Genomic DNA, 144,179 nt, shown 5'->3' with positions numbered 1-144,179 from the left:
CAGAGACTCACCACCATCTTCTCAAGGGCAATTAGGGATGAAAAAAAGAAAGACTTGCGCAACCACTGGATGTCTCAAAGTACTTTACAACCAATTAAATATTTATCTTTGAAGTGTAGTCACCGTTATAATGTAGGAAGCGAGGTGGTTAATTTGCGCAGAGAAATGTGCTAATGACCAGATAGCCTGTCTTTTATGATGTTGATTGAGGGTTAAATGTTGGTCAGGATGCCGGGGATAACTCTCCTGCTTGTCCTCAAAATGGTGCCACGGGATCTTTTCCCTCCGTTAGAGCAGGCCTTGCTTTAACATCTCATCCAAAAGATAGCACATCTGACAGGGCAATGCTCCCTAAGTATTGCAGCCTTGATTTTTGTGCTCGAGCCATGGAGTGGGACATGAACCCTGTACCTTGTGATTCAGAGGTGAGAGTGCTACCAACAGAACCACCACTGGCATGTGGAACAAATGCTGGCCTTGCCAGTAACACCCACGTCCCATGGAAGAATAATATACATATTCAGCTGATCTGTCTCCCTGGAAACTACTGAAACAAAATAATCACTTAATATTTCTGCCATTTTGCTCTCACTGCTTTTGAGTTTATCCTGATCACCCCTTCAATTTGTTCAAGGTCTGCTCAAATAATAGCAATGCAGGCAAACTTGGGTTTAATAACTCCATGCTTTAACGTCAGCATCCCCTTCCAGAAGACATAGGGTAAACAACATACTTCTTCCATAATACCATCCCCCCTTCATAATATCACTCCTCATCCCAACCCCCCACCCCCCTTTCCTCACTGGACTGAAGTTCAGCACACACCCAGATAGAAGAGAGAGTCCAACTAAAGGTCTGTAACTGTATATGAAAGAAATACCTTTACCATCAGCAAAAGGTGCAATCTTCTGTTTCGGGAAGTAGCTTGAACACAGGATGTTGAATTCAGAGCAATTAAGGGAAATATATTCTCTCTCCATGGGCATTTTATATTGAGATAATTGAGAGAGTTAAATCAAACAACTTTGAAATTTCCTGGTGAGGGGATATTTTTCTGGAACTGACCAACCTGTGTTGAAGGAAGTTCTAGATTCTACAGCACAACAAATTGATGAGAACCTGAGAGAACGTACCTGAGCCTGCAGGGATCAGCCCAAGACCTTCACCTGATCCTAACCGCTGAGTACTAAAAGAGATGCAAGCGTGCTAGAGAGAAACAGTAGTACAGTCAGAGAGGCCTAAGGAAGGAAGAAGGTTTCAAGGCGACAGCTTTTTTGCCAGGTAAGCTATCAAGGAGTGTGAAGCTAAGCCATGTAAATTGAGTTAAAGTACAGATCAGCCATGATCTAGAACTGAATGGTGGAGTCGACTCGAGGGGCTGAATGGCTTACATTTGTTCCTATGAATTTAAGGTTAACCATGACTGCGTGAAATATAACAAGTTTATCCCTAAAGGGTGAGAATTGAGTTAAGCACTGAGACTGAATATTTCAATATGTGTACTTTTTTTCAATGCTTAGTAACAAAACAATTATTTAATGAATTGTTCCACATTATTAATGCCATTTTGTGTTGAAGGTCACTACTTACATCTCCGTTGCTGTTAAGTTTTGTCGATGTTCTCTATAAAATTCCATCAGTGTCTGAGACCTAAGTCTCTTTCCTTACAAGTAAAAATATGAAATAAAACCCACCTAGGGATGGATGTTTATTTTCTTTTAAGAAGCACAAACAAATCAGAATACTTCTTTGGAAAAAAAGAGGTTATTTTTAAGCATGCTTTCTGCCAGTGGATGGTGACATTGCACTGTGAACAGGTGTGCAATTGTCCCTTATGTTATAGCTTTGCCATCTACTGGTTAAAAAAAGAACATTTCTACAGGAATGTCCCTCCATAATCAAATAGCAGGTAAAAATACTGTCTTTTGCCTGTTTCTTCCATCTCATACACATACTTTTTTTTAAAAGTAATGCCTGTGTTTTAGTAATCCCTGCTGAAAGTACCTTAAGGCAAGGTGAGGTGATTCATTCGAGTGTTCAGGGGAAGTTAGGAGAAGTGCATCAAATCAATTTCTTTTCGTCGAGGTGCCAGTTAAATGTGGGGGAGATTTAGCCACTTGTTTTGTTCCATTTTTTTTGTACTTAATATAATCTTAAGCTGGGTAAAAATAAAAGAAGCAACTGCTTGATGAGTTAAAGACTTTGGTTTATGTATGCTTTCTTACTATCCGCTTTACTCTTTATTTTTATAACTTTATAAGTGAATCTATTATTTACTAATTAACATATGAGAGCCTTGCCATTTGTAGTCATTTGGTTCAATTTGTGGTTGATTTTGTGTTAAAGATACTATATAATGGCACAAGTTGCTGTTGTAGCCATAGCAAACTGAGTAAAGAAGAGTTAATTGGAATTTAATCATTCAGGGTTTTTTCTGTTGAATAGTGAGACATTTAACAGCAATTTTCTTGATGACGATTCAAGTGTGATTGAGCTGAATTAACACAGACGTTTGAAATGATGTAGTTGTTGCAGCACTACAGTTAAACTGAGCAATGTCACCAGTAACTGAATGTCACATCTCACGAGCAGGAAGAGATTAACTTGTCCTAATTCATCTTGTCTCTTTCAGATACTGACTGACCGATTGTGTATTTCCCCAATTTCCTGTTGTTTTAGATTTCCAGCTGTTTCTTTTCATCTATCAGCTTGAGTCGTGTTAATTTAATTAACCACCCTTAATTGCATGGGGTGGCTGATGAAGGACCATTTTCTTGAACAGTCTGAAAGTTTAGTGATTATTTCACTTCAGAGCATATTAAAACTGGATTCACTACAGAGCAAAACATGTCCGGATGTCAGATTTCCCTAACTCTGGAAGGACCTTCAGAAAAATTGATAGTGATTGTTATAAAAACTCAAATGGTTCACCGGTGATTAGTAACCGCATTTAGTCAATTTAACCCCATAACTTTCCATGGTAATATTTGAACTCCCAACCTCTGACCTGCGCATCCAGTCCTATGACCACCACACTACTATAATCCGTCTTGAAATATTTGGTCAATTCAGCTTCCACGTATTCCACAAAGCTCAATACACACAGTGACATTATTAGCATTCGATCTCACATTATCACGGCTGGCATTGTAACCATTCCATTATTAAAAGGCAACATTGAGGGTCGAATCACCTTTGCATTTCTTTATTTTCATTCTTCCAATTTGCTCATCGGGTTATGATCTGGAGAGCAGCTTATGCTGAATATCCATGTGCCACAGTGTGCTCAGATTTATCGTGCTTTTCAACAGCTTGACTTTTTCATTGGGCCAATTTATTGCCTGCTCCAATTTTATAGCCGATTGTAAAAGGAAACTAAGCTCAGAATTATTCAGTAAAAGGGAAATAATATCCTGCAATGGCCCTGAAATAGCAGGGAAAATGATAAACTATTGCAAATAGGAGATTAGGGCACAGTGAGTAGCATGCCTATCTCTGGGCCAGAAGCTCTGGGTTCAAAACCTACTTCTGAACATAGAAGCTGTGTTCATAACGTGGCCAAACAGGTTGATTTTCAGCCTACAAATCCTTCCAATGCACCCGATAGCAGGCAGTATGAGCAGGAGAGTTTCCTGGTCAGCCAGACCGCAGAAGGCAATGGCAAACCACTTCAGTACTTTGCCAAGCATATTCATGGAGAAGTCTATGTTTGCCAATGCTGTCTTAGGGCATGGTACCTGAAGGAAGAAGAGGATTGCAAATGGAGTTTCACGGTATAGGTGGCCTTAGCTTGGTTAAAATGGCAGCCTTGAATTCACCTGCTGGCCCACTGTACAGCATTTCTATTAAAGATTATCCACCATCACTCAATTTATGTTAAACCATCCAGAATGTTTTCTATTGTTCCTTAACTCCTTATGTTTCAACAGGCTCTCAAAGTTAGAGTGAATTTTTTACACCCATATTCAATTCGTTTTGCAATTTGGATATTGTTGTGGTCCCAATCACCTATTTTAACACTAGAATTGTGTTACAGAAAACACTCTTATATTTAAGGCTAATCTTTGTAACTTGAGCATGTGTCAGAGGCAGTCGGTGTCTCTAAGTCAGATTGTTGTGGGTTCAAGTCTCACATATTGTATACATTTAGAGAGGGCACTTAGTATGTCAGGGTCTCATTGTGAAGGCACAAGTACTTGCTGTTGTCGCAACAGCTTAAGTTGTCCCACAAAGTATGACATGGTCAGCTTTCCTGTGCGTGCACAGAAGCATGGCATACATGCACAACAGGAGACTACAATGCATTGAGATGATTTCAGGAAAATGACTGCAGGCAGGTGAAATGGAACTAAATACAAAAGGGGCAAGATGATAGGAAGGGAAAATTAAGAACCCATGAGGCTAGAATCACGAAAAGTGCAAGCGGTAACAAAAACTCAAAGCTTCAAGGCTTCATTAGCAGCCTTCATGATCTTCCAAAAAGACTTGCAATTGGCACGTTTCACAGCCTAAAGGCGTCACAAAGTGCTTCCAGCCAATGAAGTACTTTTGAAGTGTGGTCACCATTGTAATGTAGAAAGCACACTAGACAATTTGTGCACAGCAAGCTCCCATAAATAGCAATGAGATAATAACGAAATAATTTGTTTTTTCGTGATCTCGATTGAGCGATAAATATTGGCCAGGTTACCAGGGATAACTCTCCTATTCTTCAAAATAGTATCATGGAATCTTTATAATGGTAGGCCAGACCTCAGATTAATGTCTCATCCAAAAGACAATACCTCAGACAGTGCCGCATTTCTTTGGTAATGCACTGGCATGTCAGTCTAGATTTTTGTGATCGAGACCTGGGCCAGGATTTTTCAGCCAGCGTGCAGAGGCAGGCCCGACATGCCAGCACGTAAAATGGCGAATGATGACGTTGGGCCTGCGTCCCGACATCATCGTGCTGTGTCACGATGTTTCGTTCGGCGGGCGTATACCAGAGACGGCTGCGCGCTCGACAATATTTAAAAGGTCTGTTAAGGCCATTAACAAATTAATTAAGTTTAATGTTATGCTGCCTGTCCAACCTTATGGTTGGCAGGCAGACAAAGAGGCCAAGCGGCCTTTACGTTTTTTAGGAAACCTCATCAATGAGCTCGATGAGGTTTCCTAAAGCTTTTACAACTTAAATAAAATGTTTCTATGAAAAATAAAAACATGTCCCATCTCACGTGACACAGTCACATGAGGGAACATGTTTCACTAAATTTTCATTGTTCTTATATTTTTTTTAACAATCACTTCAATCTACCTGAGGCAGCCCCATGCCTCAGGGAGATTGAAGCACTCTTTTGCACGCATGCACGAAAGAGCTCTGGACCTGGCTCTCTCTCCTCTCCCTGCCCGCACAGGTAGCGCCACCGCTCAGGTGTTACGCTGGGTGGGCCCTTAATTGGCCCGCCCACGTAAAATGGCGGCGCGGAGCTGATCGCGGGCAGCAGTCGGCTCCATGACCGCCCCCACCCGATCCCACCAAGCCCGCCTGACACGGGAAAAATTCTGCCCCTGGAGTGGATCCTCAAGCTACAATCTTCTGTGTCAGAAACACCTAAGGCAGCGAGCACATGCCTGAGTCACAAAGGTTAACCTTACAAAGAGAGGAAACTTTCTGCAACAGAATTCCAGGTTAAAGTAGTTGACTGAAAACACAATTCCCTAAACACCGAAAGCAAATACTGTGGATGCTGAAACTCTGAAATTAAAAACAGAAAGCATTCAAGAGCTCAGTCGGTGTCTGTGGTGAGAGAAACAAACTTGTAAGGTCAATTATTTTTCATCAGAACAACATAGAGGCGTAACCGTAACATGCACAAAGGCAGGGAAAGAAAGGTAAACAGGAAGTTCTGTGGTAGGGTCGAATAGGCAGAAGATGGTGCAAGATAAAACATGGTAATGGGACAAACATAGAAACAAAAGCTGAGACTAGAGGAAGTGTAAATGGCAACAGTAGAATCATTAGCAACAACCGCTGTCTGAACAAAACAGGAGTATTGTTTATGGTCTGTCATGAAAAGCCAATGACAACCACAAATCCCTTATGGATATATAAAACTTTTTAAGGAAGGCTTGTGTGTTTTTAAAGAAATACAAGCAAGGACACTAAGCGAAAGATGGCTGATAATGCAAAGTGACCACTTTCTGGAAGATGCCTATGTGGATTATACTTACAGACCCATCCTGAGAGAACATGCAAAGTTCTGAAAAAGTGTCATGGCCTTCTTAAACACTTGAAAGGGAGATAGGAAATTTGCAAAAAAAAAACTTAACTTTAATCTCCTGTGGTTGTGGAGACAACAGGCTGATTTGCATGCCTCAGAAGTCACCCAAAAATCCATCTCCTGTTGATTTATATCTCAGAATGCGTAAATAGTTCTGAGATGGATACAAAATGACTATTTCCCCTCATGGAATACAGCAGAAGCCACAATCAAAAAGGAAACAGCAAGTTCAGCTACCCTGCAGAATGAAATGTCTCCGAAACTGACTACCAAACTGTCAAAGTCAGCTCTGCCAGAATCACCCAACTTAACAGCTGCGATGTACCATCACCTACGCCACACGGACAAGCCAATGACTGATTTGTTTTTTTTTTACTTTTATTTGGACACTTAACTTCTCATTTCTGATCTGTGTGTCTGTGTATTGCATTTTTATCATTTTTCTCAGGTTTTAGTAACTAATAAACTTACTCTTTCTTTGACTCAAGAAAATTAAATTGGCTCCTTCTAAAAAATAAATACATTTAGACAGGGAAACGGTATCCACAGGAAGAGGGGGGTTGGGGTGGGTGGGGGGGGTGGGGGGGGGGGTGCGGTATCCCTGTTAAATGAACCTTGATGCGACCAACCAAGGGGGTTGAATAAAGAAAGGAAGCCAGCCCATTGCTCCTCACCCAGGTGCATAACAAAACTGAGGTCCCGTTTAGGAAGTTAACAAATTAAGGGACCTCTCCCGAGGACTGGTCGTAACATCCGAAATTGTTGAATGCAGCATTGAGTCTAGAAGGCTGTGTAGTGCCTAACTGAAGGATTAGAAACTTGAGCTTCCATTGAGCTTTATTAGAACAGTATAGGTTGTCATTGCTGGCTGCATTCACTGCCAACGCTGTGCACACGCAGTTGTATGCTGATGACAGGCCCCGGTTAACGGCTGCCATGTTTATAGGGTCAATGTGCAGCAAGGCACATGCGCAGTCATCACTGCCCTGCCTGCAGGAGCAGAAAATGCTGTGAATTTCTATCCGGGACTGACAGTGATGGGTTTTGGAAACTCCTTTTACAGGGGGTCAGAATGGAAGGATTTGCAGACAGGGAACTAAAATCTTTTCCATGTGGGATATTTCACTGCAGCCATGTTGGTCAAGTTTTCTAAACCCTGTCTTGCTAGCCCAGTAATGTAAGCGGATTGTATGTTGCTGTGAGTGTAACATGAGGCAATATAGTCTAACACTCATATGATTGATATGATACTCACCGATATGATTTGTTTATCATACAATACTGCCAAAAATATTAAAAACCTATATTATTCCAGGCTGTCTAGAGGATTTATGCACCCTGAATGAAGAAAACTTGATATAGTCTTCAGTATCTTCTGTTGGTTCTATAATCTCAATACATAGGTGAGTCAGCCTTTGTGGGTTGTCGTGCTTCCTGAATCAGCTGTCTCCAGGATCCTGGACATGCAAATGTCCGCTACAAAAAGATGAACTACGTGTATTTGAGACCCATGAGTGTCAGTTTGTCAAGAACGATCAAGTGAACTATGAGAGTGTGACCCCAAAATCCTGAACTCAAAATAATAAAAAGAAATTTATTCAGTCACATTGAAGCCAGGGCCCAGATCAGCCACGATCTTACTGGATGGCATAACAGGCTCGAGGGGCAGAATAGCCTAATGCTGCTCCTAATTCTTGTGTTCTCTTGGGGCTGATAGAGCTCTTTGGAAACCATCTTGCTTAAGTGGACCATCTAGCTTTTGCCCCAAAACTAGCTTAATCAAGGTTACAGAGTTCACTCTAAACTCATTATAGAACTCAGTATTCTTCGACTTTAATTAGAGTCAACTAGCCAATAAACTTACATCACAAAGTCTATTTCAATAAATGATATAGATATAATTCAATATGTTGTTATTTGGATTAGAGGCATCCCATGGAACAGATCAGAAATAATATGTCTTACATTATTTGATACAAATATAAATGAGTGTAAGCCAAGAACCACCACAGGGTTAAATTGAAGATACCTTTTCTTCTCATGTTGAGACGTGTGCATCACATAGAAGGGAATCCATTCCTTTTACAAAATCATGGTCTCTGTGTTTTGCTCCTTCAGTTTAATTTCTAACATGACACTTTTTCCATTCAGCCTCTGAACAAATGGCCATGTTATCACCTGGGATACAGTTCCCTCTGCTGGATATGTGTGTCATTACAGTATATAGTCTCAAAAGACTTGGGGCAGAATTTTTAGTTTGTCGTGCAGGGGGCGGGCCCCGCATGTCCGCGCGGTGAAGTCGGGCGAGTGTCCCGACATCACCGCGCGCCATCGCAATATTTCGCTGGGCGGGTGCGCCCGTACGATCTTCGGGTCAGCACATGGGTGCAACGGGCTGGCAGGTAAGAGAACCTCATCCACAGGCGGGATAAGCGGGCTCAGTGGGGTCATCAATCTGCTTTGTGGAGTATTTATTAGAGAAAGTATTTTAAACTTGCCGGTGTGATCTGCAGCAGTTCAGAACAAATTCCAGCAGCTTTCTGTGTACTTTTAACCTTCAGCTCAGCACTCTGCAGTCAGGGATCTTTATCGGGCCTGCAGCTTTCCAGAAGCCTCCCCTTAGCCTGGGTATGGGATCTGACGTGTCCACGGGAGGCAGCTCCTCTGAGGAGGAAGGAAGGGCTAGAAGGAGGAAGAGGCAAGGAGTGGACATTCAGCCTCCAGGGGAGCCACCTTTGGGAGTACAGGTGCAGGCACAAGGGGCGCAGGGCTAAGAGGTAGTCCAAGGTGGAAGGGGCCACAGAAGACACCACTATCCTGCTGCCAGGGTATACAGGCGGCGAAGCAGCTACCTCAATATGACTGAGGTGCAGTGCCGAAGGAGACTTCGTCTGTCAAAGGAGACAGTCAACTACACCTGTCAGATGATTGGCCCTGAGATCTCCCCTAACTGTGTGGGTGGACACCCCATGCCAGTGGCTCTGAAGCTCACAGCTGCCCTCCACTTCTATGCCTCTGGCTCCTTCCAGGGCTCGGTGGGTGATCTTTGCGGTGTCTCCCAATCAGCTGTCCATACTTGTGTGAAGCAGGTCCACAGATGCTCTGTTCAGATGGGCATTGACCTTCATCCACCTCCGCTGTGACCAGGCAAGTCAGGCACAGCGAGCCAGAGGCTTCACAGCCATTGCTGGCTTCCCCCGTGTCCAGGGTGCTATAGACTGTACACATGTGGCCATCAAGGCGCCAGCAGGTGAGCCCGGTGCCTTCATCAACAGGAAGGGCTTCCACTCCATGAACGTGCAGATAGTGTGTGATCACAGGATGCTGATTCTGCAAGTCTGTGCAAGGTACCCAGGCAGCTCTCACGATGCTCACATCCTGAGACACTCCCAGGTGCCGTGACCCTTCAGTGCTCAGGCTCGGCTGGATGGATGGCTGCTGGGTGACAAGGGCTATCCCCTCAGAAGGTGGCTCATGATGCCTCTCCGCCATCCAAGAACAGAAGCTGAGGAGCAGTACAATAGGAGCCACGGCACCACAAGGGCTGTGGTGGAGAGAGCCATCGGTCTTCTCAAGATGCGCTTCCGATGCCAGGACTGCTCAGGGGGCGCACTCCAGTACCCCCAAGGTCGTGTGTCAGTGATAGTGGTTGCATGCTGCGCTCTGCACAATCTTGCGCTGGAAAGGGGGGTTGCAGTGGACGATGAAGACGTCGATGCAGTGTCTGCGGCTGCACACGATGAGTCCAGCACTGGTTCTGAGGATGAGCATGCACTGGGAAATGCTGAGGGGGTAAACGCTGACCCAGGACTACACCAAGGAGGCTGGGACACCTGGGAGGCTTTAATCCAATGAACCTTCAGCTAGCACAACACAAATGGATCAGCAGGACCAGCCTTGCCTGGCACATCCATACTCGTCACCTAAGTGCAAAACCTGCCAGGTCATCAGCAGGAACTAAGGGCCTTGTACATAAATTTGAATGTCCAAACAAACACTCATGACACTTCTCTTAAACATAGACGTGCAGAACAAATGAGCCACCCTCAGCCATGGTCACACATCTGAATTTTAATTTTCAAATCAGATGTTCTCCCAATTATTAAACAATACTGTAATCAAGCAAAAAGAAATCCTAAGGAACTAATCTCGAACCAACACAAAAACACCACTGAGAAACCCGCGGTGTGCCTAATGTGCCTTACGTTTCTGTTTCTGGGTGCTACGTCTTGGTGCTGCCCCATCGCTCGGAGTGGTATCTCAGACATCCTGCTGACTCTGCTGTCCTGTTGGCCTTGATGACCTTGGCGGTCGTCCTCTGGCCCGTGGAGCCTGTGCTGGCCCCGCCTGGCAGGGATCTGCCAGTTCCAGAGCTGGCATCTCCCCAGTCGTCGCAGCCTCACCGGATGCTACGGTCACTGGGAGAGAGGCAGAGGAGCTGGTGCCCTCATCCGGAGCGCTCTGAGAGGAACCCACAGAGATGACAGGCAGCTACTGCGCCGACGTGAGGTCGCCTCGGACCTCCCTGCTCACCGTGGATGGATGGGCAATGAGCTGGGAAGCTTGATGCCCACACCATCTCCCACACTGGCACTGACCAGCTGAGGTCAATGCTGATGTGAGGGCTTGCAGGTCAGAGCACATCCCCAGGAAGCCCCAGTGGGTCTCCTGGAGGAGGCTCTCCACGAGAATCGCCACTCTCTGCATGGAGGACACATGGCGCTCGGACATTTGGCTCATTGCTTCGACAATCATCTGCATAGACTCCTCTACCACGGACACCAAGCAAAGCATAACCTCATGTATCACACCCAGATGCTCCCGCACACCCGGCCGCATTTCCTGCAGCTGCTGCATTGCGGACGACTCCAGAGGGACAACATCAGGCACCAACTGAGCATGTGCCAGGCCCCCTGCAGTCCTCCGACTGCTGGCGCCATTGGCACTGTCTGTCTCTGCCAGCTCTTCTAGCGAATATGAAGTGCCCTCTCCACTGTGCCTTGGGATACTAGCCAATGTTCCAATGCCCACCGAGGTGCTAGTATCTGCGCTGGTGCCTGCCTCACAGAAATGGTGTGATGCTGGTGACACTTGAGGGCCCTCAGGTGTGAGAGGGGGCATCTGCAGCTCCTCCTGCCGGCCATGCTCTGATGATGCTGAAATGAACAACAAGGACAGTGGATCAGTTAGCGTGCACACAGTGACACACTTCATCCCTTTCCCCCTGGCTCATTATGCGCTCAACCTTCCAGAACCAATGGACGCCAACATTGGTGGGGTGGTAAATAGTGAGGAGGATAGCCTTACATTACAGGATGATATAGACGGGCTGGTCAGATGGGCTATTGAGTGCCAAATGGAGTTTAATGTGGATAAGTGTGAGGTGATGCACTTGGGCAGGATAAACAAGGCACGGGAATACACGATGAATGGTAGGACCATGGGAAGTACTGAGGATCAGAGCGACCTTGGTGTGCATGTCAACTGGTCCCTTAAGGTAGCGGGACAGGTACATAAGGTGTTTAGGAGGGCATATGGCATACTTGCCTTTATTAGCTGAGGCATAGAATATAAGAGCAGGGAGGTAATGTTTGAACTGTAGAAAACGCTGCTTAGGCCACAGCTACAGTACTGTGTGCAGTTCTGAAATGCGCTTTATGGGAGGGATGTGATTGGAGTGGAGAGAGTGCAGAGGACGTTTACCAGGATGTTGCCTGGGCTGGAGAGTTTCACTTATGAGGAGAGATTGCATAGACTGGGGTTATTTCCCCTGGAGCAGAGGAGATTGAGGGGGGACATGATTGAGGTGTATAAAATTATGAGGGGCAGAGATAGGGTAGACAGGAAGGAACTTATCCCCTTGGTGGAGGGATCAATAACCAGGGGGCATAGATTTAAGGTAAGGGACAGGAGGTTTACAGGGGATGTGATGAGCAACTTTTGCACACAGAGAATGGTGGGAATCTGGAATGCACTGCCTGAAAGGGTGGTAGAGGCAGAAACCCTCATAACACGTAAAAAGTATTTGGATGTGCAGTTGCGATGCCATGGCATACAAGGCTATCCTAGTGCTGGAAAATGGGATTAGAATAGTTAGGTACTTGTTTGAGCTGCGCATATTGAAACAATAACTAATTAAACAACCATCAGTGCTATGGATGTTGGGAGGACATTGCAGACCTCACTGTTGGCCTCAAATACCTGGCCGTGCCACCCCAGCCTCACCGACACCAGTTGACTTTGGTGCATGCCGCCTCTCCAGCTCAAGGGCCTCCTGCTCGAATCTGCTTAAGATGAGGAGGTGAGCCTGGCCGCCTCCAGTCATAGAACCATAGAACACTACAGCACAGAAATCAGGCCATTCGGGCCTTCTAGTCTGTGCCGAAATATTATTCCGCTAGTCCCTTTGACCTGCACCTAGTCCATAACCCTCCAGACCTCTCCCATCCATGTATCTATCCAATATAGAACCATAGTCCTCGCAAACTCCGAAGCATTATGAGCATTCTTCTCCTGAGAAAGAGAGAACACCATTCATTACAGAAAATTGCACATGGACTCTGCACGCACACGCTGCACCCCAACTACAGTGGGCCATATCAGGCCTCCAGTGCCTCCTCTCCCCGATACTGCTGATCACTCAGACAAAGATAGTACTCCTGCTTCCCACCCCCACAATGGCCCCTTAGACACATGCTGCCTACATCACTTTAGGAACCACACGGTCTTTGCTCCCATAGCAAGGAGGCGCAACCACGTGCAGCGTCAAGGGCAGCAGATGGTTCTTTGCCACGACACCTTGAGGCTCCCCTTCCACCATCTCATCACCCTGAATAAAACGTGTGCTGGAGTTCTGAGTATGCGCCTGGCTGCAGCTCCTGCAGGTTGCCCCCAGACTAGTCATGTGCGACTAAGAGCAACACATGGTGCGGGGGAGAACCCATCTCCTCATGAACCACTCAGGCTGATTTAAACATGGGCACTATCTGCTTGCCCACCCAGCGAAAGAAAATTGCCCTACGTGATTCAATGCAGTCACGACAGTAAGATTTGGGAGGGAGGGTGGAGGTAGTGCCTCAGAGAGTAAGGCTACCTGCTGGGTTAAATGCCCAATGCCAACACGGTACTCACCCTGCCAGAGTGCAATAAATCATTGAAGCGCTTATGGCACTGGATCCAGGTAGACGGGAGCTCACTACCTCCACAGCCTCCTCCCAGGAACGTTTGGTCATGTTGGAGGGGCCTCCTCCTCCCATCCTGGGGAACCAGCACCTTCCGCTGTGTTGCCACCTCCTCAAGGAGGGCAACAAGACAGTCATCTGAAAAGCAAGGGGCACATTGGCCCCCCCACTGGCCAACCCTGCAGCCTGCCCTGCTCCTGGGGCTGACCCTGCAGCCTGCCCTGCTCCTGTGGCCGACCCTGCAGCCTGCCCTGCTCCTGTGGCCGACCCTGCAGCCTGCCCTGCTCCTGTCCCAGACCCTGCAGCCTGCCCTGCTCCTGTGGCCGACCCTGCAGCCTGCCCTGCTCCTGTGACAGACCCTGCAGCCTGGCCCTGCTCCTGTGACAGACCCTGCAGCCTGCCCTGCTCCTGTCCCAGACCCTGCAGCCTGCCCTGCTCCTGTGGCCGACCCTGCAGCCTGCCCTGCTCCTGTGACAGACCCTGCAGCCTGGCCCTGCTCCTGTGACAGACCCTGCAGCCTGCCCTGCTCCTGTGGCCGACCCTGCAGCCTGCCCTGCTCCTGGGGCAGACCCTGCAGCCTGCCCTGCTCCTGTGGCAGACCCTGCAGCCGGCCCTGCTCCTGTCCCAGACCCTGCAGCCTGGCCCTGCTCCTGTGGCAGACCCTGCAGCCGGCCCTGCTCCTGGGGCAGACCCTGCAGCCTGCCCTGCTCCTGTCCCAGACCCTGCAGCCTGCCCTGCTCCTGTCCCAGACCCTCCAGCCTGCCCTGCTCCTGTCCCAGACCCTGCAGCCTGCCCTGCTCCTGTCCCAGACCCTGCAGCCTGCCCTGCTCCTCTGCCCTTCCCTCCAGCCTGGCCTGCTCCTGTCCCAGACCCTGCAGCCTGCCCTGCTCCTGTCCCAGACCCTGAAGCCTGCCCTGCTCCTGTCCCAGACCCTGCAGCCTGCCCTGCTCCTGTCCCAGACCCTCCAGCCTGCCCTGCTCCTGTCCCAGACCCTCCAGCCTGCCCTGCTCCTGTGGCAGACCCTGCAGCCTGCCCTGCTCCTCTGCCCTTCCCTCCAGCCTGGCCTGCTGCTGTGGCAGACCCTGCAGCCTGCCCTGCTCCTCTGCCCTTCCCTCCAGCCTGGCCTGCTCAGCCGACCCCCTGTGGTGCACCCTCGAACTGGCCATTGTGAGCAGCCTACAGGAGGCTGCCAGGCCTTCTTTTAAACAGCCTGCTGGGTCACCATTGGACCCAGCGGTCTGTGCACACCCACTGCCGCCCACACACTCCCACTAACCACGGGAGTCGGGAAATACGCTGGGCAGGCCTTAATTGGCCCGTCCGCATAAAATAGCGGGATGGCAATCGGATCCGTGCCCATACCAGCTCTTACCCCCCCACAATGGAACATTCTGCCCTTGGGGTTTCATTTTATGGAAGACAGGAGTGAATGGGCAGCTTGCCTCAACCACCACCAGCCCCCACACCACCTCGGAAGGAAAGTCGGCTAGAAGCCAACTCGCTCCATGCCTGCCTGCCCCACAGCCAAAACAAATTGAGGGTAGGCTAGACTGGCGGAGAGTGGAACTTCCGCCCTTCACTGGGGAGGAAGCTCCACCCTCGGGAGCTGCTGGCTAATCGGATTGGCCAGAAACTCCAGTAGTCCTGGCAGAGCCATGGGCACTGCCAGGACTGCAACCAGTCCCAAGAAGAAGGCCTGATGGATCCCGCGGTAAGGTAAGTCCGGGGTATTGGGCAGGGAGGATTTGGCCAGCTTAGGGAGGATGGGAGTGGGGGTTTTGGAGAGCAGGTGGGCAGGAAGAAAGGGGGGAATACTATCTTAGGGAGATTGCCCCCTGATGCACCCACTTCCTTCTTGCCCTTTTAAAACTATTTTTCACATGGGCAGCATATCACCAGAGTCAATTGGCTTGCTAACAAGCTTAATTGACTCCTAATTATTTATTTACATATTTCAGCATCCACCCACCTACCATGTTATGGGGCTGAGCTTGGGAGGTTGGGAAGGTGGTGGGCTCAGCACCAAGCCTATTTTACATGCTCCCCCACTGAAAACACGCCCAGCAGGGGCACGTAAAACCCAGCCATGGTGAATCTTCCAAATGTGCACTCTCAGTCTACAGCTTAACCACCAGGAGTGTATATTTTGAAAATCATACATGCAGGAAACATAGGAAATGCATTAATATGAATTCCAAATAGGCATTTCTGGCAAGTGATGCTCTCACAACTGAAAAATTATAGGTTGGATTTTCCTTTCGAAAATAGCTGGCTTTGAAGCAGTTGCAAGCCAAGGTAAAGAGTGCAGTGTTTAACTACCACAATGCGGCCCAACAAATGGCCACCATTTGAAATTCTTTTGAAATTCCACCAAATGCCATTGCCAGGCACCGTGAGCCCACATGTATATGAGGGTAGGCAAGTATGGCCAAGCTTTCTCCACAAATTCCCATGGAAAATGCCCATAACCCAAGCAGTAACAGCATCACTGTATCGTTGGAGATATGAGCAGCACAGTCATACCCCTGTGGTGGATCTCGCATAAGGATGGGTCACCGCTGCTCAAATTAATGTTGCTAATCTCAACTTTCCCAAGGCAATGAATTTCATTTTTTCTAGTCCGCAAGTTTCACAAAACAGTTCTTCCGTTATTTAAAGTGTTTTTTGGAGACATTGTAATTTTTGATTGGTGATATGGATTTCTCATTGGGTAGCCCACATTTCCTGTGATATAAACAGAAGGAGGATAAGGAAATATAAAAGTCTAGATTGGAGGAGCTTAGACAGAGACATTAGATAAGATGCTTGTTTTTGACAAGTCATTACTCATTATATAAGGTTTCTAGGCTAGAAGTATTACTTAACCTTTTTTGCTTACCAATGCCTCCGAAGACTGTACTTCCCCAAGAGGCTACTGGGGAGTTACACCACTGCTGATTGAAAACATGCAGTTTGCTTGAATGAGAAGCTTAGTATTTTCTGTAGTAATGAAAATGACTTTGCTTTGAACTTTTATGCCTTTAGATCTTTCCAAGCAGCATCACGTGACTTTGTTGTATTGGTCAGGCAGCAGTTCACCATTCTACAAAAGAAATTACTAATGCCATATGAGCTCCACAGTTCATTATCTTCCCTATAGAGCCTACAAAACAAAAAGTACAATTCTATATTAATTGGAGCAGAAATCATTGATGGAACGGACATGGCTTTGAATAGTAATTTATCAATGGGAAAGGATTTCATTCAATGAACAGCCAACCATTATGTTACCCCAATCTTACACCATAATATCCATAATCCTGCAAGAGGTCACCCCACATAAATTATGCAGCAGTCCATCAGGTGTGATTGGCCATGTACCAGGTAGATTGCTTCATGACTGGGGATATACCGTGTGGGCATCACTAATGACTTCAATATGGTATCCAGAGCAAAAGCAGAAATACAATAATGCCCATGAGTGTTGATCATAAGCATGATTGCAAATGGCCATATAATCATCAACGGTGCTTTCAAAGCATTATCATTACTCAGGTTCCCACCGTCCCAGTGGCACTAAATCAATGCCCAGTGGTTTTACTGCTGAAGGCTTGCTTTGTATATATAACCAGAAGAGGCCCATGAAAAAGCATTAGATTGGCAGAGCATAGTCAAATGGGTACAGGTCCTTTACCAATATTAATTCTCCTATCAGAGGAAAGTCCAGCCCCATAACTCTAAAGTTAACACAGAACAAATTGTATTTGCAAGAGTCACAGCATTAATAGGTTATTGCATTGGAGGCAGTTCAGAAAAGGTTCACCGGGTTGATTTCTGGGATGAAGAGGTTGTTTAATGAGGAAAGGTTGGACAGGTTGGGCCTGTATCCGTTGGAGCTTAGAAGAATGAAAGGTGATCTTATTTAAACATATAAGATTCTGTGGGGTCTTGACAGGGTAGGTGCTGAGAGGATGTTTCCCCTCAGAGGCAAATCTAGAACTAGGGGGCACAGTCTCAAAATGAGGGGTCACCCATTTAAAATGGAGATAAGTATTATTTTTTTCTCTCAGAGAATGGTTAATCGTTGGAATTCACTACTCCAGAAAGAGCGGTGGAGGCTGGGTCATTCAATACATTCATGGCTGAGTTAGATTTTTGATCAACAAAGGAGTGGAGGGTTATGGGGGTTTGGGCAGTTGTGAGGAGAGCAAACAGGAGAGTGGAGTAAAGGTCACACTCAGAGCAAACATGATCTAACTGAATGGTGGAGCAGGCTCAAGGGATCAAATGGCCTAATCTTGCTCCTCCTACTTAGGTTCTTTTGTTCTCAAACATTTGTGCTGAAGTGAAGCATTTTCAGATTTTCAGCTTTGTAGCAATACAAACCATGTAGTGCAATTCAGGTACGAGTGCACCCCCACAATGAATGTAGACCAGTGATGCATGCCCACCTCTGTCAGCTGACGATGGTTGGCGAGAAAGCCTCTGTAGCTGACCAGAGTTCAGCTGAAATGAACAGAGCCTCAAACTGGAAGAAGTAGAGAAAGCAACCATTTTACAAAATAATTGAATCAGTTGAAAGTTTTAACTACTATCAGTAATCTATTGTTTAATTTATCACCCTGTATGTTAAACAAAAAGTAACAGACATGTAGCTAAATAACACTGCAAAAAATGGGAACACGTCCCCTTCCGAGCCACTGACATCCTTCATCTGAAATATAGCTGTAGTTATCTCACCTATAACCCAGCGCAAATCAGTGAGGAGACCCAGATAAACAGAACAAAAAAGCATGTTAAACATTCAATTAATCTGAAACGAGAGTGGAATGAAGCAGAATATCAAGGCCAAGAAAAAAAAGTTAATGATACCAGTTCGATTGCTTTACAGCAAAGAAAATGAATGAAATGCAAATGGAACTGAGATTGCATTAGCAGGAACCGACTGTAGTGTGTTTTAAACTGTTGCTTTAATCTATATTCTGAGGAATGAGCAATAATGGGTGTCTCCTGGTGTCTATACTGAGCTATTGCTAAACCAACCTCAAAAAAAAAAATGCTACCTCAGAGCAATTCGGGTAATGGATAAGAGACACACCATCATTAGTGACTGACAATTTAGGTCCTTTAGTCATGAATCCAAATTATTTATGGAAGTGTATTTTTGAGAACTAGGCACACAGGTTAAAAAACACTCACAGCAAACTTCAATAGGCTGCCACTCTATGCGGGGGGTGGGGGGGGTGGGCGGGGGGGGGTGGGGGGTTGCTGGCTGGGGGGGGGTTGAAGTAAAATGCTTCATCGAAAAGACAGCAAAGACTTTAACCACCATCCAAGTTGATTGTTTGGATTCCTGATTTGACATTGCCCAGAGGGCAGATTGAATTGGGCTGAAGAGTCAGACAGAGGTGTTGTGAGCAAGATGAGCACAAGAAATTATTGAAGTTTTTAATTACCTTCATTTCAGGCTGAAATTTGACAGCAGCAAAGGATATTAACAGCAACGGTAATTGCACTCAAATCCCAAGCCATCCTGATTAAAGAAGTATTAGTAGAATGTTTGTGGTCGAATAGCCAATGCGGAACAGCATCAGCACTTCTGTGCTTATACTCTTCATCTGTATAATTTCAGTACAGCAGCATGGGTGAGCCAACCTTCCACTGGGAAGCTGCCGTTTCTGCAGCTGCACAGGCTCTGCTTTTATAACAGCCCCACACAATACAAACCTATGGGGCTGGATTCCTGCATTTGTGTTATTGTAACCAGGTTTCATTATCCCAATGGCAGAACATTCCCGTAGACCCCAGATGTGATCAATGGCTGGAGTCGGGGCTTCTTTCGGAGTGATTTTAGTTGCAAGGCCTTTCGTGCTTTCTGTGCCTGCACCATCCTCAAGACCATCCCAAATTCCACCAGAGCTGTGCATGCCTCCAGCCTGAGCCTGCAGCTGAGCCACGTTTCCTCCCAGCCATGTTTTGCTTTGTTTCTTTCGACGGACATGCCCACTCAATCAGCTGTGTATGCTCCTAAACCCTGTAAAGTGGAGTCCAAGCCCTGAGCTGCTTGATGCCTGGCCCCGGGTGAGTTTATGCACTTGTGGTGGGTCGAAGCAGCAGGGAGGGACCCGATGGGTAATACCGAACGTGTAAAGCTGCTTGGCAGAGTTACAGCAGGAGGCCATGTGAGAGAACTTTCTGACCTGCCACTCAGCTGGCTTGAAGGCCATCGCCTCCATTCCACAATGCACAAGGACTGCTGCCCATGTGTCTGCTGCAGCAGGTACAAATTTAGCCTCCACAATCCCTAGATAGGGAAAAAAAATGGTTGCAATCCTTCTTACTTATTACTCCAAGGACATCAGGTGACACAGAATCTGGGTCATATAATCTCTATGAATAGCTGGTTGAGATTCACTGTCTTGACTCTGAGATGAACAGCACCCATGTAGGGAGGTCGCTGTCACTTGTACAATGGCGGCCCAGGTCACCCTCATGAAAGACGGGTATAAAATTCTGAAGTGAAGGACTGAATTCTAAAAAATGGATTGTATTCTACAAGGAGTACTGCCTTCTCAAAATTTAAGCATTATACAAATCATGTAAATAGATATTTCTATCTATTCTGAAGCAGGAATATTGTAAACATATATGTATCTTTTGAGTCCCAAGCACAGTGAAGTGGAGAATTATGGACACCTGGGAGAGATGGAGAACAACCATTTCACTGAAGAATGTCGATTATGTTGTAAACTGCACACGTTTATGACAGTTATTTGAACCCTTAGATTAGGCTGCCTTGAAATCACTCCAGGCTGCAGGTTATTTATAGTATCCATTGCTTTAGCTTTATGTTGTAAGATTTATTCTGTTTCCTGGGCAGCTTGGCGTAGAGAGAGGCCACCAGAATGCTCCATGTCCCTCGTGTGTAAAGCTATATCCACTGCTAGATTACTGATTATAATGTCATTACTACACACGTATCAAGGAATAGTTTTCAGAAAGTTACTGGGAAATTGTGTAGCTGGGTGGCTGTCTCTAATAGTACAGTATCTTAACAGATCGTATACTTCTACTGAGCCTGTTTGTGTTGCACAATTGTTTGATTCAAGCGAAAAAAGGTAATTTAGAATACTCATCTGTACCAAATATACAGTGTCGACTTATGTTGCTAATCCATTAACTGATTGGCAGTTGTATAGTGATTTGTAAAGATGGTAGCATGTACAATAATAAAATATTTACAGGAGAATAAAGAGAACAAAACATTTTGCTGAAAGCTTATGACATTGCAGAATATTCTATTTTGATAATTAAGCGACTTAATGCATTTTAGTTTATTATACTGCTCTGTTGTAACCTATCTTCTATTTTATTGCAATCTACAAAGCTTTTTTCTTGCTGTTTAACTGGGTCTATCTTGGCAATCATTGGCATCTGTACTCTTAAGTTAATTGGCAATAGATGATCTTTGAGCTTTCCATGCAATGGAGTGACTAGTCCACTTAGTTTCCATTGGAACTGGTTTACACCAGTACTCTGTACAGGTCTCTTGAAATAAAATGGTGGCCACTATCCATTTAATGTATTAGGTCTGTATTACTCGTTGGGATATATGCTGATTTTGTAATTCACTCTTTGGTATACGTATTTGCTTTATAATTTCCTATATATATAAAAATAAATAACTATTATTATTTACACAATATTTAAGGGCTGCATTATTCTCTTTATTAAGCATATTATCTATGCTATTCCCTATTTAACATTGTAGAAGAGGACAGGCAGATAAATATTGCAGGATATAATGTATTTATAAATGATAGGGGAGGAAGTAGAAGTGTAGGGTAGCTGTACTGATTAAAAGTCACACAATAACAGTGAAAAAAAGGCACATAACTAACATTAAGATGGAAGCAGAATCTATATGGATTGGGGAAAAGGATAAGAAGTGGTGGATTAATATTAACACTAATAAGTCTTATCTGCAGACCACCTAGTGGAAGGGAAGTGGAGACAGAAATGTGAAGGTATGTCTATGAAATGTAAATAATCATGGAAGATTTCAACTATCCTCAAATAAACAGGTAAGAAGAAGTAGAGAAAGGGGAAAAAAAAGAGGAAAAAGAGTTTTTATGGTATGTTCTGGACAGGGAGGCATTGTCCAAAAATTAGAACCAGACCTTCCAAGATGAAATTTGGAAATATTTCTTCATGCAAAGGGTGCTAGCAGTTTGGAATGGCAATTGATATTAGATGTTAATTTTGAAGCTGAGATTGATAGATGATTGTTAACCGCGAAGTATTAAAGGATATGGAGTTAGGTCACAGACCAGCCACAATCTCACTGAATGGTAAACGGAAGAAAATCCCAGTCAACCTCCAGCAATTGGCCCTAAGTGGCCCTTAATGAGCTCAATTATCTACCTGTCACATGCTCACCACTGCCCCCTGTCCAAGCCCCTCCTCATCGCATTTCTGAGAATGTGGCCTGAGGAAAGAATGGAGCCACAGAAATAGCACGTTGATGTTGGTGCAAAATTACTCGCCCACCCAACTGTGTTCCCAGCCCCAGAAGAGCATCAAAAACCTCTCCCAGGTTTCTACTTATGGGAGAGTCCAAAACTATAGAAGTCATGAATGTGAGATCATCAGTAAATAAATCCAATAAGTAATTCAGGAGGACCTTCTTTACCCAAAGAGCGATAAGAGTGTGGAATGTGCTACCTGTGGAGCACTGTAGTTGAGGTAAATTGCATGGATCTATTTACAGGGAATCTAGATAAATTGATAAAGGTGAAAGGAGCTGAAGTATATGCTGATAGGGTTAAATTAAGCCAGGTGGAAGGAGGCTCATGTAAAGTTTAAATGCCAGTATAGACTAGTTGGGCGGAATGGTCTGTTTCTGTGATATACACTCAATGTAATCTGTATCTAAAATCCTAGTAAATTACTGGTGTTATGGCAAGTGAGAAGTGATAGAATGGCTCACATCTTTATTATATTCAACACCAGTAGTTTTTTTGTACTTAACACCAGATGTAAATAAAATTAATAAAAATGCTCTGACTCATACACAGATGCTTTCAAGAGTTAACACATGCAAAGGTAAGTAAGGTCCAGGGTGGGAGGCTAGGTTAAGTATTTTAAAAGTCCAAAGAAAACCTCAGGTCCAGTAGATTGATGCCTTGGATAGCTTCAGGCTGGGCTGGATCGTCTCTCCAAATTCTGCAATGGGACGATTTAAAGATGTTGATAGATGATTTCTATTTGGTCTCCTGGAGTCAGCAGCTGCTGAGTTGGTTTTTAGATGCTGCCCTGCATCATATAGCTGGTCAAACAACAGGCAGGGCTCAAACTTGCAGGACGGATGGAGAGCGAGAGCGAGAGAAAAAGAGAGAGTGCCCAATTACTGCATTAATTCTCCTGTGTCTCTTCTTCTGTTCTATGGCCTGGAGTAAAGCTGTTTCTTAAAACATAAAGGAGAGTTAGTTGGCTCATCACATGACCCTTTCTCACAAACTGGCCAGTTACCCACATATGGTAATAGCAAGTTGATTCCAGGTTCATGGTTTAGACATGAATGATTAGATTATGGATGGAAGAGTTTCCTTCTCAGCCAGATTCTGTTGGCCAAATTGATTATGTCTAATGACTTGTTCCATACCCAGCTGCATGCATAGGTACTGTCTGGATGTTTTGTGGGCTATTCACATCCCTCTGAGGTGATTATCTCTGATGGGTTCTTATAGACAGCCTGAGTCTGTTTTAATGGCTTCGGGATTTGTAGGATACAGTTACGCAAATGTTCAGCCATCTTAGAATCTGCTGCTTTAAATCATTGAAGTGTTGTTGTTCAGTCTTTTAAAACTCAACCACTGGTTTCAGCCCAACAAATAAATAAATAAATAATTTTCAACATAAGGCATGGCTTCATAACACTAGGAACAATATTTATATTCTTCCCAGCCCTTTATGCCACAATTGAAATAACTAAAGAGTTTTTCATGATTTTAATGCACCTTGTCATATCATTTGACTGCTAATTGACGTGTCCTTGTGGATATCGTCTCTCCAGCACATGAATACATACAAAGCTATGATACACCATCTGAAATAATGTTGAATTTAGTTCAATTAATGCAATTTAGGCAGTCAAAAATATTCACAGATGGATTACACTTCACTCTCATGGTTCTTAGACATAATCCTAATTAACTGCATACAGTTTTCACCATTGCAATAATTAAGAAGGCATAAGAAACATAAAAAACAAATACTTAATCATCCAGGATTGAATCTTACATGCAGTCCATAAATGTGATGAGTATCTTTGCTGTATTCCTTAACATAACCTGGTTTGATGATAATGGCATTTAAAGATTCAATCCTGCGCAGTTTCTCAATACAGCCATTCTACTTTCACACGTCATTGCTTCCTAAATGAGCTACTTCTTCATTCCTCTATTATTTCAGTTAACTAGAAATATCCATCTGACACTTATTTTTAAATTGATTTCACTCCATGCTTTCCTACCAGGCAGGCAAGTGATTCCAGAGCAGCCTCAAGCACTAATATCAAGACTATGAGTGGAATCATCCCAGGTTTGCACTAAGTGCGGTAGAGGGCATGAAAAAAATGACGTTTTACCCATCGGCTGCAACAGCGGCTTCTCACGCCATATTGTCCCAATTCCGCCGCATTGATTATGCATTCCCGGGAAACAGGGCATCTCTATGGCGGGGGGCTCTCATTCACCCGACACGCCATCACCTCGCCGCTTCCTCACGCCAGGTGCCATATTAAAGTGCAGCCGCACGCACACCTCTCAGCTCTTCCAGCCCAGGACTGCTGAATGGAAGACATGGCCCCAAAAGGCGAGAAGACTGCAGCCCACAGGTTTAATGACACGTCCCTCGAGTGCCTTTTGGACACTGTGGAGGCCCACCGTGATGTCCTCTAACACCTGCTCTGGCAGCAGGATGGGCAGCAACATCACCAATCCAGTTTGGGGAGCAGTAGCAATGCTCTGCAAAAGGGAACAGCCACCCATTGCCGAAAGAGGATGAATGATCTCTTCCCTTTCATCAGGGTAAGTCATTCTTCTCATCACTCTCAACTCACTCGCTCACAAATCCATCACTATTCCACAGGGGCCTCATTCTCTGCCAGTTCAAGGGACATGACCATTCACTCTCTAATACACACCTTCATTGTCCTCATCCCATCCATGAACCACTCACCACCCACACTTGCCAGGCATACTTATCATCTGGCTTGGCAGGCATCCTCCTTACACTCTCTCCATCTGCATTCATGCAGGACAAGCTGGCACACAACTGGGAGAGGTCATGGACCGGTGGAGGAATATCTGAAATCAAGGTCCTCATGGACTTTGAAAATAGAGCTATCCAGCTGGCCAGTGACAATCTGGACCAGTCCCGTACTGACAGTGAGATCGGTGGTGCTCTACCAAGTGAGGGTCCAGTGGTGCAACATCCATCAGGCAATCATGCTGTGTGTAACCCTGTTTCACAGGCCATTGCCATGCATTAATTATTCCCTCTTACTTTCATAGACGCATTAGGAAAACAGCCGACAGAGTCCACGATCCAGGGGCTCCAATCAAACCCAAAGAAACCTCTGAAGAGGAATCTGAAGGCACCTCATTAGAGACCTGTCACAGTGCTCACCCACACTCTCCAACAGCGCAGAGACGCACACTGCAGTGCGACCTAGCTTTAGAGTAGCCTGGGGATCAGAATCTGGTGAACACGTTGCGCTGTCTGATCCACAGAAGGTGGTGGCAGGGACTTCCCAGGTCCCTCGCACCCAGAGAACTGATGGAGGCCAGAAATTTGCTGAGTCCGAGCCAGATGACGAGCTTCTGGCCTCGGTCATACTTCAGTTACTGGAGCTGGAAAGGCAAGCTCAGGAACATCAGGAAGGGATGTCCGCTGCACTCCTAATATTGCAATGTACGATGGAGGAGCCTGTCCGCCTTCACTCTGAGGTGACAACGCCAGCATGCCAATGCAACAAGGTAGGATGGCGGGCACCATGGAGACCCTGGTCCAGGGCTTTGCCCCCTGCACTGCATTCCATCGCTGACACTATAGAAGACCTCCAACAATATGTAAGCGAGAGTGGTGCAGGGCAGCTCAATCTCACTCCAGCTTCCCCTTCTCCTCAAGGAATCAGCTAGGGGTCCTGGGGCACAGATGGGAAGGAGGATCAGCAGTGCACACCTCAGGGCTATCCATCCAAATCCCCTCTTCCTGTGGCCCCAGCAGCTCCAGCTCCACAGGCCGAGGAGGGTGCCACTGCCACTCAGCAGGACCGCAAAAACAGGCCGGAGCCCTCCAGGTCTCAGCCCTCTAGACGATGCCCACCAAGATCATCACAGACAGGGCGCAGCAGTCAGTAGGCTGCCTCCACCTCCACTGTGGATTTCCAGGGAGCACCAAAACATAACAGCAGGGTTAGGAAAGTTAAGAAGTTGTAATTGCACAGCTTGGGCACGGGTGTTAATCACTTGTACATCATGCTCACTATTGTAAATAAACTCTCAAGAATGTCTCCCTGCCTATGGCTCCTTGTTCTGATGAGCAGTGTTCATGTCACTCAGATGTGAAACTTTTCTGCACAAGATAAAAGCAGGTGTCTCAGTCCAGGGCCTCTTCCCTGTGCGTTGTGCAGCCTTCAGACTAAAATGATGGTCCAGCCTCACATTCCCTGAAAACATTACTGATTCCTGCACGTTGATAGTGCTTGTCATTGTTGCAAGAATGTCATGGACAGGCGTTACAGAGTTCCGTCATTCTCTCTGTGTGATCTTAGCACCTTTGAGGTGGGGCTGGCTCCCATCTAATCAACATCTGTGTCCAGTGAAGCTGTGCTCCTGAGGGGGTCAGTGCTGAAGTCTAACGAAGGATCAGGTGTTTTTAAAGTTTCATGGCTGCGTCTCCATGATAGGACCCTGGTTACAGAGCTGCCCTTGGCCAGACAGGAGTCAGGCATTCACAGAGGCTATGTGAAGATCTATAGAGTGTCCTCACTGCATGTGATCATCATTCTCCTGGAATCGAATGACTATTAGGGCCTCCGCTATGTCTTCATCTCAGAAGCCTTATCACAGAGGGTATGTGCACTGCCATAAGCTAGACTGGAGTTGGTTCGCAGATGCAATGTGAGGATCTATGGCATCTCCTCATTGCACGTCGTCATCATCCTCCACAAATCTAGAAGCTATGAGGGCCTCCTGAGTGCGCCTGCCTTGTCTGGCAGTGTGAGGGCCTCATTGCCATCATCGTCAACTTCAAGGACTTCCTCATCCTCATCCCCGTTGATGTCCTCCTCATCGGAGGAGCCCTCCAGCTCCTCCAACTCTTCCTCAGCCAGCTCCCCTCCCCATTGCAATGCCAGGTTGTGAAGGATGCAGCAGGTAATGATGATGCATGACACCCTCTGTGGACTATATTGGAGGGCTCCACCAGACCGGTCCAGGCACCGGAACCTCATTTTCAGCATCCCGATGGTCTGTGAGTTGCAGCATGAGCCTCGTTGTACCTTCACTCTGCTGCAGCCTGAGGCTGCTGCATGTGTGTCATCAGCCACATCCTTTGCAGGTAGCCCTTGTCCCTGAGAAACCATGCCTGCAGCCTCTGTGAACCCTGGAAGACGTCAGTGATCTGTGACCGACTGAGAATGTAGGAGTCGTGGGCTCTCCCAGGGTACCAAGCGCAGATCTGCAGGATGCGTTTATGGTGGTCAAACACCAGTTGAACATTAAGCGAATGGAAACCTTGCAGTTGACATAGTTGACCGTGTGTTGTGACAGGGATCTGAGCGCCACGTGCGTGCAGTCGATGGCACTTTGCACCTGTGGGAAACCCGAAATCTGGGCAAATCCAATCGTTCTTGAGTCCTGGCTTTCCTGGTCCCTGGTGAAATGCATAAAGTTGTGTGCCCTCACGAAGATCGTGTCTGTGAGCTCATGGATGCAATTGTGGGTGGAGGCTTTTGATATGCCACAGAGGTCACCCGTGGAGCCCCTGAAAGGGGCCACAGTCACTTTCCCGGCTTCTGGCTGTGGATACTCTCCATTTCCTCATGGCACTAATCCCCGCAGCAGCTGACAGATGTGACTGACCAGTTCCCGAGACATGCGCAGTCTTCGGCGACACTGGTTCTCTATCATCTGCAGGAATGAAAGGCGGCGTCTACAGACCCTGTGCCTAGCTGGGTGCCGACTAGCAACAGCTAGCTACAGCTCTTTAGCGGGGTGAGCGGGAGCCCCAGCAGCCCCTTCTTCCTGAGGGTGCTACTCCTCCCTCTGCCCAACCAGATGCCTCCATCGCTCTCTTCTCTGTGGTCTTCACTCTCTGTAGGCTGAAAGGCTTACAGATAGTTCACCAGGCTCCATACTCCTGATGTACTCCTCCTCTGGGATGAAAGAGAGAGACGCGTGGATTAACTTGGGTGTTCTAAGAACCCCTATTGGGATCCCCTGGGACCGTCCCTGACTGCAATGGTTCCTGAAAGATCGCCACTAACACCTCCACTATCTCTTCAGCTATCTCCTTCAGAACCCTGGGGTGTAATCCATCTGGTCCAGGTGATTTATCCACCTTCAGACCTTTCAGTTTTCCTAGCACCTTCTCCTTGGTAATGGCCACCATACTCACCTCTGCCCCCCGACTCTCTTGAACTTTGGGGATGTCACTCGTGTCTTCCACTGTGAAGACTGACACAAAGTACCTATTCAGTTCCTCCGCCATTTCTTTGTTCCCCACTACTACTTCTCCAGTGTCACTTTCCAGTGGCCCAATGTCCACTTTTTCCTCTCTCTTACCCTTTATATATCTAAAAAAACTCTTGCAATCTTCTTTTATATTACTGGCTAGTTTACCCTCATATTTAATCTTCTCCCTCCTTATTTCCTTTTTAGTTGTCCTCTGTTGGTCTTTGTAGGCTTCCCAATCCCCTGGTTTCCCGCTGCTCTTCGCCGCATTGTATGCTTTCTCTTTAGCTTTTATGCTGTCTCTGACTTCCCTTGTCAGCCGCGGTTGCCTCGTCCTCCCTTTAATATGCTTCTTCTTCCTAGGGATGAATTTTTGCTGTGTCTCCCAAATTACTCCCAGAAACTCCTGCCATTGCTGTTCTACTGTCTTTCCTGCTAGGCTCATCTCCCAGTCAATTCTGGCCAGCTCCTCCCTCATGCCTCTGTAGTTGCCTTTATTCAACTGTAATACCGTTACATCTGATTCCAGCTTTTTCTTCTCAAATTGCAGGGTAAATTCTATCATATTATGGTCACTTCCTCCTAAGGGTTCCTTCACCTTAAGCTCCCTTATCAAATCTGCCTCATTACACATCACTAAATCTAGAATTGCCTGTTCCCTAGTGGGCTCCACCACAAGCTGCTCGAAAAAGACATCTCGTAGACATTCCACAAATTCCTTTTCTTGGGATCCACTACCAACCTGATTTTCCCAGTCTACCTGCATATTGAAATCCCCCATGATCACAGTAACCTTGCCTTTTTTACACACCTTTTCTATCTCCTGGTGTATCTTGTGCCCCACATCCTGACTACTGTTCGGAGGCCTGTACATAACTCCCATTATGGTTTTTTTACCTTTGCGGTTCCTCAACTCTACCCACACAGCTTCTACATCATCTGACCCTACATCATTTCTTGCTATTGATTTAATTTCATTTCTTACTAACAAAGCAACCCCACCCCCTCTGCCAACCTGCCTATCTTTTCGATAGGATGTATATCCTTGGATATTTAGCTCCCAGTCCTGATCGCCTTGCAGCCATGTCTCTGTAATGCCCACCCCACATCATACCTGCCAATTTCAATCTGCGCCACAAGCTCATTTACCTTATTTATATAATGTTTTCTAAATTCTCAGCAATTACTTTCTTTCTCCTGTTCAGCCAATCACTGTTGGGAGAGGTTGTTAATTGAAGTTCTAGCCACCAAATTGTCACGCTTCCTCTTTAATGAGTACAAGCAGGCTATCTCTATGGGGCGGGGTGATGTCGAGGGTTCCGCCCGACGTCATCACGTGTCGTTTTACGCGTCGGTGAATGGGCCCCGCCCCCTGCTCGCCGACAGCAAAATTCTGCCCATTAAGTTTGTTCTCTTGACCGACTCCCAGTAGGTATAAACTTCCCCAGGACACTGGTTACTTAGCGTAGATTAAATGTATACTTGTTTAAGACATTAGCCTAAGGTTTCCTCCACAATACAGGTCCTAGGGCAAAAAGTAGACCTCTATCCAGTTATTTTACCAGGAATCATTCTTAAAAGAAGAACCCCCGTCTGATTTAAATTCCTAGCACTCTCCAATTATAATAATGAATCTTGACATCTTCACCTTATATATCTATACTCTCCTCTGCGATCTTTTATTTTGATATATTCTACTTTCAACGTCTCGATCTCTTGTCAGTAACTTTAGTTGGCCCCTGAACCGTAAGATTGGATTTAGTAGCCATCAGTAGCAAGGCCTGATTTCCATGATAGGTGGTATTCCTGTCAGTGTGGCTTCCTCCATCTCTATTCAGATCTTGTTAAGTCAAATTGATTTTAATTTCAATCAACATTTGCTTTGGCGAATATCTCATTATCACACCTCAATATGAAGTGCGATGATTTTGCACTTTGCAGCAACTTCTATTTTCATTGGTATTTCCTGCCTGGCCTCCATCTGCCTGTGAAATCATAATGCAACCTGGACCACATTGACACCGCATTACACGCAAACCCAACTTCAATACAGTGCTTAATAATTTAAACCATTTTGTGGGAGATTTTCCCTGGATACATCAAATGATAAAGAACCTCCGATGTGGCCAAGTTGAGGTGTTGAGCTGTAATATCATTTTAGCCCACCTTTAGTACTAAATACAGGTTTAGTAAAGGAGTTGAAGCATATGCTAGGAAAGGCTGCCTGGAGGCTTGTTAAAGCTCTGACTGACAATGAGATTGCCTGCTTGCACTTATTAAAGAGGAAGCGTGACAATTTGGTGGCTAGAACTTCAATTAACAACGTCTCCCAACAGTGATTGGCTGAACAGGAGGAAAGAAGTAATTGCTGAGAATTTAGAACACAGCTTGAAGCTTTTCTCAGCCTTCATACTCCAGCTTCCTGGCTTCTGGGACAGTTCAGGAGACTTTCACAGACACTTTGTCAAGGCGTCATCAACACTTTTCCCAGCTATTCTTTGAGGATTTTTGCTAAAGAGAACGAGTGCTCTGTTACTTGACATTATTGGACACCTTACAGGATTCAACAGGAGCAATTGAGTGCTTGGTCATCAGCATCTTTCTAGGGGGCACATTGATCTGGAGGAGGAATGGGAGGTGCATATGGGACCAGTCAGAGCAGCACCAGCTGTTGTAGGAGAGTGTGCCAGGAGGGAGAGATAGGATGCTTTTTCCCTCTGTGGATCATCTCCACCAGGACATCCAGTGCTAGATCCGAAAACCTGTGCCCTCCCTAACTCAGTCCCTCAGACATCCTGCTGCACTCTGTCATGCATCAGGAGCATACTCCACACCTTCACTGAAAGTGGATGTGTGGTCTTTATAAACCCTGGCACGAAAATTGCTTCTAATTAGTGCTTGTGTGCTAAACCTGCAGGTGTCTGTTTTAACACTTCCAGGCAAATTTAAATCATGGTATTCAGTAATTAGGGCCAAAATTATGGGTTAAAAACCACATTTTCAAATAGGCATGTCTTATTCTTCTCAGCACAGCATCCGCTTACTCCTGATTTCACCCTTTCACCAAAATAACCCCCTTTGTTTCTGAAGCCATACTCCTCTCTCCTAAAAGAAATGAGTATAGTTATTTGACGCAAGGCACAAATGTTTTCTTTATTACATTAAGTAAATCCCACAGGTGGGTTCTTTACAGTTCACTGTGTAACCAGAATGGAAACTTTGTGATTATGTTCCTTTTTGTGAGTCAGTTTTCAATGGGAAGTTTCTTTTTATGTCCCACACCCTGGTTCCTTTCTGCATACAATATCTAATTATGAAAATGCACCATACAAGAGCTTTTATCTTTCTTTGTCAGGCCTGGAAAAGTAAACAGATCTAAAATTATACAGTTTGAAATGTAAAACATACTATTATAGAATTATCATTATTGAGTAGGCTGATGTGTTAGTCTGCAGCGAAGTTGGCGGGGTTAAAGTGGGGGCGGAATCCATATTTTTAATCTTTGGAATTGGCCTGTAGTCATTCCACAAGCTGCCTTTGCAGATGAATGCGGTGACTCATCCCTAATTATACCAAGTGAGTGAAGGACAGGATCTGCAGCTTTGAAAATTCGCAGCAGGAGGAGGATGCAGGAGAAGTATTCTTGTGTGTTCCCATTGGAAAGACATTTAGAGGTACTCATGAACAATGTTCCTGTGAGAATTAAAGCTCATACAATCTTCTGAAAGGTTTGGAGTGGTGTGGAGGGATAGTTATACATTATTTTCTTTTGGAGGTGGGTTGAAACTCTATTGCCATTGCAAATATGAAACAAAGCCTGACGAAGCTTTCACCTGTGACCAAATGACCAGATTGCATTGTCCCCTACAACCATAAAAATTAACTGAACTCATTAAAAGAAAAGAAATTGGTGACAAAGATGTGTATTTTTTACTTGCTTCTGTTGTGCCTGAGCTGTCAGTTTGACTGTTGAATTTTATGAGCACGGAGGAGGTTCATTAAGTTTATAGTAGGAAGAGATTTGAAAAGTGCAAGAGAGAAAGGTGCAAAAATTGTGAATCTGTCAATTACTACATAATTATAAATTGAGTAAGATTAAACCTGGAAATCTCCCTTTGCTTGCTTACAATGAAACTCTGTTATGACAATTTATGAGTCAATTTTATTACATTATACACAAAACATGGAGCAAATATTATATTTCAGAGATTATACCTATAACATCAGATCTGTCAAATTGTAACATCAGGCACACAGACAAGCATTCTTATCTACATATTTGTTTTACATACCCCATAAACAATGTTATTGGTGCTGGTCAAGTATGATTCATTATACAATTTAGCAGCATATACAGTCTTAAAGTTTATGGCATTTATTAAGATATAACTTAGTCATTTAGAGATATGTGTATGTGGGCAGCATATGCTACACTTTGACCACATAAACCTCCCACTAAACAGACAAAACCGATGATATCAGTGGTATAGCCACTGATGCAGCCTATACCCACACTTATTCATGTCATTTTTGTATTGATATTCCATTTCCGATCACTGCTAGAAGAGTGCATGTGCAGACATTGACTAAGGACAAAATCAGACTCAGCAATGAAGTCTCTCCAGAGTTAAATAGGACTGTCACTGTCAGGACATGTACATGAATAATGACCAGTTGGGTGAGGTTCTGGAAAGTGACCAGTGTGGTAGAGCTGTGCTAGTAAATTGTAAGTGCCTTCAGAAGAGGGGCAGAGGAAACATTTAATTAAGCAAATGGGCAAAAAAAAGGTCAAAATATTGCTATAAACATAGTTTTTGTAAACAGAGACACTGACTTTGTTATTTGCAGACTGATTTAAAGGCTTCTTAGCAGGTGCTATATCAATAACTAATACAGTATGAAACCTGCCATTGTACTGACACTGTCTTATTGAGGAGTATGAGGCCATATGAAAGAGGTAACCAATGCATGATGAAAACTGACACCCCAGTGCTATTATTGCTGATGAACAGAAATACGCAGCTACTAGGAAACCTGAAGAATTGAAACAAAGGATCAATACTGATCAAAAATAAAAATACCTGGAAAAACTCAGCAGGTCTGGCAGCATCTGCGGAGAGGAAGACAGTTAATGTTTCGAGTCCGATCAATACTGATAGTGCCTCTACAATGTTGCCCAATTCTACTCTTATATCATCATCGCTGCTGTAGAAACCCTCTTCCGTTCCTTTGTCCGTTCAATTTTTAGCTTCTCCCTTGCTTCCCTATCTCCATTCTATGCAAATTACAACTCATCCGTCCTGCTATCACCACCATACTCATCAACTTCCATTGACTCCCCACCTCACAATCAATGGAATTGAAAATTCATGCCCTTATTTGCGAACCCCTTTCTGGGCTTGCCCCTCTTATCTCTGCAATATCACCGAGTCCTGTGTGCCACTTGTCTCTTTTGACTCTGGCATCCCCCACGCTGACCCCCACAATTCTGCTCCATATTTAGAGGCAGAATCTTCAGGCATGTTGGTTCTGCACTCTGGAACTTATCCCTAAACCCAATGTCGTTCTACCTTTCTCTCTCACTATCTTCCTTCCTTCTAAAGGATCCTCAAAACCTACCTCTTTAACCAAGGGCTTGGTCAGCTTCACAAATTCTTCTTTTTACCTCTCCTTCACATCTGTTTTCACATCATGAAATATTTTGGAGGCTTAACTATGCTAAAATATGCTACATTCTTGTTGATGCAAGTTACTGAACTTATTTCACTAATGCACTCAAGTCAGTCAAAATGAAAAGAACCCAAGGGGCTATCACCACTGGTAAAACATACTATAGACCAGAATATTTCCAGACCTGGGAGTGCTTGGTAGTGATGCTGTTTCCCAAAAATCCACAACAGCATTAACATTACACTCTTGAAATGTTCCAGTGAAGCCCAATGCAAATGGAGGATCAGCACCTCATCTTCCAATTAGGCACTTTACAGGCTTCTGGACTTAACATTGAGTTCAACAACTTCAGACCATGAACTCTGCCCTCCATTTTTAACCTTTAATTTTTTTTTCTCTAAAATCCCATCCCTCCTCGGTGCTACATTGTAACTTGTTTTTTGTTTGTTTTCAGAGACTGCTGACCATTGTTCTGCTATTAACACACTCTGACCTTTATGCTACTATTAGCACCTTCCTTTAACAGGTCTTTAATGCTATCATTCACATTCCTTTTGCCTTTTGTCCATGCCATCTTTGTCAAATCTCTCTTGAGCTCCCACCTATCCTTGACCTTCTATTTTGCTCCACCTGCTCTACCCTCTCTCTTCAACAGCATAAGACCCATCACACTTCTACCTCTCTTCAGCTCCAAAGAAGAGTCATGCAGGCTCGAAACAGATGCTGCCAGACCTGCTGAGTTTTTCCAGCCTTTTTTCTATTTTTAAGGTCATTCTGTAGTTTATCAGATTATTTTAAGCTACTGCACTCATCCGCATTAGAGCCTCAGACCTCCTATTTAAACCACCAGATCCTTGTGCATAGCTGTTTTCAGGTACACACATAATCTTATGTTTCCCACTATGCAAATTCAGCATTGATTGAGATAAAATAGCTCAATCTTTCCTTCTCTAAACTGAGCAAAAGGTGCCAGAGGTTGTTGTTACCTTTCTCTGACAACACAAGGGGCAGTTTTCAATTTCAGCTGTTGGTTCTCACCTGAAAATGTATAGCCTTGTGATGGTATTGGTTATATATCCATATATGTTGTTAATTAAAGTGATGATAGTTATTACGTCCTTGTGTCCAGCTTCATCAATGATGACTAGCTAGAAGAAGTATTGTACTTAGTATATTGTGCTTCAGTTCTGATTGGTTTAACTTGCGTTAAGATAATTTGGACTGGGTTCTGTAAAATGCTTGAAGAACAAACTAAATTTGACCTCTTGCAAACCTTGATATGAATGGCAAATCTGAGATTCAGTTCTCTAATAAATTAAATATTTTTATTGTTGATGTAAATTTATCAAACACAAATTTCCTGTTAATGGTAACTTTTCAATTTTGTGAAATTGCTTCTTTCCGATCCATTGTAACAGAATTTTCGCTTTGTGAATCCTGAGTATAAAACTAATGTTTCGTACGTACAAGGGGGAAAAGATTTAACTAACACCTTTTAGCTCATATCATTTATATATTTTATGGATTTACCATTTACTGCAATATTAGCAATTTCCTTAATATAAGGGCAAAGTACTGCAGATGCTGGAAATCTGAAATAAAAACAGAAAATACTGGAAAGAATCAGCAGGTCTGGTAACAAGTCTGGAGAGAGAAACAGAGTTAAAGTTTCAGGTGGATGAATACTATTTCATTTTCTTTGAAATAAGTGATTAACTCAATCATTCTTTAGTAATTACGTAACTAAAAATGTAAGCTCACAGAAAATAATATATCAAATGAGTTTCTTACAGAACAAGAAATTGCTATCTGATGGTAAGATATATCAAAGGTTTCACGTTAAAGGCCACAGCTGGATAGATGTCACTTGTAGTTCTTGTCATTGCAATTTTCCTTTTGTCCCTTTGTCATGAAATAGTGCTTCTCAATGCTCTTTAAATTCCTCCATTTATTTTCTCTCTAACTATAAAGGTAATTTCAGCTAACCCATGTATTAAAGTTCAGTTAGAGAGCATGCCACCCCCACACAGACGCAACTCATATTCATGATTCATTTTTAATAATATTTGCTAATATCTTTCCCATCCACACTGTCACAACAGTGCATGTGAGATTTTTTTTTAAGTCTTTCAAAGACAAGGATCCCACCCAAAAATTTTAACCCCCTCAGGGCTGGTGAAAAGCCCCATGAAAAATGTTACCCCAGCACTTTTAATTTCTGACTAACCTACTGGGCATTTTCAATTTATTCTGATTTAATTACATTTGCAGCATTATTAAAATGCAACTGCAACTCGCAGAAAATATTATGAGTGAAATTTGAAAGTATGCGTATAATCAAAGAAAGGTCATTAATCAGAATTAAATATATCGCTGGGATTGAACGAGAATTAGAAAACCTGCAAATAATGAAAAAACAGCACAGCAACAAGGTCAAGAGGAACTAATTCATCAGCTAACACTTCAGTATTGATTTAGCAAACAAATTGAATAACTGTTATATCATTAATAATAACAGCTAAGAATATTATTATGTTGCTCGTGTTCAATTCTTTGTGTTTTAAAAAAGACCAAAACACATTTGTGATCAGTCAACAAAATCATTAAGCAATATTCATAGCCATTCAAGATAACAGTCCAAATGTTTATTAAACAGGATGTCTGCTGTACATTCATCACTTTAAAACACCACAAAAACTTCAACAATTATTCAACAAATGATGGCATCATGAGTGGCATAAATACAATTTTGCTTTAATTAAATGAATAAAATAATGCATTGTCATTCTGAAATGCTTTATGCATAATAGTTACTTGATCTGACACTTGTGGTGGATTATTCTTTGTATTTAACAGATGGCTTATTATATATGTTTCACTAAACACTTAAGACACATAAATGAGTATATCTGTCCTATTCAGGTAGGCAAGTATTCTGAGAAAAAGAGTTTGATCAGGCTGCAATACTAAATCCCAACCTTCATGCATTAGAACCCAGTTTATTTCTAAGGCAGCATTTTGATCTTCAGACCTGTTTACAGTGGGACGGAGTGGCTCAGAAACCTTGTAGTGGAGTGAGCTTTACTGTGACATTTTAACTAACCATAGTATTCATATCCCACTTTAGGGATTCCCAACAAATTGGAGCAGGCACATGGTGAGCAGGACCCCCATCTGATTGTTAAAGCCTCCATTTTTAAAGGGACTGTGGCAGGGATCAGAATGGAATCATTCTGCAATATCAGAAGACAGACAGAAATTGGTCTGATAAATCTAAGGATGGAAACTTGTGAAGGACTCGGGAGTCTCGGCCAATGGCTGCAGAGCCAGCAAGAGCCCCGTGTCACCTCCTTTTGAGAAGGCCTTCTGCAAAACAGGCCAGCGACGGGCCTACCCCTGGGATCAAGGGCCCCAGGACAGACATCCTGCCCGCTGAGAGCTACCGTACTCAGCAGCGCCACTGGGGTGGTGGTGGTTGCTGCCGGTATGATACCCACCCAAGACCTCAAATTGAGGAAGAACCCAGGCACAGGAGGGTGATGGTGGGACGGGGATCATGAGAAAGCAGGTCTGCAGGGGAGGGGGGTCAGCAGCAAGGGTAGGGGAGCGACTCTCAGTAGGCTTACACTTCCTGATGCTGGGTCCATCGATCAGGTGCTGAGCACCATTGAACAAGGGATCCGCCCTTGCTCGTCGTGCTCCCTGCATGGCACTCCCATTGCCCGCTGCTGGGTTAACACCAGCGCTGGCCGGATGAGGTGCACTTAAAGGCCTCAATTAGAGCTGGGGCAGGAAAGCCATCCATGGGCTTTCACAGATTCATCAGTTCCACGGGGGTTTCCCACGTCCGTCAAAATGCACCCCCTGTTAATTTCAGTATTTGATGTTTTTCTGATGTCATAACCCCCTGCAGCATCAACACCCACCCTCACTTTGCAGGATAAAAGTGCCCCCTGAGGGTCTAATATTGACAAAAGTGGCTGATATTCTTCAGTGGCCAGTGTTCACAGGCCTTCATACAGACACTATTGCCTGACATAGTGAAGATATGGCCTGTGTAAACCAGGTACAATATTTTCCTGACTTTTGAAATTCATTTTCTCCAAGGGAATTAAACAAACAAAAGAAGTAACACTTCAAAGGTGAAGGTAAATGATTACTTCTTCAAACTGAAGACATAATTGTGATAATGTAATAATCTAACAATGCACAGACATGACACTTTTGTTCATATAACAAATGCTCAACTGAGTAAAAAGTTGTTATTCAGACCATTTGTGAGTTAACTAAGAGAAAGCTTCCTGTTCTAATTTTTAAGCAGTTAATATAAGCCCACTGAAAATTAATATGCTCATTTATTTAGCCCTTACCAAATAAACTCCAGATTTATTGTGTTGAATTTAATTTTAACTATGAAGGAAGCAATATCTAAATTGTTTTTAAAAATGAGATTATTTCAGTGAAACACACTCTTATTGATGATGATTTGATGATTATAATATAATGTATGCACAATTAACATAATTTAAAATCCTATTTTTTAAGAACATTTTGGGGACAAGAGATACAGGCGGTGAAACTTTTCTTGGCTGGCAGCACAAAATGGGCGACAGCCAATCAGTCGCCCAATTTTCTCTCCCATTGGCATAGTGCCTGAATGTGCTGGTGGCAATGTAAAAGGATGAACACGTGACACATTTATTTGCCCTTACTTCGCCCATTATTGTAATAGACGTGTTAACCTGTTTATTTCAAACGAGTTCACTCTATCCAAATGCAAGATATATGAATGTATTAAACTGTAACTAATACTAACTACTAATGGCAACAGTACTTTCTAGCCTGCGTATGATAGTTGCTAAGTTCTGTTCTTGTGCTGATTCCTCACCAGGCCTCACAGTGGGGTAAATGAAACCTGGTGGAATGGCTTACAGGGTGGAATTTTCCAGTTCCCCACTGCGGCTGGTTTAATGGCAGGTGGGGGGGAGGGGTGAAGTCAATGTGGCGACAGCTGAAAAAAATCCGTTTCATTCCAGTGTAAAATGACGGTGGGAACTTGCGCTCCTGCCTGTCATGGTGGGCCGCCATTCTCACCAGAGGCCGGTGCTTTACATCCTGTTAATGGGATCCAGATGAAGGCCCGACCGGAATCTTGCCCCCGACCCCTCGTGTGATTCTCCACGCTGCCAGCGAGGTATCACGCCGCTCCAGAACACACATGGGCCAACGAGGCGTGGAGATGTCGGGACCTAACTGAAGAAGGCCTGTGGAAGCCTGTGGAGCTTGGGATGGAGGCCTCCAGTGTCTATGGACCCTGGAAAACCATGTGCAGCAGTGGGTGGGTGGGTTTCCGAACTGCAGCAGTTTACAGGAGGTGGATCTTCTATCTTCAGGGGCTTTCAGGAGATGGATCTTTTCCTTCAATGGTGGGTCAGCTGATGTCTGGGTATTTTTTTTTAATATGGTGCCCGGATATGAATGCAAGGAACAGCCATCCAGCCAGCCCCACCATGCAAAACCCCCGGCTGTGTAATTAATTAAGCTAGTTTCATGCATTACGGCGTGAATCCCACCAGCTACCGCAGCGGGAAACAATTCCCGCTCATGCCCCGCCACTGGATTAGTCCTGGAATGGAAAATTCCGCCCTTAGTCTGGCTATCTTTGTAAAGAATTAAATGTTAAAAAATAAATGTAATCGAACAAACTGCAGTTTTTTTCCCATCAGCCTATAAAAGAATGTTTAACAGTACACCATTCCTATTGCCATACCCATACTACCTCAAGCTTCAATAAAGGTTGAATATATGAATTTTTGAGTTAATGCAGGAAGCCTGTCTTCACAATGCACTCCCCAAATGGGTCAATCCAACCAACAGTTCTTTAATAGTTTTAAATTGCTACTGAAATAGAAAGAACACATGGGAAATTGGCAGGCAAAAAAGACCAGCAGGTCCATCAAGCCTGCCATAAACTCATGATGCTTGGAACATTGTAGCTAAACATTAATCTCCCCCATCACCCACCATCACTCTCCCCCAACCCCACACTCTCCCATGCCCCACCTCATCCCGCGCACCCAGCACAGCTGTATAACCTCCAGGAAGAGGCAAAAAAAGACTCAGCTCCCTCAAGCAATCAAGACTAGGAGATCACATAGACCGAGTATTATTTATACAGCCATTTACCTTCTGCATTACATAATCTCTGTCCCCATCGAAAGGTTAATAGAACAGCAAACCAGCAGTGATCACTACACTTACGCCTTCTATTCCCTATCACATGCTGACTGTAACATCAGCCGGTTACTATTTAGGAGCAAAAATGGCCCCCTGCACTTCAAGTCGTAAGTTCTATAAACCATAATGAACAAGTTTCTTGGACAAACTGGCTATCACCATTTTGCCGATCACGCCTTCCAGCAAGATTTGAGCTGACTGACATCTAAAATTAAAGTAGAAGCTGCCAACAGAATGTATTGATATTATCAGTTTTAATAGATTTAGTGAGAAATTCCATCTCTTTATCTACAGCATTTTATGTGGTTGGCCAATTATCTCAGTAATGTCAATGGGCAGGAATCTACAGTCTTTATAATTGTATTATTTTTAACCTGAAACTTCAATGGGTAATTGCATTTGGGCTTTGCTTGGCATCACTCTCAGCAACAGTAAATTTCCCAATTCTTTAGTTCACATTTTAATGAAGTGCCACTGCCAAGCTGAGAACCAGAAGGGTCAAAATCATCACAGGGTTCCAGTAGATACAGCCTGATAAGAAAGCAGAATCAGAGCATTAAGTTAGAACGTGAAGTCAAACATTATCTGTGTAATAACATTTTAATACTTAATATTTGCTGAATAAACCCGATTAATCAATTTCCATTTTGCTGCAAATGAGGTCACTGACTTTATTAACACCTCCTGACGTCACCACAATCTGCTTCCATTCAGCTAACTGGGTTTTTAATGGAAGAAGTAGACAAGGGAAGGTCAATGGTCTTATACAAGCAACATCATTATGAACGACAGGTTAATCTCATGGACGTGCATTGCTATGAGAAAGACTAATTTATGTTTGCTATTTGGAAAATTTGTGGTATAACCATTTGTCAGGAGTCCATTCACTGCTAGATTTGGAGATGGCTAATGAGATTTATACAATGAAAGTAGCCAGTAACTGAACTGACACTGTCAATTTAATACAACACCACACAGAAACTTAAAGATGCAAAAACAATGGTACCTACAGGACCACGTCACTATACTATGTTGAACTTCACACACCTTGCTCAGCAGAATGTATGTTTGTGTTATATATATAAAATGCTATCATTTGCAGCCTTTACTATAAAATGAGTAGAGTATCAACCTTCAAGGACCAAAATGGGGAGTGGGAACAGATAGAAAAGGAAATGTGAAGAGAGATTTCAAAGGGACATAGCACATTCAGTGGACTTTGAATGTCAAAAGAATCATAGAAATAGTAAACAAAAAGACATACCCAACACTCATACTAATAACCTCATTGGCTCAAAATCCAGGTCCTACAAAGGATTTTATCCTTTTAAATATCTCTGCTCCATTATTCATCAGGTCCACATGTACAAGTCTCTTATCGGAAGTTGTGTTGATGATAGAACTGTACAGATGTAGAGTCTGATATAATCTAGCCTGAGATGGTACATTAATGAGCTCTGTAGCCAAATATTGTACATAAAAGGAATGGAAAATCTAGGTGTATTTGTTGCTCAAAGTGCTCCTCCAATGTCCATTAAGAGTGTATAAAATTATTAAAATATCCCTTCTCATTTAAGGTAGTGAATTTTCATTATCTTTTCCATTCATTTTAATGAAGGCTGCATTATACCAACTGGAGAGTAAATCCTGAACCACTTGTCCCAAGGAAAGCATGCAATTGTCAAAGCACCATCTGGTACTCTCCAGCCCCTTTGAAGTCTGAGGCATTTGGAAGTAACCTTGATATTTTAAGGCAATCTCATTAAACTTGAGCAATTTGCTACAGGATTTCATGACCTGTGCATATCTATAAGAAAGTGTCATGAAGGAGAAAACCACACTATTATATGTTGCATAATACAGCTAGAATATGGAATTGACTATTGGTCAGTCAGCCCAGCAACAGCAGTGCTAGCTTATCACAAGCAAGAAGCCACATGGGGGTAATGACCACATTGATAGGTAATGGACCATATTTTGCAGTTCTGATGATGACAGAACTGTCAACATTTGCCATCATTACTGTGTGAAACTGACAGTAACCTCTGGCCAAACATGCATAGTTAAATGTAGAAATACAGAAGCTGCTGTCAGTGATTCCCTGCTCCCCGACAGGGTACAATGTTAAAATTCCTGCAGAAGTTAATCTTTAGAAATCACTCAAATTTTGATGTGAACTTTTATGCTCTAAACTCACTGTAAAAAATCCACAAAGCATTATGCCTTGTTGAATGGGGTATAACAAGGTTTTTAATGGAATGCTAACTATAATTACTGCTGAGCAACACCTCTAGCCTTGAGAAATGAATTTTATATTCGTGGAACATCAAATTTTTCCATTATAAAAAAACTATAGGTTTCTAATAATAAAAAGTGCCTGTTTATGATATTTCAGTTTCTACATTAATCCCATGCCTGTTTCCCAATCTTTATTTCACTCTCTGTAAAATGATTAAAAAGTGAAGGATAGTCACCGCAATTTATTCCCTGGTTTGCCATCTCAGAGGGTTTATCAACATAATTGGTTGCTTAGCCTGCTTGATGAAATCACTGCGGCTGTATGCTAGAAACCCATTATAGTTAGCACCAGAATCAGATTAACCTTGAGAAAGGTGAAATCCACACTTGCTTTGTTTGACTCTATTTTTTCACAAGGCAGCTGTTCAAGTACTGAATCAATGGGTCAACCCAAAGTTTGAGTATTGTACTGCTCATAACAGCCCTAATTAGGTAGAGGCAATGGTTATCATAATCTGTGTTATGGAGCAAAGGCAGGTATGTGGAGTTAGGGAGCAGAACAGCTTCAAGAGTTTAAATGGCCCACCCCATTCCTATTTTCCTCTGTTCCAATGGAACATCAACTCTTCTCATTCCGAGCAATAGTACCTTCTTAATTTTGGGGAGGATCTTCCGGTTGGCGAGCTGGAGGCAGGGCCTGCTCGCCAATGCGTAAAATGACACAGGATGTTGCCGGGCGGGACTCCCGACGTCACCCCGTGTCATTTCCATTTTCAGGTCGGCAGGAGGGGGCGCAGCCGAGTCAGCTGTACGCCCGCCAACCTGTCAACAGTGTCACATGAGTGGGGACGTGTCAGCGAAATTTTTTAAACATTTGTCTTAAAAGTTTTAATTCCGAGCTGATCTCCCTGAGGCGGCACTTGGCCTCAGGGAGATGAGTGTGCTCTTTCACACACATGTGCAAAAGAGCGCACTCCTGGCTGAGGGAATCCCCCCCCCGCCTGCACAGGGAGCACATAGCGCTTCCTAGCAGACGTCACACTGGGCGGGTCTCGATTGGGGGTGCCGATTGGAGGCACGTCTGCTCGCGCCCACTCCTGTACTTCCCCCCCCCCCCCAACGGGGAGAAAATTTTTCCTTTCGTTACTGAGCTTGCTTTGTAAAGCCACTGCTTACCTGCACCACCAATGACGCGTGCACATCCTGCATTTTCTTTCAAGGCATTAAGCTTTTCCTTCGACAATTCTCTTTTCTGTGCTTCAGTTACAGCACCATAATTTTGTGGCCCCAAATTTCTCAATTGCTCCACATTCATAGCCTAATGTAATGGGAAAGAGAGATTTCTGTCAGCTAATTAAGGGCACATTGTATCTGAAAAAAAATTTAAGGCACTCCGACAGATGATGTGATCAAAAGACTTCACTGAAATGCCCCGATTTTTAACAGAAGTCTAGCTAAGGATTTCTAGCTAAGAAAAATGTAAGTACCAATAAATTTGCAGCCACATATTTCACATTATTAGGGATTTTCAGTCGCTGCCAATTCTGGAAAAGCCTATGTAGGTACACCATCTTGATGACAAAAGACAAACAAGTTGTATCTGGCACAGTGGGCGTTTTCTTGTTCCTTCCCCTGGTGCATTAGATTGACTTAGGTGCAACACATAAAAGAATAAAGGCTGAAAGGATTGCATGTCTGTTAAGGGATCTTGACATTTGCTTCACTACAAACTTTTCCAAGCTGTTTGTTTTTTTACTACAGAATCTTGGTTTTTCTTGATGGGAATTGAGAGTGCCTCTGTATTAAGGGAATATTGGAGATTCCATTGTAATACACCAAACATTGTATAGTGACAAACAAAATAATAATATGATGATGACACTGGGCACTCATCGATTTATAAATAAGGCAAAGGGGGTGAAATTTCACTTTGGGAGGGGAGCATTATCAGGGGTAGTGGATCAGCAGGTCATTAAACAATTCACCCAACTCTTTTTTGTATTGATTTCAATTATTCCATTTTAGGAGGTAAATAGGACCCCAATTTTCACTTTAGCTCAGAACAGATTGGCATCTGCAAGTCCAGTCTCTGGCCTGTTCCATGAGCGATGGAATCGGAGAGGAGAGTTGAAGCTCCACGTTCAGCGATTGTAACCATTGCCCCCTCAAATTAACTTGCAGCCAGCCATACTGGCCCGATGTTGTGTTGCTGCACTGGGACATCTGTCGGGTGTTTAAATTGCCAAATTTAAATGAGGGCCTGAAAATCGCGAGGGGAACCTTTTCACTGTCAGAATATCTGTCCAGAATATCGAATGTGCTCCGCCAAGAAGTCAAAATATATTTCAAGATGTTTTAGAGTGCATTAAAAATCAATAATGTTCCTCAACTGTGTTAGAACAAGTTCCCTAGCACCTGTTGTTCTCATTTGATTCCTTCTGATAATCCACTTTCCAGTGTAATACAGTACAAAGTTACAATGGTACTTGCCGAAAAGGCTTTGGGAGGGAACCTGGAGACAGCTTCCGGAGTCAAGAATGAAACTGCAGATGTCATCAGTTTGGTCACTTCTTCAGCACTGAGCCCAGCTGTAAATTAAAGGTATAAATTGAGTAGATCAGGACATTAAAAAGCAGCGCATTCTCAACACATTCAATAGTTGCTGTAAACCAGCAGCTTTTTCTACCTTGCGTTGTATTCATGATGACTGCAGTCTACTAGGCACAAGGCAGGAGCTTGAGGGGGTAGGAGAGAAGCTATGTATCCTTCATTCTCTCGCAAGATTGTTGTGGGAAACATAGGGCGAAATCGCCCCAGAAACTGGCAAAGTCCCATATCAAGTGGGGAAAGTAGTATTTGACCCATCGACGGCATTGACAGCTTTTTCTGCCATATTGTTCGAAAAATGCAGATTCACGAGTTTCACATTGAATTGATGGTGGGGCCGCCTCTGATTCACCTGCCCCGCCATCACCTCAGTCCTTCAGTAATCCAGGCCCCATATTTAAAGGGTGCCCCCTGCACAGAGCTAGCCCTCTCTGGGGCATCAGAAGCTGCTACAGAGTCATGCCTACCAAAGGGAGGAAACACGCTGCCCCCAGATTTAGCTCATTTGTGGGATAAACAATGAGAGGAAATAGTTTGATCAAATGGCCCATTCCATTTTATTCTTTCATTGTGTGTGGGAATCACTGGCTAGGTCAGCATTTATTGCCCAGCCCTAATTGCCCTTGAGAAAGTGGCAGTGAGCCACCTTCTTGGACCACTGCAGTCCATGTGGCATAGGTACACCTCACAGTGCTGTTAGGCGGTTCCAGGATTTTGAACCAGCAATAATGAAGGAACAGTGATATATTTCCAAGTCAGGATGGTGTATGGCTTGGAGGGTAACTTGCAGGTGGTGGTGTTCCCATGCATCTGCTGTCCTTTGCCCTTCAAGTTTGTAGAGGTGGAGGGTTTGGAGGGTGCTGTTGAGAGAGTTTTGGTGAGTTGCTGCAGTGCAACTTGTAGATGGTACACGTTGTTGTCACTGGTCCTCAATGGTGGAGGAGGTGAATGTTTGTGGATGTGGTGTCAATCAAGTGGGCTGCTTTGCCCCTGGATGGTGTTGAGCTTCTTGAGTGTTATTGGAGCTGCACTCACCCAGGCAAGTGGAGAATGTTCCATCGTACTCCTGACTTGAGCCTTGTAGATAGTGGACAGGCTTTGGGGAATCAAGAGGTGAGTTACTCTCTGCAGAATTCCCAGTCTCTGATCTGCTCTTTTAGCCACAGTATGAGATGACTGGTTCAGTTCAGTTTCTGGTCAATGGTAACCCCCAGGATGTTGATAGATTGGGGTTCAGCAATAGTAATGCCATTGAATGTCAAGGGCAGATGGTTAGATTCTCTCCATATTGTAACACCTATGCATTTCTTACCTGCTACTACTCCTATCTCTTGTAAATCTGCGCCAGTCCAACTTTCCACATTGGGAAATGCCTCCACTGCCTTTTCCTTCAAAGCAACTAGAGTCTCTATCTTAGGACACATCACATTCCCAACATCCTTGGCAGCAGCACTGCGGAATATAAAACAGAGCAATCTGTGAGTTTGTTATTGTCTTGTTAATGCTTAGTACAGGTGATTCGATTCTAATTTAGAATAATGAAATGAAGCAAAGTCTGATCCTCATAAGCCACTAAAAATAAAAACATTGACCCATGAAGTACATTGGCGTGCCACTGTGGGGAAGGTGCAAGTGAGACCAATAAATGCCACCGATTACAGCTCACTTTGCGTGAATTACTATGAGCTTTCTCTATTTATTGAACTCTATGGAAAATATTTAATACCGTGTGCAAATGCACATACAGGCTAGTCATGTTCCAGCCGTGCTCGTCACTCAATGTTAAGCTATTTGTTCCTAACCAGGATGAAGCTAAGCAAGTTGCAGTGAACCACATGCCCCAGTGGACATGGGGTGGTGGGAAAGAAAATCAGTTTTAATTTCCACTCGAATTGATATATTCAGTGACCTCTGCTGCAAGTGCTTGCGTGTGGACATTCTGAACATACTCAACTATGATGTGCTCCACATCAAATAGCTTACTAATGTCCACTTTCTAGCCTCATGATGAAGCATGGCTGCTTGGGTGAAGTATTGGAATGCTAAGGCTGTGGAGCTGGACACGACCAAGTGTTAGCAGAAAGGAGGGAAGAAAGGAAAGAAAATAGTTTTTAAAAAAAGGACGCCTAACATATTTTTCTATCATCAACTTTACTCCATCTTTTTTAACAAATTACTACCACCTCTTCTCCCTTGGCCTCTGCAGGTGAGACTGATTCACTCTCCGCATTGCCAGAAACAATGCAAAAACTATCAAATTTCACAGAGTGATTGAGCACCAGAGTCCTTTCTTTTCCCTTGAACTTTCAACCGGTCCTTTTTTGAAGTGCCTTCCCCAACACCACACCAACTATTTTCGTGGCAATCTATTCCACGTATGCATTTCGTAAGGCAGTTTTGTGCTTAATATTCTATATTTCAAACCTTAATCTCATATGTCAATGTGAAAGGACCAAAGGACAAAATGACTATTGAGTTGTTTTTACCTGTAGACTGTCACGTTAATTTTCTTGATCTGATCTGGCCAACAGCTACAAAGGAAATAGCCCATAGCCACCAGCTCTGTGCCACTGACTGCACTGCATTGTCGCTCACCCAAAAAGTTCTTCATGATAGTCCCGGCTCGTGAGGAATACTTTAAAGGAAAAAAAAATTCTGTAAATCATCAGTCCTTGTATGCAAGAATTTAATTATACAGCTACAAATTCAACACAAATTTATCTTTAAGAATCATTGCCAAAAGTTGTAAAACGTGAACAGCGTAGTCAGTATTATGAAGGGGCCTACTTCCACCTGAGCGGTATGACAAGACTTGCCATTCAACACCTCCCCTAACTGTAGATCACTACATCTTCCCTTTGCCGATTTTTAAAATCACAGCATCTGTGATCTCTGGAATTCTACCCCTAAACCAATTCTACCTGGTTACCTCCGTTCAAAAGCAGCCCAAACTCTATCAGCTATATATCTGTCTGGTGGATCCTGTGTAGAGCCCAATAATTTCTTCATTCTCTCAAGACAGGTCAGATGGGTTCTGTACCAGGTGTGAAATCTGCTCTGCTACAATTCTGCCCAAGGATTGAAGATTAAAAACAATCTATGCAATCTTGTCACCAATATCTTTAGTAAGTTGTTCTTGTTGAATAATAATGAACCCGTAATTTTACTTTTTTTTTGCCTACTTACAAACAAAGTGTCCTAAGTAGGTCCATCACTCTCATATCTTCCTAATGGCAACTCCTTGAAAGTCAGAATGCAATTCATGGCCAATGGAAAACAATTCCATCTATTATCTTTGCATGAGACAGAGCACTTAAAATGGCTTTCTGGTTGATGTAAATAATAAATCAGCAGCTCATCCTCACCTCAGTGCTGGCCCATTCCTTGTATTCTGAGATTGCACCAATAGTATCGATGTCAGGTTTAGTGAAATGCTTCTTTACTTCATCATCACTGAAGCCAAGTGTAATCTTATCCAGAGAGGCAAGCTCGTCGTTTGTGATATTCATGCCGTAAGCCTGAAAAGACAAGAATCGACATATATATAACTGCAACTTCATATACATATTTGTAGTATATATTTATAATGGTTTTAATATAGTAAAATAAAACAACATTTAAACATTTTCTTTGTTACACTAACCATGATGGACACCGTATGGAAATTTAGTTTATATTGAGGAGGAAAATCGCTGGAGACCCCGGAACACAGGCATGCGGGTCAGGATGGGAAGGTCGTTCTCGACCCTTCCCGCTCCGAATTTGATAGGGGTGAGTCAGGCATGCAATAGGCTCTCCACCACCCCCAACTCCAAGCTTGCCTCCTGGATGGGGCATTGAATTCCGCTCATCATCTCACTGCCTGCTTCGCCATTGTAATGCATTGAAAGGCATGAAGTTGCTACAGTTCCCCATTAGGCATGAACTAAACAAACTGCAGAAAATTAAGTCAAGCCATTTTGACTGGAGTTTCCATTTTATCATCATGATAATTGTTAATTGGTGCTAATCAATCTCTTGCACTGTGAAAACAGGTATTAACTGCTGCAAATTGAAAAAATGTCATTGAAAACATTTAGGGCAAAGTTGTCCCAGATTCGCACAAACCTGGTAGCAGGCGGTAGAGAAGTCATTTTACCCGCCGGCTGCCATGGTGGTTTTTGGAGCCATATCATCCCACTCCTGCCTCATTGCACCAACAGGAAACACGCCGTCTCGCTGGCAGGCGGCCTCCAATTTTCCCGCCACTTCCAGCTACTTGGCCGCTCCCTCACGCAGGGCACCATATTTAAACGGCAGCCGCGTGTACACTTCTCAATGCTTGCAGCCTGGACTGCTCCAGTGAAGACATGGCCCCAAAAGCCCAGAAGAGTGCAGCCCCCCCTGCTATGCTCCTTCTATCAGGTCGCTTTGTTCGGCGAACAAGGTTGAACACTTATTTACTGACGAGTGAGTTGGTAACCAAGACGATGGAGGCGAAAAGACCATTGTAAAATGAAGCACATGCTGTTTAGTCACATAAGTAACGGAGCTTCTCAAACACAAAACCTTTTCTAAAACTACTGATTAACAATGTAGCCCGTGCTACACAGCAATTGGGTAATACCATTACGTGGTCAATTGGCTCACATTCTCTTAAAGGTGTACTGCACTTCAGGCTACCACTCCCCCGATTCAATGACATATCCCTGGGACATCTTCTGGACGTTGTGGAGGCCCACCACAATGTCCTCTACCCCTGCTCTGGCTGCAGGAGACCCATCATTCTCACCACATCAGCTTGGGAGACAGGGGCAGAGGTGGTCAGTGCCGATGCTGCACACAAGAAGTCAGCTATCCAATGCAGAAAAAGAATGAATGATCTCACCCATGCCATCAGGGTAAGGCAGGCATCTTATCACTCTAAACTCACACATTCACTGACATCTCACTCACTGCCAGCTCAAGGGACACCACCACTCACTCTCTCTCACACATCCTCACATCACCATCCAGCCTCATCTCCTCTGGAGACTGCCTCCTCAACCCTCATCATCTTGAGGCCACTTGCACAGATCAACATGTGCCCCCAAACACACCCTGGGATACCACCTTCCTCAGTACAGCCCTCGCCCTACAGCCTCTCCCTTGCCTGAGGCCATTTCTCCCCCTTCCCCAAGCAAGGCTTAGCCCTGTAGCCACTGAAAAGCCATCCTCGCCTTATGGCTGCTCTGGTAGATAGAGACAGGCCCGTGAGCCCCACTAAGAGTGATGTGGTGTTGCCTGCAAAGCCTGGCACTGATGACCGTGAGTGCTGCTCAAAGCAAGGTAGGCAAACAAACCTCGAAATCCCAAGCGAAGTGCAGCCCGCCAGATACATAACAAAAACAGAATTACCTGGAAAAACTCAGCAGGTCTGGCAGCATCGGTGGAGAAGAAAAGAGTCGATGTTTCGGGTCCACATGACCCTTCAACAGATGCCATATACATGTTGCTTATGCACAGTTGTGAAACATGTCAGTGTGCAGGGCTTATAAAGAGATGCTAAAGTACTGAAATTAGGGTCCCAACATGCGGTGGCGGGAAACGAGGCCTGCCATTGATGGGTGGAACAGATGATCACAAACTGGTTTCACAGGTTTTTGGCTTTCTTGCCATGTTGTACCACCCCAACCACCATGACACCCAACGCTAGTGGGGCTGGAAAATTCTGGCCTTAATTTTTTCCTTTTTATATGTTTTTCTTTCTCTTTTAATCAATCCCTCTTTCCCTCTCCTTAATTCATTCTCTGTACCAGATTAGACATTGAAATCACCCTTTCTAATTTATACTTATTTCCTTCAATTTGATTGATGAAGGAAACCCATTTTAATTTTAACCTTTTTACCCAAACTCTGAGCATTTTAATCAATGGGGCTGAGTTGTCTCCAGAACAGAACTGACAGGATTGGGTTGTATGAAAAGTCCTTGGAGAAGTGATGAAAAGACTTCTGCTTGCCCTGACCTCTCAGGCCCCAGCTGCCCCATTTTCCGTGTTGTTCCATTATCAGCTTAAACTTCAAGCAATTTATTGAGTAAAATGTTTTGCGCTGAAGGGTGCAGTGCCAAGTCCAACAGCAGACACTGTTTGTTGCCCTGTTGTAGTTGGCACCATCTGCCCCTCTGTGTTTTTCATTTTTTCAAATATTTCATGGAACTCAGTGTAAGGATCTAGGATGTGAAATGTATCTCAGGTGGAAGCAAATTGGCAGCCTGACTTGCACATTAAAGATAGTATATTTTTAAATAATCAGCGGAGTGTAAAATAGTCTACCGATTGGCCATCTCCTTTTCTTCACTCCTGCCCAAGATGCATATCACAAATTTCATCTCGATACATCCACTGTACCATCATGCTGTATAATGCATTTTTCTGCTACTAAAATGCATCTGCCCAGAACTTAGTATATCACTCCAAGGCCACGAAATTTAATTGCTCTACCTTCCTGTGCCAAATGGAGGTTGATTGTTCAAAGGTTTCCACTTCAATTAAAGGTCTCACTGAGTCCTTTTTATTAATACTTTGTTTTTAACAATAAAGAGTGGTACAGAGCTTCAACAAGACTTCATCTGAAGTATTATGTTCACTTCAGAGCAACGTACCTTAAGAAACATAAATATTGGCCTGAGAAGAGGGTAGAGTGCCAATTTACCAAAATTAAACTGCGGCTAAAAGGGTTCGAATGTGAAGACATGTTAGCTTGAGTTATATTCCCTTGAGTTTAGAAGTTTGAGGGTTGATTGAATTGAGGTATATAAACAGAAAATAGGATTCAATAGACTAATTTCAGAAAATTTATTTCATCAGGTGGAGGCATTCCAAAAGAAGAAGGCACAATTCCAAAATTAGCACTAGACCATTCTGAAGTAAAATTGGGAAGCATTGGGAAAAATTTTCCCTCCCATTGGGAGGGAAGTGCAGGAGCGGGCGCAGGTAGGCACACCTCCAATCGGCGCCCCGATTGGAGGCGCGCCACCATTTTACATGGGCGGGCCAATTAAGGCTCACCCAGCTACGCGCTGCCTGTGTGGGCAAGGGGGGGATTCCCTCAGCCCAGAGTGCGCTTTTTTGCGCATGCACACGAAAGAGCGCACTGACCTCCCTGAGGCTAATTGCTACCTCAGGGAGATCGGATCCAAATTAAGAAATGTTAAACACATGATAGCAAGATTTTCCTGACATGTCCCCTCATTGACACTGTCACATGAGTTGGGACATGTCCATCACTTTTACTGAAACCTTTATTAAATATTTAAAAACCCTCATGAAACCTCATCCCGCCCGTGGACGAGGTTTCATGCTTTTTCTTAAGCCCGCCAGGGCTCCCGGCCTGCCCGCCAACCTTAAGGTTGGACGGGCAGGTCCATTAATGATGTTAATTACTTTTTAAATGGTCTCAATAGGCCGTTGACGGGTCGGTGGGCACGCAACTGATTTGGCTGCGCCCCCACCATCCTGAAAATGGAAATGACGCAGGGTGACATCGGGAGTTCCGCCCAACCTCATCCTGAGTCATTTTACGTGTTGGCAAGTGGGCCCCGCCCCCTGCTCGCCAACCGGGAGATCCTCCCCATTGTTTCACGTAAAGGATTGTAGAAACGTGGAACTGTATCTCTGGATGCTGGGGAAATTGAAATTCTAAGACAGGTTTTTACTAGGCAAGGGAATCAAGAGATGTGGATCAAAGGTAGATAAATAGAATTCATGCACAGATAAGGCATATTCTAATTAAATAGCGAAATAGGCTTGAGGGGCTGAATGGCCTACTTCTGTTCCTGCATTCACAAACTGCCTGATTTTCAGTCCACTGAAATCAACTGACTTAATTTAAAATAAATGAGAAAATGATTCTCCCTAAACTACTCATTAATGCCTATAATGAATAATGCCGCAGGAATTTGAATTAAACACTCATCTCTTGCTTCATGTTTTAACTAACCATCTATCCTGTCTCCCATTGTAACAAATATTGGATCATTCACTGTGGTCCCTCCACTGATGATATGGTTAGCTACACAGTGTTAAAAAAAAGTCTTGTCTTCTAACAATTTATTCAGTAAAAAATATTCAGCGTCCAGTGAAAAGTAAAGTTTGATACTCCTTTTAATATTTGATTTATGCTGCTTTGTCTTAGCAGTCACTGTATGCCACAATAAACAGGCTTGCAAATATAATGGTCAAACTACATTCTTAATTATCTTACAAGTTAATGCCTTTGGCTGTCAGATAATTTTTCAATCCCTTCTCTGGCCTGCTATCCCTTAAGATGCCATTTACATCTTATTATGCACCTCTGGCCTCCCCTATCATTCTGAATTGCTTTTATTGGTTATGTAATATTTCTGTAACCTTTATCAACGTGTTATCTCTAAGGCCCAGAACTGTGTCAATTTTTCCTTCATTTCCTTCAAGAATATTCAATTAAACAAGTAGTTTTTGGCAGGATTAGACTTGAGCCTGATTTATAATTTCAGCTTCACTCAAAGTCAAAACTGGTAGTTTTTACATTTTATATAAATAGCTGAGTTGATTGAGGAGATAAAAGTGTTTATGCTGACGGAGCTTCAGAATCTGCACAAACGTCTAGAATCCTCAATAGGTTCTCTTAATCGACTCCTTCACATATTAGGCTTTTTTTTTGTCCAACGAGATCAATCAAAATTGACTAGCTTCCAAATCAGTAATTTTCATTAACTTTGCATTGAAGGTCTATTGTTCAAAGGCAACTTTCAGGAATCCTCCAACATGCTAATTAGTAATCAGACATTTCTCTGTGCAGTTGATCTCCATGTAGCGAGCTCCTGAGTTCAAACCAAGCAGTTTGCTGAGCAAAAACTGAGTGAAAATTCTAAATTTACCTCATGTAAATAATGCTAGCAGGAGAAGGGGAGAAGCCCCACCTGCAGACACATTGGGAAGAGGAAGGAATTAACATCTCAGAGGATGATGTGGAAATACAGCTGGCTCAAATTGCAGAACAGAAGAATGTAACTATTGGAGTACCAGGTAGAAACCATCACATGTAGCAGTATGGACAATATGCAAGAAGGTGGCTGTGAGTAGGACCTCCATAACCCCAAGGACTCCCTGGGTCAAACGTAGTTTAATGCCTTTACTATGTTAAACGTAGTTTAATGCCTTTACTATGTTAGCAGTGGTAGGAACATTTTCAGGTGAATAACAATGCAGTTAAATAAACCACAGAGACTAGAATAATGTTCCTTGGAACAACAGTCAAACATTTCTCTGTGAGGTATCGCATTGTACCATTTTCCCTGTCCCAGGAGCAGAGTCACTTGGCAGCACTCATGTTAAATATCTCACAGCATCTAAGCCATTTAGCATAATGGAGTGTGACATTCTAGATCAATTTTCCTTTACGTTACATTGTTACCGTACATTCAATAAATCCTAATTGATTGTGGCTACAGAATATGGAGACACCTGCAAGCGAGCAAGCAGTTAATACAATTCCTCCTGAAGGAAGCAGCATACAATGCCAGGCGGCTGGTGGAGGGAGTGCCATTATCCAGCATTTAGCATCAGGTGAAGGAACAGCAATAGCAAAAACAACGTGCAATTCATGGGAAGTTGGGGATGTCAACGTAGGTGTCTCAGTGTTTACACTGGAGTTGTGAGGTCATACTCTTTTTCATATTTCATGATCCTATGTGCTCTTGAAGCTCTTTGGCAGTTACCACTTCCTTCAAAAAGTAGCTGATTAGGATAGGAAGTTACTCAGGCACACCAAACATTAGCCGTACTGCTTTTTCCCCCCAGAGGCTGCAGGCCAGGATACCACTGAGATAACTGCTAAAGAGCAAGGACTTGCAGTCCCTGCTACCTCTGGTGACATTGGCAGCCAGTCATTTTCCATTTTATTAACCCTTCCTTGTGCTTGGTAGCCCAGAAACACCCTCTGAATGGGGTAGAGATACAATAGATAAGGAATCATCATACAGTGAAACACAGGGTGTGTGGAAAGCCAAAGGATACAAATTTGGAAGTGCAGCCTGATGAAGTTGAGTGGAGGTGCAAGACACGGTACCCCCTGACTGCAGCGCAATGGGATAATGATTTCAGGGGTTCTGCCATGAAAAGAAGACTGGCAGCAGAGCATCAGACACATGTAGAGACTCTGTTCGGCTTTCCTGAGAATTGCGGGTAATGGCTACGCTAATGGTGGAGGCCACAGTCCTGCTGTGTGTCAACATTGAATAGCATTTCAACTCATTGCACAGAAGCCTGGAGAAAGTGGTTCTCCACTGGGTTTAATCTGAGTACACAGTTGGTATCATTAATTTAGCTAGAAAATTGGATACTACAATATTGCTTGAATACCAACATTCACTATGCTTCATCGTGCTGAGTTCTTTGAGAAGTTGCGACGTGTTAATGGGGCCCTTTAAATGCAAGATGTGATTTTCATTTAAGATGGCTCTGCTGCAACATCATTTACAATTTAAAGGTAATTGGATTGTTAATGACCCAACAGAATGTAAAAGCTGACCACTGTCTATCAGGAATCCCTTCTCCCTTTCTCCACATCTGGTGCAATATTGCAGGAGGAACTGTTGTGTGCATCTTTATTATAAACACAACGGGGGTGATTGTCATCTGCCAGTTGTTCTATTCGTGTTGAAATATGGAGCAGTAGGCAGGCACAATTTTATCAGAAACTCCTAGCTGCCCAAGGTCATTATTGTTGAGTAGCCCTCACAATAAGTGGCTAAGCTACCATCCAAAACACGCAAAAGCCTTATTGGATATTTATATCAGAGTCCTATGCCGTTTATAAGGCTAACTATAAAAGGCTGCCCTGAATGGCTTAAATAAAAGGGTAGCACTGCTTTTTTGGATGTTGACAAAAGAACCATGAAGGACTTTCCTGGCCTCCCAGAAATCTTTCCACCCATTGCTGGTTGCTCAGAGATCCTCCCTCACCTGTTCTTCCCACCCCAGGGTAGATCACTCCCTCTAAAGGAATACTTCTGGCACAGCTCCTGGATGGTGTCAACACAATTCACATCCCACCTTTCAGGAAGATATAATAATTTTTATAATGTTATTGGAATTTATTATAAAAGAGTGATAGTGGGCTCTGTGTCTATGTTTGTGTGTGTGAATTAAAGGCAGCTTGTCTGAAGTTTTTGATATATCAGAAGATAACATTTCAAACCTAGCTTAAGTAGGTAAACATGGGGGATGTCTTAGAATGTAATGTGTGAAGGGAACATTTACATTTTTAAATAAAGCAGACTAGCTTGAATTCAAAGGAGGGGTGAAATGTTTCATCTAGCCAGGAGAGGTTAAGAAACAGTGTTTATTTTTCCCAAAGATCACTGGTAAAATTGGTACTAAGAGAGATTTTTATTATTAAAGAGGTAAAGTCCAAAGACGTAGTGAAACCATGGGAATTTTCAAAGGGGAAAATATGTATAAATGAGAGAAGGTTGTATGCAAGGGCTGGCATTTTAAGATCTAAAACAAGTGTGAAAAGCCTCCAGCATCTATGCCTCAAGGTGCTGTCGACAAAGAACTGGGGAAGGATTTTGCGTCCGGCGGGCAGGTGTAAATTAGCACGCAATATCGCTGGGTGAGTGTCACGACATCATCGTGCACTCGTGCGTTATTTCAGTTGGCGGGGATGAGAGTCAGCAGCGCACCTTCTGACAATTAAGTGGCCTATTAAGGCCACTAATCAATTAATTAAATACTACTTTTGCTGCCCATCCAACCTTATGGTTGGCTGGCGGGCGAATCGGTCAGGCAGCCTTTGCATTTTTGAAGAAACCTCATCCAGGGGCGGGATGAGGTTTTCGGCAGTAATTTTTTTTAAAAAAGTGTTTTGACAGAATTTTTATTATGTCTATGTTCATGTGAGCGAGTCCTATGTGGGGACATTTTTTTCATATTTTCCACATCTTTATTCAAGACTTTTATATTCTTCAGCTCCCTAAGGCAGCTCTCTGCCTTCTGGGAGCTTTCATTGCGCGCTCCCTCGCTTATGTCCAGACTCCGGCACTTGCTCTCCTCCCACCCCCAACCTGACTTTGTTGAGCTTCTCAGCATGTCTGTCATGCCTTTAATTGTCCAGCCAGCGTGAAACTGATCGCAGGCGGCGCACCATTTCCCAGCCGCTTCCGGGCCCATCAAACAATCCCAAAATCCTATCCTTGAACTTAAGAAAACTCACTTTGAATTGGATTATTCAGGTACCATGTTTCTTTGCCTGGGTCTGTTAAAATCTGTGCGTCTTACTGTTCCCTTAATGAAGGTGTAACTAGGAGTTAGATTAAATAGGGGATTTATAACTTATCATAGTATTAATTTGTAAATCTATGTATGCGCTTAAAATAATTTCTTCTATTAATAAATGGTTAATTTAGTTTTGTAAGAAGCCTATAAGGTTTTATTACTGCTGAATTCAAGGCACACATCTCAAAATATAATAGATGCACTGCAGGAATTCACCAAAGCTCCTATGACAGCACCTTCCAAACCCATGGTCACTACCATCTAGAAGGACAAGGGTAGTAGATAGATGGGGACACCACCACCTGGAAGTTCCCCTCCAAGTCACTCACCATCGTGACTTGGAAATATATCACTGTTTCTTCACTGTCACTGGGTCAAAATCCTGGGACTTCCTCCCTAATAATACTGTGGGTGTACCTACAGCACGTGGACTGCAGCAGTTCAAGAAGGCAGCTCACCATCACCTTCTCAAGGGAAACTGGAGATGGGCAATAAATGCTGGCCCAGCCACTGAAGCCCACATCCCGTGAATGAATTAAAAAAAAAACATACAAATTGCCAAATAATTGTGGCAGTTATTTCAAGTTTCCCTTTGGGATCTGAGTAATTTGCCATTTACCATCCACCTGCTGGAACACATCCAATTGGAAAGCTTCTTGTCAGCCATTTGCGACTTGCCTAAATTACGCAGAAGAGCTCCAACCATGAAAATGGTTCGGCCCTCTCGCTGGTGCCATCAGGCGGAGTTGTGCAATTGCTCTGCCAACGACCTGCCTGATGTACTTTGCATATGTGAATTGGACTCCAGTGGATTTAGAATGTGTTTGCAATTGTCGCTGGGAACACAACCAGAGCATTTCCCCCCCCTCGTCAGTATTCCAATTGCTCACCTCCAGGGCCTTCGATGCTAGTGCTTGCAGCTGAGCATTGTCGAAGCCTGTGACCTCAGTCAGTATGTCCAGCGAATTTATGAAGTCTTCAACTGAAATGCAACTCAATTGTTCAGCAGTCCACAATTTGTTTGCCTGACCAAGGTTTTCAATTTCCTCTAAGGTGGGGTGTTTTGTGCAATCTGGAAGTAAAGATAACAATGGATAAGAAGACAGACATTTATTTGCTCTGATGTTCAGCTCTATCAATGTCAGATATAAGTCACAACTTCTGAAACTGGAATGCAGGGTCAATACCGTACAAGCCCAGGACCTATGAAAGAACTTTCCTCCCATCGGTGAGGGGGGGGGGGATTTTCAGGAGTGAGTGCACCTCCGATCGGTGCCCCCAATTGGGGGCGCGCCGCCATTTTACCTGGGCGGGCGAATTAAGGCCCACCCAGCGTGACATCCGCCAGGAAGCGCTATGCACTCCCTGTGCGGGTGGGGGGGGGCGTTGATTCCCCAAGTCGGGAGTGCGCTCTTCCGCGCATGTGCACAAAAGAGCTCACCCATCTCCCTCAGGCTAAGTGCTGCCTCAGGGTGATTGGCACCAAGTTTAAAAATGTTAAATGTAGAGAAATAAAATTTCCCTGACATGTCCCCTCATGTGACACTGAAACTTTTATCAAATTTTTAAAAACCGGCATGAAACCTCACCCTGCCCGTGGATGAGGTTTCACGCTTTTTCTGAAGCCCGCCAAGGCTCCCGGCCTGCCCGCCAAATTTAAGGTTGGATGGGCAGGTCCATTAACTAGTTCAATTAGTTTTTAAATGGCCTCAATTGGCCGTTGACAGGTCGGCAGGTGCACAGCTGATTCGGCTGCGCCCCCGCCGACCTGAAAACTGAAATGACGCAGGGTGTCGTAAGGAGTTACACCCAATGTCATCCCGCGTCATTTTACACGTTGGCAAGCGGGCCCCATTCCCTGCTTGCCGCCCTCAATATCCTGGCCTATGAATCAGTTTCATTGGGCATTAAGTTTGAAGCAATTTCTCGGGTCAACTTTAGAAAAGCAGCGAGGTAAAGGCTTATTGGCAAGAGTGTTCAGAGGTGGGAATGCATCACCCAATGTGCCATTTTACAACTTAGCTCCCAGTCCCACCTCCTAATCCACCTCCATGGGGCTGGGAAAATTCAGCCCAACATCACTGGAGTAGGGCTTGAACCCACAATCTCTGATTCAGAGGTAAGAGTGCTACCCCTGCGCCAAGTCCAAAATCCAGTTCAAAAAAGTGTATCTGTAAAAACAAAAACTCTTGGACCTCAATGTACTGACAACCCCAAAAGAAAGCAAATACATTTAGCCACAACTTGCATGTCACCTAGCTAATGTTTATGACAAAGTTATCTTCTGGTACTTCACCCATTTCACCAATAAGAAAAATTAAAATAATTTTTCCTAATCTGCCATATTTTTAACTTAACTACTTGAGCATTAAGCATTGCATGGGAAGAGCGCAGACAGGGAAATCAGATGGGAAAGATTCCATTTCAGTCATCGACCCTACCTGATTTTTCTCTCATTAATTTAAATGAAATGACAATTAGGTTGGTATTGTTACTGACATCCGATTTTGTGATAGATTTTCCACTCTGCACTTCCCAGAAGATGTTTAACTCCTAGGTGGCAAAGACAAACATCGCCTTCATACTGTGGCTAAAACATTGATTCTCCTTTGTTGTCTTTCTCCTTCATGATGTTTTTGGTCTGAAGGTCGATAACCTCGATGATGCCTACCTGCTTCCCGTTTTCTCCTGTTGTTCCCAGAGGTGTTGTTCAGAATATCGAAGCGTTTTTCATAAAGTAAAGAGAGGTCGGGAGAGTTGTTAAAATCAGGGAGGGTAGAATCCTTAACAGGCATGCGATTGGAGAGGATATCCTTCAGTGCTGTTTGGATGTCATCCTAAAGAAAAAGCCAAATGTTATAAAAGAGAGCCCGTGTTTAACATGCTTTATAATAAAGGATTATTGGCACTTGACTGTGCCCAAGGAATGCGTGGTCCATGGGAATACAATGATCGGACATGAATTCACAAAGGGAGAGTTAAAAATGTCCTTGGGGGTAATAGTGGACAGTGTTCAGATTATATGTCACAGCAGTTAGGTAAGGTAGTAGAACGCTTGGATACGTAGAGAGGAATGTCGAACACAAATTCACAGAGGCTATGTTAATGCTTCAAAATGCATTCATTAGATTCCATCGAAAGTATTATGCTCACTTTTCATAAGTAATCCACAAAAAGAAATGCAAATGTTGGAAAGGCTACAGAGAAGAACAACAATAGTCCCCAAGAATAAAAGAAAAGTGGTTAAAAAACTGAACTTGACTATCTCATGCATCCAGTCATGGTACCTTCACGTACCTCTTAAGGGCTGAGCATGGTAAGGACAGTAGAACTACTAATGTTATAAACCAAATGAAACACGTTGGGCAAAAAAAATTTTCACTCAGCGGGAGGGCGCGTGCCCGACCCGCTCGAGCGTGAAATGACACATGTTGATGTTGGCCAAGTGTGCTGACATCGACGCACAGTTGGGTGATAGTTTGGTCGGCGGGCGCAGGCCAGAGTCGGCAGTGTGCCCACTGACAATTAAAAGGCCTGTTAAGGCCACTAAGTAAACAAGAACTTAAATCTTTCACTGCGCATCCAACCCAGCAGTTGGTGGGCAAGCAAAAAGGCCAAGCAGCCTTTGCAGTTTTTTTTTTAGAAGCCTCATCCATGGGTAGGATGAGGTTGCCAAAAGCAAATAGAAATAAAATAAAAACTTTAATTTTTCCTGAATAATATGGCCTTGCTCATGTGACAGTCACATGAGTGGACATGTTTTATTACATCTTTATTTTAAATTTTTAAAAAATATCTCTTCAGCTCTGCGCCCCAGGGCGATTATGAAGCACTCACTCGCACACATGCACAAAGTTCATGCTTGGCCCGGCTCACCCTCCTCACCGCCCCCCCGCATAGGCAGCGCTCCCGCTCGCGTTTCCCGCTGTGCGGACCTTAATTGGCCCACAAGCGTGAGATCACGGTCTAGTGCCAATCGCAGGCGGCGGTCAGCTTTGTGACTGCCCCCACCCACCCCCACCGAGCCTGCCCGCCAAGGGCAACATTCTGCCCCATAGCTTAATGATAAGGCAAGGATCAAGACTTTGGGTGGGATTTTACCGCCTCTAGCACTGGTGGGAGTTTTCTGCTCCTCCCAAAGCCAATGGGCAGAACTGTGGCTACAAGAGCAGGTCAGAGGAATTCTGGGTGAGTAAATCATCTCCTGACTGCACCATCTAAAAGTCACAAGCCAGGAGTGTAATCAAATACTACACTCTTGCCTAGATGAGTGCAACTTTGACAATGCTCAAGAGGTTTGACACTATCCAACATAAAGCAGCCTACTTGATCAACCCCCATCCACCACCTTAAACATTCACTCCCTCTGCTACTGGCACACAATGGCAGCAGTGTGCGCCATTTACAAGATGGCTGCATAAACTCACCAAGGCTCCTTCCACTGAACAACAACCACATAAATGACAAGGGCAAAATACACATAGGAACACCACCACTTCCAAGTTCCCCTCCAAGCCACGCACCATCCTGAGTTGGAACTATGTCACCATTCCTTCAGTGCAACTAGGTCTAAAACCTGGAACTCCTTCCCGAACAGCATTGTGGACGTAATTACACCACAAGGCCTGCAGCAGTTCAAGGAGGTGGTTCACTACCAACTTCTCAAGAGTATTTAGGGATAGACACCAAATGTAAAATCATGACTTACATTGTTGGGAATTGATTTAAAATCATCACGTTGTAGAACTGCTAGCAAGGTACGCAACTCAGTGAGTTCATCAACTGTCCAGTTTGAGAGAGGCCTGAGTTTAAAAAAAAACATTTTAAACAGGTAAAATTACACTTAAAATACTCATACACATTAGCCGTGCAAACTTTGGGAAGAATTTTTGGGATGGCGAGCGGGGGCGGGCCCTGCTTGCCGATGTGTAAAATGACACGTGGTGACACTGGGCAGACTTCTTGACATCACCGCATGTCATTTAGATTTTCAGTTCGGCGGGAACGCATCGGAGTCAACTGCGCGCCCACTGAACTGTCAAAGGCCTATTAAGACCATTTAAATATCAATTAAAACAATAACCTGAGCTGCCCGTCCAACCTTAAGGTTGGCAGGGCAGGCGAAGAGCCCAGGCAGCCTTCACATTTTTCAAGAAACCTCATCCACGGGCTTACATTCCGAACTTAATCTCCCTGAGGCAGCTCCATGCCTCAGGGAGTTGTCTGCGCTCTTTTGCGCGTGTGCACGAAAGACCACAGGCCCCGACCCAGCCTCCTCCCCAACCCCCCGGCACAGGAAGTGCTCAGCGCTTCCGGGTGCGTGTCATGCTGGGCGGGCCTTAATTGGCCCCGCCCACGTAAAATGGCAGCGCAGCACAACCCCGATCGGGGGCGTCAATTGGGTCCGCGCCACCCCCCCCCCTCCCCACCCCCCCCAACAAAGGAAACTTCTGCCCTCTGAAAACCTCTTATTCATCTAAAGCTGTAGTTAACCCTTATCCGTACTTACGGATAGGCTGACAGGATCTTCTGTCTCAGAGCACTTTTCTTCTCTCTGTCAAATTGTCCACATTCTCGAAGTTGATCAACAATTCCAAGGAACGCAGTGTTGTTAAAGTTGTTAATATCTTCAGGACTAAATTCACAGACCAGGGATCCCAAACTGTCACCTTGTTCCCCTGTCATTGAGGATGCAGTCAAATTCTGTCAGTGAATAATGGAACAAAGCTCAAATTAAAAATCACTTCTTCAGCCTTTTTTTGCATAAAATTCAAACAAATTACTTGATTTTTTTTATAAGGATAGCATAAAAATACTACAAGCTGCGAAATGAAACACGCTATTCAGCTAATTAGTCCCTGTCAGCAATTACCCTTCATGTGAGCAAATATTTTTAATCACATTTATCTGTCCAATCTCTATATCTCTTCAACACGTTCCCTTCATCCATCTACTCAACCTTAAATGTTGAGGTTAAGGTCAACCTCAATCATTACCTTGGAAGTGAATTCCACAGCCTCTCTCTCTATCTCTCTATTTCTCTACTGCCTTTCCTTTGGGGGATATAGTGGTGTAGTGGTAATGTCACTAGACTAGTACTCCAGAGACCCAAGTTAATGTTCTGGGGATGTGGGTTCAATTCTCATCATGGCAGCTGGTGGAATTTGAATTCAGTTAATAAATCTGGAATATAAAGTTCATCTCAGTAATGGTAACTATGAAACTGTCATAAAAACAATGAAGTGCAAGCCACTCAGTTCAAGGGCAATTTATGGATGGGCAACAAATGCATGCCTTGCCAGCAATGCTCACATTGAATAAAAGATTAAAAAACTCCTCAGGACAAGAAGTTTTCCTGCCTTCTGTGCTAAATTGCTTCCATTTTAACTTATATCTCTGACCCATTGTTCTTGATCCCTCAACCACTGGAAACTACCAACACCTATCTACCCTGTTCCATTCTTTCTTAACTTTAAACCCTTCTTTCATATCTGTGTTGTTAGTAAATAAAGTCCCAAGGCGAAAATTGGTCTGCACAGCCCTTTGGGATTTGGAAGGAGGTGGGGGGGTGGGGGAAGGGAATGGGGGAGGTCATGATTTGTGACCTGCCCACATCTGTTGATGTAGAGGTAGGCAGCACATAAATCTGGCCAAGTACTTCCAGCATTTTCAAACCTCAGATTTCCAACATCTGCAGTACTTTGCTTTTCTACCTTAACTGAGATCTTAAGGTTTTATGTAGGTTCATCATTAGCTTAAAGCCTTTCATTTTCTTTATTTGGTCATGGGATGTGGGAGTCACTGGCTAGGTCAGCATTTGTTGTCCATCCATAATTGCCCTTGAGAACTGAGTAGCTGCTAGGCTATTTCAGAGGGCAACTGCATTGCTGTGTTTCTGGAGTCGCATGTAGGCCAGACCAGGTAAGGGTGGCAGGTTGCCTTCCTTAAAGGACATTAGTGAACCAGGTGTTTTTTTAACAACAATTGGCAATGGTTTCAGGGTCATCGTTAGACTTTTAATTCCGGATTTTTATTGAATTCAAATTTCTCCATTTGCTGTGGTGGGATTTGAACCCAGGTCCCCAGGGTTTTTAGATTATGAGTTCTGGATTACTAGTCCAGTGACAATACCACTTTGCCAATGCCTCCTCCCATAATCCTATAGATATTATGACAAAACATTGTGGAAACAACCAATAGAATTTAATCTTGTCAAGCTGATAATACTCATATTTAATGTTTCATAAAACTTACCTTCAAAGTCGTTTCTTCTTCCACAGGACCAAATAAAATCCCATTCATGGTATGATTACTGCTGTTTTTTTTCTAAGTAGTATCACGTTACATTTAATAATATTGTAATACCACCTCATTGCCTACTTTTTTAGCCCATTCCACTATCTTATCAATATTCTTTGCAGCTTCCTTTGGTCTTCTGAAGAACTAACTGTATCCTTTATTTTAGTATCATCAGAACATTTTAGCACTAATTTCTCTTGACATTTACCTGAATCACTGATATACACAGAGCCCATAAATGGTCCCAGGACCCAACTATTAACCACTTCCAACCACTTTGAATGCTATTCTCAATGCCTACTCTCTTTACTAACCAATTTTTAACTTAGTTTCCAACCTCTCATATGTTACCTTATCAGACAATTTCCTAACATCCACATACACTACACCTGCTGGATACCTGATATACCATTTATGTCATCTCCTCAAAAAATTGAATGAAACTGGTCAAATAGGGTCATTCTTTTTTAGCACTGATGGGATGGTATTGAAGCTATTATTGCCACAGTACATTTTGAGTTAAAATCCAATCCAAATTAATGGGGAGAGCATCTTATCTTTCTCTTGTAGGAGGGGTTGCCCATGAAATGAATGAGTTCACTTCCACACTTGTTCTTATTAAGCCAGTGCTCACAAAGCACAACTGTTCGCAATTTGGCAGTAGGTAGGTAACACCATTCAAACAGACCTTCAGGATGGCGGCTTTGGGAGATGTGAAAATGCTTGGCAATTGGAAGCTTTTCTGAGCTCAACTGAGAGAGAATTAGCTGAATCTTTGCACCACAGCTGTGAGGCTATATCTGAAGAGTTTGATGCTGGTACTGGAATGATCTAAACGGAAAAGGACCACCAAAAAAAAAAAATCACCTCAAACAAAGGATTGTATTTACTCTAGATCTTGGTCACTGAATTAATGTTTCCTGAAGTAGCCAACTATATTCACTTGCTTTCAGGTATTTTCCCACCAAAGGAAGAAAACAGGAACAGAAGAATCACTGCAGGCTCTTTCATTCTCCTCCTTTATTCCTCTTATTAAAATTACAATGCCTAGTTTAGTCCAGGATTGTTTCTGTTTGCACCAGTGTTTTAGTTATAATGCAAACGCAGTGCAAATCCACAATCAGGATCCAACCTGTTCCCAAAGCAGTGACCCTCTGGAACAAGGAGTCTCACTCGCCTGGGTTTGAGTAAGTTTGTGGTTTTAGCATTATGACCAAGCTGAAACTGCTCGTCACAAATTCAGAAGTTGGAGTGTAAATGCATCCTTACTCTTCTCCTTCATGTATGCCCCTGTCCTTCATTCTGTTTCTCTTTTTCCTTCCTTACTCTTATCTCTGGTACAAGACTGTAACACTTTTTTCTCTAGTTTCTTTAGTATTCACCCTATTGAGTGGGGGAGATCCAGAATTGAAGCAGGACAGGCAGTGAAATGGGTGCCAGCGGAATATGGATTAGGGTCAGGAAAGACAGGTGGCACAGATCAGGAGTTGAGTGAGATGTGACACCACGGCAGGAGTTGGAGAGCACGGTTTGAGAACCATTGATGTAGAAAGCCCAATTATACCTTCACAACCATTCATTTTCAGCTCTAGTTTTGATTTTGTAGCAAATAAAGTCAAATCAGAAAATCAATTTTCATTTCCAACTTCAAAATCAATATTTTTCATCCCTGCAACTTCCTCTTGAACAGGTGTTCACCATCCTGAAGGTTTCGTCTCACTGTGATTGCTCCCAAGCTTTGTGAGGAATTGAAATGAGTGGAATTCAATATGTTATCTGGCTTCCAACTGGGGACAACACAAAGGTAACTAAAATTCCACAGGGAAGTGATTTAAAAATAGAATTGAGCGCAATATTTCACAGAGACAATTTGTTATAGAAATCAGTTAATGATGGCCTTTAAAACCATGTTTGTTTTGAAAATTGGCACTTGTGCTTTAGGCAATGGATGGTCATGAGCAATACAGGGTGAAATCTTGTGCCCTCCCATGAGGTGAGTTTGGTGATATTTAATGAGGGGGAAGGGTGTAGGGTGAGTACTTATCTGCCTTTCCACCTCCACCCTAATTAAATCTGTGGTGGGAAGGCCCGCGGATGACCTTTCTGCCCCAATGCCAATTGAGGCCCTTAAGTGGATAATTAGTGCCAACCTAAGGGCCTCATCTCAGCACCCCTGGTAATAACCAAACGGCGGGTGGCGGGAGGTGTGCGCTCGCCTTGCAGGGGACACTACAAGCAAACCTGTGGTGTGTTGCTTGCAGGCTCTCGGTTACTGATCAAGGGACCCAGGGGAGGGGGGCGTAGCGTTGAGAGCCGCTCCCTGCCCTTGCTGCTGACTCCATTCCCCTGCAGCCCCCACCCCACCATTCCCCCTCCCATCCATGGCCTGGGATCCAGCAGGCGATTCTCGGTCTGGGGTGGGTGTAGTAATGGCAGCAGCCACTGCCTCCCTGATGGCACTGCCATTCAATAGAGCTGCTGGCCTCTGATTGGCCTCATTACCTGGCTGCTTTCACACATATATTTACTAGTCATTATTGATCCATTGGACAATGCAAACATGTTTGCATTTCAATGCATGGAGAACCAAAGCCTGCGGATTGCAGAAATAAATTTTTTAAATCTCAGCTATTCATATCTGACACCAATCCATAGACAAATAACTTATCAGCAAAACCCTAGAAGCACAAGATGATTAGCTGTAACAGGATATAGAATTTCACACGGCTGGGGATAATTTATTCCCTGCAAAAGCAAGTCAACTAATTATGCTAATTCAGCATGGTGTGTTTGGGGCCTCTTTGACGCATGACCAACCAGTCTACTGCTGATCTTTTAATTAACAGATTAGGGTTAGCCCAGCACAAATGTTGAAATTTGTGGCAGTTACTCTTCATATCATATTCAAAATGATTTGAAAATCAATTTTTAGATGGAAGCTGAAGCAATGGCACATTTATTTCACTTATGAGGTTGGCTTGTGTGATGCACTTGTGATTTTATAATGAATATTGTATCACCTTTGTTCTCGCACCTTAATTAACTCTGTGGGCATTGTTGATGGTTTCATTGCTCTGTATCTGATTTAAATTTAAAATGATGTATAATTGCAGTAAATTATCAATGTGCGTTCTGCATGCCACATTGCAAAATCCATTAATAAACCGTGCTGATTTTTGGAAAGCAAAACAGGTAACTGACAATGTCCATGAGGCTTGCGACCTCTGCTAATTTAGAGAGAAAACAATTAACTAAATATTGCAAACACAGCTGTATTAATTCTTGGACTTGTTGAATTTATTCTAAACCCGAAACGGAAGGAGATATTTACTGATCTAATATTGTGGTACAGAGACTGCCCGTTTGGTTTTCCTTGACGAACGCCTATCTTCATCAGATAACTGTCATTTATATTGAAGGAGGTCAGATGATGAAAACTGATTATAATCTTATGTTCTTAGTTCATAATCAGACTGTGGGCGGAATTAATACAGACCACGGGGGTCTCAGCCGCCGGCTGGAGACCTGTTGAGAACCCTGCATCACCTATTTTCAAGAAGGCCTGTTACTTATTATTCCACTCAGGCACTTGACAGGCTAGCAGAGGCCTATCCCTGGGCCCAGGGGGAAGAATTCTCACTGACCGTGACACAAAACAAGCAATAGCAAATAAGCGGGACTCCACCCAACTTTATTCGATTGAAATTTCACACTAATCCTCAAGGTGAATTTCTACCTCAGTATGTATTGGTCTTCTCAGTAGCATTCATTATCTTCTAACACTCTATTGTTAATATTATAGGAGAAGGAGAAATTTTTTTCACTCAGGGGCTTATGAATCTTTGGAATTGTCTGCCCCAGAGCTTTGTGGATGCTCCATCGTTGAGTATATTTAAGGCGGAGAGAGACAGATTTTCAGTCTATCAGGAATCAATGGTTATGGGTAGAGGGAGGGAGAGCAGAATTGACGCAACAGATCAGCCATGATTGTTTAGAATGGAGAAGAAGGCTCATTGGGCCATATGGTCTTCTTGAGCTTTTTAAAAATTTATCCTTTCGTGGGACAAAGGGCATCATTGTCCTAGTACCTTTCACATTTTTGATATGTAGTAAAAGGACTGTACAAATTTCAGTGGGTAGTATTATGACTTATTAGGGCAATTACAAATGCTGGACAATGCAACATGTACTAATTAACGTTATGGGTAATATTCTCTTTGGTAGCCTGCATACATCCTTTGACAGAAAGTGGCAGGGTGGGGTAGTTGGGTGAAGTAATTTTCATCTATGTTATACCCTTTGAGTGCATAATAATGATGAACATGTGGTAGAGGAACTGATCTACATGATCTCAACCATTTTTGCTCAGTATGTGCATTTAAAGGGAACAAGGGACAAAAGGCCCCCAGTTAAAATAGGCAAGAGTTTCGTTCTAATTGAAATAGAGGAGGGTGAATTTGCTCTGATGTCAGAGTGGAGAATGCTCAACTGAATTATGTCAGTATTTAAAATCTAACTCATGCTGTTTTAAAAGCCTGTGATGTAACTATTTTTGTTTATAGAACTGTTCAAATATTTTGACTGGAAAAGGTAGAATGATCTCAAAGTAAAAATCATTACTGACACCCATTTACTCCTTGTATTTTCTCTCTTTGTTCCTTGTCGCTCATCAAGCTATTGACTTTTATTGGGTTAGAGTCTTACAGGCACCCGTGGCCCACAGAAATGCCAGCCAAGTGGTCATCCCTCACGTGTGAGCCAAAACAAAATATCAGGCTATCTGACCATACAGGATATCAAAACCAAGCCTGAGCATGCTCTCACCCAAGGTCCCCACATTCCCTTTTGATTAGGATTTCAGTCCTATTTATCAGTAACAGGAACATTGGCTGAATCTTCTTTTCTCTATCCAAAGATATTTAGATGATTGGAGTCCCTAAACGCCATCCTGGATGCCAGCCAGCATAACACAGACCAGAGGTTAAAAATGTGACCTCTAGTCCATATGACTCAGTGCCAGCCCAAGTCCAAACACTGTATTTACCCACTAGGCCACCAGAGGAGCTCTCTGTATTGAAGTTTAATGGTAAGATTTACAATGTCATGGGGTCTGTTGCAAAACAATTTAAGAACCAAAGATTAATCATAGCAGCAAATCATCTTCTAATTAATGTTTAAGGTTCTGCTGATATCTGAGTTAACCTATGAACCTACTCCAGGAAGTAAATATGCACCTTGTCAATATTTCTTTACTGAGTAACTTAGTAAGAGAGGAATTAAAGTAATATCTCCACAGGGGGCAAAGTCAGGGATAGAATCACAAACATCTCTCTCTACCTGGTCCACTAATGTCCTTTAGGGAAGGAAATCTGCCATCCTTACCTGGTCTGGCCTACATGTGACTCCAGACCCACTGCAATGTGGTTAACTCTTAAATGCCCCCTGAGGAAAGGGCAATTTAGGGACAGGCAATAAATGCTGGCCTAGCCAGCAACGCCCACATCCAATGATTTTTTAAAAAAATTCCGAGCCATATTCACGTTCACTCGAGTATCATTATTAAGATCTGTTCATTCTAATTGCCTAAAATAGATTCACGATAAAGAAAGTTATACGCAAAGTTTAAAATGCACAACAATCGACAATGGCAATCATTAGACTTTTAATTCCAGATTTTTATTAAATCCAAATTCCACCATCTGCCGTGGTGGGATTCGAACCTGGGTCGCCAGGGCATTACCCTGGGTCTCTGGATTACTAGTCCAGCGACAAAACCACTACACCATTGCCTCGCCTGTTGCCTCCCAATCTGTGGATACAGATTGTCAGTAATTTACGTTCCTTCATGTCAATGAAGCATCTTGCCAAGTCAAAGTGTTAAGAGTTGGTCAAATTGTAGGGAGGGCCATGAAGAGCAGCAATTGGGAGGTCCACATGTAAACTCAGGGACGTGGGATCTTTGGCTTTATCACAGGACATCCAGCATTTTCAGGATAGACCAAGGAGAAGAAAATTGCACAGACCACTAACAATTCCTGCCTGATTTTCATTCCCTTATAATCAATAGAAGGAAAATTGGCCAGGCTCAGGCCCAAAGCTTCAATTCTAAAATGCCAATTCCTCCTCAGTGGATTTTTCTTTCTACGCTCTGCCCAGGATAAACTTAACGCCCAGATGATGAAGACAAATAGTCCCCCCATCATCTGTCATGAGCTCCACTGACCTTAATCATTCTGAACATTGATTGACTGCCACCTTATGGTTGAAAGTCAGATCATGCCAGAGTGAAGGGTAATGAAATGCAAAAACTGACAGACTTCTAAATAGAATGTTTACTGTAGAGGATAATTTGTACAATCCAGAAGTTAGCGAATCTAGAATTGGGAACTGGAGCATCTCCAGATGGACACTTACTTACACATTCATTTGGCAGATGTTATTTACCAAACTATGCATCTGTCATAGGCATTTCAGAATTGAAGCTTTGGACTACCACTTCAAACAGTGCACAAAATTATCATTCTAACATGCAATGACATTACTGAAATCAAAAAGTAGTAACAACATTAAGTCACTTCAGCTAATAAAACTTTTTTAAAAGCTGTTTGGTATTTACGCTGAGATACCATGACTGCAACTTCTCAACCACTTCAGATATCAAAACTCTCTCGAGGAGATGCACAAAATGGTGGAGTATGCCGGGGTTCTCAACCTAGGTGTCGCCAGCCCCCCAAGGCCCATGAGAAGGAGGCTTCAGGATTTTTAAAAAAAAAATTGATATGAAAAAAAGGGAAATACACTCGCATTAAAGTGGGATCGAGCCAAGCAAACTGCTGCTCTGGCCCTGTCTTGGACCTGTGCAATGACTGCAGCAGCTAACACTGAGCCCAGGCACCCACTCATTGAGAAGGGAGGGAGATGATAGTCACTGAGCGCACAGATCCCCTGGCTTGTGCTCTAGTCCATCCTCCTCTCACCATGTCCAACAGTATATTTCGTTCACCCCACCGACCCCAGCATTTGTCCTAACACCATGCTGCACGGGTTGCTGTTTCCCCCCCAACTCCTAACTTTCCCCCAACCCCCGGTTAATTTCTCTTCTACTTTCACCGCTCAATCCCCAAATTCTATTTTCAACTCTCACTCCTCGAACAGCTTCTCTTCCACTTTCACCCCTCACTCCCCAAGTTCTTTCACTGCCTTACATCAAGTAACAGCAACTGTGACCCATTCAGTTCAACTAATCCACAACTATTAATTTCAGCCAATGGTGGTTCACTATGCATTGGTCCCATTTCAGATTTGAATATTTTTGTCCCATTTTTGTTACTTGATGGGTCACAATTGTTGCTGGGGGTCAAACTGTAAGCCACTGTCTACATTGAGGAAGCTGAGTGGAATAGATCAACCTTAGGAAAATATTACGATTGACACTACTAGCAAAATTGCAACAGTTTGCAATCTCAGTTAAACATGTTGCACTGCCTAATTTTCTCCCCAGTTTCTCTCCTGCTACGCTAAGTGTTGAATCACACTGAAGTATAATTACTGTCATGTTGTTAGAATGATATAGAGGCACTAATCACTCATAAGGGATTGGGTAAACATGTTTTGGGTTCATCTATTAAGACTAGGCACATGAGAATAGCTATATATAGGCAGAAAGCTTGAAGACATCAGCAGCAGGGCTACGTGTGTGTGTGTACTCTGCTCAAAAGCAAAAGTGAAACTAAGACTAGATCGCATGACACACCTCCCTTATGGTGATGTCATGCTGCTATCCCTTAAAGACATATTACAACAATTAGTGATGCTGGTTGCTCTTTGATGTACCTCATTCATTCTTCACCTCCAAGGCCCGACCTTGAATATTAACAGCTTAGCTATACCAAGAAAGGTATCGCAGCAGATCTGAGTGCTCACACTCAATGAGATAGGAATTCAACCTTCCTGGATTGCCCTGGAGTCACCAGGAATGTAACATTACAATCCCAAAACTGCTGTGAACAATTTAGGGGATAATTCATTGTACACTTTCCTTCATTAGTTATAAAATATTGGTAAAGGGAGGAAAAGACGGTTTAACTGACAATCAAGCAGAGTTCAGACCGGCTGATGTACTTGGAACGAGTGGTGAAGTAGTCAGTGTGTTGAGGGGGAACACGGAAGACTGAGGGTCAGATGCTTGGGGCCCACGTGAAGGGAAAGAGGTAATAGCGCAGTTGGTGATACTTGTATTTTCTTCAGTGCCAGGATAAGAGCAGCAACATTGAGGGAATTTTAGTACAGAAAAATAATACTTGTCTTCTTGTCATTTTATAACGTGGAGATGGAGGCCACAGGAGCAAAAAGGTTGAGAGCTCCTGCAGTACGTCATTCCAGTTCTTGCCTCAACTAGGCCTTGATTTACCACCTCTTCAAATCACGTTATTTCCCTGGCCACTGGTGCTCTCCCAAGATTAACAATAGACCAAAGAATATCTTCAGAGCATGATTCAATCCTTTGCAAAGCCACTTCTCATCTTGTTTCTCTATCTGACAGCTGTGGCATGGCTTTTCCCTGAGATCAGCTGGAGTGGAGGGATTCGAGCTGGATGACATATTTGTTATCAAATACATGGCAAGAGTGTACAAGATGAAGCTCCCTTCAAACCAAGAAGGAATAGCTGAAGCAGTGATTTTTCTACAGGCTCTGGCAGTAGTCCCTGATGTGCTTCACTCCATTGTGTGTCTCTTACTCATTCATAAACAAGTAATACTGTGAGAATCTACTTCTCTGCAAATGCTCGTTCTATTTGTTTATTTTTATTTTTTATTTTGCATCTATCCAATTAAAAAATTCCATAAATTTGTGAATTCTATATTCTTTAAGCTTTGTTGTTGGCCATATTTTATACTTTGGAATTGGGGAGTTGAGTGAGAAAGGTTGGCATTGGGAATTGCTGCAAGGAGAGAGGTTGAAAGCTGGGAGATATTGAACTTGGGTCCAACTAAGTGGGGGAGGGATGGATGACAAAAAAGGATGAATGCTTTGGCTGAGAGGCAATGAAGGCCGACATATTCTTGAAAAAGTAACACAAAGCATCAACAAAAAAATGTACTACACTTCATAAATTTTGCTTCGACCTTGTTGCACAGATGTGACCAAGTATTTACAAAATCTAAGAAGTTGGGGGTGGGTTGTGGGGTGGAGTTAAAGGTGTATCAAAGTCAATTCAAAGAATTGTGGTTGAAGGCTGTGAGCAGATTCAATTAATGCAATAGCCAGCTCAAAGATACACAAACGAGGAGGGAATAAGTGCCCCTCCTCAAAGCAGCGTTACTTTACCCAGAGACTGAAATAAAGACTGAGAATGATGCATGTGATTTAGACTTATACACAACACAAAGATGGCATATCAAGAGTGCTGCGGGGAGAGCATCACACCAGTTACGTGGTTTAATACTATATCAACCTTATTAACCACAGGATATACACAACGCACTAATATTTGGATCACATAACTTTTTCAAAACTTACCAGGCAATCGGTGGAATAATCGAGAAGTTCTTTACGTCTGGGTGAGCTTCGAGGTAGCATTGTAATATTGGCCTGGCTTATGAGCTCAACCATGTTAGAGCACAAACCTTGTGGAATGAGCTTCAATTCCTTAATATCCCTGAAATATACAAGTCATCTCTGTGACAACAACAATAATTAGCATTTATATAGACCCTTTAACGGGAAAAAAACACGTGTGAGGAAATAATAGACACCAAGCCAAAGAAATAGATATTAAGCTTGATCAAAGAAGTGGTTCTGAAAGGAAAGGGAGGTGGAGAAATGGAAAAGGTTTAGTGACGGAATTCCAGAGCAAGGAACCTGGGTGTCTGAAGGCACGGAAGCCAATAAGTGAGGCAAAGGTAAGGGGAGATTGTACAAGAAACCAGAGCCAGAGGAATGGCAAGTTCTTGGAGGGAGGGAAAGGGTAGAGGAGCCTTTTTGCAGGACGACAGGAACTAATACAAATAAGGATATTTATTCATGAGAACAGTTGTCAGATACAACTGAATAGGGTAACAAATTTAAATCTATGTGTCAAAGAAAACCTGAAATATTTATTTAAAGACCTAAAAGTATTTTTGCATTAAATATACAAAAAAAGGGCACGTTTTCATTATACAGCTTCCATTTGTACCAAAGCAAGCTGTTTATGCCTTAATAAATATTTCCCTCTAAGATTGAAGAATTCAAAGGGAAAAATATTTTGTGGAACGTTAAATAATGTATAATTTTTTTTAAAAGTAGATTGTGATACAGCACCTGATTCTTTGGTTCCCTGGCTTCTGTTTCCATGTTTTCTTTAACTAAAATTATTGTTCTCTTGAGACATTTCAACAGAGGCAGAAAATTACAATTTATTTCTTTTAACAGGAACCAACTCAAAGGACGAATTATAAAAACTTAACTTCAGCTCTCCATATTCTCAAATTAAATTTAAAATCCACCATGACTGAGGCTGTGGCTAGCAGTCGGGCTGAAACCATCTAAGTCAACCCATAGGCACATACCCATTTCTTTTTTGCCTTCTTCTCCCATCCTACCACCTCCTCATCCAAATGTGATATTATCTACAAGACTAGACATCTGCTGAGAGTGTGGCACATTGTATTAATGTGATGTGGGGTTTTGGTTGTGTTAATTATTTACTGGGGAAATATCTTTACTATAGTTTAATACCTGTCCAAATAATAATGTTTTGTCAGTGTTGATTTTATTTTGTTGCAGTAAAAGTCTTAAAACTTGAAATCTTGTTGCGTGATTCTTTCTGTCAGTGGCTGGGAAATTTGGATCCCTTTTTAAAAATTATCAGTCTCTACAGGGATGGTAACAATGGGCTGGATTTTCAGCTCAGCGTGCGGACGTGTGCCCGACACGGACAAGCGTGAAATAGTGCACGATGTGTCGGGCGAGCGTCCCGACGTCATCACGCACTCGCGTGATATTTCAGTCGGCGGGCATGCTCGGGAGTCAGCAGCATGCCCGCTGTAAATTAAGAGGGCTGTTAAGCCCATTAATAAATTAATTAAAGTGAACTTTTCCCTGCCCGTTCAGGGTGGGTGGGTAAAAAGGCCAAGCGGCCTTTGGATTTTTGAAGAAACCTTATCCATAAGGCAGAATGAGGTTTCCATTATTAATTAAAAATAAAATAAAATAAAAATCTTTAAATCTCATTTTTAACATGGTCTTTTAACATGTCCTTGCTCATGTGACAGAGTCACATGAGTGGCGGACATGTTTACCTTAATTTTTAATCTTTATTTTTAATGTTAGAAATCTTCAGCTCTCTGAGGTAGCTCTGTGCCTTCAATAAACATTCTTCTTATACTCTGAAATATAAACTAGGAAGAGCTTGCTGTCTCACCTTGTTGAAAATTCCCAGAAACAAATTGCCAATAGTTTTTGCTCTTATTAAATTTTAGATGCTGAATAAATGATTAGTGACCATCTATTAATTTGAGAAGACATATTGATACAGTTATTGAAGCTACCTATTAAGTCATATTTATTCAATCTTGTGTATTTGCATTAATAAATGGGAAGGAAATCAATGTATATCAACATGATTATGGGAGAGTTCCGTCCAGACAAAAGATAAGATTGGAAAATAAGAAATTTCAATTAATTGAATAAAATTTGAAGAATAAATGATAGCAGAGGTATTATCACACATTGGAGCTGACAGAGAGGATTGACAGAGAGCAGGATGCAAGCACTCCAGCTGCCAGTTGTGGAAATCAATCTGAAAAGTGTTATCCATCAGTTTCAGTGTCTGATGAAAAAGTGCCTGAAATTCTGCCTCTGGTAAATGTGCTTATTATGAACTTGTCGCAAAGTGTTTAGAAAAACAGCCAGGATACAACATATATTAAAAAAAATAGTAGGAGTGGGAGGGCATACTCCACAATGGAACTATTAGTTACAAAGTGCTATTCCTCTATCTTTTAAGTCGTAATTTAAATTGAGATGACGGGGTCCTTAGCCATAAAATTAAACATTATGAGCTGGGGGTTTGGAAGTGCCTGCTGGAGAGAAATTGGGGCTAAAGAACCTAGAGATTGGAGATCTTGAGTCAGGAGCAGCTCCAGTTGGGGGTGAAAGGTTTTAATGTGGGGTGGGGAGGACAACTCCTTCTGCAGAACTGCTTCCCAGCCTGCAATTGTGTTGGCTGCCTCAAGGCAAGCCAGCTTTGCAATGGGGACCTCAAGTAGGTGTTAGACCTTTTATTTATATATGCAAAGGGGCTAATGCCTATTCCAGCCATAGGTAAAGGAAGTTTCTTGTTTGTCCTTACCCAATATGGCAGATGGTGCAATATCATTTGGAAGCGTGTCTATTTTTCATGTCCGCTATTTCAGAGAGAAAGGAGGCCAACTTGTGCCTTAAAATAGGTGTTACTAGCCCACTTTCTAGTCCTATGCTTATTTTTTTTCAATTACATTTATTTCATTTTCAGCCCTCACTATTACTATTACATAAGTGTGAATCATGTACATAATTAAGTCACATCTATATTGTCCCAACAATGTGGCAGAGCCCCAGAAAAGTACCCTATATATACCACTACTTTTACTCATACATACCATTCTGTGGTCCTTCTATATATGAGTGTCAATAAATGCAAAGTCATAACTAACTTCGCATTTGGAGCTTGCATTTACAGTTGACGCATCCCAATGTTATGTAACATCCTACAGCCAGTAGATGGAGGGAAATTTAATTTCATCAGTCTAAGCTTTGATTCCAGGTTTTGGAGGTGAAGGGTGACTGGTCTACCCCACTGCACCTTTTGTCCTTACACAAACCCACATAGTGCAGATATACTGCATTCTGCATCACTGTGGAGTGATTATTAGAGGACAACTGTAACCAAACTGGAATAGGTTAGGCACTTTGCTTCAAGTCTAAGACTATGTTGAGAGAGTCATTTCATATTGTTTCAACTTTGATTGCAATACAACTGACAGATAGTACATAGCTAGCTTGTGCAAATGGAAATTTAACATTTGTCAAAGCACCTACTCTTATCCAAGATTTTATCAGGTGTTGAATGCCAGTCATGAGAGAATGACATGTGTATAAGCACCAAACTCTTTTTCCCTCTGCCTGGTGCATGGGGCAGTGCAACTCAGTGCTTATCACTCACACAGCTCAAAAGCAGATAACCACCAGTACACCAGTAATATTCACTTGCACCTTGTAAAATTCAAGCATTGAACTGCACTAGACTTTGTTGTGATATAAGTGGCATGTGGTCAGGTGGGAAGGTTATTTTTTTTAGTCCTAAACAATATTCAATACTTGAAAACTCTCCTGCCAAAAATTTAAAATGTCTTCTGCATGAGACAGCTGCACATTATAGAGCCGCTGTTTCTGACAGCCTTTTTGGCTCTTGTCTCATAGGAAATTTGCCTTAGGACCTCTGAAATGAATCATTATTCGCTTTGAGAATTAGAATACATCAGCCTAATGTAATATATCACTGAAGCATGGTTGTGGTGCATTGTTCAATTATTGTTGAACGGAAGCAACTCCATTATTCCAAACTTTGCTCAATAGCAATAAAGATGTTTCAATTTTAACTCTGATTTTGTACCTGTACTCCTGTACACTGCATGTCATTAAATTCTTTTCTTCCCAGCAATAAGCTTCAGCTGACAACAACAACAAAAAACTGGAAGCAGTTAATAAAAGGATGCAATAGCATGTCATTCAATAGTGTCTGCCCATCACTCATGGAGGCAGATAACTGTATAGAATTTCAATGATTTGGGTGCAAAGAAAAGGCAAGTGGCAGGCTGCTCCATGTAAAACCCAGCAGGTTAATTTTACCTAGGTCTTTTCCAATACACTTCTGCTACCAACAACAAAGAGCCATTCAAAGACAACTTAGTTACCTACTGAGGACGTGAAATGAGGCGATGGGACCGATACATTGTGAAACCCATTATGTTTGCCTTTGTGAGAAAAAGCAGAATTTTTCATCCAATAGCAAATAGAGGAAATGCTATAATTTTAATGTTGCAGTTTTGAATTGAAATTATCGCTATTAAATTTTAAAATAGAAACAGGAGTCAGATTGTGTACAAGAAATTGGTCATCATTCTGATTTATTTCTTAATTAAAAACATAAGTGTGTGCGTTTTGGGGGCAGCGTGGAGTGGTGCTGCCTTAATTACTGCAGAAGATCAAAATATGCATTGCTCAAGACCTTGGTAAGTGAGCACCAGCTGACGTAGAGGTCAAACTGGTTTTGGGCAGTGGTTCACTGGCAATTCATTGGCAAGTTCATAGCCATAACGAGAAAAAAATGGATTCATCTCTCGGCTAAAATACCACAGAGGAATTTCAAAATAAAGCATTAAACGTTCCTACATTATTATTCCACTTTACAAATTCAAGGCCAAAGAATATATGAGGTTGGGAGGGGGATGGCAGGACAGGGGATGAAGACAGGGAAACATAGGGCTATGATAAAGAAGTCACCGTCGAGAGCAGAAATGATAAGCACTGTTATCCCATGAAGTAAAGAGCTATTAGCTCTGAACAAAGTTCCTCCAAAAATTATATAGTTTTATTGAGTAAAGGGTTGCAAAAGGCCAGGGATCCTTAGTTCTCTGTTTGGCTGTGCTCAGTTCACTGATCTCAGCCCTAACAAACTTTGTTTTAATGAAGGAAAAGTTTACCAAGATTCCTGGGCGGACTTTTACTCCGACAAGATTTTTGGTCCCGCCAAAGTCACCCAACTTTGAATGGCTCACCACATTTTGCGGCCCTGGCCCTGCCCCCACTGTGACAGGGCCATAAAACTCTGCCCCTATTCCTGACTACTAATAATAACTGCTCCTAGAGTGTGAACATCAAACAAAAATTGGTTTCAGGATTCTGTATAATGTCCCCTGGGGATAATTAACAGATTACTGCTCAAGGCTTACATATAAATGATAAGAACATAGGAACAGGAGATGGCCACTTAGCCCCTCAAAACAGTTCCACCATTCAATTAGATCACAGAATCACAGAATCACAGTGCAGAAGAGACCCTTTGGCCCATCGCATCTGCACCGGCACGTGAGAAACACCTGACCTACCTACCTAATCCCATTTACCAGTACTTGGCCCATAGCCTTGAATGTTATGACGTGCCAATCATGGCTAATCTGTCTTTTATTCTGTATTCTTTCATGGAATGCAGGCATCGCTGGCAAAGCCAACATTTGTTGCCCATCCCTAATTGCCCTTGAACTGAGTGCCTTGCCACGCCATTTCAGAGGGCAGTTAAGAGTCAATCATATTGCTATGGGTGTGGAGCCACCTGTAGGCCAGACCGGGTAAGAATGGCAGATTTCCTTCCCTAAAGGACATTAGTGAACAAGGTGGGTTTTTCTGACAATCAACAATGGTTTCATGGTCACCATTACTGAGACTAGCTTTTCAATTCCAGATTATTAATTGAGTTAAATTCCGCCAGTTGCTATGGTGGGATTTGAACCCCTGTCTCCAGGACATCTCGGATTTAAAATTAACATTTAACCCAGCCTCAACTGCTGTTTGCAGAAGACAATTCCAAACTTCTATCACCGTCTGTGTTTAGAAATGTTTCCTAGCTTCACTCCTGGAAGGCCTGGCTCTAAATTTTAGGCTATGTCCCTTAGTCCTAGATTTCCCAACTAGAGGAAATAGTTGTCTATCTACTCGATCAGTTCCCCTTAATATCATGAATCTGTTGATTACATCACTCCTTAATCTGCTAAATTCCACAAAATACAACCTTAATTTGCAGAATCTCTTCACCTCTGCCTGAACCCCTGGAATCCTGGCCAATCGTTTACAAATCCATCTGCCTATCTCTGATCAACTGACACTTCTCAAGGGATTCAATGATCATATCCTTAAGGTTAGACTTTAGTAATTTCCTGACAACAGATGTTGGGCTAATGGGTCTGTTATTAGTTGGTTTTCCTTTCTTTCCTTTTTTAAATAGTAGACTGACATCAATCTAAAGGAGGTGTTCCTAAATTCAGAACTTTGCAAGATCATATTTAGGGCATCTGCATTGTTCCATCTACTTCCTTTAGAACTGTGAAATTGAAACTGGGAAAATGTCACTCTTAATTGCCATTATTTGTTTTTCATTACTGTTCAGTTACTTACCAAAATTAATGTAAGTCCATCCTGCCTGTGATTCTTTTTTTTCAGTTTGGAATGCTACCCTTTTCCTCTACTATAAATACTGACGCAAAGTCATTATTTAACATGTGTTCCATTTCCGTATTTTCATTTATCATATCATCATTGTCAGTTTTCAAGGAAGCCACATTGTTTTTAAACCATCCTCATTTTCTTAACAAAAACAGAATTACCTGGAAAAACCTGGTTAGGGTTCCTAACTATACTCAGTTCTGCTGAAGGGTCATGAGGACTCGAAACGTCAACTCTTTTCTTCTCCGCCGATGCTGCCAGACCTGCTGAGTTTTTCCAGGTAATTCTGTTTTTGTTTTGGATTTCCGGCATCCGCAGTAGTTTTTTTGTTTCTATCTCATTTTCTTAATACAATCGTAAAAGTATTTTGAGTTGATTTTGATATCCCTTGCAAGTTTCTTTTTGTACTCCCTTTTTGTAGCTCTTGCTATCAGTTTTCTCAGCCTTTGCTGTTCTTTGCATCTCTCCCATTCACTGGGAACTATGCCAAAAAACAAAACATTCTCGTATGCTTTTTCTTTTTTTTGTGGCCACTTCCCGGGGGCTGTTTGGCATATATGGAATCACATTGTGGCATTGCGGGAGCTTTGATCTGTGTTTCCTTCAGAGAAGTGATTTGGGAATGTGCTGGGTTGGGTTTTAAGACCAAGTGAACTTGCATGGTTTTAGAAAAATCAAAGGCTGCAGTTATTGACGATGTGAGTTAAACCCAGACGAACTAATTTGTGGAACATTGAGGCTCATAGCCTCCTTCCGATAGGGACAATAAGCATCAATTGACTCATTTTAAACTCATTTGCACACAATGAAGCCTATTCAGTTTGAGAATAGCTGGAAATAGTTCCTTGAGGCCCAAGAAAGGGAGAAATGTAACTGGTTTTATTGTCAGGCCTACTGATGGATCATAACATTGGGGAGAACTCAAAGGAACAGGTCTACTATTTGACAGGAGTGTAGAAAGTGGGGTGGTGGGGGGGAAAGACATGAGCCAATTGGTTTTGAAAGAGAACTCTAAATGCTTCAGGTCTTAAGCTGGAAGCTAAGATACAGCAAGTCAGCTTTTGTAGCTAGTAGTTTTCTGGAATGAAAAGTAATACCAAAAACAAGTCAGTCAGCCCATGAAAAGGGAGATCAAGTGGTTTTTTTACATTTTTTCTAATGTTGAAGTGAGAAGGGAGGCTGTGAAGGAAATAACATTACTTACGGTTGAAAAATCATGTATGAGTCCAGGAATTCATTAATATCTTCTCGTGTCAGGTTGCTGAAATAATTTGGTCTGCTGGTCTTCTGCTCTTTAAAATATTTGATGGAAAAGCAGCGAATCTGTAAATTATATGAGCAGCATGTTAATGAAATGTGCAAGGTAAGTAGTTCTAATATGGTTAATGCTCGAAAGATCTATCGTATAGCAAATTGTGGAGCTTTGCCAACACAACATTTTTGATAATCGTCAATGGTCTATGGTTCATCTTGATCTTTAAGGTATTGAGACAAGAAATGTTTATAATAATACTAGCAGAATTATATAAAACCATGGGTGGAATCGTCCCAGATTTGCACTAAGTGCAGTTTTACCCCCCTGGCCATGGTGGCGAGTTTTCACGCCATATCGTCCCAAACCCACCACATATTTATGCACTCCTGGGAAACACGGCATTTCCATGGCGGGTGGGCTCTCATTTTCCCACCACACCATCACCCCGCCACTGCATCATGCCGGGCACCATATTTAAAGTCCAGCCACAAGCACACATCTCAGTGCTTCCAGACCACCAACGCTGCATGGAAAACATGGCCCTGAAACTGAAGGAGACTGCAACCCCCAGGTTCAGTGTCACATCCCTCAAGCACATTTTGGATGCTATGGAGGCCCGCCGGGATGTCCTCTACCCTCGCTCTGGCCATAGGATGACAGCAACAGCACTAACCTGGCTTGGGAGGTGGTGGCAGTGGTGGTCAGCGCCAACGCCCTTTAAAAGACGACAGCCACCCAGTGCCGCAAGAGGGTGAATGATCTCTTCCATTCCACCAGGATAAGTCACTCTTCTCATCTCTCTCAACTCTCACACTCACAAACCCATCACACATCCACAGGGCTCTCACTCGCTGCCGGCTCAAGGGACATCACCATTCACTCTCTTGCAATCACCATCATTGTCCTCATCCCATCCATGGGACCACTCACCACCCACACAGGCCAGGCATACTTATCATCTGGCCTGGTAGGCATCCTGCTTATACTTTCTCCATCTCTATTCATGCAGGACAAGCTGGCACACAACAACAGGGAGAGGTTGCAGTCCGGTGGTGGAATGCCCGCAATCAAGATCCTCACGGACTTTGGAAACAGAGCCATCCAGCTGGCCGGTGATGACCTGGACCGGTCCTGTGCTAACAATGAGGTCGGCGGTGCTCGATCAATTGAGGTGATGTGTCCTGTTTAAAGGCCTCTGCCATGCACTAATGATCTCTCCTTGTTTCCCCAGGCACACCTGCTACACAGCCGATGGAGTCCACAACCCAAGGCCTCCAATCAAGCCCCGAAGAAACCTCTGAAGAGGAACCTGGAGGCACGCTCCATGAAGTCCTGCCACAACGCTCACCCACACCCTCCACCAGCGCAGAGGCACACACCTCAGTGGAACCTAGCTTTAGAATAACCTTGGGATCACAATTTGGTGAGAACATTGCACCATCCGATTCACAGTAGGTGGAGGCAGGGACATCCAGGTTTTTGTCACTTGGAGGACTGTTGGAGGCCAGAACGTTGCTGAGTCCGAGTCAGATGATGAGCCTCTGGACTCGGTCATGTCACAATTGCTGGAGCTGCAAAGGCAAACTCGGGAACATCAGGAAGGGATGTCTGCTGCACTCCTCAGATTGCAAGGCACAATGGAGGACTCTGTCCACCTTCACTCTGAGGCGATAGTACAGGGATGCCAATGCGCCAAGGTCAACACTGGTAGGACGGCAGCCGCCATGGAGGCCTTGCCCAGGACTTTACTCCTGCACTGCTGCGCGGGCTCAAGTCCATCACTGATGTCATAGTTGGCCTCCAGCAGTGTGTACCCGAGAGGGGTGCCAGGCAGCTCAAACTCACTCCAGCTACCCTTTCTCCTCAAGGACTCAGCCTGGGGCCCCCGGGCACCCATTGGGAGGAGGATCAGTAGGGGCACTTTCCGGGCCTATCCATCCAGCTGGCTCCGAGAATGTCTGGCCCACCTGACTCCCCTATTCCTGTGGTTTCAGCAAAGGCTGTATCCACCTCCGCTGTGGATGACTGGGGAGCACCAAGACATAGCAGCAGGGTTATGAAAATTAAGGAGAATTAGTTGCGCAGCCTGGGCACGGGTGTTAATCACTTGTACATAATGTTCATTATTGTCAATAAACTCACAAGAATGTCTCCCTGCCTATGGCTCCTTGTTCTGATGAGCAGTGTTCTTGTCACTCAGATATGAAATCTTTCCGCACAAGTTAAAGGCAGGTGTCTCAGTCTAGGACCTCTGTGCAGCCTTCAGACCAAAGTGATAGTCCAGCCTCACACTCCCTGGAAACATTACTGATCCCTGCACATCAGTGGTGCTTGTCATTGCTGCCAGAATATAGTGGGCTTGTGCCACAGAATTCTCTTATTCTCTCTGTGTGCTCTCAACACCTTTAAGGTGGGGCTGGTCCCCCATCTCTTCAGCATTTGTGACCAGTGACGCTGTTCTCCTGAAGAGGTCAGGTGCTGAAGGCAAACAAAAGGTCAGATGCTTCTAAAGTTTCGTGGCTGCGTCTCTATGATATGACCCTGATCACAGAGTGCAAGCGATCTGCCCTGAGCCAGACAGGAATCAGACATTCACAGGGGCTGTGAGGAGATTTATGGAGTGTCCTCAGCGCATGACGTTGTCATCCCCTTGCAATCGAGCAACTATTAGGGCCTCTGCTGCGTCTCCATGATGGGAGCATTCTCACAGAGGGTATTCGCGCTGCCGTCAACTAGACTAGAGTCAAACATTCACAGATGCAATGTGAGGATCTACGGGGACACCTCACTGCATGTCGTCATCCTCCTCCACAAATCTAGTGGCTATGAGGGCTTCCCAAGCGCACCTGCCTCACTTGGCCAGTGCGAGGGCCTCATTCCTATTATCATCGCCTCCGAGGACCTCCTCATCCCCATCAGAGGAGACATGCAGCTCCTCCTCAGCCAGCCCATCTCCCCGTTGGAAGCACCAGGGTATAAAGGGCGCAGCAGACGACGATGATGCGTGACACCCTCTGAGGACTGTATTGCGGGGCTCCACCAGACCGGTCCAGGCACCAGAACCCCACCTTCAGCATGCCAATGTTCTGCTCCACCAAGTTGCGAGCTGCAGCATGAGCCTCATTATACCGTCGCTCTGCTGCAGTCTGAGGCCGCCGCACGGGTGTCATCATCCACGGCCTCTGTAGGTAGCCCTTGTCCCTGAGGAGCCATCCCTGCAGCTTCTGTGGACCCTGGAAGACTTCAGGGATCTGTGACCAACTGAGGATGTAGGCATCGTGCACACTCTCTAGAAACTGTGCGGACTCCTGCAAGATGCGTTTCTGGTGGTCGCATATCAGCTGCACATTCAGCGAATGGAATCCCTTGTGGTTGATATAGTTCACCATGTGTTGCGATGGAGATCTGAGTGCCATGTGAGTGCAGTCGATCACACCCTGCACCTGTGGGAATCCCGCGACCTGGGGGAATCCAATCGCTCTTGAATCCTGGCTGACCTGGTCCCACGCGAAATGCACAAAGATGTGTGCCCTCGCAAAGATGGCCTCTGTGACCTCATGGATGCATTTATGGGTGGAGGCTTGTGAGGTCCCACAGAGGTCACCTGTGGAGCCCTGAAAGGAGCCACTGGTGTAGAAATTGAGCATCATAGTCGCTTTTACGGCCACTGGCAGTGAATGCTCTCCATTCCCCATGGTGCCAAATCCTGCAGTAGCTGGCAGATGTGACCAACCAGCTCCTTAGACATGCGCAGTCTTTGGCGACACTGGTTCTTGGGTCATCTGCAGGAATGACAGGCAGTGTCTATAGACCCTGGGTGTTGCTAGGCGCTGACCAGTGGCGGCTCACTGTGGCTCTTCAGCGGCATGTGCAGAGTCCCAGCTGACACTTCTTCCTGAGGTTGCTGCTCCTGCCTCTGTGCAGCCAGGAGCCTCAGTCGCTCTCTCCTCCATCATCTTAGCTCTCTGTAGGCCATCAGGCATACAGCTAGTTCACCAGACTCCATGATCCTGATGTAGTCCTCCTGAAGGATGAAAGAGAGAGCATGGGTGTACTAAGAAACTGTCCTGGTGAAGTGTGAAGGCCCCTTAACGCATCGCGGAGAGTGCTGGTCACCACTTAGATGGTTAGAGATTAGTGCGCTGCATGGCTGCCCGAAACCCCACCACTCGCACCACCTTCCATCTGACCGATTGGCGGTAGCCTTGCCCATTGGACTGCATGCTGTGCTCTCAGCTCAGGCACAGACATTCTCCTAACCTACGCTGCAAGGCTGCACTGTTAGCTTGAACCGTGGGGGAAACTGATCCAAACCGGGATGGTTACATTGCAAGGGGCTGTGAGCGCCTCCACCAGTGACTGCTCCATGGCCAGTTTCAGCAAGGAGATTGTACAACGTGTGCAGTTATCCAACTGTTCTGCAGTCGACTAAAATGCTCACGACTTTGCAGTCTGTACTGGGTGGATAGAAGGTGGGGGCGGGGTGAAAAGATTTGGAGCACTTGTTGGCACTTTGATGCCTCTGCATTGCTTGAGTGGACAGATAAACTAGAAGCCCAACTCCAATCATATCAATGTGGCTGCACCTGAACTGTCTCAGTTACAGAGGAATGGTAACTTAATACAGGTTTCCCTAATGCGTGGCCACTTCCCTCACCCACATTATCCCCTACCCTGAATGCTTGTGCATTATATTCAATGGCAGGCCCTTGCCTTGCCCCCAACCCCACCACAAGTCACCTCAACAGCAGGGCTGCCCTTAACCCCGACCCCCGAACGCCCCTCAAGCTTGAAGTCCAACAGGCAACTCTAGCGAGTGCTGCACAATGTCACTGTCTACTCACCTCCGAGTTCCCCTCAAAGTGCAGGCCACCAAGTGCATGTCGCTTATGTGCTGTTGTGAAACACGTAGGCGTGGACAGATGATCCAGTGGGGTTGAGGGAGGGGGGGAAGGCATGATTCTGGCAGGCTGGCCTGATAATGATATGCTGATGTATTAAAATGAGGTTCCTGACGTCCGATGGTGGGAAACACAGTCCGGCATTGGTGGGCTGAGCGACCGATCACATACTGGTTTCCTACCGACATGAAACTGATTGCGCCATTTTGTCCACGCACGCCCAACGCCAGCGGGCATGGAAAATTCTGCCCCATGAATACTCATTACCCCAACAAGACTTTTATCAACTCCAGTCAATTGAGTAGAAATAATCAAAGCTGATATGAAATAACTAAGGAAACATTTCATAATAAATATGTTTACTGGGGAAATATTCTGCCACAACAGTACATATGCTTTGAAAAGTGCTCCACAAATAAACATTTGGTAATCTTTAAATGCTCATGTGATAGACATCTCTGACTGAAAAAAAGGACCTTTCCCAGCAATCATCATTCAGTTCTCTTTCAGCACCACATAACCTCACAGAAACTATGGTTACAGGGTGACTGTGAAGAGGGTAAGCTGAGTGACATTGCAGAGGAGCATTTGGTGGCTGGGAGGGCAAGTTGGTGACACTTAGAACTTGGTGACTGGGGAGATGCACACACTTAAGGGACACACTAAAGCTTGGGGCAGCTGCCTAAGGAGGTGCAAAGGTGAAAGGTCGCTGTCTAAGGCCTTTTAGTCACAGTACACGAGGGTCTGGAAACTGTTAGAACCTCCCCACACAACCCCCACCCACACACGCACATCAGCTGTATGCCTGACATGGAATGTATATTGCAAATATCAAGAGTATTTCAATTGCATTGAGGCACCTCGAAGTGAAACATACTATAAGGAGCAAAGTTGAATTTTATTGCACTTTCTGTAATCTACAACTTGAAATGTCTTGTTATGTACTTTTAAACATTTTAGAAATAAAGTATACTTTTGGAAAAAGGAATCTAGGGAGAAGCAGTTGGTGATTCTAGGGGTGGGGAGGACAGTTGATTACTCTGGGGAGGGTCAATTGGTGACTCCAAAGAGGGGTGGTTGGTGGCTCTGGGAGTGGGGGCAGTTGGTGACTCTAGGGAAAGGCAGTTGGTGACTCCAGCAGAGGCAAGGGACGGGTGGCACAGTTGACGACTGTGAGGTTCTATGGTGTGAAGAATTGGGATGATCTGTCAGGGAGGAAGCTGTGTAATTTTGTGAAGAAGAAGATGGGTAACTATCTCTTTTCTTTAAAAAGCACTATTACAGTTGTAATTTCTTCATCAGAGTAATATTCCATGAATAAACATTTCCAAAGTGCATTATAATGAGTGGGTCAAGAGCAAAATGGTGATCATGATTTAAAAATAAACATTAAATGTAATTGTTAACATTGTACTAATGCAATGCAGGTCACCGCTCTGCCAAGTCTAACCTGTTCTGCATGATTAAGGATGTGGTGTGAAGTGTTCTATGTCTCCATGACAGCCTTATAATAAATGGGCAGATGGTGGTCAGAGCATTTCAGTTCTTATAAATGCCCATGAATAGATGGAGGAAAATCAGACTATTGTCCAACGATTGGTGTTGGATAGCATTTACCTGTGATTTGGTCTAAGGTTAAGGCCAGGGTTAGCTTATAATGCTGCATTCTAATATCTGCTGACACACTGGCTACGCCCAGTGTTACAAATCTGGGGATACCCCAGATAGCTTTCTGGATATAATAGTATCAATTGCTCCCTTAAATGGTTTTAACTCCTTTATTTTCTGGCCGTTAATTCCCACTACCCCATGGGCTGCATCTTCCGGATGGTGAGCAGGGGACAGGGCCCGCTCGCCAACGTGGGGTGACGTTGGGCATGTGTCCCGACATCACCCAGATTTTCAGTTCGGCAGGCACACAGCCGACTCAGCTGCGCGCCCGCCGAACTGTCAGCGGCCACTTAAGGCCTTTAAAAAAGTAATTAAGCTAATTAAAGGACCTGCCCATCCAACCTTAAGGTTGGCGGGCAGGCAAGGAGACCAGGCGGCCTTTCGAAAAACATGAAGCCTCATCCACGGGCGGGATGAGGTTTCATGAGGGCTTTAAAGTGTTTATGAAATGTTGAAATAAAAGAAATTGACATGTCCGAGCTCATGTGACAGTGTCACATGAGGGGACGTCAGGAATTTTTTTTCCACACTTCCACAAATGTTTAAAACTTCCAGCGACCTCCCTGAGACGGCACTTTGCCTCGGGGAGATCTTTCATGCGCATGCACGAAAGAGCGTACTGATGCTCAGGGAATCCACCACATCCCCCCCCCCCCACACCCCCCCACTCCGCCCGCATAGGGAGTGCACAGTATTTCCAAGCGGACGTCACACTGGGTGGGCCTTAACTGGCCCACCCAAGTAAAATGGCGATGCGCCCCCAATCAGGGGCGCCAATCGGGAACCCACCCTCCCAGGAACACACCCACCCGCGCCTGCTCCCTCACATCCCCCCCTACAGGGGTGAAACATTGCCCCATATCTATTTGTGCAGCAGAGGACCCAGGAATGTAATAATGAAACTGTCATGTGCACTGCTTTAAATTTCCATGTCTCCACACATGCACTCCAGCTATTCACAACTCAGCTCTGAGCTATCTTGGTAAGTGTCAGGGAGATATAATAATTTTCGTACTGTTGTTGGAATTTATTGTAAAGTAGAGTAGTAGTGGGGTTTGTGCCTGTGTGTGTCTCTGTTTGGGTAGGGGAACTTAATTGAACTAAAGGCAGCTGGTCTGATGGCTTTGATGTATCAGAAGATAAGTTAGGTTTGAAATGTTAAGTAGGCAAACATAGGGAAAGTTTTAGAATGTAATGTGTGAAGGGAACATTTGCATTTTTAAATAAACCAGGCTAGCTTGAATTCAAAAGAGGGAGTGAAATGTCACATCTAGCCAGCAGAAGTTCAGAAACAGTGCGTTTATTTTTCACAAAGATTACTGGTAAAATTAGTACTATGATAGATTATTATTAGAGAGGTGAAGTCCAAAGACATAGTGAAACAATGGAAATTTGCATTCAAAGGGGAAAATGTGTATAAAGAAGAGAAGGCTGTGTGTAAGGGAAGGCATTCTAAGATCTAACTCCAGCATCTAAGCCTCAAGCTGCTGTCTATAAGGAACTGAAGCTGAGAAAAACTCACATTGAATTTGACTGTTCAGGTTATCGTGTGTTACTTTGCCTGGGTCTTTTAAAATCTATGTGTCTCACTGTTGCCTTATCAGAGGTGCAACTGAGGTTTAGATTAATTAGGAGATTTAGAAGTTATCATAGTAGTAATTTGTAGATATGTGTATATGCTTAAAATCATTTCTTCTATTAATAAAAGTTTAATTTAGTTTTGTAAGAAACCTATAAGACTTGGTGGCCTTTTTACTGAATTCAAAGCCTGCATCTCAAAATAAGTACAAATTGCAAATAGTGCAGCAGCTGCTTCAAGTTTCCCTCTGAGATTTGGGCAACTAGGCATTTACCATCTACCTACCAAAACAGTAAACCAAGGCCTCATGGGCAAGATTTGCGAGAAAAAAATTACATCTTAACATGTCCAAATCTTATCTATGACAACATGACCAAAGATTCCCAAAAGGTGACAGATGGGCTCAAAGAACAGCCATCTAAAGTACTGGGGTGTGACCAGCAAATATAGAACCATACAACTGGCATACTCAATGCCTTCAACGAAGGAGAGGGAAGAATTGGACAGAGCGGATAAAATTCAGGCATTTCTTTGGAGGCATAAATTGGTGAAGGGAGCAGGTTGGCATCTGCATGTGCTACCAGGATATTCAACCATTAACTGTGCAGGTACAGAACAAGTGGCTTGTGTGGAAAAGGTGTTAAAATGGAGTTCGATGAAGTAGAATAGGAGGCTCATGTGGAGCATAAATGCCTTTGTCTACCAGTCATCTGAATAGTTTTTTTCTGTGGTGTAAGTTCTCTACAACCTGATCATGTGAACTTGGTTGGTGTGTCTAGTAGAATATATTGGCATAAACTTACCTGATAACTTGAAACAAGGCGATTATTTGCAAGTGCCTTCACCACGTCAGGCTTCAGTGAGTTAATGAGGCTACATGGAATTCCTCTGACAACAGCCTTCAGTTTACTTCAACAAGAAACAGAAAAATAAATTCAGTAGGAACAAAAATGAGCACTTACAGCTCATACTTCTAAATTAACTTTTCAAATAATGTTATATTTTCATGCAATAAGCATTGCACTGTTTAAGGCTTCATAACAGTTGTCACAAAATTATTTCTAAATATTAATTTAAAATCACTTGGAATCACAAGATTTTCAAACAAGAGAAACACACTTTAAATCTATTCAATGAATGTTGATACAAGAGAGGCATGTTGCTGAAACTTTTCATCTTGCGCTCACCGGGACAAAGACAAGGATGACAAATTTCAAATGATCGCAACATTTTATACCACAGGAGGAAAGGATGCTGCTTGATTGACAAGCTGATTTTGTGTCCTTAAAGCGTGGATAGTTTTTGCCCTACTTAAGTTGCCAAGGAGAAAGCAACAGGGCAACACTTGCTGAACAATCCTGAATGTGTTAATATCCACACTAGCGACCAATTTAAGATAATCACTCAAGCTTATAACACAGCCCATTTACACTTCCTAGAAGTGATGTACATTAATACACATGGACCCCCTTCTCATAAAACAGAAGGAATTTGAGCATTTTTGAATTACCCACAAGCTTTTGGAGCCTACAGTTTCCCGTTGCTTCTGCATGACAACACCTCGGCCAGGGTCATCTTGCCGACCAATCATTACCCTTTTATTCTGTAATATAAATTGTAGTGATCATTTGAAATTTGCTATTCCTGTGTTTGTCCTGATGAGTGCAAGATGAAAAGCTTTAGTAATATGTCTTTCTTTTCAGCAATACTCAAGAATCAGTACAATGAAATGTCTGTAAGTTCAGTTCAGTTGGTAGCTCTTTCTTCTCCAGTGATGAATGTTTTGGGTTTAAGCTGTTTTACCTGATGTTTGAAGTCATAATCTAAGTTGATATTCTAGTGTAACACTGAGGAAGTGCTGCACCGTTGGAGGTACTGTGCTTCAGATAAGATTTTAAAATTGTATTATAAGGGTCTGGCATAGAAAGGGTTAACATGGGACTGAGTACAGTACGGCTTACAATGTGATGTAAAGAAACACATGACCTGAGCCTAGAGGTCAGTCTTATACTAGATGGAGCCATGTGCAGAAGCAAGCCTGGAGACAGCTCCTAGCTTAGGCCTTATACTGTACATACATATATAGTAACTAGCAGTTAATAAAAATATTATAAAAATACAACAAAAATATTGCATCGTCTTGCTGCTCATTTGTTTGCAATTAACATCAAAGATTCTCTTTGTACTATTTGAAAGAAAGGAGTTCTCCTGGTTTCCACAATATCCCCAAAAGAGCTTAACTTATCAATCTTATTATTGCTGTCTTTAGTATCTTGCTTTGAAAAATGACTGACAACACAGTAATAGTTAACACACTGTAAAATAGTTTACTGTATATGAAATATTTCAATGTGTTTCTGACAAATCGCTGCATATAAATATTTCAAGCTATTATTGTTCTTTAAGCATGGATAGTTTTTTGCCTCACTTAATGCATATATGCAATCAACCGTGAAACAAAAATAACCTTACCAATTCTCAAAGCCCTAACAACTAGCAATTTCTTTAACAAATCGTTCAAAATAATAAACCTCAAAGTCAAGCTAGAAAAGACTTTGGCTCACCTCATATTTTTAACATCATTGAGTTGGTCTTTAACACGATCAATGACGGCGACAGACTAGAAAATTAGAAAGAAAGTAAGTTTGCTGCAGGAAGGGGAGAATCACAGGGACATACTTTCAGCTCAAGATAAGATTTCCTGACATCCTTCTTTTAAATTGCTGTATGTAACGCACCAGGGAGAGAATTCCTCTGGCTGCGATCTGTAGCATAACCGTGTAACAATTTCAAATGGAAGATTTGTAAATTTTCTGGAATTAGCAAACATGTGGGGATAGTAGAATTTTAAACATTTTAAAGGTAATGTCCCAAAATAAAGAAGAATGGGTACTTTCCTAACCGTCTACTTTGTCACCTAAAGTTTAATAGTTAGTCCTTGAATACTGGGTAAACCAGAAAACAGACCCCCAACTGTAAAAATAAGTTTTGAGCATTCTCGCAGGCTTTTGAAGTCAGGATTGACATGTTGGTTCATTACAGGGCTTGGGCTGTTGTTCCACTCCCCACATCCTGCATTCTTCTGGTTCATTGTCTTACCTGACCCTTGTTCCAAGGCTTGTCCTTGCTCAAGAAGTCTAAATTAATGATGCTGCCAGCCTTTTCCAGCTTTCTTAACGGAACTTGTGGCACCAGTAAATCTGGAAGTGATTCCAGAGCTGAATCAATCTTCACTGACTGCAAGATCTGTACAGTTAAAACAAATTCTATTAGTTCATGCTTCTGTGAATAAGGATCATGATTATATTGAAGAGCTGTTCAAACATACCTTTACATACATAGTCACCTGCAAGGGGCAGCTTCACAAGGACCCCTATTTGGCACTGTTTCTAGGATTGGAGAAATAATGAGCCGAATTTTGTGCCCTCCCTGTAGTGAGATGGTGGCAGGCATTTAAACAGGCAGGTGGGGACCCTGCCACGTTCTTGCCCCTGCCCTGATTAAGTCCACAGGAGGAAGGCCCGTGCATGGCCTTCCTACCCTCCTAACAAGTGAAGCCTTTAAGTGGGCAGTTAATGGCCACTTAAGAGTTTCATCCTACTGCCGCTAGTATTAATCCAGCTGCATGTGGGAATGGTGGTTGGGCGGAAGGGGGGCTGTGGCTTGGCATGTGGGATAGTATGAAAAGTAAACCGTGTCAGGATTGCTTGCGGACTCCCGGGAGAGCGTCCTGATCGAGGGACTTTGCATTGAGAAGGGGTCCTGCAGAAAGCACCCCCATCCCCCGTGACCCCCAACCCGTGATGCACTGCCCATCAGGGATCCAGTGACAATACTAGGCCTCGGGTGGGTGTTGTACCAGTAGCAGCCATCGCCTCCACGAGGGGACTGCTGTTCAATAGAGGTGCCACTTCTGATTGCCCAGCAGCTTTCGGTGGCCGCGGCTTCTGCACAACTCACACCCCGCCCTTCCCCCCAACCCCTCCCATCACCCAGGACCCTTGATCCCGGGGAAAAATCCACCAATGGCCTGAGTACAAGGTGTGGAACACCTTCCCGAAAATAGAAGACACGGGGCCCTGGAGCCAATGGCTGAGATCCCCATTGCTTTCGCAACGTTCAGGCCAATATAATGGAAAGATGCTAAAAGCTGTTGATGTAGGAGATCTAAGAGATGAGATATATAATTCCCTGAAAATGTTGTGTCAGTAAATAAAGCCACAAAAAGGACCACAGAATTTTCGAGTTAGAATTTTGAGTTAAAAAGAAGTCATGATACATTTGTATAAAACATTGCTTAGGACACAGTTAAAGTATTGTGAGCAATTTTAGTTGCCCAATCATAGAAAAGGGCAATAAAAGTGTACAAAACACTCATGTTGCTCCATCAGGATAGCCAGGGATCAGAAACTATAGTGATAATAAATTGAAATACTGAGACTATTTTCACTGGAACACAAAAAGAAATTTAATGGAGGTTTTTAAAATGCTGATGGGTTATGATGGGGTTAACAATGAGTGACTATTTCCTCTTGGTAGGGCTGGTGAATCACTTTAAAATTGTCATTGAAATTGAGGAGAAATGACAGGAGAAGATTACACAGATGGATGTTGGCGAATAGAATATATTAGATACATAGAGCAGTAGAGGCAGAGACTATTTAATTTTTAAGAGAAAATCGGATAACTATTTTCAACAAAGAAATATGGGCTTTGGCAAAAAACTTTAGCAGCGGGATTAGTTTAGGATAATTCTAGCAAACAGTTGACTGAGACATGAGAAACCAAATAGCCCTCCTGCTGTGCTGTAAATTTTAATAGTTTGAGATGGAATATGAGAGGTTGAAGGCTATGAGAGAAATATTTCTTATCTGATGATAAATATACTAATTATCATATCAAAAATGTACAGCAAGCTGATAATGAAAGAAAATTTCTTTGAAGGAAATAATTATCTTATTGTTTTTAATTAAGACAGCCCATTTCAGGTTGATTTGCTTATTGGAGCTCAGATACCGCATGTTGGCAATTTGGATGATCAGTCTTAACAAGTATGATTTCCAATGTCATGGATCAAACTAGGAATGTATTTTCTCAATTATAAGATCAATGCAAAGACTTGCCATTTTCATGATAGCTTTCTTCTGTACTGGCAACATGAAGTTCAAGGACTCTGCCACATCCTTTTCAGAAAAGACTTCTAAGAATTTCTGGCCATTGAGCTTTTCAAATGTATTTGCACCAACACCAGAGGCCAGAACACCGAGATTCTTCAATGTGTCAGCTGTGACCTGCAAAAGATAAGGTGGTAAATATTGTTTCAAAGGTTCGGCTGAGGTCCAGTATGTTTTAAAATATTGGAACGGAGCACATTTGGTAGGCAATGGTTGAATTATTCAGTTAGACTCTAGGTTGAAAATAATTTAAGTAACAGATTTCCATAATTGTAATGATTTTCAGGCACTTCCTTCTATCATGGACTGGCTTCTTCATATGGAATTATATTAAAGGCATGTGCCATCTCATGAATAATTTGTTACAATATTTTGCTCTGTTTAAATGTCTAAGAGCACCTTTTGGGCTATGTCCACTTGCCCAGACGAAATGCCTTAGGATACCCTGAAAGGCATCATACAAATGGCAGCTTCTTTATTTCTGTGACTCAATACCAATCTTGCAACTTTTATTTGGCTGTTTGAAAGGCTTGAAAAAGAAGCCAAGCCACTTTGAAACAAGCAGCCTGTGTGATTTGTTTAGCTAAATGTATGACAGCGGATTATTTTCCAATGTTTTTGATGACTGGAAGAAGAAAGACTTACAATTATATAGTGCCTTTCTTAACCTCAGGAAATCCCAAAATACTTCGCAGTCAATGAGGATTTTTTGCAGTGTAGTCACTGCTGTAATGTAGGAGATGTGGAAGCCATATTGCAATGTTATAATGACCAGATAATCTGTTTTAGTGATGTTGGTTGAGGGATAAATATTGATCAGGATACCAGCAGAACTCTCCTTCTCTTCTTTGATTAGCGGCATGTGATTTCTTTTTAATGTCCACCTGAGGGTGGAAGGGTGCAATCTTGGCACCTCCGACAGAACAGCAGGCCTTCAGTACAGCTCCCAAGGCCAGCATTTATTGCCCATCCCAATTTTCCTTGAGAAGGTGCTGGTGAGCCATCTTCTCGAATTCAACTGAATGGCTTGCTAGGCCACTTCAGAATCAGCCACATTGCTGTGAAATCTGCAGTCGCTTATTAGGCCAAATTGGGTAAGGACGGCAGATCTCCTCACCTTATGAATATTAGAGAATCATGTGGGTTTTTAAGCAACAATCCAATTATTCCATGGTCAATAATTATTAATATTAGATTTTTATTCCAGATTTAATTTTATTAATTGGATTTAAATTCCCGAGAAGCTGTGGTGGGATTTGATTTTTTAAATCAAGATTATTAGACCTGGCTTCTGGATTATTAATCCTGTGACATAACCATTATGTTACCAAACATGCAGCATATTTTCAGAATGTTCTGCTTGGTTACGTAATCATCACAAGGAACGTTGGTCACACACCAGGTTAAGTAAATAATAACATACACACTGTGAACATGCATTTTAATGATTGCTACTTACATTTTCATTTTTCTGATACTTTCTGACAATGGCTTTGATTTGGCCTTTGGACCATCCTTTGACCTTCTTCAGTTCACTAATAGCACCTGCAACAATCTCACTCGAGAGATTGGACAATTGACTGACTTTAAGCCCAACCGCAGCAGCTCCCAGCTTTTTTAGATTTTCAGCACTTGAAATGTTGACAGCAAAAACCTCCACCAGCACCTGGTAGATCTGCAGGAACATGTCTGTGTTAAATAACTGAGCGGAATATACATCATAAGTTCTCTTGGTAGAGATTTTAAATGACATTGGCTTTCAAATGAAGCACAACATATACATAAGCTTAACGCAGCAAGCCTGAACAAAATACTGAAGTGATATGTACAGCTCCTCACACCCCGCTTCCTGTAAGGACTCCATCCCATTCTCTCAGTTCCTTCGCCTCCGTCGCATCTGTTCTGATGATGCTACCTTCAAAAACAGTTCCTCTGACATGTCCTCCTTCTTCCTTAACCGAGGTTTTCCACCCACAGTGGAAGCCCAATGCAAACTGGAGGAACAGCACCTCATCTTCCGACTTGGCACTTTACAGCCTTCCGGGCTGAATATTGAATTCAACAACTTTAGATCTTAAAATCCCTCCCCCCATCCCCACCCCCTTTCCGTTTCTTCCCCCTCCCTTTTGTTTTTTCCAATAATTTATATAGATTTTTCTTTTCCCACCTATTTCCATTACTTTTAAATCTATAACTGTAATACCCTGTCAGTCTTTCCACCCCACCCCCAATAGAGCTGTACCTTGAGTGTCCTGCCATCCATTCTTAATTAGCACATTTTCTTAGATAATATCACCACCTTCAACACCTCTTTGTTCCTTTTGCCTGTGACATCTTTTGATTATCTGCTCCTATCACTGCTTGCTTGTCCCTACAACCACCCCCCCCGCAACTTCTCTCTCCCCCCCCCCCCCCCCCCCCCCCCACCTTAAACCAGCTTATATTTCACCCCTCTCCTAACTTTACTCAGTTCTGCAGAAGGGTCATGAGGACTCGAAACGTCAACTCTTTTCTTCTCCGCCGATGCTGCCAGACCTGCTGAGTTTTTCCAGGTAATTCTGTTTTTCAAGTGATATGTCATTGGTCACCAGGGGTTAAAAGTATCTCACATCATATACTCACATTCTTTATATTCCTTGTGCAGTTGAGCAGTTTGTTCTGCAAAGCAGTTCTTGCTATCTCATTAAGTGATTTCAGTTGCTTGACAGGATAGAAACACACTAGCTGACCAAGGCTACAGATGAGGGAGGGAGAGAAAAAAAAATCAGAATTAGACTCTGAATGCGATTTGTATCTTATGAGTGAAACAAAATGAACGTTGTTATAAATAACCTAGGGGCAAAATTAATTTAAAAATTGGAGCAGCAACATAGGGCAGGATTCTTTGGTCGGTGTGCAGACGTACGCCAGCACACCCGAGCGTAAAAAAGCGTGCAAAGGCTTCGGGCGAATGCCCCGACGTCATCGTGCACTCGCGAGATATTTTGGTCAGTGGGCATGCGCGAGAGTTGGCAGCACGCCCACTGACAATTAAGAGGCCTATTAAAGCCATTAATGTATTCATTAACCTGGATTTTTCACTGCCCGTCCAATGTTACGGTTAGCAGGCAGGTGAATTGGCCAGGCGGCATTTGGATTTTTGAGGAAAGCTCATCCAAGGGCAGGATGAAGTTTCTGGTATTAATTAAAAAATGAAATAAAAATGTTTGGGCAGAATTTTTATCATCTATATGTTTAGATGAGTGAGTCCGATGTGTGGACGTTTTTTTTTTCTGCATTTTAAAAACTTCACGTGATGTTTTAAAATTCTTCAACTCCTTGAGGCAGCTTTCTGCCCTCAGGGAGCTTTCACTGCGCACTCCCCAGCGACTGCCCTCCTCCTGTCCCCACCTCGGCAGCACTGAGCCTTTCAGCATTAATTGAGCAACCGGCATGAAATCGCGGTCGGGGCCGATCGTGGGGGGGCGGGCCATTTCCCAGCCGCTCCCAGGCCCTCCCACCACACCCGCCCGACCACCTCAAAATTCTACCCATAATGTAAAACGGGTAACCTCAGTGAGCTATTTTTCTTACGATCCAAAACCTGTTCCTTTTCATGTTAACGATGATTATAGTTTATATCATCCAAGAATAATTTAGTGTTGAACCTGACAAATTTGCAACTTTGAATTGTTTGAAATTGTTCTGTTATATAATACCTGACACATTTTCACACATTTTCTAAAATTCAGTGGCGCAGAATTTCTTGGCGCTCAATGGTGTGAAGGAACCCTAATCTGGCCAGAGAAACACGAGTTATGGCAGACGCCAATTATGTCCCAGCAAATTTTTACCGAGCCAGGTGGTAGGCGTGTCATACATGAATCTGTCATAAAGGGCAAAACATGAGAATATGACATAATCCTCATTGTACGCATGGTAGCCCTTTAATATAAAAACGCAAATTTGTTTACTCATAGTTTAGGTTTGACAGTGGTGTCCAACTTTGTTATCTTGCCAATTTTCGGTAACCTCTACTGAAATGTTTACATTGCTGCTTGGGCCACCGCCTTCATGTAAAAGTGGCAACCATTTTGTTCCTGAGAAGGAGGCAGATCTATAAGAGCCATACTGCCATGATGAAATGATATACAAGTGATTTGCTGATGCACTTCAGAGAGAATTCTAATCTCGATGTGTACTTGTAAATAGAAGTGGATAAAACATTGTGTCAAATAATTTTACATGAAATCTGTGTCCCTATAAATGCCCAGATCTGGCACATGTTGTTAAGTTTTTGTTAAAGCTGTAAACTGAAAAATACCAATATCCTCACTTGGCAATTATTGTTTCATTCATGATGTCAACGTTGGCACATTCATCAAGTCCTTGTAAGAATATGCGAGCTTGCACAGATGTAAGATCAAACAGTTTGTCCAAAAGGTCAGAGGAAGTGTTGAAAAACTGACATATCTGTAAATAGTCACATTTGACATATATTAGGCAAAATTGATAGTTGGAACAGAATGCAAAATTTCAATTTGCAGTTGTGTTTTAAGGTGGAAAACCATTTCCATAGCAGAGCAAAGTGGCCAAACATTTATTTGTTCCAGTTATTCGTTTGCAAGATGGGGATCCCAAGTTCACTTTGAAGAAGTACTAATAAGTGGCTCATGGGATCTGTCTAACCACCGCTATAGTTATCTCATTGATAACTCCAAGGACAATGGCAAGAGGCGTCACTTACAATGCAAAATGAGCCAGAGGTTAACTTCTTTATTAGAGAGGTACAGGCAGATAATTAATTGAATATAGCCAACACTAAAAAGAAAACCTGGAAGGGAACTGTTAAAAGACTAAATGTATTTCCTAATCATTAGGATAGGATTTACGGCAATTAATGTTGTACATATGACAAACATTAATTGTTAATATATTACATGTTAAAGTGAAAAACAGTAAGTGAGACCATCACAATTGTGCCACAGTGCAATCTGAGTATTAACTATTTCAAGTCTCATGTCATGAACGTAGTAAATCAATACCAAATATTCTTAAGGTGAAATGGAAAGAGATGGTAGTGGAAAATTGACTATTTACAGTTCAGTCCCCCTTTTTATGTTATGGTACTCTGTCCTTAATTTTATATTTCCATTACCAATTCCTATATGTACATTTATAATAGAAATCGCTGATATAAAAACTTATCACACTGATATGACATCAGCCTTCCAGTGCTGTGGTGGCTGGAAGGAGGGTGCAATTATAACATATCTCAAACATGTTATGATAAGCTTTACTAGCTTTACGCAGGTAATCTCCTTTACAAATGTGGTTATAGGGATTTACAATGGAGAAGGTGGAAAGGAAGTGTATGCAGATGGAAGATCTTTTAATACATTACTTGTTATTTTCGGTCTTACTGCATACGACGTGTCAAGACTAAATGTAGTCTTCACTGCCTCCCCACCACTGCCGATCATTGGTGTACCTCATTTAAACATTGGACAGTATTTCAGATGAACCCCACTGTGCAACCTTTTCTCAGCTCAATTAGATCTAATCCCTCCACACTGAGCAGCATTTTGGTTCCCTTTCTTCATGCACCCTAGCTACACCCCTCCCAGAGCAGTGCTGCAAACTGAGGTAAACTCCATCTACGTTTGCCCCCAACAGTTCATACAGCAGCCCTTTGGACCCCTGCACTTTCAACCATCAATTTCTGTGCTGCACCAAACCTAGTAGGAAAATTGTTGCTGCTCCACAGAGCATCAAAATGGACAGTGACAAATTATTCCTCCATCACCCATTATCTAAAGAATCCTCCATCCTCTCCTCCCTTGTCCTTATCTTCTTCCAGCCCCCTCCACATTTCCCTGTCCACCTTCCTCATTGAGTTTTTCTCTTCCTCCACCCTCTCCTATCTTTCCTCTTCTTCCCTCTGTCATGAAAAATCAATTACAGCCACGAATTACTTACAGGCATATTGGACTTTTTAAGGAAGACGTGTGTGTTTTTAAAGAAATACAAGTAAGGACGCTGAGCAAAAGATGATTGATAATATGAAGCGACCATTTTCTAGAAAAATTCCTATATGGATTATACGGACAGACCTGTCCTGAGAAAACATGGAATGTCACACGGAAAAGGCGTCATTGGTCTCTTTAAGCAGAGACTCACCTTCATTGCTTTCCATTTCTCTCCTGGTGTTTGACAAGGTGTTTACTTAAAAGGGAGATGGGAAATATGCAAAAGACTGAACTTTAATCTCGTGTGGTTGCAGAGAGAAAAGACTGATTATCACAGCTCAGCAGTCATCTAAAATCCATCTCCTGTTGATTTATATCTCAGGATGTGTCAAATGATTGGAGATCAAAGAAAACAGGCTCTGGGCACAAGACGTGGATTTTTTTCCCTTATAGGAACACACAGGGGAAAGTGGTTTAAAAAGCTAGCTGTAGAACAGTGCAGTGTGTGCTAATGTGCTGTGTGTATGATAGCAAGAAGACCAACTAGTCAGCCCTGCAGTTGCAGTTGAAATCTCTCTCTCTCTCTCTCTGCGTCTCTCTCGCTCTCTCTCTCTCTCTCTCTCTTTTGTGTCTCTCTCTGTTGCTGGAGGAAAGGCTCACCAAAGCCATAATCAAAAAAGAAATAGGGCAGCCTCTTCAGCCAACCTGCAGAACCAAGTGTCTCCAAACCAACTGCTAAACTGTTAAAGTCAGCTCTATCGGAATCACCCAACTTAATACTCGTAACACCTCTATCGATGCCCCTTCCCTAACCTCACCGCTGCCTTTCTTCTTTGCTTCTCTCACTCCCTTCCCCTAATATGGAAAATGGTCTTCAGTTAGGTATAACCTGTTTCTTTGCATTTGCTCTGAGCCAAATCTTTTAAATAAAGATCAATACAAAACTTGAACACATACACTGTTCACAAATCATAATAATTGCATGTTGATTTACAGGAGCTTTGAGAAATCTGAGAAGCAGAAATGATAGCAGCTTATCAGTTCAATTGTTAATAAAAATACCATGGAAGTTAGATAAGGTTTGGGGTAGGGTGTTGATTCGAGGGAATCAAACAGAAAGCACTAAGTAAGCCAAACCAATATGACCGGTATTAAAAATGACAGAGGCTAAATCCAGACTGAAACATTCTTGAACTTGAATCTAATAATTTTATTAAAAAATAATCATATGAGTGAATTCTTACCGTACTACCTTTACCTCCGGCAATGTTTTTGAGAGTGGAGGTAGGGGCTTGGACAATGAAACGGCCAAGTATGTTCAGGACTTCAAGGGTGATCCAATGGTTATTGCCTTTACCCTTGCCTGAGGAGGAGAACATGCAGACACTGTTAATGATTCTGATTGCTGCAACAGGCTTAAAATGGATAGAAGGGACTTTGGCTTATCAATATATCATTAAACACTTTTTTTTTGTCAGGCAAATAGCAGAAGGAACTTAAGTATCTCCAGACTAAGGAATTAACTGGTGATGTGGGAGGGAACTCTTAAGGTAGAATATTAAACAAGGGCTTTGAATTAATCTGATTTCATTAGCCAACAGGCCTTATCTTGATTTGGATTTCATGTTCCAAACAAAAAACTTATTATTTGGTGTGAAACTTGATATTGTAATCTCCTATGAAGAGGATTTACCATGAAAAGTCCTCTCCAGCAGCAATTAGCCGTTGATTCAAAAAATTCCATCAAATATTTAGAACATTTGAAAAATCTACAATATCTAAGTAAACAAGGAAACTAGGATCATCTGTTAGTGTGCAAGATTCACTGTGAAGGAGAGTTATTGCTGTTCTGTGTATGTAGTATTCCTTTATCCTCCTCTTTTGATTATGAGGTGACAATATAGCCACTGAGTCTGATCCCTTTCTACAGCCTTCAGCCAGCACCTGCAACCCAAAAATAACGCAGCACATGCTAGGCAGGGGTCTCAGCCCGATCCCTTCTCCAACCATAACCTGAATCTCTCACTGACAGCAGAGAAGGGGAAGACAAAAGTAGAAAGCAAAGAGCTAGAGAGAAAAGAATAAAGAGAAAGACACAGAAAAGAGAAAGATATGAATTGCAATGAGACAAATTATAGTAGGTAGTTCCCTGATAGGGAGAGGGCGAAGGAAGAGAGGAGCCCAATGAGAAAGATGGACAAGGAAAAGTGGAGAACTAGAAGAGGATAAGGACATGGGAGAAGAGGATGGAGGATTTTTTAGATGATAGGTAATGGGAGAACAATTTGTCACTGATGTTCTGTGGACCAGCAACAAGTAAATACTGACCGAAGGACTTGTTAATTAATATGGAATTTTACCCTTGGCGGGGGTATTCAGCAGGGGAGGGCGGGGGCAGCTGGGAAGCCGACCACCGCCCACGATCAGCAGCGTACCACGATTTTACGCAGGCGGACAAATTAGGGCCTGCCCAGAGTGAGATGCGGCCTTTGAATGAGCATGAAGGGGCAGGCGGGGGCAGGGTCTTAATGTCTGCCGGGTCCAATGGCAACATGGTGGCCGATTCAAATGCGACCTCGGCAGCCCCTGGAAGGCTGCTACGGAAGGACGTGGAAGTCCTGCGCGTGGATACCGTAGCGGGTGGACATGGCAGGTGGGAGGGCAGGTCAGCAGGGCAGTCAGCCCTGCGTTTCTCAGATGAATGCCCCGCTGCCCTCCTGGAGGAGGTGGCAGCACGGAGAGAAACACTTGTCCCCAGGGATGGGAGGAGGAGGCCCCTTCCACCTCGCCAGAAAGGCCTGGGAGGAGGTGGCATCAGTGTCAGCAGCCACAATGTGGTGAGGCGCACATGCGTCCAGTGCTGGAAGCACTTTCACAATCTCCTGCGATCAGGAAGGGTGAGTACTGTGTTGGTATGGGTCACTTTGCAGAACAGGTAAGAGCTGCCCATCCCCCCGAGGACCTCAGAGGTGTTGGAGTGTGAGTGACAAATGTCAATGAGGCAGGAGCTGGCCAAGGGGGTGAGCCCTGGCTGCTTGGGCTGAGTACCTTGTGGGTCCAGAGTCACGAATGGCCGAGGTGTTCCTCAGGTGGGATTGGCCAGGCTGCAGTGGCACTGCAGGTAGAGGGTGGGCTAATCAATGCTCCTCTATCCTTCCAGCAGAAAGCATCCGATAACAATGCAGAGAGGTCACGGACTGGCGGGAGACCCTCATACATCCTCATCCTCAGTAGATGTGAGCAGGAGGCCCTGGAATTGGTGAGGCAGCAGGCACCTTGGTCAAGCAGCCACGGTGAGGTTGGGGTGCTAGGGGGAGGTAAGAGTGCAGTGCAGTGAGGTAAGAATGTGGCTTTTTGCAACCATTCCAGTGTTGTCTCTATATTGATTGAGCCTCAATCCTGGAATGCCCATTGATAATGGAAAGATGAGGGCACTATGATGCAGATCTCTGCCTCATCAGGGTGCCAGGCATGCATAGTGACAGTGTCATGGCTTAAACTAATGACATGTCCTTCTTCTCCCTCTTAGGCTCACCAGTGAGAAGCCTGAAATCCCACCCCTGACCCCTGAGGACCAGCATGTTCATCATGCACCACCATCACACTCACTTTTTGAAGCAGATACCAGCATCTCAGTGGGCATAAGTTCACCGTCTAGTATCTCGGTGCACATTGGTAAGGGCACTTCACACTCACTTGAGGTGCAGGCGGAGGCAGAGAGTGCCCAGGGTGCCGGTAGTCGGAGTACTACTGGAGACCAGGACAATGCTCAGTCGATGGCTGATGATGAGCCTCTGGAGTCGTCCATGAGGCAGCAGCTGCTGGATATCCAGCAGGGTGTGCGAGAGGATCTGGTGGAGATACATGAGGGAATGCGTGCCATGGTGTCCACTGAGGAGGAGTCCATGCGGAGCACAAGCACTGCATTGACCCTCATGGCCGAGCGCACTGCCTCTTCCATGGAGAGACAGGCGACTCTTATGGAGAGGCTCTTCCAGGGACTCAATCAGGGGTTCCTCGGGATGCGCTCGGAGCTGCAAGCCCTCACACCAGCAATGACCTCAGCTGGTCAGTGTCAGTGTGGGAGATGGATGAGGCACCCAGTATCCCAGCTAGGTGACCAGGGTGGTCCAGAGCAACCTCACGTTGGCGCATGAGCTGCCTGTCATCTCTGCGGGCTCGTCTCAGGGCACTCTGGATGACGGCAGCAGCTCCTCCGCCTCTCTGCCAGAGACCGCGGCATCTGATGAGGCTGCGATGACTGGGGAGATACCAGCCATGACACTGGCCGCTCCCTCCCAAGCGGGGTCAGCACAGGTTCCATGGCCCAGAGGACGCCCGCCAAGGTCATCAAGGCCAGCAAGACAGCAGAGTGAGCAGGCTGTCTCCAATGCTGCTGCCAGTGAAGGGAGAGCACCTAAACGTAGCACTCACAAGTGAAAACTTAAAGCACCTTAAACACAACATGGCCTGATCACAAGTGATATTTGTTTCCCCCATTTAATGGGAAAAATTTTCCCCCCATTGGGGGGGAGGTGCGGGAGCAGGCGTGGGCCGGCCGCCCTCCAATCTGCGCCCCGCCGCCATTTTTTGTGGGCGGACCAATTAAGGCCCGCCCAGCATGACATCCGCACGGAAGCGCTGTGTGCTCCCTGTGCCGGCGGGGTGGGGGGAGGTGTGGGGGGGGCGATGGCAAATGCGGAAGTGTGCTCCTTCACGCATGCGTGCAAGGGAGCGCTCCAATCTCCCTGGGACTAAGTGCTGCCTCAGGGAGATCGGTTCCCAAAGTCAAAAAGTTACTCTGTCAAAAATTTTATTTACCATCCGTGTCCCCTCATGTGACAATGCCTTATTTGTCCTGTAGGTGCAGGGTAAGCCATAATGTTATGCTGGACGTGTGACTCCTTTAATTTTAATGCAAAGGCACATAGTGTATGTTGTTAACCAATGAACTGGTTCTGTCAGGGATCGAATATGGAGCCTGCAGCCCTGGCATGTGTTGGTGGTTTTTATTTGGTCGACTAGCTGAAGGAGCATTGGGTCAAATTTTCCCGGGCGTCCCTGCCTCCCTGGAGGTTACCCAGGTCAGCGTCTATCCCCTCAGTGTTCTCCTGAGCGTGCTCGTCTTTGGACTCACTACTGGACTCATCTGTTGCCTGTGCAGCTGTGTCAAGATCTTCTTCCTCTGCTGCGTCCCCCCTTTCCAGCACCAGATTGTGGAGAGCGCAGCATGCAACCACCATCAGTGACACACGATCTGGGGGGTATTGGAGTGCGCCCCCTAAACGGTCCAGGCATCGGAAGTGCATCTTGAGAAGACTGATGGTTCTCTCTAACACTGCCCTTGTGGAGGTGTGGCTCCTATTGTACCACTGCTCAGCCTCTGTTCTTGGATGGCAGAGAGGCATCAAGAGCCATCTTTTGAGCAGATAGCCCTTGTCACCCAGCAGCATCCATCCAGTCAGGCTCGAGCACTGAAGAGACTCGGCACCTGGGAGTGTCTCAGGATGTAAGCATCATGGGAGCTGCCTGGGTACCTTGCACAGACTTGCAGAATCTGCATCCTGTGGTCACACACTATCTGCACGTTCATGGAGCGGAATCCCTTCCTGTTGACGAAGGATCCCAGCTCACCCGCTGGTGCCTTGATGGTCACATGGTGCAGTCAATTGAACCGTGGATGCGGGGAAACCAGCAATCGCTACACAACCTCTGGCTCGCTCAGCCTGGCTGGCCTTGTCCGTACGGTTTTGAATGAAACTCAATGCGCACTTGAACAGAGCTTCTGTCACCAGTTTGACGCAACTGAGGACAGCTGATTGGGAGACTCCACACAGATCCCCCATTGAGCCCTGGAAAGAGCCAGAGGCATAGAAGTTTAGAGCCACTGTGACCTTCAGAGCCATTGGCATAGGGTGTCCACTCAAACAGTTACAGCTGAGCTCAGGGCTGATCCTCTGACAAATAGAGGTCACTGTCTCCCTTAAGAAACAGAGCCTCTTTCGGCATTGCACCTCAGAAATATTGAGGTAGCCGCATCGCCGCCTGTAAACTCTGGCAGCAGGATAGTGGTGTCTTCTGCAGCCCATTCCGCCTTGGCCTTCCTGTTGGCCCTGCGCCCCTTTTGCCTGTACCTCTCCTCCCACAGGTCGCTCCCCTGGAAGCTGAATAGGGACATCTGGCCTCCTCTTCCTTCTGGCCCTCTCTTCCTCCTCAGAGGAGGTGCCTCCAGCAGAGGCCACGATCCCCATTACCAGGGTAAGGGAAGGCTGTCTGATACCTGGAAGGTTTCACACGGTGTGAATCCTTCGGGGGTCCTGGAAGACAACACTGTGTCCTGAACTGAAGCCTCTAAATGCTCTGAATGCAGCGCTGACAGAAGCAAGCAGCAGCAAGCGATATCCAAAACTACTCACTATTCGCTTTGTCAAGCCCATTGACCGCTCTTATCCCGCCCATGGATGATGTTATGCAAATTGTGGCCTGCCCGTTTTGCCCGTGCGATGGCCTGAAAATTGCATGAGCTACGTAAACTCAGAGTCAATTGGTCTCTCAAGGGCCTTAACTGGCCAGTTAATTAATGGTGAGCGCGCCTCCGTCTTCATGGCACGCCCCCCTATCAAAATATCGCGAGAGTACACATTGACGTCAGGACGTTCGTCCAACATCAACGTGTTTTATTTCACGCTCGGTCGTGTCAGGCACACGCCCTCACACCAAGGGTAAAATTCTGCCCATAGAGATAGGGACACCTTATAACATTGTGAAATACTGAATAAATGATATATGTTAGTCCATTTGTCCCCTGCCTGTAACCCCACTTCATCTGAGGACTAGACTTGGCCTTGACTTTTGAAAATCCATGGGAGTTTGACGACTATAATATTTATCTAATACAATGCTGCTTTTCTTCACAGGACTACTTGCGTGCCAAACAGCATAAGCAGCAAGTGATAAACAGAGTCAAATGATTCCACAACCAATGAATCAAATATAAGCTCTGCAGTCCCACCACATCCAGGCATGAATGGTGGTGGACAATTAAACAACTCACTGGAGGAGGAGGCTCAAATATGCCCATCCTCAATGATGGGGGAGCCCAGCACATCAGTGTAAAATATAAGGCTGAAGCATCTGCTGCAATCTTCAGCCAGAAATGCCAAGTGTGTGATTCAACTCGGCCTCCTCCAGAGGTCCCCAGCATCACAGATGCCAGACTTCAGCCAATTCAGTTCACTCCATGTGATATCAAGAAATGGCTGAAGGCACTGGATACTGCAAAGGCTGTGGGCCCTGACAAAATTTCAGGAATAGTACTGAAGATTTGTGCTCCATAACTTGCTGCGCCCCTAGCCAAGCTGTTCCAGTACAGCTACAACACTCACATCTAGCCAGATATGTGGAAAATTGCCCAGGTGTGTCCTGTACACAAAAAGCAAGACAAATCCAACCCGGCCAATTACTGCCTCATCAGCCTACTCTCCATCATCGGTAAAGTAATGGAAGGGATCATCAACAGTGCTATCAAGCAGCACTTGCTTAGCAATGACCTGCTCACTGGCACCCAGTTTGGGTTCCGCCAGGGCCACTCAGCTCCTAACCTCATTACAGCCTTGGTTCAAACATGGACAAAAGAGCTGAACTCCCGAGGTGAGCTGAGAGTGACTGCGCTTGATATCAATGCAGCATTTGACCGAGTGTGGCATCAGAGAGCTCTGGCAAAACTGAAGTCAACAGGAATCAAGGGGGAAAATCTTCGTTGGTTGGAGTCATACCTAGCACTAAGGAAAATGGTTGTGGTTGTAGGTCAATCACCTCAATTCCAGGACATCGCTGCAGGAGTTCCTCAGGGTAGTGTCTTAGGCCCAACCATTTTTAGCTGCTTCATCAATGACCTTCCTTCTATCATAAAGTCATAAGTGGGGATTTTTGCTGCTGATTGCACAATGTTCAGCACCATTCACGACTCCTCAGATACGACCAAATGCAGCAAGACCTGGATAATCTTCAGGCTTGGGCTGACAAGTGGCAAGTAACATTCGTGCCACACAAGTTCCAGACAATGACCATCTCCAACAAGAGAGAATCCAACCATCATTCCCTGACATTCAATGGCATTACCATTGCTGAAACCCACACTATCAACATCCTGCAGGTTACCATTGACCAGAAACTGAACGGGACTAGCCATATAAACACTGTGGCTAAAAGATCAGGTCAGAGACTAGGAATCTTGCAAGAGTAATTCACCTCCTGACTCCCCAAAGCCTGTCCACCATCTACAAGGTACAAGTCAGGAGTGTGATGGAATACTCTCCACTTGCCTGGATGAGTGCAGCTCCATCAACACTCAAGAAGTTTGACACAATCCAGGACAATGCAGCCCATTTGATGAGCACCCCTTCCATAAACACTCACACCCTCCATCACCGACAAACAGTGACAGAAATGTATATCATCTACAAGATGCACTGCAGAAACGCACCAAGGCTCCTTATGCAAAATCTTTCAAACCCACCACTACTACCATCTAGTAGGACAAGGGTATCAGATACATGGGAACACCACCACTCACCATCCTGACTTGGAAATATATTGCCATTCCTTCAATGTCGCTGTGTCAAAATCCTGGAACCCCCTCCCTAGCAGCACTGTAGGTGTACCTACATCACATGGACTTCAGTGGTCCAAGAAGTCATCTCACTACCACCTTCTCAAGGGCAATTAGGGATGGGCAATAAATGCTGGCCCTGCCAGCGACACCTGCATCCCGTAAACAAATTTTAAAAATGACATGACCTGACCGGAATGAAGTTTCCCGCCAAATTTCTTCCTCACCTGAGGGATAAGACAACAGTCTTTAAGGGCAACAGAAAAATAAGAAAGGATTTGCACATGTGTAGCACATCCTCAGCACTTCTCAAAGCTCTCACAACCAGCCGATTGCCCGGAGAAATACTGACCATGGCATTAGGAGAACCTCCCGCTCTTTTGTTAAATATCTTCTCTGAGTGCTGTCAGGGGATTTTTTATGTTCATTTGGAATGGCAGATAATTCTTGGCCTAACAATTTAGTTGAAAGATAGCACCTTCTCAGCATTGCACTGAGGTGTCAGTATGCTCAAGTTTTCCAAGTGCTATGAACTAAATCAAGCTGACACATTTAAGGGTTCCAAAGATTGTATGCGCGACATGTAGAGGTAATTGGTGGAAGGTAGGTGAAATTTCAAATCCTCTAGTCACTTCAAAAAGTGAACAAGTAATTCCTGAAGGGCTATGTATGGAAAGAACCAAATAAAACGAGTGGTGATAACATCTGCAAGTATGCAAGAATTATTATTCATATGATTGCATTTGTGCAAATATAATTACTGCTTTTATTACAATCATGATGATATGGGAAGGCTTCCCGAGAGATGTGAAATTCATCAGACAAAGATATAAATTAGATTATCTTAGTTCCAATTGCTCAGTGTGGTCTGGAATATTTCTGTGATGTTTAATTGCTAAAATTAAATTGGCCTGTCCATGTAAGGCCAAATTTCAAGTGGTGAAGTGGTCTGAATTAACACATCCCATGGTCAACAGGAAGCTAATTGCTGATAACTATTTCAATGGATTCGCCTTTGTGGACGGCCAAGTTATCGAGACGAATGAAGACAGCAGAAAATAATTGCCTTTTTCTCTCCCCTCTTCTCTACTTGCTCAGTTGCAGCATGATATTTTAAGCGAGATATCCAAAATATGATGCCTGGAGATAATACTGAAGAATGTCATATGCTGTATACAAGACACTTGTCCACAAATGTTTTCTCCATCTTGATCCAGTCCATAACAACAACTTATATTTATAATGCACCTCTAAAATAATAAAACATCCCAAGGCATTTCACAGGAGCATTGTAAAACTAAATAGCCCCTTGGTAGCACAGACCCTAAATACTGCTGAAAAAAGGAACATGCTGTCAAAGGTTTTCACCTTGCACTCATCAGGACAGGCGCAAGAATGCTAAAGTTCAAAGGGAACAACAATTTATACTGCATGAGGACAGGGTGCTGATTGGTTGGCAAGTGTACTTAGATTGGTCAAGGTATTGTCATGGAGAATGTACCAGGAAACTATTGTTCCCCAAGCTTTTGTTTAATTCGAAAAAGCCCACAGAAGACAGGTCCCTGCATATAAACATATGTGGCTTTTTGCAAGCATAAATGAGTCACATTTGAAGCCCGACTAATAATCTTAAATTTTTTGTCCGTGTCATTCTTGGCACATTCCGGATTGGTCAGCAAGTACTGTCCAATCGTGGATTCACATCTGACATTAGACATTATGCTCTGAGTTTTGCAAGCATGGGCTGGTTGAGCACGGTCAGTACTCTGACTACTGCCAACATTCGAAGGGATGTGTTGTTTGATATGATCCGCCAGTCATTGGAAGTTATGGCCTATATAATTGGCCCTCAGCCAGGTTTTCTTTAAGGCCATGATGTCGATGCAATTATTCACAATAAGTTCACGGAAAGAGTCTTGTTCACAAGTGAACAGGCATTCTACAGGAAGATGCATAGACGGCTGGTGAGAGCTGAACCACTGGCAGAGCCAACAGGGGCAGCAGTGGGAAAAGACGAGTTGGGTAGAATGAAGATTGGCAGGATTAGCCTCCAACAGGCACATAATTCCAGTTATAATACCTTTCTCTTCGTTGTAATTATCGGTTGGCTTTCCTGTTTTTCTCTCATTAGGTTTGGGTTCCCAGGTGCTCATTCCAGGTCCTGACATCTTTGTATAAATTTTTTCAACCCAGTTATAAATCTGCTTCCTGGTACCTGGCTTAAGGTAATCATATTTCGCATTTAAGAGTTTCATCCTGCAATAAAATGTGTCAAAGGAAAACAGAAGAATTAGTGCATTAAATGATAACACAGTGATAAAAGAAAATGAAAATACTTTGCCAAATTATATTGCAAAGTAATGATGTTAAAGCTGATCATATGTGTGTTTGGTGACAATAGAAGTGAGGAAAATAATGTTCCCTACCCAGAGGATTTAAGCAGTTGCTAAACATAGGGCAGGATTTTTCCTGTCGGCGAGCGGGGGGCGGGGCCCACTCGCTGACACGTAAAATAACGTGCGGTGACGTCGGGCGGAACTCCCGACGTCACTGCGCCCCATTTAAATTTTCCAGTAGGCGGGGACGCAGCAAAATCAGCTGTGCGCCCGCCAACCTGTCAATGGCCAATTGAGGCCATTGACAGAGTCATTTAACTAATTAATGGACCTGCCCGTCCAACCTTAAGGTTGACGGGCAGGCCAGGAGCCCCGGCAGGAATTAGAAAAAGCATGAAACCTCATCCACAGGTGGGATGAGGTTTCATGTAGGTTTTTAAAAATTTCATTAACGTGTTATTGAAAATTAGGGACATGTCCCAACTCATGTGACAGTCTCGCATAAGGGGACACATCAGGAATTTTTTTTTCTGTTCTTAATATTTGTGACAGAACAGCCAATCTCCCTGAGGCAGCACTTAGCCTCAGGGAGATGAGTGCGCTCTTTCGTGCATGCGCGAAAGAGCGCACTCTCAGGTTTAGGGATTCCCCCCAACCCTCCCCCCCCCCGCCCGCACAGGGAGCGCATAACGCTTCCATGTAGACATCGCGCTGGGCGGGATTTAATTGGCCCGCCCACATAAAATGGCGCGCCTGTGCGTGCCTGCAATTCAACTTCACCCCCGACAGGGGGGAAATTTCTGCCCATAAACTTGAAGGTGCTTGGGGTGGGGCTAATCTTCAGTATGGAAACAGAAATAGCCAGTTTTCCATTCTTGCCTAAGCTGAAAATTCACCAGCTAGTTTGAATTACTAGCTGCACTAAGTTGGCTCACCTCAACCAGAGAGGCAGTAGTGCTGATATGAAATGATTTTAGACGGTCTCAACCAGATTTCTAATCAGCAATTTCACTTAGACACTCCATCATCGCCAATATGGAAAATGGTTTCTGGATTTTGCTGTGTGCGCATTTATATCTTATTTGAATTTCCAGGGTGAGAACTATACTTTTTGTCGATAAATTACAAGGTGACTCCCATTATCTACCCCTCACTTGGTCAAATGACAGAATGATGAGTATGCATGCAAAACAAGGCATGGACTGGAACACATGTTACCATGCATTACAATGATCTGCTTAGTTTCCTGCTGGTAGTGATACCCATGTGATGTGTCACAGAGTACAGGGGAGGCGCTTCCCTATAGTGCATAGAATTCATATTGCAGTCCACAGATTCAGGGAGGTTAATGATCGAAAACTTGGAGATCACAAGAGGATTCGATTTTTTATATGGATTTTCCGCAAGCACAGTGAGTTAAGAATTAATGCAATTTTTTTTTCTTATTGGCTGATTTTATAGTATGTTATCTTTATTATATATTAATACAAAATATTTCCTGCAAGAGCAACATTGTTCTATTTTTGTAGCTGGCATCATCTTTTGAAAGTTAGTAGAGGCAGGGGCCTTGGGTGCATGTCAAACTTTGCTGGGGATTACCCCCACTCAGTAAAGTTTGAAACCATGAAAGTGAAGAGGGGGACAAACGCTAATGGCCAGGATTCTTACCCTGTCAGGCGGGAGCGGTGGGTGGGCCGGGAAGCGGGCACAAAACTGACCGCCGCCTGCAGTCGAGCCCCAACATCGATTTCACGCTTGCTGGCCAATTAACGACCAGCCAGGGTGAATCGTGCACTGCAGCGCTCAGCACTGCCTCCCCAGCAGGGAGGAGGGCAAGCACGGAAGTCAGCGCATGCCCACGAGTGGACGCAATGAAAGCTCCCTGAAGCACAGAGCTGCCTCAGGGAGCTGAAGATTTAAAACACAAAAATAAAAAAGCTAGCACTGTTAAAAACAGAGTCACATGAGCAGGGACATGTTACGAATTAATTTTTAAAATTATTTAATTTTTAATTGCTGTTGGAAACCTCATCCCGCCCATGGATGAGGTTTCCTAAAAAATCCAAAGACCGCTTGGCCTTTTTGCCAGCCCGCCAACCACAAGGTTGGATGAGCAGCAAAAAATTTCATTCAATTAGAACCTCAATGGCTTTAATAGGCCTATTAATTGTCAGCCAGTGGGCTGCCAACTCCCGTGCACGCCCACTGACTGAAATATCGCCTGTCATTTTACGCTCGAGCAGGTTGGGCACGTGCCCGCCTGCTCAGAGCAAATTTCTACCCTATGTGAATCTTTTCAGGTCTTCTCACATCTTTCATCATGTTTGGCTATAAAGCAGCACTATTCTGGCCTGCAGCAGGCCCCAGCCTGACCTCTTGGTTAGGGATGATGCATAGTTTTGGAAACGTCAGGACAGAAAATATAATAATAGCATATCAAAACAGGTTTTTTTTCTAAATTTACATGTAGTTACTCTCTTATAAAAATTATTTCAATATGGAGGGACCTGCTATACTTACAGCTCCACCAAATTGGAAAGGGTGACATTAAGACTGAATGACTGGACACAACGTGGATTCAGATTCCTGATAGTCTCAGTAAAGTTTTTAAGATAATCCGTGATATTTCCTGGAGCGCTGAGGTTGTCCCTTAGATCATTTTCCCAACCCCGACATATTCCTTCCCCCTACAATTCAAAATATGCAAACCATTCAATAGCCCAGTTACAAAATGTTGACATTCATAGAAAGGGAAAGGCAGCGTAATAATGTGATTTATCCAATATTCAGTGTAAGCTGTTATAATAGATATCTATACCATTGTACTGCACGGAATAACCTGGTGCAGGTGTAATTTCAATAAGCTGTTAATAACAAGGCTGTTTGTTCAGGTTCTCTGTCAGACAGCAGATGATTGGCAGACACCAGCAGAAATCCACCCCCAATAGTATCACGCTCTTTTAGTTAATGTCAGTGCTTCAACAATTGGGAAACCCAGGAACATCACATACACCCACCTTTTCACTCTTAAGATGCTGACTCATGCTAGAGTGCTCTTTCATGCATGCTGACAGTCCTCAGCTACCCCAGGCAACCAAGCATTCTTCATGTGTGAGACATTGAGTGTCAGCAGGAGACTTGAGCACTCCAAACGAGCCTATTCCTCTCCTATTATCACTGGGGAATGACCAGAATGGAAACTCTGGTTGACTATCCACTCACCAGCCCAGCAAACAGAGCGCAGGCTCAGAACTGAACTGGAGATCTCCTTGAGAGGTGGGTTTCCTCAGATCACTAGTCATAGTGAAAATAGATGCCCATACATAATTGAGATATTTATGATTTTTTTGCAGTTAGTAGAAAAGGGCATCATTCCCCTGACTGGTATTCAGTAGGTTTGGTGAACTTACTGACACAGTCATCAGGGGAGCCGACTTTTGAACATTTAATTACATCTTTCTAGTAAAGCATGACGAAAAATCACATTTTTAGGGAAACAAGTCACTGAAGTGCAACACTGTACAACCTGATAAAAATCTACCCTGAAAACTACAGTTTTCCATGAATATTTGTGAATTTATTTAAAGAAAAATGTGTTTGTTGTCAGTTACTTATAGAGCTATATATTGTTTATACACAAAGTTTCAACTCACATACTCACAAAGGTATTGATGATTTGAATTGTAAGCTATTATTATCTTATTAAGCATGCTGGCAGTTCTCCTGACTTTATAAACACTATAATTACAAAATAAGCATTCGCTTAATAACATTATAATCATTACATTATGATCAACACAATCAGACAAGCAAAGTGCAAAACCATAAATAAAACACATGCAGTTCTAGATACCATCAATAATTAACCCTTAAAGTATTAACCACAGCCTTCATTTGTCATGTTAACTGTATATAGTGCCTTTTATTTCACAACCAATTAAACTATTACAGGTGTTAATTATTAAGGGAAACATTTTCCATCTGAAATATTCCCCAGAAAGGTAGCTGCACATTAGGAAGGTCAAATGCCGTCTTTGATCCTCACTACAAACTCTGTCACATTACTCCACCTTTGCATTGTTATGTGGTCCCCTAAATCCCCTCCTACCACTGATTCCACGTCTAGGATTTTCTAGTATATCTTATATATCTTCATATATCTTATATATCTTTTTTTAGATATATAAAGGGTAAGAGAGAGGCAAAAGTGGACATTGGGCCGCTGGAAAATGACGCTGGAGAGGTAGTAGTGGGGAACAAAGAAATGGCGGAGGAACTGAATAGGTACTTTGCGTCAGTCTTCACAGTGGAAGACACAAGTGACATCCCCAAAGTTCAAGAGAGTTGGGGGGCAGAGGTGAGTATGGTGGCCATTACCAAGGAGAAGGTGCTAGGAAAAGTGAAAGGTCTGAAGGTGGATAAATCACCTGGACCAGATGGATTACACCCCAGAGTTCTGAAGGAGATAGCTGAAGAGATAGAGGAGGCGTTTGTGGTGATCTTTCAGGAATCACTGGAGTCAGGGAGGGTCCCAGAGGACTGGAAAATCGCTAATGTAACCCCCCTGTTTAAGAAGGGAGTGAGGCAAAAGACGGGAAATTACATGCCGATTAGCCTGACCTCGGTAGTTGGTAAGATTTTAGAGTCCATTATTAAGGATGAGATTTCAGAATACTTGGAAGTGCATGGTAAAATTGGGCAAAGTCAGCATGGTTTCATCAAGGGGAGGTCATGCCTGACAAATCTGTTAGAATTCTTTGAGGAGGTAACGAGTAGGTTAGACAAAGGAGAGCCAATGATGTTATCTACTTGGACTTCCAGAAGGCCTTTGACAAGGTGCCGCACAGGAGGCTGCTCAGTAAGGTAAGAGCCCATGGTGTTAGAGGTAAGGTACTAGTATGGTTAGAAGATTGGCTGTCTGGCAGGAGGCAGAGAATGGGGATAAGGGGGTCCTTCTCAAGATAGCGGCCGGTGACTAGTGGAGTTCTTCAGGGGTCAGTTTTGGGACCACAACTTTTCACTTTATACATTAATGATCTAGATGAAGGAACTGAGGGCATCCTGGCTAAGTTTGCAGATAATACAAAGATAGGTGGAGGGACAGGTAGTATTGAGGAGGCGGGGAGGCTGCAGAAGGATTTGGACAGGTTAGGAGAATGGTCAAAGAAGTGGCAGATAAAATACAACGTGGGCAAGTGTGAGGTCATGCACTTTGGTAGGAAGAATAGAGGCATAAACTATTTTCTAAATGGGGAGAGAATTCAGAAATCTGGAGTGCAAAGGGACTTGGGAGTCCTAGTCCAGGATTCGCTTAAGGTTAACTTGCAGGTTGAGTCGGTAGTTCGGAAGGCAAATGCAATGTTGGCATTTATTTCAAGATGACTAGAATATAAAAGCAGGGATGTGCTGCTGAGGCTTTATAAGGCTCTGGTCAGACCACATTTAGAATATTGTGAGCAATTTTGGGCCCCATATCTCAGGAAGGATGTGCTGGCCCTGGAGAGGGTCCAGAGGACGTTCACGAGAATGATCCCAGGAATGAAAGGCTTAACATATAAGGAACGTTTGAGGACTCTGGGTCTATACTTGATGGAGTTTAGAAGGATGAGGGAGGATCTGATTGAAATTACAGAATACTGAAATGCCTGGATAGAGTGGACGCGGGGAAGATGTTTCCATTAGTAGGAGAGACTAGGACCCGAGGGCATAGCCTCAGAGTAAAGGGAAGACCTTTTAGAACAGAGATGAGGAGAAACTTCTTTAGCCAGAGAGTGGTGAATCTATGGAATTCATTGCCACAGAAGGCTGTGGAGGCCAGGTCATTGAGTGTATTTAAGACCGAGATAGATAGGTTCTTGATTGGTAAGGGGATCAAAGGTTACGGGGAGAAGGCGGGAGAATGGGGTTGAGAAACTTATCAGCCATGATTGAATGGCGGAGCAGACTCAATGGGCCGAATGGCCTAATTTCTGCTCCTATGTCTTATGGTTATGGTCTTATAGTCATCGGGCAGGCTTGGTGGGAGCGGGCAGGGGCAGTCGCAGAGCCCACTGCTGCCCGTGATCGGCTCTGCACCGCGATTTCACGTGGGTATGCTAATTAAGGCCCCCCCTGCATGGATCCTGTGTCTCAGGGAGATTGGATCACTTGTTAAAAAAATATATAAGGACAGTAAAAATTTAATGAACCATGCCTCCTCATGTGACTGTGTCACATGAGATGGGACATGCTTTTCTTTTCAAAATAAAGTTTTTATTTCATCAGTATTAGCTTCAGGAAACCTTATAAGTGGATAAGGTTTCCTAAAAACGTAAAGGCCGCTTGGCCTTTTCGCCTGCCTGTGTAAAATTCAACTTAATTACCTAGCTAATGGCCTTAATAGGCCTTTCAATTATCGGTGGGCACGCAGCCAATTCTGGCGCGCACCAGCCGATCGAAATATCGTGCGAGTTCGCAGTGACGTCGGGACACACGCCCGACATTATCGCGCATCATTTTACGTTCCGGCATGCCGGGCGCGCACCCACACACCGAATGTAAAATTCTGCCCCATATTTCTACCCAGCCCTCCTCACCTCAGCCATTATCTCAAGCTGAACTAGGTTGTTCATGACCTTAGCATTCTGTCCATCTCTGAGTGAGCTCCTACCCCATATCCTCTATATCAAAAAGGCTGTCTAATTTCACATCCGCAACATCACCCACCTCCATCCCTACCTGACTTCATTGCTGTTGAAACCCTCATTCATATCTTTGTTACTACCAGACTCAACAATTCCAATGGCCCTCTGCCTCACTTTCCATCTCTCACTCACTACAAACATTAGCTCATCCAAATGTTGCTGCCCATATCTAGGTCTTTCAGCTATTCCCCCTGCTCCTGCTTTTCTACATTGACTCTGAGTCCCCCAAAGCCTGAAATTAAAATTTGCATCCTTCTTTTTAACTACTTTCATAGTCTCTCTCCTCTCTATGTATGGGAACTGCTTCTGTCCAATGACCTCCGTCCCTAATTACTCAGACATCTTTGTTAATAAGACCCAAGCTGGTTTGCAAAGCTGAAACCAAGATAGAGCTTTTCTTTATTGAAAGAGTTTATTGACTTGTTCAGCCTCACAGCTCTCCTCCCACAAAACCCAGCATCCCAGCTATCCCCTATTTATATGTGCTTAAAGACAATTAATACCCATCACCTGTTTCTCTTAACCTTAACAATGTAATTAACAAGACATTAAAAAACCTTAACAATGTAATTGTTAATACATTAACACCTTGAGACATCCTCTTTACTTTTAACTTATCATTGCTTTCACCTACCTTAGTCACACACTCAGCAATTCCCTAAATCCCATCCCTCCATCTTCAGCATCACCATCTCTCCTTTTAAGACACTCCTTAAACTTAACTTCTTTGACCACCTCATCCCATATCTCCACCTCAGGTTCAATGTCAATTTTCTCTGTGAAGTGCTGTAGGATGTTTCTCTATGTTGAAGTTACAATATCAATGCCAAATGTTATTAAAAATGTGGTTGATTCAAGGTGCCTCAATGGATTAATAGATGAAAGGACCATTAAGGATGAGGTAAAGCCCAGGAATGACTCTAGTCTATGCTGATCTTAGCCAAGGCAGCAGTAGGGATGCGGCAAATGTTTACTGTGACCCTGGGTTAGGGTGAGGAAATATCAGTCAATGGTCCCTACCTGTGTATTGATACTCAGTTACATGAACTGCAAATTGTCTATGTCTGGATGTCTGGTAAGGAAAAAATTGAGCCACGCCTCAAGAATGAATAATCTATGAATGCTGTTCAAGTTTGCACATAAAGAATGACTAATCGGTGAGTTTCTGTGAAACTGTGCAAACATATACAGTTAGTACCTTCAGGAGGAGCAGAGAAGGGAAAGAGAAAATTGGAGCGGGGGCTGGAGAATGTAATGGAATTGTCTCCTAAGAACAGTAGACTTCCTATTGAAAAAGACCTCCTTACATGATGTTTTTAGTGAGTTTATCTCTAGCCAGCATAACTCAGCTGATAAAAGCAAAATACAGTGGACGCTGGAAATCTGAAACAAAAAGAGAAAATGCTGGAAAAACTCAGCATCTGATGAAGAAGAGCCATACGACTCGAAACATAAACTCTGTTTCTCTCTCCACAGACGATGCTAGACCTGCTGAGTTTGTCCAGCATTTTCTGTTCTTGTTTCAGTAACTGAGCTGGATTGTTTCTGGAATCCCTCTATGTTCTAGATGCTGTTATAACTGAAAAGTTCAGTACTGATAATAATCAAGTGGACCATTTTTAGTGAGAGACCCAACTGGTACCAGTAAAATGGAGATACTTCCCCTTGAGGGAGATGGCAAAATGGGCTGCATGTGATCAAAAGTATTTCCCACTGTGCTGTTTCCCTTCAAACTCCCTATTCACTGTATAAATTTATAGTGTATTGTTTTACCTCTTTTGAGCCTTTATCACATTCTCCACGTTTCCCTTTGAATGTCAAACAAAAAGCAAATGTTAATAAATCTGTGAATTAAGTTAATACTATTCATGTACTGTTATCCATTGATATATTAGTAATGCAAAAACCAATGAAAAAATGCTTTGAGTTTCATGTTGAAAAGATTGAGATTCGTTAACCTCCTTAACTACAGGTTAAATAACAAACAGAAATTCTTTAAATCCTGTGGCAGTTTGATGGATGATATACAATTTGATAAGTGGGTAGAACTTTGCATTTTATTCTCAGTAGCTGTATTTAACTCCAGGAATCAGATGTTGATGATAACATGTTCCTTAATCAGAATAGATATTCTCTGAACACAGTTTTAAAAAAAAAGAAAACAGCCCAGAGCTTTTGTCTCTGTAAAATTTATTTTAACATAGATTTAACCTGAACCATGGACTCCCACCAGAGCCAGGGTGATGTCCACTTCCTTAGGCTGAAAATTTTAAACAATGGATGACCAATGTTATAATGTTACTCTAATGCAATACTATCTTACCACATTCTGCCAACATAAAGACAATTTTAAATACATTTCAAAAATAAACAGTTTAGCCAGAATTTCCTAAGAGCTCCTGAGTAGCTGCCATAAAATTAATGGAAGATTGACAGAAATCCCCAACAGAGTTTCCACTAAAGCGATAACGGCCAATTGGAGAACCCGCAAGGATATTCTTTGTGATTGTATCTGTTCATCCTTCATATTTTGCATTTTTATCTCCATCTGCTCAAGATATTTCTGGGTTAATTTGACATATCAGTTTGCCAGCAATTTGTTTTAATGGATGGATTACAAATCTAACTGAGCAACTCTAGAGTTGACTGCCTCCTGGCCAGCTTATTGAAAGCTGTTTGCAAACATTTTTCCTTTCCTGCCAATTTTCATCCCTTTCCTCCTCTCTTAAAGGTATTGAGTCCTCACAGGGATCTGATTCCCATGGCACCATTTGCCCTCCCATACTTGTCAAATTTTGAGACTCATCATATAATGTAAGACCTTATTGTAAGGCTGTAGAAGGCATTAAAATCAAGTTGCATTCTGTTGTTTTTTATTCATTCATGGGATGTGGGAGTCACTGGCTAGGCCAGCACTATTGCCCATCCCTCATTCAGGGGGTATTTAAGAGTCAACCACTTTGCTGTGGGTCTGGAGTCGCAAGTAGGCCAGACCAGGTAAGGATGGTAGATTTCCTTCCCTAAAGGGTATTAGTGAACCAGCTGGGCTTTTACAACAACCAGCAATGGTTGTGTGGTCATCATCAGACATTTAGCTCCAGATTTGTATTAAATTCACATTTTACCATCAGCCAAGGTGGGATTCAAACCCAGGTCCCCAGAAAATTACCCTGGGTCACTGGAATATTAATCCAGTGACAATACCACTGTGCCAACACCTCTTATCGAAGGATCAGATTAGCACACTTAGAGCCAAAGGTTGCTGGATAGTGATCAAGACAAGAAACAAAGGGTGATTTTTGCTGCCTGAACCCAAGGCCACATGGCTGAAGCCAGCTGAATGGGCACAGACCCAGAACTGAACCTGGATCGGTTTGCATTCTGTGAATTACAGAGGTTTCAGAGAGCCTACGGCAATGGAATAATTTTCAGGCATTTTTTTCACAGAAGTGAAAGCATTTTCTATGTGAGTTGAACAGAAGCAAGAACCACAAAGGAATGAAGTTTATGTTGATCTTGCCAGAACAATTTGCCCAAAAGTAGTTCAGTCAAGGTAAATGATGAAAGAATTTCAAGCATTTATTTGCATTTTGTCAAGCGTAAACTCTTCCATAAACCAGGACAAGCATTTTAGAATGTACTTCTTTTTTGCATTCAAAAAAAATCCTTAACATATTTGAAAGTGCTGACCTGGTGCAGTTTTATTAATATAGCTGAAAATTAGTTTGTCACAAAAATAAGTATTCCATCGGCATCTAGTCCTCAACCCGTGAGTAACCAGATTTTAAATAACTAAAAATAATTTTAGAAACTAGACAAAACCCCTTACTGGTTGTATTGGTATAAAGTAGTCAGTTTCTTAGTAACTTCAATATTTTTAATATTAAAAAGCTTTTAAGTACCAAAAATGTATTATTTTATTATTTCACAGAATGTGGATGTCATTTATTGCCCATTCATAATGGCCCTTGAGAATGTGGTGGTGAGCTGCCTTCTTGAATACAACTGAATGACTTCTTAGGCCACTTCAGAGAGCAGTTGAGAATCCACCACATTGTTGTGGGCCAGGAGTCAAACATATGTCAGACTGGGTATAATGGCTGATTCCCTTTCCTGGAGTGCATTAGTGAACCAGCTGGGTTTTTATGACATACCAGCAGTTTTTTTTGGCCACCATTAATGATATTAGCCTTTAATTTCAGGTTTTATTTCATTAATTAAATTTAAACTCCCCAGCTGTCATAGTGGGATTTAAATTTATTAAAACAGGGATGAAAGTGTACGTCAGGTGCAAGATTGGAAAAGTTAGCTGCACAAATCACCAAAAACACAGCATTTTGCCAGCACTTAAATACTGAAATAAGCCTCAAGACTCCTTGAGCAGATTATTTGCCTATTATGAGTTTACCTGCCGTCTGACCAATCAGGCACAAGCAGGAAAGGAGAATGATGGCTCGGAACTCACGCCCCATTTTTATTGGCTGTTCAAACTTTCTCTGATGTCAGCAGTGAAACCTTCAATAAATGGAAAGAGAAAAGAGGGAGCGTTATTGGGTAATGCATGTAGAATCTTGTCATTCATTACTATGTGCAAAAAAGTTGAAAAATATTTTTCAAGAATGAACAAATTTATTAATGCCAGAAAAAAAATCTCACAGCATTGAAGTTGAATTTCATTTCAATCGTCATACTTGAAAGCTTCATGGTACTGGGATTAATTATGTGGTGCCTCTAAAGCATTAAAAATCTAGGGCCGGATTTTCATCTCCAAGGTGGGAATCGGGAGTCAGGAATGTTCTCCGCGGTTCTGCCTCTGCCCTGGCAGTGCCTGCCTGCCGGTTGTATTGTCATCCGGACGAGGCAGAGCCGGCCTGCCAATGGGTCTGTCACCTCCGGAAGCAAGACTGAGGCAGCAAAAGAGGTGAGTGAATGGCAAAATGGGCGGTTTAAAAGGCCCACCTCCGTTCATTAGGACATGAGCCCAGTTCTCAACAGCCCCACAGCCCTCACTCCCCACGCCCTCTCTCACCCACCCCCAACACACGCCTCCTCCACATGCTCCATGTCCCCTGCATACTTCCTCCCCCTCCATTTCCCAACCCTTTCCATACCCCCATACCTCCTCCATACCACCTAAGCCTCCCAGTTCACACCATTCCCACTCCATACCTCCATGCCCCCTGGTACACCCCAATGCACCCTCATTACACCCATGCCCCCCATTCATCCATGACTCCTCCACACACCCCATGCCCCCACCATGCACCAATGTCCCTTCGATACATCCCATGACCACTCCACACCCTCATACCCCTCTGTATAACCTATACACTCTCCATACACCCCATGTAACTCTAATACACATATGACTCCTCCATACTCCCATAGCCCCTCGATTTTCCCCATCCGCTCTGGATACAACCAATGCCCCCTTCATAATCCACATTATAGGGCAATGAAAGTATGATTAGCTGTATTTCTTTGGCAGTTTCTGAACTTGTAAGAAGGGTAGTTTTTTTTCATGGAGGTTTTGAATGCCTGCTTGCTTATTTTTACAGTTTCATGAACATTTCAAAGACTTGTCTGTGTTATTATACATCTCATAAATTCTGCCCATAATGTATACTGGAAGAGTGCTTTAGGTTTCAAAAGGGCTTTGAAATTTATATCAATCTGAAGGTGAAAGTACAATGTCCAGATGTCACTTAAAGTCAGATTCTCAATAATATTGAACACAGAAGAGCCCTTTATCCACTAGGTAAAGTACTCTAATGCATGTGAACACTTAGACACTGTTGGTCAATTTAATGGTCACCAACCTTTTAAGGATAGAGCCTTATGACAAATCACTGCATGAAAAACATATTTAACTTAATGTTCAGCATCTAATTATGACAGTAGAAGTTGGCAAAACCTTTTAAACTTGCCTGTCAAAAGGTTACTGATTCCACAACAGGCTTCCCCCAAGGTTCACAGATACTCTGAAGTGCCATGAACCATGTGTCCAAACAAAATGGTCCCAAACCCATGAAAATAATGGGGGGCTCTAAAATGCCCACCTCTGCAACAGAGCAGGCAAGGCCACGTGTACTGAGTGTGGGCTTGCTACCCACTGCCTTATCCTGGAGCCATAACAATAGGTGCAGGAATCCCAGAATTGGGTCCCACCCACCAATTTGAAATCCCCCACCTCCATTCCAACGTGGATGGAGGCATGAAAATCCAGGCCCTAATGTCCACAAGCTTCCTGTCCACAAAACCTTAATCCCTGTTGGCATGTTTTTGTTATTTTCTTTTTGGTGATTTTGTTCTATTGTAAATCCCTACATCCACATTTATATGGGACACTACAGGACTATCCCATTTCAAATAGTAGATCTGTTCCTGGAAACTGCTACTTACATCAAATCTACTTACATTCACACAAGTTTCCCACTTAAATACAATATCAGTCGATGCATTCCCAACCCAAGGCTTTCACCCCCAGTACGTAATTTAAACATGAAATAAACAAAAACAGTGGGAATAAATCTTCTACAATGTGGCAAAGAACAAAAGAGAACATCTTTTATTTTGCTCTAAATTAGAGCTACAGAATACATCCCCAAGACTCCATTTAAGACAGAGGTGAGGAGGAATTTCTTCTCTCAGAGGGTTGCTAGTGTTTGGAATCCTTTTCCACTGAGGGAAGTGGAGGCTGGCTCACTTATTATATTCGAGGTTAAATTAGACAGATTTTTGGTTCACAAATGCGTCAAGGGTTAGGGGGAGGAGTGCATAAGGGGTAGGCAGGAAAGTGGAGTTAAGGCTGCAATCTGATCAGCATAATCTTATTGAATGCTGAAGCATGCTCAAGGGGCTGAATGGCCTACTCCTGTTCCTATTTCTTACGTCATTATATGAAATAGCCGGCATATTGGTGCAAGATCAATTTCTTCATGTTAATTTGTTTCATCCCTTAAAATGACCAGATTGCCTGTGCTAATTTTCCTCCTGATTTGCAGATATGCTTGTTCCATTCCTGGATGGGTCCTCAGCCTCAGTCTCCCTCTTCCTGTGGAGCTAGAGGTCGGGGGAGACCAAAATCTAAACTGAAAGTTCTAGAGAATGGGGAAACAGCCCTTTCATTGATTCACCCAGCTGGTAACTATACAGATGGTTACAAAAATAACTTTTGCATCTGGCTCCCATTCTAATGGGAGAGGCAGTACTTAAATTGAATAAATGGTTAGTTATGTTTTAGCTACTTGATAATAAAACTACACTATTTAGTACTAAAAACAGGGTATAGCTGTATCTTCAAAATTAAGGGCAGAATACTGCGGATGCTTGTTACATTAAGTAAATGTGTTACACGGTTATGACATCCTTTTGCTAGTGGTGACACTCCAGCTCCTCAGTTTCATTGTTTTCAATTCCTCAGCCTCGAATATATTCAGTGAGCCAACCTCCGCTTCCCTCAGTGGAAAAGAAGCCCAAACATTACCAACCCTCTGAGAGAAGAAATTCCTCCTCACCTCTGTCTCAAATGGGATCTTGAGGATGTATTTATAGCTTTAGTTTAGAGCAATTGGGATAAACAAAAGCCGTTCTCTTTTGTTCTTTGCTACCTTGTAGAGGAACATATATGTTCTCAAATTCCCACAGGTTTTGATATTTTATTATCAACAATAATTCAACTCAGCCAGGATGTAGGCAGGGAGGAGGAGGGAATGATGCAAGAATCAGAAGAACAGGTTAAAAATCAGGATTAGCGCAAGGTTGTTAGGAAACTGGCGGGCTCAGTGGCACTCACCCCAATGCAAAAACAAAAACAGAATGTACCTGTTTAAAATTGGAACTGAATCCATTTAATTGTACATCTGGGTCTATTTAGAATTTATCCTCTAACTCTACTTCACCTGAAGACTACACTTGACTTTCAGTGTGCAATGCTTTGGGAGAAGTATTATTTAATTTTTTTTTTTCTATGTGTAGACATGAGAGAGAGAGAGAAAAAGAAATAGGGAAAGACATGAAGACAGAGAAAAAGAAAAAAACGTTTGTCAGCTTGCAAGTCAAAGAATTGCTCATTCCTGCAGCTCAGATTCCGGTTGGGTATCTTGTTTCATTACTATAGCTGTGTATTTAAATGTTACAGTTCTTCCCTCTTGATTAATCCCTTCATCTCATTTATTTTCTCTTTCTGGTCATGGTATTTTTTTGTCTCTAAAATCTCTAAAGCTGAAGAAAAGCAGAGTGAGAAAAGACTATTGTCCCATTAAATCTCCTACTAGTTGTGAGAATCAACCACAAATTATTTGTATAAGGTGTCCTGTTGTCAAGGAGCTGTCAAAACATTTACCAACAAAGGGTGTGACTCAATTTAGAATTTATGGGAATGAGTAATACATTAGTGCATGTTCATAGCCCAGCATACATAAATTAGGAAATTAATAGATTAATATGCATTGTTAAGGAAACTCCACATGACAATTTGTTTGGTGATTGAAATTCAAAAAGAATCATTATCTTTGAATAATGCTGCCGAGAATCAAATCAATCCAAGTGTCTCCCAAACTAATGTGATTCATCTGTAAATATACTGAAACTCGTTTTTCAAACCTTGTTTTCAGTACTTTAAAAATATCATCAAACTTATCATCGTTCCTAATCACACACATGTCCTGACTTGAATAAGTTTCACTGTCCCTTTATCATTGCTGAAGTGGCCTAGGTCTAAACCACTCAGTTGTCAGGGCAACTGTTAGGGATGGGCAATACATCCTAGCAACACCCAAATAACAAGAATTAATTTAAACATTTATATCTGGGTATTCCCTATTTAACAACCATGTGAATAATAATCAATACCAAATTAAACATTAGATTTAAAAGAAGAGAGTATTTTTTGAAGCACCAACTTAAATTTAGCCTCTCTTTTCTGTCAAAGACTGATCAAATAGGCAAATAATTCTAGTGCAATTCAAAGGAGAAACAAGAATCTCCACTATGCAAAACCAAAACATAAGTAGTTCTAAAGCTGTTAGAATAAAAGTTAACCTGCCTGTTGTGTACGTTAAGTATGTGGCCTATATGTGAATTAATGTCAATGGGTTGAGAGCATATTGTGCATAAAAGTAATAACATATTAATGTATTTGACAAAGTCATTGAAACTTATGCAATGGGTTAACACTGCATTTAAAACAATGCAGAAAGGAATCTTTTACAGTATAAATAACCTTTTCCTTTTTTTATTCTTTCACGGGACATGGGTGTTGCTGGCTAGGCCAGCATTTTTATTGCCCATCCCTAATTGCCCTTGAGAAGGTAGTGGTGAGCTGCCTTCTTGAACAGCTGCAGCCCATGTGGTGTAGGTTCGCCCGCAGTGTACTTAGGGAGGGAGTTCTAGGATTTTGACCCAGTGACAATGAAAGGAACGGTGATATATTTCCAAGTCAGAATAGTGAGTAACTTGGAGGGGAACTTGCAGGTGTTGGTGTTCCCATCTATCAGCTGCCCCAATTGGTAGAGGTCATGGGTTTGGAAGGTGCTATTGAAGGAAAGTAGTTATTTCCGAATTTGGTTATTCACAATTACGTTATATTTTCTGTTTACTTTTAATTTTGTCTCCTGTCACATTCCACAAAAGAATAATTTGACAAAATAACATTTGTTCAATCTATGAAACGTGGGGTGGAATCATCCAAGATTTGCAAAAAGTGTGGTAGTGGGCAGAAAAAAGGACATTTTACCCGCTGTCTGCAATGATGGGTTTTCGCGCTGTATCATCCCATTCCCGGTGCATCCCACCTCATTAATAATGCATTCCTGGGGAACATGCCGGGTTGCTGGCAGGACAGCCTTTGATTCTCCAGCCCCCATTGTCACCTCAGACCTTCAGTAATCCGGGCGCCAGATTTAGAGGGGGCCCCTGCATAGGGCTAGCACTGCCTAAGGCATTGGAAGCTGCTGCAACGCCCTGGCTGCCAAAGGGAGAAAACATGTTGCCCCCAAATTTAGCAATGTCTCCCTTGGGCACCTGCTGGACACTGTGGGCATCTACCGTGAAGTCCCCTACCCCCCCTCTGACCAGATAGGAGTCAGAAATTCACAGAGGCAATGTGAAGATCTATGGAGTGTCCTCACTGCGCCATCATCCTCCTGGAATCTGGCGACTATTAGGGACTCTGCTGCGTCTCTATGACATGACCCTGAGCACTGGGGGTATGTGCACTGCCGTCAGCCACACAGGAGTCAATCGTTTCCAGGTGCAAGGTGAGGATATCAGAGTTGTCCTCGGTGCATCTCGTCATCATCCTCCACAAATTGTGCTGTTATGAGGGCCTCCCAAGTGCATCTGCCTCATGTAGCCAGTGCAATGGCCTCATTGCAGACATCCTCGCCTTTGAGGACCTCAACACTGTCAGCCCCCTCAACGTCCTCCTCATCGCAGCTCCTCCATCTCCTCCTCAGCCAGGTCCTCTCCCCATTGTAGTGCCAGGTTGTGAAGCATGCAGCAAGTGACAATGATACCATGACACCCTCTGGGGACTGTAGCCCAGTCCAGACCTGTCGAGGTACCGGAACCTCATTTTCAAAATGCCTATAGTTGCTCCACCAAAGTCCAGGTCCGACTCAGAGAGCGGGAGGCGGGTCCCCTCGCTGACACGGGATTCCGCCTGACGTCACCCTGCGTCATCTCCATTTTCAGGTCGGCGGGGGCGCAGCCGAATCAGCTGTGCCGACCTGTCAACGGCCAATTGAGGCCACTTAAAAAGCCATTAACCTCATTAATGGACCTGCCCGTCCAACCTTAGGGTTGGCGGGCGGGCTTCAGAAAAAGCCTGAAACCTCATCCACGGGCGGGATGAGTTTTCATGAAGGTTTATAACATTTTAATAAATGTTTGAGTTAAAGTGATGGACGTGTCTCAACTCATGTGACGGTGTCGCATGAGGGGACATGTCAGGGAAATTTTGTTTTTGTACCTTTAACATTTTTAAATTTGGGGAGGATTCCCTCGGCTGAGAGTGCACATATGCGAAAGAGCACACTCTCGGCTGAGGGAATCCCCCCTCCCTGTCCGCACAGGAAGCACATAGCGCTCCCTGGCGGACGTCACACTGGGCGGGCCTTAATTGGCCCGCCCACGTAAAATGGCAGCATGCCCCCTATCGGGGGCGCCGATCGGAGGCCCGCCTGCCCGTGCCCGCTCCTGCACTTCCCTCCCGACGGGGGGAAAACTCTTCCCTTAGAAAAGCTGAAAAGGCTTAAAACAAATAAATCCAAGAGGCAGCAAAAATTCCGCCTTTGAAGCAATAAAAAGCCATTTAACCTCATTATAAAATCAGAATGGGATGGATTTTAAGGCTGTCAATTTGCTGGGCTGCCCCTCACCCACCCTGCCAGTGCGAACATGAAATATGGCGTAATGACGTCGGGTCAGTGTACAGTGTCAACAAGTCAGTCTTGGATATAATGGAAGGTGAGCGGACATGGAAATTGGAAGCCCACCTGCCATTTTGAAATAACCAATTAACAGTTTATTAAACTTGTTAAAGAGTCAAATGTATGCAATTTTCATTGCCCACTGCATTTTTCGGACATTGGACAGGAAAAGGTTTAGGAGTGTTTTATGGCAGGTATGACGAGGCGACACAGGGTGGAAGAAAAGGCCTGTCACTGGGATCATGGCTGCATGTATCAGCAGGGTCAGCTGGTGAAGGTGACAGCGTCCGTATGATTTTGGACTTCAGCTGTTTTTTTCTTGAGCCTTCCATAAGAAATAAGGAGAGATTGAGTGAACAGGGAGCCTTTAAATTTGTAGCTGTGAACGACTCCCTGTTCATAGTATAACCCCTCTGCCACATGACATCCCGGCCTAAACTCCAGATTGAGCACAGAGTCCCTCTTCGCACTGCTAATTGGCCGTCTGATGCTTGATTCCACGAGCTGAGACAGTGGAGAGAGGAGCAAGCGGATCACTCACTTTCTGTTCTGTCTCCCTCACTCCACAAAAACGGTAATATCCAGCCCTGTGTATCATTTATAAAGTTTGCAAGGTGCTGACAATCATTTTGAGGGAGTCAATGAACAATGGCCAGTCAATTGAAAGCAGGTAAATGTGGTGCCCAGATTCAAAAACAGTGACAATACAGAAGACCACAGATCCATTATCCTAACTTCTGTTGCACATAAAATAATGAATTATTCAACAGAGTAATCTTAAGAAATATCTTCACAAGGCTTAGAGGCTTTCTTCTCTAATCTGTACAAGAATAACTTGGTAAATAGCAATCAACACACATTCATCAGGTGAACATCCTGCATTTTCAATTTCCTCAATTGCTTTAAGGAAGTGAAAATTGGACTCTCTTCTATTTTTCCTTAGTTCTGTTGAAGAGTCATAAGGACTCGAAACGTTAACAGTGTTCCGCTCCGCAGATGCTGTCAGACCTGCTGAGTTTTTCCAGGTATTTTTATTTTTGTTTTGGATTTCCAGCATCCGCAGTTTTTTACTTTTATCTTAGTGAATCTTACATTGCTGTTATATTGACTTCCAAAACATGTTTTAAAGATTACTAATGACATTCAAAGCAGGAGGAATTTGGAGCACGCAATGTATAAATAGATAACTAGTGAGAGTTACTCATAATGGGTTAGGGGAATCATATCATTGTGCTGAGTGACAACACTCATAAAGAAGTGTAAAGCTATTCATAATTTACATAAATTTTCCTGATTACATTAGCAACTTGGGTACCAGAACACAATGCAAATTAATTAAATTTGCAAATGCAAACTAGGAGGGACAATGGAGTCAGAAAACTACCAAACACACTAAATAGAAAATGCAAGTAAGCCAAACAATGGTAGATGAAAACAAAAAACTGCGGATGCTGGAAATCCAAAACAAAAATGGCAGCATCGGCAGAGAAGAGCAAAGTTAACGTTTCGAGTCCTCATTGAAGGGTCATGAGGACTCGAAACATCAACTTTGCTTTTCTCCGCCAATGGTAGATGAAATTTAATGCCGATACGTGTGAAATGTTGCACATACATCTAAGGATAAAATAGAAAGAGATCTAATAGCCTTAGAAGACTTAATGTTCAACATTTTGAGCTAACTGAGAACAGTGATCAACACAGTGTTAAAGGGCATAGAAATAGTAGAATACAAGCCAGAAGAAGTGATGATCAAACTGTATAATGCTTTGGTCAGCTAAACAGATTGAGTGAGCACTATGGCCTGTCTAGCCACTGAGAAACAATAGAGACAGTGCAGAGAAGAACCACATGCCTGATCTGAAGACCGGTATCTAAATTATGAGGGAAGATTGGAGAGACTTTAAGCTCAGAAAGAACGCAATTCATATGTAATCTTAAAACAGTAAATAGATTGGTCAATTTTGTAGAAAAGATTAAGATAAAATAATACTCTAAACAACCAGTAAAATTAGAACAATGTGGCACAGGTTTAAACTAGCAAAAAGTAACTTTAGGAATACCACAGATTGGGGCATGTAAATTGATCTGGCATGTAAGTCAATGCCCCATTTTTCAGCTTATCATGTTTCGGATGATACTCGCTTGTACGTTGAGGCATGAGATCAAGTAGGGCAATACAGGCATGTTCCCAAGGAGATTCATGGGAGTTATAGACATGCCCACACATTTCAAAATAGCACCCACCTACAGCAACCAGTTTACGTTTTATTCTCAGCATATAAATCAACCTCTGTTTTCGAAAGGATTGTTCAAAGCTTCTGAGGGTGACTTATATATCACGATCTATGAAATTATCAGGATGTTCTTTTACACACAAAGAATGATCAATACTCAAAATGGGCAGAAGTACAGAGACAAAAAGCTGGAAATATTTAGATGCAACAATGTAGGATGATCCAGATGGATGTTTGTGATGGGCTGGATGGCCTTCCTTGTCCATAAGTATCACATTCCCTGCTCTTAAAAATCATTCAGATTTTATGAGGTGAAACATGTGCTGCTTGAAATGAAGGACTTCGATGTTAAGAAATGGTAAACTTGCCATTTTTTATAGCTAGTTAAAAAAGCGCATCACATAGTTCTATGTCAGAGTAGAGGTAAGCAGCAGAGTAAAACTTCCTTTATGGTGGGCTAACAAAGGGACAGGAAGTCCCCTGGTTTATCTACAAAGCAATGCCATAACTGCATATGTAAAGATGTCCTCTGTTAGATACTTCTAGAGATACTGTGACTGTGTCCTTTCAAAAGGTGTTATGATTTTAGCCAAAGTATGTAACAGGAAAACTTTAACACTTTTATGATGTCACAGTACACAGTGACCAGAGGAAGTTTTACTCCCCAGTATCTTAACCACAACCTCAGAAGAATAACCTCCCTACCACTCATCAAGAACTAATCCGACCATTCCAGTTACAATTAACCATTATTGTTGACTTTCTAATGCAACCCAAGTGTGCCAAATTAGGCGTCTGTGTGCAATGGTTCACGTCCACAAACTAGTAAATCGTGCAATTAGCTTGGGAGGTCACTAAGAACTCAATCAATCAGTCTCAAGATCCCAGGGGACTCAGTTTAGTGATTTGTGGGCATACCTATACAGAAGAAAAAAACAGAAAATACAGCACACCCTCCTCCCACCCACTCAGAATGAGCAAGTTTGCATGGCTCTCATTACCAGTTACAAAGAAAAGTACCCTCTCTGTTGATGAGGCACAGTCCACCCACAACAAATATGTAGGAAATATACATTTGGGATACCCCCTTCCAATCAGACCCAGTAACATTTCCAGTCTGCCTGAAATTGAGGAAATGTTATATGTCTGGGGACCAGTCGAAAAACCTAGGGCCAAGCAAGCTGGTTCAGTCACCTGCCCAACTTGCATCATTCAATGTGCAGGGAACCTGGTGTAGTGAATGCTAAATTACTCTCCAGATATGTCAGAGAACCTACTTTCTACTTTCTGGACATATCAATTGCAAAAAGGTTTTAAAAAAAAAGACCACCCAACCTTAATCAAAGAATCTTACAATGAACTCAAAAGGGAAATATTTTACCCCTTCAATCTGAACCCAGTGCAACTACAGGTTCTACAGTTGAATAAACAACTTCCGTTTTCACATAATCTCCTGAATTATGCACTAAATCCTGAATACATGTATATTAATCATCATAAGACAAGATATTTTTACCATTGTAGCTCCTATTGCCAGTTGTTGCCAAGAGAATATTGTAAATGACATTGCAAGTCTCCTCAATGCTTCACATCAGCTCACTCCAGTAAGGACCACAAATATTTATGCAAAAGAATATTACTTTCAACTGTGATATGGCATTATCCACACTCTGAAATATTACAAGACGCACAAAAACAGCTCAAGCTTGCAAACACAAAGTTATCAACAATAACAGCTTGAATGTATAGAGCATCTTTAAGGTGCCATTTTAGTATCATAAAACAAAGAATGACACTGAGCCACATAATGAGAAATTAAGTCAGATGACTAAAAGCTTGGTCAAAGAGGTAGGCTTAAGAAGTATCTTAAAGGAGGAAAGCGAGGTAACAAGGGAGTGAGGTGTAGGAAGAGAATTGCAGAGCTTGGGGCCTAAGTAACTGAAGACATGACAACCAGTGGTAGAACAGTTAGAACTGGGAATGCAAGAGTGGCCAGAGTTAGAGGAGCACAGGTATCTTGGAGGGTTTTAAGGCTGGAGGAGATTACAGAGATAGGAAGGGGCAAGGCCATGGAGGAATTTGAAAACGAGGATGAAAATTTTAAAGCTTGACCGGGAGCCAATATAAACTCACTTGGGTGAGCACATGGGTGATAGGGGAAGGGGACTTGCTGTAAGTTAAGACACTGGAATCTAAGTTTGGTTGACCTCATTTTTATGGAAGATCAGCCAGGAGTGCATTGGAATAGTGTGGCCCAGTCATTAGGAGCCATGAATGAGGGTTTCAGCAGTAGACAAGCTGGGACAGGGGCGAATTGGAAAGCGACTAGCTTAATCTCAGACTGTTGCCAGGGTGAGGGATGGAATCGGTAGCTAGGAAATGGAGTACGTTCATTTTGGCCATCCAAGTGAGGGGAGGCATTTCCCAGATATGTTAATTTGCCATAAGTTTTATACACTTTTTTTCAATATTTATTTGACAGAGATCCTCTACCCTTTCTGCTGTGTCTCAAAGCCTTGCCTCTGAGTCAAAAGGTTTTAGGTTCAAGTGCCAGTCCCAAAAACACATGCACAAAATCTAGGTTGGCACTTCAGTGCAGTACCAAGGTTGAGCTGCACTGTTGAATGTGCCACCTTCAGGAAGGGACATTAAAGTGAAGCCCTGACTGCCATCTCAAGTGAATGTAAAAGATCCCACTATTTTGAAGAGCAGGACAGTTCTCCCCAGCGTCATGACTAATATTTATCCTACAAGCAGCAGCTAAAAAATGGCCAGATGATTTGGTTGTTCTGACAATACAGTTTGTGCAAATTAGTTGCCCTGTTTCCTTTAGAACAACACCCATGCTGCAAAAGTACACCATTGGCTGTGAAGTGTTGCATGATGTCCTGTGGATGGGCAACATGCTATGTAACTTCTTTCCTTCCTCTATCTTAAAGTTTGTGCACTTCTTCAAGTGTAGCTTCTGGTCACCCATATCAACAACACCAAGGGCTGGCACTAAAACCAAATGACCCATGGCAAATGTCAGTTTCTTTCAATATTGTGGACTATCGATACTGGCCTCTCACTGCAATAGGTCATGGCACTGAAGGGACCATGCCAAATGATGACGTTCTTTCAGGTAGATTTTGTGGTCTACTATTTGCGGAGATGTCTTATTGTCACCCGAAAGGAAAGGGCATTCTTGAAATAGACATCTCATGTCAGCAGCACCCAAAAGAATAAAATGATCTGCACTTAAATTACACTGGCATAAATGATCATTTTCCCGCTCTCATGAAAAAACTCAACGTTAAAGAAATCCACTCACCAGCACATAGGCTGCACTCCCCTGCTCTCTAGGTTTCTAATGCATCAATTTATTCTGAATTATATTTAATATCAGTTACTTCCTGTCTAATGTAGTCGATCTCCCCCTCCCACAACCCCAGTCGCTACATCTCTTTCATATCACCAAAATGTCTAGAAGACCTCTGCCTGTGGGGATGGTCTAGTTGGTTGAGGCAAGCACCACACTACTCAGCTTCCTTTCTACTATTTTCCTCCTTACGGATACAGTTCCACAAACAGTGGACACCCTCAGGCACCTCACTCAGGTGGATATAACCCATGTTGATGGTGAGCATCAACAACTTAATCGACTATGGAAAAGATTACACTTAAGCCAGATCTTGGACTCATCTGGATTCCACAGTGAACAGCAGCTATTACCAAATAGAGATCAGACGTAAGATCCCTAGACATTTCACCTTTCATCCTGAGGAAGTTGTGATCAATTGTAAGGTAGCTATAGTTGTCCTCATTGAAATCAACTACCTCACCACATATAAAGGACTCAATTAAGGAAGTTTCCTGGCATCCATGAGCCAAAGATGGGGATTGGAGCCAAAATGAGCATCATGTTCTTTTTATCCCATTCTCTAAAGTCACTTTGCCTTCATCTTGCTGTTTCTTCTCTCAGAGGGAAAAGGAAGAACGTTGACTTATTGGGTGAAAAACTGCAGTCACAACTCAATCTCATACTACTGTGAGGCAGCATGTATGTGAATGTCAGCATTACCCTCAGGCTACTTTAGCTAAATCATGAAAGTATAAAGTTTTATTCAACCAACATTGAAAAAAGCAAGTCTGCTAATGGGAGGAAACAAGACTTCCAACACGAAAAGCAAAGTGGAAATAATTTTCTTGAAACTATTTTAACAGTGAAAGGATTGGGATATTCAAGAATGAAAAACTTAATATTTTCACTAGAAACTCGCAAGCATATAAATGATCGAACCCTGACGAGCCTGGGCTTGTTTAAGAATTTGAATAGCAGAGGCTTCTCAGGTTAGAAAAACAAAATTTTCAAAGAGCAATCTACATATATAGATCTGTCAGGTGCAGTTCCTGTACCTAAAGTGGACACTCCTCCTTTAATGGGATGAACCCAACACTCTTAAGCCTTACTAACAGAGCTGCAGGGAACCCTACACATTGCCCTTTGTCTCGTAAAGAATATTGGCATCTTTTGTCATGTGAAAGATAATATGCAGATTTAAATAGCTGCCATGAGAAAAGGGGCTTGTTGATTCTTTTTTATCCATGATTAATGAGTCACCAACACTACTCTGACATCAGTATTAACAAGAACAAAGCCAGTGCTTCTGAAAGAACTAAATGTATCATGAACATTTGATGCTTCATTTTAATATGTGCTTGACCCACCTTTACTACTCCCCTGCAGTATTGCGCTAATGTCATACCCAGCTACAATTACGGAGGAACAGAATCCTTATATTTTCTACAGGCATGACCAAAAAAAAATCAAGAAGCTGACATGATGAACCTTTCCTCTTAGCACTGTTTAACAAGGCAACAAAAATAAAATATTATTCTAGGGATATGATAAAAATATGCCAAATAAAAATCTAACCCTCATACAATCATAGAATGATACAGCACAGAAGGCCATTCAGTCCATCATATTTATGCCATCTCTTTGAGATTAGTCCACTCCATTGTTCTTTCCATACATCCTTATAAATTATTCATTTTTAAATCATTAACCTATTTTGGAAGTTATTATGGAATCTCTTTCCAATGCAGTGCATTCCAAATCAAACCAATGTGCTGCTAAAAACGCTTTCATGTTACCTCTGGTTCCTTAAATCTCTGTCCTCTGGCTATTGACCCTTCTCTCACTGGAATTAATTTTTACTTATTTATTCTATCAAAACCATTGAAGACTTTGAACACCTCTGTTAAATTTTCCCTTAATTTTTTTTTTTGCTTTTAGAAGAAAAATTCCAGTTTCTCTATAACTGAAGTACCTCAAGCCAATCTAGTTAATCTCTTCTTCATTGTCTCGAATGCCTTGACATCTTTCCCAAAGTATGGTGGTCAGATTGAGCACAATACTGTAGCTGGGGTCTAATGAGTGTTTTATAAAGGTTTCACACAATTTCCTTGCTTTTGTCCTCCATGTGTCTATCTATAAAGCTAAGGATCCCACATGTTTTCTTTTTAAACAGTCTTCTCAATTTGTCTGGTGACCTTTAAAGACTTATGTGCATACACTCACAGGTTCTTCTGCTCCTACACCCATCTTACCTATAATTAGCAAATATTATATGGAAGTATAGTATATCTTTAAAACATTTTTAAAAACAGTACAAAAAAACAAGCCTGTTAAAATCTGAAAATAAATGATTTGGCTTAAAATGTACAACTCACAAGGTACTCATGTTTCTGATCACACAAGTATTCTTCAAACCCTTCAAATTCCTCAAACTAATGGACAATTTTAGTTTATTGGCCTTTGTGAACAACTTTTAGAAGAAACAACATAAGACTTCTGCTGAGTTTAATTGAACTACTTTCAGCGATCACATACGAAACACAACTAATAAAACAAAGACTGTATTCATAGTCTGAGGCAATGCATTGTGGATTTCATTATTTCCAGTGGAACCTACATCAGGTACTCTTATCCTGTGACTATAATTTCCACTTTAATGTATTTTCTGATTCTGGACACATTTTAACATGTGAGTTAGAAGAGGAAGAAGATTTGGCTTTTCCATTTTAAACTGAACAAAGATGCAGTGCCGGAATCTTACCTTTTGTTCTGCCTGCAGGTTGAGTGAGTGTTCGGAGCTTGTTCAGTCCTCGCTGTCAGCACTAACTGATGATAGATTAGTGCTCACTTGCACCTACCTGTCTGGATTTAGGGTGGGGTGAGGAGAAGAATGCTTTATATTGTGTCACAGTTTCTATCCAAGCTTGGGACACACAATCATTTTTTTTTTGTCAGACTGTTATCAGATCCTCACCCAAAATTAGTTCCCATTTGTGCAACTGTAAATATTAAGATATTTTGTACAAAATGTTGAGCAATACTGTAAAATATTTCAGAGATTCTGTAACTGTCTTTTGGTGAGGTGTGGCCAGAGGAGCTTCCAGAGGTTCCCACCTGTTCAGATTTGTCTAGGCCGGGTTTTTCCATGCCCACCAGCGTCGGTCATGTTCAGTGGCATGAGTGGACAACATGGCATGAAACCAGTTTGTGATTGTCCGCTCAGCATTTCCCACCATTGGACATCAGGAACCTCATTGTAATACATCTACATACTATTATTAGGCCCAGGCCAGCCCATTGGAATCATAACCCCCTCCTCTCCCCCCTCCACCCCACTCCCCCCACCCCTCCCTGCCCCCACTCCCCCCCCCACCCTGCCCCAACTCCACTGGATTGTCCGTCCACGTAGGCAGGAAAGCACGACGACGTGTTTCACAACAGCACATTAAAGGCGTGCACTTGGGAGGTTGCAATTTGGGAGGAACTCAGAGGTGAGTACACAGTAACGTTGTGCAGCGCTCGTAGGGTCACCTGTTGGACTTCAAGCTTGAAGGGTGTTGGGGGAGGGAGGTTTAAAGGCAGCCCTGCCTTTGAATATAGAGCACAAGCTTTCGGGATAGGGGGTGGCCGAGGGAAGCGCCCACGCATTAGGGACACCTGTACAAAGTGACCATTGCTCTGGAACTCAGACAGTTCAGGCACAGCCACATTGATGTTTTTGGAGTCAGGCTTCGGGATTATCTGCCCACTCAAAGTGCCACCAAGTGCTCCAAAGCTTTTCACTACCACTGCCCCCCCATACAGACTGCAAAGTCATGAACGTTTTAGTGCACTGCAGAACAGTTGGACAATTGCACACATTGTACAATCTCCTTGCTAAAACTGGCCATGGAGCTGTCACTGGTGGAGGTGCTCACAGCCCCTTGCAATGTCATCATTCAGATTGGATCAGTCTCCCCCAAGGATCAAGCTAAGAGTGCAGTGCGGGTTAGGAGAATGCCTGAGATGAGAGCACAGCATGCAGATGGGCAAGGCTGCTGCCAGTCAATCAGGTGAAGTGGGGCAGAGGTGGTGGGGTTTCGGGCATCCATGCAGCGCACTAATCTCTGACCATCCAAGCGGTGACCAGCACTCTCCGTGATGCATTAAGGGTCCTTCACACTTCACCAGGACAGGTTCTTAGATCACCCATGCTAACAACGTGCAGGAGGACTACATCAGGATCATGGAGCCTGGTGAACTAGCTGTATGCCTGATGGCCTACAGAGAGTGAGGATGACGGTGGAGAGCGTGGCTGAGGCTCTTGGGTGCATGGAGGCAGGAGCAGCAACCTCAGGAAGAAGGGGCGGCTGGGGCTCCCGTGTACACTGCCGAAGAGCCACAGCGAACCCACCTAGCGACACCCAGGGTCTATCGATGCCGCCTTTCATTCCTGCAGATAAGAAATACCAGTGTTGCCAAAGGCTGCACATGTCTTGGGAGCTGGTCGGTCACATCTGCCAGCTACAGCAGGATTTGGTGTCACGGGGAATGGAGAGCATTCACTGCCAGTGGCCGTGAAAGTGACCACAGCGTTCAATTTCCACGCCAGTGGTTCCTTTCTGGGCTCCACAGGCGACCTCTGTGGGATCTCACAACCCACCACCCACAAATGCATCCATGATGTCACAGATGCCATCTTTGCGAGGGCACACAACTTTGTGCATTTTGCCCGGGACCAGGACAGCCAGATTGCAAAAGCGATTGGATTCGCCCAGATCTTGGGTTTCCCACAGGTGCAGGTTGCAATCGACTGCACCCATGTGGCGCTCAGATCTCCATCGCAACATGCGGTCAACTATTCCAACTGCAAGGGGTTCCACTCACTGAATGTGTAGCTGGTGTGTGATCACCAGAGGTACATCGTTCAGATGTGCGCACAGTTTCCAGGGAGTATGCACGATGCCTACATTCTCAGTTGGTCACAGATCCCTGAAGTCTTCCAGGGTCCACAGAAGCTGCGGGGTTGGCTCCTCGGGGACAAGGACTACCCACGGAGGCTGTGGCTGATGACTCCTGTGTGGCAGCCTCAGACTGCAGCAGAGCGACGGTATAATGAGGCTCATGCTGCAGCTCCCAACTTGGTAGAGCATATGATCGGAATCCTGAAGATGAGGTTCCAGTGCCTGACCGGTCTGATGGAGCCTTGCAAAACAGTCCTCAGAGGGTGTCACACATCGTAGTCATCTGCTGAATCCTTTACAACCTACCACTGCAGCGGGGAGATGAGCTAGTGGAGGAGCTGTAGGTCTCCTCCGATGAGGAGGATGCCGACGGGGATGAGGGTGAGGAGGTCCCCGAAGTTGACGATGACGGGGATGAGGCCCTCAAACTGGCTTGAGGAGGCAGGCACACTCGGGAGGCCCTCATAGCTGCTAGATTGTGGAGGATGATTACGACATGCAGTGAGGTAGCCCCATAGACCCTCATATTGCATCCGTGAACGTTTGACTCCAGCCTAGCAGCGCAAATACGCTCTGTAAGATCGCTCCTGTCATGGAGACGCAGTGGAGGCCCTAATAGTCGCTCAATTGCAGGAGGATGATGATGACATGCAGTAAGGTGCACTCCACAGATCTTCACACAGCCTCTGAGAATGTTTGACTCCTTTCTGGCCGAGGGCAGCTCGCTTGCGCTTTGTGATCAGGATCATATCATAGAGATGCAGCCATGAAACTTTAGAAGCATCTGATCATTTGTCCGCCTTCAGCACCTCAGCACATCAGGAGCACAGCATCACAGATCACAGATGCTGAAGAAATGAGGGCCAGCCTCACCTTAAAGGTGCTGAGAGCACACTGAGAGAATGAGAGAACTCTGTGGCACCTGCCCACTACATTCTGGCAGCAATGAACAGCACCGCCGAGGTGCAGGCATCAGTAATGTTTCCAGAGAATGTGAGGCTGGACCATCACTTTGGTCTGAAGGCTGCACAGAGCACAGGGAAGAGGCCCTGGACTGAGACACCTGCCTTTATCTTATGCAGAAAAGTTTCACATCTGAGTGACATGAACACTGCTCATCAGAACAAGGAGCCATAGGCAGGGAGACATTCTTGGGAGTTCATTGACAATAGTGAACAGTGTGTACAAGTGATTAACATCCGTGCCCAGTGTGTGCAACTAATTCTCCTTAACATTCCTAACCCTGCCACTATGTCTTGGTGCTCCCTGGACAGCCACAGCAGAGATAGAGGCAGCCTGCTGACTACGACACCCCGCCTGTGATGACTTTGGTGGGCGTCCTCTGTAGGGCCGAGGCTTGGAAGGCCCCGGCCTGCTTTCGCGCAGTGGCACCCTCCTCAACCAATGGAGCTGGAGCTGCTGAAGTCACAGGATGAGGGGATTTGAATGGGCCAGACACTCCCGAAGTTACCTGGATGGATGGATGGCCCCAGAGTGTTCACCTGTTGATCCTCCTCCATATGGGTGCCCAAGGGCCCCTGGCTGACTCCTTGAAGAGAAGGGGTAGCTGGAGTGAGATCGAGCTGCCCGGTACCCCTCTCGCATACACACTGTTGGAGGCCAACTATGGCATCAGCGATGGAGTTGAGCCCGCGCAGCAGTGCAGAAGAGGCTGTTCTGGACCTTGGCCTTCATGGCAGCTGCCATCCTACCAATGTTGGCCTTGGTGCATTGGCATGCTGGCACTATCACCTCAGAGTGAACATGGACTGACTCCTCCATTGTGCCTTACAATCTGAGAAGGGCAGCGGACATCACTTCCTGATGTTCCCCAGCTTGCCTTTGCAGCTCCAGCAACTGTGACATGACCAAATCCAGAGGCTCATCATCTGACTCGGACTTAGCAAATTTCTGGCCTCCAGCAGTCCTCCGAGTGCCGGACACCAGGGAGATCCCTGCCGCCACCTGCTGTGGATCAGAAAGTGCAAGGTGCTCACCAGATTGTGATCCCGAGGCTACTCTAAAGCTAGGTCCCACCGAGGTGTACGAGTAAGGGTGGAAGGTGTGATTGTGAGTAAGCGCTGTGATGGGACTTCAAGGAGGGTACCTCCAGATTCTTCTTCAGAGGTTTCTTCGGGGCTTGATTAGAGGCCCTGGGTCAAGGACTCCGTTGGCTGTTTCCCAGATGTGCCTGCGAAAGCAAGCGGGGATAAATAGTGCATGGCAGTGGCCTGTGAAACAGGACACATCACTGACAGTATGGTTGTCTGATGGATGTTGCACTGCTGGATCCTCACTTGGTAGAGCACCGCCAACCTCACTGTCAGCAAAGGAATGGCCCAGATCTTCACCGGACAGCTGGATGGCTCTGTTTTCAAAGTCTGTGAGGACCTTGATTTTGGGCATTCCTCCACTGGTCTGCAACCTCTCCGTCTTGTTGTGTGCCAGCTTGTCCTGCATGAAGAAAGATGGAAAAGCTGTAACCAGGGCGCCTGGCAGTCCAGCTGTTAAATATGCCTGACATGTGTGGGTGGTGAGTGGTCCCATGGATGGGATGAGGACAATGACAGTGAGTGTGAACGAGTGAATGGTGATGTCCCTTGAACCAGCAGTGAGTGAGGACCCTGTGGATGTGTGATGGGTTTGTGAGTTGAAAGCGATGAGAAGAGTGACTTTCCCTTGTGGAACGGAGGAGGCCATTCATCCTCTTGCGGCACTGCGTGTCTGTCCTCTTTTGAAAGACGTTGGCACCGCCACCCAAGCCTGGTTGCCCACACCTCTGCCCGTCCTGCAGCCAGAATGGGGGGTAGCGGACATCCAGGCGGGACTCCACAGCATCCAAAAGGCGTTCCAGTGACACGGCCCTGAACCTGGGGGGCTGCAGTCTTTTTGCCTTTTCAGGGCCATGTCTCCCCTGCAGCAGCCGCGTTCCGGAATCAGTGAGATGTGTGTGCGCGGCTAGACTTTAAATATGGTGCCCATGATGAAGCGGTGAGGTGATGGTGGGCGGACTCTCATTTTGCGTGTTTCCTGAGAATGCATAAATAATGTGGCGGGTTTCGGACAATGCAGCGTGAAAACCCGCCATCACGACCCACGGGTAAAACGTCATTTCACCCACTCACCCGCTACCGCACTTGGCACAAATCTGGGACAATCCCACCCCTAGTTCCTCAGTGCACTCATCGAAGTTTCAAAAAGAAAAATTAACCTCAAGATCTAGATTTTTTTTCCTCTACTTCACTGCAGTGCATGCCTCGCGAGGTAGGGCTTCCATACGCCCTCTAGATGTCCCTTAGAACCTGACTGTATTTCTGGCTGAGAGATCAT

At 43.6% G+C, this 144,179-nt stretch overlaps 1 protein-coding gene across 1 annotated transcript; it reads right to left on the bottom strand.

The window, feature by feature from the left end:
• Positions 1–36,460: 36,460 nt before the first annotated feature.
• Positions 36,461–138,818, bottom strand: LOC144669303 (otoancorin-like). Its single transcript, XM_078531664.1, has 25 exons — positions 138,668–138,818; positions 123,306–123,412; positions 120,671–120,705; positions 114,735–114,901; positions 111,959–112,134; positions 102,512–102,630; positions 99,635–99,771; positions 97,942–98,053; positions 96,779–96,994; positions 95,269–95,436; positions 93,245–93,391; positions 92,710–92,765; positions 90,949–91,054; positions 81,944–82,062; positions 74,017–74,155; positions 62,707–62,900; positions 61,906–61,999; positions 59,869–60,034; positions 58,088–58,269; positions 48,285–48,437; positions 47,406–47,554; positions 46,232–46,371; positions 44,803–44,900; positions 43,489–43,630; positions 36,461–40,605 (listed from the first exon to the last, which is right to left on the bottom strand). The coding sequence occupies exons 2-25, from the start codon at positions 123,367–123,369 to the stop codon at positions 40,535–40,537; spliced, it is 3,150 nt and encodes a 1,049-aa protein (XP_078387790.1). The 5' UTR covers positions 123,370–123,412; positions 138,668–138,818; the 3' UTR covers positions 36,461–40,534.
• Positions 138,819–144,179: the final 5,361 nt, after the last annotated feature.

Source organism: Cetorhinus maximus, chromosome 2 (genome assembly GCF_964194155.1).
Source record: "Cetorhinus maximus chromosome 2, sCetMax3.hap1.1, whole genome shotgun sequence".
NCBI lineage: Eukaryota > Metazoa > Chordata > Chondrichthyes > Lamniformes > Cetorhinidae > Cetorhinus > Cetorhinus maximus.
Note: the sequence above shows the minus strand (reverse complement) of the source record. Positions and strands in the feature narration are given on the sequence as shown.

Bases quoted from the DNA above. Each gene is read 5' to 3' on its own strand.
- LOC144669303 (XM_078531664.1), bottom strand. From the start codon at position 123,369: ATGGGGCGTGAGTTCCGAGCCATCATTCTCCTTTCCTGCTTGTGCCTG. The intron at 99,772-102,511 runs GTAAGAATTCAC...GACTATTTACAG, and splicing joins CCGGAGGTAAAGGTAGTACG to ATATGTCAGTTTTTCAACAC. The intron at 98,054-99,634 runs GTGAGGATATTG...CCTCATCTGTAG, and splicing joins AATGAAACAATAATTGCCAA to CCTTGGTCAGCTAGTGTGTT.